We start from the raw sequence: 106,085 nt of genomic DNA, 5'->3' as shown, positions 1-106,085 counted from the left end.
GGAAAGGGGACACAGCCAGACTCAGCCAAGCCCATCATTCACTTCCCTTCCCTACCACTTCCCCTTCGGAACTTGATGATCCAGCAGATTCCCCAAGCTACAGATTTGGCAATCGTCTGCGCCTGCAGCCCACTTCCCTCCCGGGCAAGGCTGGTCAACACGAGACCGGGGCTGTCTTGGAAAGGCTACCACCTGGATCCCACTCGCTGGCCTCCACCTGGATCCCACTCGCTGGCCTCCAGCTGGATCTAGAAGACCACTGTGGGGCCCAGCTCTTGAGACACTATCTCCTTCCCAAAACAAGGTGGGGAGAAAATACTCACTGCCTGCAACTCACTTCTGAAGCCAGGAAAGCTGCAGGATGACTGGGAATATAGATGGAATGTAGGGGTTGGGGAGGCAGAGGAGGAAGTCAGGGAGGTCTTCCTGGAGGAGGTAGCCACTGAAGGAAGGTAGAATGGAGGCAGAGATGGTCTGGAAAAAACAGACTGGGCAGCCAGGAGATCAGGGAAGGGGCAAGGCAAAGACTCAGATGGGAGAGGATGGAGGGCATTGGGTCAGGCAGGGCGTGGGGTGGGAGGGAGGTAGCATTCAGGATGGGTCCCAGGCTCAGGCCTGGGTGACTGGGTGGACCACGGGGTCATCTTTAGAGTTGGGAGGGAAGGGGAGAAAGAGGTCTGAGGGAGACCGCGGAGGTCAGTCTGGGTGTGGTGAGGGGGTGGGGAGGCCAGGTGTGGAAAGAGATGCCGAAGGTTTTGGGTGGAGCTGCAGGAGTGTGCGCACCAAGTGAATTGGACACTCAGCTCAGGAATGCTGATGTCGAACGGGAAAAAACTCTGTCTGAAAAGGACAAAGAGAAGGGGCCAGCAGAGAGGCGCAGGAAAACCATCCAGGTCAGGGGCAGTCAGGGAAGAGGCCCGAGCAGGCAGGAGGAGGCTAGGAGGCCAGGAGACTGATGTTGTTTTTTTGGGGAGGGGGCTGCCAGGAGCCCACCCCCGGGAGCTGAAGGCAGCTGAGACTCAGGTCCTTCCCTGTGACCTCGATGCCGGGGGAATCTGCACCAATGAGGACAAGTTACCGAGAGGATCTTGTCCCAGGTACCAACAGCTACTCCCAAGCAGGCAAAGACACCACGCACGGCTGCTTCCACAAGCTCAAGAGCTGGCAGCTTCTGTCCTCCTAGATGCTCAGACAATTTTTTGTTTGTCTGTTTGGAGCCAGGGTCTTGCTCTGTCACCCTAGCTGGAGTGCAGTGGCTCGATCACGGCTCACTGCAGCCTCAAAGTCCTGTGCTCAAGCGATCCTCCAGCCTCAGCCTCCTGAGTAGCTGGGACCACAGGCACCACCACCACACTGGCTAATTTTTTTAATTAAAACAAAATTTTTTTTGAGATAGAGTCTCACTCTGTTGCCCAGGCTGGAGTGCCGTGGCACGATCATAGCTGACTGCAACCTCTGCTTCTCAGGTTCAAGTGATTCTCATGCCTCAGCCTCCTGAGTAGCTGGGGCTACAGGTATGCATCATTGTGTCTGGCTAATTTTTGTATTTTTAGTAGAGATGGAGTTTCACCATGTTGGCCAAGCTGATTTTGAATTCCTGGCTTCAGGTGATCTGCCCAGCTCAGCCTCCCAAAGTGCTGGGATTACAGGCGTGAGCCACCACGCTCAGACTAATTTTTTTTGAAGATGGGGGTCTCACTACTTTGCCCAGACTGGCCTCCCAAAGGGCTGGGATTACAGATGTCAGCCACCGCCTCACTGTTCTTAATATAACATATGATTGTATTATATTAGTAAGTATTTCACCTATTTCTTTTTACTTATTTAATGTCGCTACTAGAAAACAAAGATACACATGTGGCCCACATCGGATTTCTGTTGGACGGCATTGGTCTGTACACTATTTTTTTTTTAGATGGAGTCTCGCCCTGTCGCCAGGCTGGAGTACATGGTGTGATCTTGGCTCTCTGCAACCTCTGCCTCCCGGATTCAAGCGATTCTCCTTCCTCAGCCTCCCAAGTAACTGGGACTACAGGTGTGCGCCACCACACCTGTAGTCTAATTTTTTTGTATTTTTAGTAGAGACAGGGTTTCACCATGTTGGCCAGGCTTGTCTCGAACTCCTGACCTCAAGTGATCTGTCAGCCTCAGCCTCCCAAACTGCTGGGATTACAGGCGTGAGCCACTGCACCTGACTGGTCTGCACACTATTTCTGGATAATCCATGCACATGCACACCACACAATCAAAGCAGAAATACTGTGATATGGTTTGGCTGTCTCCCCAGCTAAATCGCAACTTGAATCGTATCTCCCAGAATTCCCATGTGTTGTGGGAGGGACCCAGGGGGAGGTAATTGAAGGAAGCACGCCAGGCTGGAGTGCAGTGGCGCCATCTCAGCTCACTGCAGCCTCCCGAGTAGCTGGGATCACAGGTGCACACCACCACGGTATTTTTAGTAGAGACTGGGTTTCACCATGTTGGCCAAGATGGTTTTCATCTCTTGACCTCGTGATCTGCCCGCCTCGGCCTCCTAAAGTGTTGGGATTACAGGCGTGAGCCACCTCGCCTGGCTGTAATTAAGTTTTATGACTTACATATGTTAAGACATTCTCTCCTATGCATCAAATATCACATATATTTTGTTTTATATTATATAGTTCAAAAGAGAATACGGTCTGTGGTCTCCCCCATCTTACTCATTCTGTCAAGCCCCTGGTAATTTCATTAGGTTGAACCCTACAAAATTGCCAAAATTCAGTCTATTTTGGGGTGGGGTGTGTGTAATGATTTATTTATTTGTTGCTTTTGAAAAACTGTGGTGCCATGGCACAGTGGCTCACGTCTATAATCCCAACACTTTGAGAGGTGAGGTGGGAGGATCGTGTGAGCCCAGGAATTCGAGACCAGCCTGGGCAACATAGTGATACCCTGTCTTGATTTAAAAAAAAAAAAGGCCAGGCGTGGTGGCTCACGCCTGTAATCTCAGGGGGAGGCCGAGGCAGGCGGATCACCTGAGGTCAGGAGTTCAAGACTAGCCTGGCCAACATGGTGAAACCCTGTCTTTAAAAAAAAAAAAGTCCTGGCGCGGTGGCTCAAGCCTATAATCCCAGCCCTTTGGCAGGCCGAGGCAGGTGGATCACGAGGTCAAGAGATCGAGACCATCCTGGTCAACATGGTGAAACCCTGTCTCTACTAATACAAGAATTAGCTGGGCATGGTGGCGCGTGCCTGTAATCTCAGCTATTCAGGAGGCTGAGGCAGGAGAATTGCCTGAACCCAGGAGGCGGAGGTTGCAGTAAGCCGAGATTGCGCCATTGCACTCCAGCCTGGGTAACAAGAGCAAAACTCCGTCTCAAAAAAAAAAAAAAAAAAAAAAAAGCTGGGTGTGGCGGCATGTGCCTTAGTCCCAGGTACTCCGGAGACTGAGGCAGGAGGATTGCTTGAGCCTGGGGCGGTGAGGGCAGCGGAGGCTGCAGTCAGCTGAGGTCACGCCACTGTACTCCAGCCTGGGTGACAGAGTGACACTTTGTCTCAAGAAAAGAAAAAAAGTAAAAGAAAAATTGTAGTAAAATGTATATGACATAAAATTTACCATTAGTGCCATTTCATGCATTCACAGTGTTGTGTGTCCATTACCAATATCTTATTCTAGAACATTCTCCCCAAAAGGAAACCCAGTACCCATCAGGCAGTCACTCCCAATTCTCTACCCGCTCAACCCCTGGAGACCACCAATGTGCATTCGAACTCTACAATCTGCTGAAATTTGACCTTTTGGCCTGACATGGTAGCTGATGACTGTAATCTCAGCACGTTTGGAGGCCAAGGTGGGAAGATTGCTTGAGACCAGGAGTTCAAGACCAGCCTGGGCAACATAGTGAAACCCCTGTCTCTCTCTTCTTCTTCTTTTTTTTTTTTTGAGACTGAATCTCGCTCTGTTGCTAGACTGGAGTGCAATGGCACAATCTTGGCTCACTGCAACCTCCACCTCCCAGGTTCAAGTGATTCTCCTGCCTCAGTCTCCTGAGTAGCTGGGATTACAGGCATGCACCACCATGCCCAGTTAATTTTTGTATTTTTAGTGGAGACAGGGTTTCGCCATGTTGGCCAGGATGGTCTTAATCTCTCGACCTTGTGATCTGCCCGCCTCGGCCTCCCAAAATGCTGGGATTACAGGCGTGAGCCACCGCGCCTGGCCAACCCCTGTCTCTTTTGGGAAAAAAAAATAAAAGAAAGAAAAATAAAAGAAATTCAACCTTTTTGACCTAGAAAAATGACAATTTCATATAGATTGACTTAAGAACCTTCTAGGATGGCTGGGTGCGGTGGCTCACACCTGTAATCCCAGCACTTTGGGAGGCTGAGGCAGGTGGATCATTTCAGGTAAGGAGTTCGAGACAAGCCTGGCCAACAAGGTGAAACCCTGTCTCTACTACAAATGCAAAAATTAGCCACCTGTGGTGGCAGGTGACTGTAATCCCAGCTACTCAAGAGACTGAGGCAGGAGAATTGTTTGAACCTGGGAGGCGGAAGTTGCAGTGAGCTGAGATCGCGCCATTGTACTCCAGCTTGGATGACAGAGCAAGACTGTCTCTCTCTCTCTCTCTCTCTCTCTCTCTCTCTCTCTCTCTCTCTCTCTCTCTCTCTCTCTCTCTCTCTCTCTCTCACACACACACACACACACACACACACACACGAAGAAAGAAAGAAAAAGAAAAAATCTTGTAGGATGTTCTCATTCAAAGTATCTCCCAGGAGGAAAATGCTGGTGAGTTGGGATGGTGCTTGGCTTTTCACAGGGTGGCTGAGAGAGAATTCCCCCTCCGCATACACGCTGACGCCCCTCTTGCCTTCCGAGGTCTGCAGAGACCCTGTCCTTGGCCCATAGCAACCCCCAGACTCCCAAGGGATAGCCCTCAGCTCCAGGACACCAGAAAATCTTTGCCTTCCCAAATCTAAGACTAGTTTTTGCTTTTTTGAGACGGAGTCCTGCTCTGTTGCCCAGGCGGGAGTGCGGTGGCACGATCTCGGCTCATTGCAACCTCCGCCTCCCAGGTTCAAATGATTCTCCTGCCTCAGCCTCCTGAGTACCTGGGATTACAGGCACGCGCCACCGTGCCCAGCTAATTTTTTGTATTAGTAGAGACGGGGTTTCACCATGTTGACCAGGATGGTCTGGTTCTCTTGACCTTGTGATCTGCCCGCCTTGGCCTCCCAAAGTGCTGGGATTATAGAAGTAAGCCACTGCACTCAGACTCCAATCTAAGACACTTAAAAAATTTTTTTTCTTTTTAATTTTAAATTATTTTTGAGAGTCAGGGTCTCTCTGTGTTGCCCAGGCGGAGTTGCAGTGAGCTGAGATTGCACCACTGCACTCCAGCCTGGCGCCTGGCGACAGAGCAAGACTCTGTCTCCAAAAAAAAAAAAGTTTGAGCTGAAAAAGGGAAGGTTCCGCCTCGGTTTCTTTCCCCTTAATCTCTTCTGGCCGGACCGGTTCCCACAGGGGGTTGGGGCTGGCAGGATGTGGGAGAGGAGGGGTTCTCTGAGGACAGAGAGAGGGGGAGGGGACTGAGGGGATGTTTTTCTCTCTGAGGGTCCGGGGTGAGGGTCGGCCAACGCAGGGTCACCTACAGAGGGAAACAAAGTGGAGGACGCCCTGGGTCAGACGGTAAGTCCCAGCCTCCTGTGTCAGGAACAGCTTCCTCTAGCAAAGCGATTACATTCTCTAAAACAATAACAAAAGAAATATGTAAATGTATCCCTTGAATCCCTAAAGCACGCACAGAAAAAACCACAAACTAAAAGAACTGCTGAAGAAAGAGGTTCCAAGGCTGGGGCTGGAGCCACTTCCTCTTGCTAAGGCCTGCATGGTGTGTGCGCGTTAAGATTTCATAGTAGGCCGAGCACGGTGGCTCACAGCCGTAATCCCAGCGCTTTGGGAGGTCGAGGCAGCCGGATCAACTGAGGTTGGGAGTTTGAGACCAGCCTGACCAATATGGAGAAACCCCGTCTCTACTGAAAATACAAAATTAGCCAGGCCTGGGGGCGCATGCCTGTAATCCCAGCTACTCAGGAGGCTGGGGCAAGAGAATTTCTTGAACCCAGGAGGCGGAGGTTGTGGTGGGCTGAGATCTCACCACTGCACTCTAGCCTGGGCACCAAGAGCAAAACTCCATCTCAGGAAAAAAAAAAAAAGGCATTTATAGCCTAGCCTTGGTTGCTGTTGTTAACAATCATGCACCTGTATACACTATGTGTCAGACACTGTTCTGGGGTTTTTTTTTTTTTGAGACAGAGTCTCACTCTGTTGTCCAAGCTGGAGTGCAATGACAAGACCTGGGCTCACTGCAAGCTCCGCCTTCCGGGTTCAAGTGATTCTCGTCTCAGCCTCCCAAGTAGCTGGGATTATAGGCATGCACCACCATGCCCGGCTACTTTTTGTATTTTTAGTAGGGATGGTGTTCTGCTCTGCTGTCCAGGCTGGTCTTGAACGCCTGACTTCAAGTGATCCACCTGCCTCCACCTCCCAAAGTACTGGAATTACAGCTATGAGCCACCATGCCCAGCCCAGGCATAGTTCTGTGTGTTTTTTTAATTTATTTTTATTTTTATGTTTTGAGACAGAGTCTGACTCTGTCATGCGGGCTGGAGTGCAATGGCACGATCTCGGCTCACTGCAGCCTCTGCGTCCTGGTTCAAGTGATTCACCTGCCTCAGCCTCCTGAGTAGCTGGGATTATAGGCATCCACCACCAGACCTGGCTAATTTCTGTATTTTTAGTAGAGACAGGTTTTCACCATGTTGTCCAAGCTGGTCTCAAACTCCTGACTTCATGTGATCCTCCCGCCTCAGCCTCCCAAAGTGCTGGGATTACAGGTGTGAGCTATCATGCCGGCTGGTTCTGTGCATTTTAAATTTACCCAATGCGCCGAGCGTAGTGGCTCAGGCCTGTAATCTCAGCACTTTGGGAGGCCGAGGTGGGCGGATCACGAGGTCAAGAGATCGAGACCATCCTGGCCAACATGGTGAAACCCCGTCTCTACTAAAAATACAAAAATTAGCTGGGCATGGTGGCGCACGCCTGTAGTCCCAGCTACTTGGGAGGCTGAGGCAGGAGAATTGCTTGAACCCGGGAGGCGGAGGTTGCAGTGAGCCGAGATCGTGCCACTGCACTCCAGCCAGGCGACTGGTGACAGAGCGAAACTCTGTCTCAAAAAAAAAAAAAAATTCTCCAATGCTCATAGTCACCATCGCTGCACAGATGAGGGGGTTGAGGCCCTGAACTTTGATGAGGGTGTGTGAACCTGGAATGTGAATCTTATCATTCTGGCTCTCGAGTTTTTGTTTTCAGCCACTGTGGTATGCTGGAAGAGGTGAAGAATTGCTATGATGGCCGGCGCGGTGGCTCACACCTGTAATCCCAGCACTTGGGAGGCCCAGGCCGGTGGATCATGATGTCAGGCAATCAAGACCATCCTGGCCAACATGGTGAAACCCCGTCTCTACTACAAATACAAAAATTAGCTGGGTGTGGTGGTGCGCATCTGTAATCCCAGCTATTTGGGAGGCTGAGGCAGAAGAATCACTTGAACATGGGAGGTAGAGATTGCAGTGAGCTGAGATTGTGCCACTGCACTCCAGCCTGGCAGCCTCGGCGACAGACTCAGATTCCATCTCAAAAGAAAAAAAAAAAGAGAGAAAAAGAATTGCTATGATGGCTGGGCGGGTTGGCTCACTTCTGTAATCCCAGGACTTTGGGAGCTTGAGTGTGAGGATTGCTTTAGGCTGGGCAACACAGCAAGACCCCACCTCTACAAAAAAATTTTAAAAATTAGCCATGTGTATTGATGCAGGCCTGTAGTTCCAGCTACTTGGGAGGCTGAGGTGGGAGAATCACTTGAGCCTAGGAGTTTGAGGCTGTAGTGAGTCATGATCTTGTCACTGTACTCCAGCCTGGGTGGCAGAGCGAGACTCCATCTCTAAAAAAAAAGTAAAAAATCGGCCAGGCACAGAGGCTCACACCTGTAATCCCAGCACTTTGGGAGGCCGAGGTGTGTGGATCACATGGTCAGGAGTTCAAGACCAGCCTGGCTAAGATGGTGAAACCCCGTCTCTACTAAAAATACAAAAATTAGCCAGGCGTGGTGGCATGTGCCTATAACCCCAGTTACTCAGGAGGTTGAGGCAGGAGAATTGCTCGAACCCAGGAGGTGGAGGTTGTGGTGAGCTGAGATTGCACCATTGCACTCCAGCCTGGGCGACAGAGTGAGACTCTGTCTCAAAAGAAAAAAAAAGAAAAAAAAGAAGAAAAGTAAAGAATCACTATGGCCAGCAACATCTTCCCATTTTATAGATGAGGCCCAAGGAAGGAGTCAGGACTTGTCTGTGCTTTGCCTGCCGCTGAAGCCCTGGGCCCTGCGCTTGGCTGCTGTGGTGTTTGCGTGGAGAATGTAATCCTGGGCTGTGTTCCTCAGAGCTGACTAGGAGGGAGGGATGTTTATCTGTCCCAAGGCTGCGGAAGGGAGGGGTTGGGCACAAAACTGGAGGCCTGGAGGCGGCTGGGGGCAGTTGGCATGTTGTGGCGAGACAGAATCCAGGCTACGACCTCTAAGGCCTTGACAAGCAAGCCACACGCAGGTCTGGCTTCCAGGAAGCTGGGACTTCCAGACTAGGGTTGGGGACATGGGACCAGCCCTCCACCCATCGAAGCCCTCTCCGGCCTTGCCAGCTGCCCAGTAATTTTGGGTTCTGTGACTCATGGGAAGACAGGACAAACACGCCCTGGGAGTGAGACAAGGCCACTCCTATTTATTTTACTCCTTATAAAGGTTAGCTGGGACCAGTGAGGTGGCAGTGCTCAGAAGCGTCCCATAGGAGCCCTGGCAGACAGGACGGATTTCCAGGACTCTACCAGCTGCCAGACCCGGCGGGGAGAGACCCCAGACCTCCTAGGTGCTGGCCGTGGGCCCGGATTGTGCTCCCAAGTGGCATTTGACCCTCGAGGGGACCCTCTTGGAAGAGACGGTAAGGATGGAGGCAACCAGGGCAAGAAGGAGGAAGAGGGAGGGATTGTATGATGTTGGCTTCTTGGAACCGTGACTTTCAGAACCTGGGAAGCAGAAGTAGAATTTGGGAAGGGAAGTCTTATTACGGCCACATTGGAATGCACATCAGAGTCCTGGACTCTTGGAATTAACTTGGGCAGCCCAGTAGCAAAGTTCTGGTCAAAGGATCCAAATGTTTTTTCACACACAGGTATGCAGGAAACAGCCTCTGTGAAACCCACAGGAATTCCTGTAGCTTCAGGCAAATCTACCAGGCTCACATCACTGAGTGAAAGGGCTCGCTCGCTAGGCATGCTACAGCTTTTCTTTTTCTCTTTCTTTCTTTCTCTCTCTCTCTCTCTTTCAGCAGGGTCTTGCTCTGTTGCCTAGGTTAGAGTGCAGTGGTGCGATCTTGGCTCATTGCAACCTCCACCTCCCAGGTTCAAGCAATTCTCCTGCCTCAGCCTCCTGAGTAGCTGGGATTACAGGTGTGTGCCACCATGCCCAGGTAATTTTTGTATTTTTAGTGGAGAAGGAATTTCACCATGTTGGCCAGGCTGGTCTCCAACTTTTGATTTCAGGTGATTCACCTACCTTGGCCTCCCAAACTGCTGGGATTACAGGTGTGAGCCACCATGCCTGGCCATAATTTTTTGGGGAATTTTTAGTAGAGACAGGAATTCACCATGTTGGACAGGTTATTCTCTAACTTCTGATCTCAGGTGATCCTCCCACCTCGGCCTCTCAAAGTGCTGGGATTACAGGCATGAGCCACTGCCCCTGGGCCCCTCAATGTTCTATCATAAATTCCGTCCACATTCTTGTGTGGGTCTGCTCATTCTCATCGTGTAGAATATCCCGCAGTGTGAACATCCCATGATGTGTTCATCCACTCCGCTGTGGGTGGCTTCTTGAGCGGTTTTCCATCCTGGCTGCTGTGAACATTCTGGCACATGTGTTCTGGTGAGGATATGTGTGCTTTCCCGGGAGGGAGGCGGATGGCCAGGTCGCGAAGGAGGAATCCTCGAAGATGGATGGTCAGGGAGAAAGGATGTTCAGCCTTCTTTGATTCTGCTCCAGGGTTTTCCAGAGCGGACGATCCAGCAAGACTGGATCCACAGACAGGCATGCACCAAGACACAGTCACAACAAAAGAAACCCAACCGGGAGCAGTGGCTCATGCCTGTAATCCCAGCACTTTGGGAGGCCCAGGCAGGCGGATCACGAGGTCAAGAGATTGAGACCAGCCTGGCCAACATGGTGAAACCCTGTCTCTACTAAAAATACAAAAATTATCTGGGTATGGTGGCAGGCACCTGTAGTCCCAGCTCCTCGGGAGGCTGAGGCAGGAGAATCTCTTGAATCCAAGAGACGGAGGTTGCGGTGAGCCGAGATCACGCCACTGAACTCTAGTCTGATGACAGAGTGAGAACAGAGCGAAACTCCATCTCAAAAAAAAAAAAAAAAGAAACAAAATGAAACATAAGTGACCACTTAGTCACTCCGCGCCTCAGTTTACTCTTTTATTCTTTCATTTACCAAATATTGACGTTGCCTGTGCTGTGCACCGGGTTCTGTCCCGGATGCCGGGGACACAGCAGTACCCAAGGCTGGAAGGGGCTGATGTTCTGGGAAATGAGGATGATAATATTGACCTTGTTGGAAACAGATGCTGGAAATAGATCCTCGGTGCTGCAAAGAAAAATCAGCACTGAGATAAAGGATCTTTCAGCAACGCAATTTTTTTTTTTTTTTTTTTTTTGAGACGGAGTTTTGCTCTTGTTACCCAGGCTGGAGTGCAATGGCGCGATCTCGGCTCACCGCAACCTCCACCTCCTGGGTTCAAGCAATTCTCCTGCCTCAGCCTCCTGAGTAGCTGGGATTACAGGCACGCGCCACCACGCCCAGCTAATTTTTTGTATTTTTAGTAGAGATGGGGTTTCACCATGTTGACCAGGATGGTCTCGATCTCTTGACCTCGTGATCCACCCGCCTTGGCCTCCCAAAGTGCTGGGATTACAGGCGTGAGCCACCGCGCCTGGCCCAGCAGCAACGCGATTTTTACTTCCTGGACTGCAGGAAGGGTACCCTCACTAGCCATCTTGCCACGAGAGTACAATGAATAAAGGAAAGCAGAACAGCTTCTCCCTTATGCATTTGCATTTGGGGTCGTCATCACTGCTGTGTCTGATCTCCATTGGCTGGAGCCAGACCTCACAATCTAAACTAAAACCCGATTGGCTAATAACTTAAAACTTTTCTCAACAGGTAAAAGCAATGGAGAGCTGGGACATGCCTGTGAGCACGTCCAGCACAGATATCTTGGCTAAAGAACAAGGACATAGAATGTACTACGTGCCTGTAAGCGTGGCATGTCTAACAGCCACATAGGATAGGGCTTAACAAAGTTATTAGCACACTTATTCTTTAACAAGAAAGGAAACTTGAAAAAGGAACTTCTCTGCTTCCCACAGGCCTCAAGGGTTTGTGATGAGGGCTATATCCTGTTGATGATAGGTGCTCAATAAAAGCCATTGATGATTTTAATTATTATGAAATAATAAGAATGGTAGCTATGCTTTATAATCCAGATGTAAGTACAGATGTTCTTTGACTTACGACGGGTTCATTTCTCCATCAGCTCATCATAAGGCACAGTGGCTCATGCCTATAATTGCAGCACTTTGGGAGGCCGAGGTGGGAGGATTGCTCAAGCCTAAGAGTTCAAGACCAGCCTGGGCAACATAGTGAGACCCATCTCTACAAAAATAAAAAATTAGCTGGGCATGATGGCGTGCGATGGTGTGCAGTCCCAGCTACTCAGGAGGCTGAGGCAGGAGGATCACTTGAGTCTGGGAGGCAGAGGTTGCGGTGAGCCGAGATTGCACCACTGAACTCAGCCTGGGAGACTGAACGAGACCTGGTCTCCAGACAAAAACAAAAACAAAACAAAACAAAAAACAAAAACCCCATCGTAAGTTGAAAATGTCGTAAGTCAAATTGCATTTAATACACCTAGCCTACCGAACACCATAGCCCACCTTTTTTTTTTTTTTGAGATGGAGTCTTGGTCTGTCACCCAGGCTGGAGTGCACTGGCGCGATCTTGGCTCACTGCAACCTCTGCCTCCCGGGTTCAAGCGATTCTCCTGCCTCAGCCTCCCAAGTAGCTGGGACTACAGGTGCGTGCCACGATGCTCAGCTAATTTTTTATATTTTTAGTAGAGATGGGTTTTCACCATGTTAGCCAGGATGGTCTCCATTTCCTCACCTCTTGATCTGCCCTCTTTGGCCTCCCAAAGTGCTGGGATTATGGGCATGAGCCACCGCACCCGGCCATTTTTTTTTTTTTTTTGAGACAGGGTCTCACTCCGTTGTCCAGGCTGGAATGCAGTGGCGTGATTTTGGCTCACTACAGCCTTGACCTCACAGGCATAGCCTACCTCAAATGTGTTCAGAATATTTACATTACCCTATAGTAAGACGAAATCATCTAAGCCAAATCCGATTTTTCTTTTTTTTGGAGATGGAGTCTCACTCTGTTACCCAGGCTGGAGTGCAGTGGTATGATCTCAGCTCACTGCAAACTCTAGGTTCAAGGGATTCTCCTGCCTCCGACTCCTGAGTAGCTGGGATAACAGGCACCTGCCACCATACCTGGCTAATTTTTGAAAACATTTTTAGTAGAGATGGGGCTTCACCATGTTGACCAGCCTACCCTTGAACTCCTGGTCTTAAGTGATCTGTCTGCCTAGGACTCCCAAAGTGTTATGATTACAGGTGGGAGCTGCACCAGCCCTGTTTCTCATTATTGAATAAATAATGGGTTTCACGGCGGGACTGACACACTTTGAAATTTACCTACTGCCGGGCATGGTGGCTCACGCCTGTAATCCCAGCACTTTGGGAGGCCGAAGCAGGTGGATCACCTGATGTCAGGAGTTTGAGAGCAGCCTGGCTAATATGGTGAAACCCTGTGTCTACTAAAAATATAAAAATTAGCCAGGTGTGTTGGGGTGTACCTGTAATCCCAGCTACTTGGGAGGCTGAGGCAGGAGAATCACTTGAACTCGGAAGTCAGATTATAACTATAATTTCTCATTAAATTATAATTTGTTATTGAATGGCCTTTAGTTAATAAGCATGACTTGTGCAGCCAGTGGACTGTTTTTGAGGCTGTGGGGATGAATGTACAGATAGACAGGAAAATAGAACTCGGGCACATCAACTGGAAAAGATGAACAGATGGAACAATGGGTGTTGAAAGCTCTCATTCCTGGTTAAAACATTACTAAGAAAACACCATCTCCCATAGCATTGCTTTGGGCTTACAGTTCGGCAAATTTTGATTCACAGAAAGTTTCCTGGATTGTAATCAACAAGGGCTGGGTAGGGTGGAGTCTTTGCAGGGTGAGAGGATGCGTGTGGACAGCCATAAGAGCGGCTAGCACACGTGTGAAACCCACTGACAACCAGCGCTGCTCTTAGCCAGATGCTTGTAATTCATTGAATTCTTATAGCACCTCCTAAAATAGGTGTGTTATTATTTGCATTTTACGGAGGCACAGATAGGTTATGTGACCTGCTCAAGGCCACACAGCTGGTGGGAATTTGAGATTTTTGTTGTTTGTTTGTTTGTTGTTGTTGTTGTTGTTGTTTTGAGGCGGAGTTTCGCTCTTGTTACCCAGGCTGGAGTGCAATGGCGCAATATCGGCTCACCGCAACCTCTGCCTCCTGGGTTCAGACAATTCTGCCTCAGCTTCCTGAGTAGCTGGGATTACAGGCACGCCACCATGCCCAGCTAATTTTTTTTTGTATTTTTAGTAGAGATAGGGTTTCACCATGTTGACCAGGATGGTCTCGATCTCTTGACCTCGTGATCCACCCACCTCGGCCTCCCAAAGTGCTGGGATTACAGGCGTGAGCCACCGTGCCCGGCTGTTTGGTTGGTTTTTGAGACAGAGTCTTGCTCTAGTCACCCAGGCTGGAGTGCAGGGGCATGATCTCAGCTCACTGCAACCTCCACCTCCGGGGTTCAAGTGATTCTCCTGCCTCAGTCTCCCTAGTAGCTGGGATTATAGACATCTGCTATCATGCCTGGCTGATTTTTGTATTTTTAGTAGAGATCGGGTTTCACCATGTTGCCCAGGCTGGTCTCGAACTGCTGGCCTCAAGTGATCTGCCCATCTTGGCCTCCTAGAGTGCTGGGATTATAGGTGTGAACCACTGCACTCAGGTAGGGGGGGGTTTCAGTTTTAAAATGCTGTACATTTTCTTTCCCTCCCCTCCCCTTCCCTCCCCTCCCCTCCCCTCCCTTCCCTTCTTTAGGACAGAGTCTCGCTCTGTTGCTCAGGCTAGAGTGCAGTGGCGCAATCATGGCTAACTGCAGCCCCGAACTCCTGGGCTCATACAATCCTCCACCCCAGTCTTCGAAAATGTTGAGATTACAGGCATGAACTACTATGCCCAGCTAGCTTTTAAATTTTTTGTGGAGACGGAGGGTCTCACTATGCTGCCTAGGCTGGCCTTGAACTCTTGGCCACACACAATCCTTCCTCCTCAGCCTCCCAATGTACTGAAATTACAGGCGTGAGCCACTGCACCTCGCTAAATTCTGCACACCTTTTGCTCTAGGGATAAAAATAATTTGAAAGTGGAATGCCAGGCTTCAAACACACACACCAGTGGCCTGGCCTGTTCACTGCTACCTGGTGTGGGGGAGGGGAGGGGAGTGTCCCAACTTCCTCTCTGTCCTTCCTGTTGCCCCAATAGCAGCTGGAGCCCTGGGCAGTGCCAGCCAACCCATAATAGTCAGCCTCAGGGCCGGGTCATTCTGACATTGTGGGGGTTGGGGAGGGCGGAGACTCCTGGGTCCTCTGCTACCCACAGCTTCGTCTACCTGAGCGTTGCTGTGCACCATGTGCTGGATAGATCTTGACTCCTCAAGGCCTCCCAAAACCAGAGAGGTAGGTTCACCCCTATGACTCTTGTTTCCCCGATGAGGAAACTGACAAGGCCAGCTGCAAGTGTCACCCACAGTCACGGAGTCCGGGGCTGCTCAGGGCCTGTTGCCCTACTGCCTGCCAGCTCTCCAGAGCCGGAGATTTGGAGATGTAGTACTCTAGGGCACGGGGTTCCGTGGCGGAACTGACACACTTTGAAATTCACCTACTGCTGGGCTTGGTGGCTCATGCCTATAATCCCAGCACTTTGGGATGCTGAGGCCGGTGGATCACCTGAGGTCAGGAGTTTGAGACCAACTTGGCCAACATGGTGAAACCCCGTCTCTACTAAAAATACAAAAATTAGCCAGGTGTGTTGGGGTGCACCTGTAATCCCAGCTACTCGGGAGGCAGAGGCAGGAGAATCACTTTAACCTGGAAGGCGGAGGTTGTGGTGAGCCGAAATTGTGCCACCATACTCCAGCCTGAGAGGCAGAGCAAAACTCTGTCTCAAAAAAAATAAATAAATAAAATAAAATAAAAAAAAAATATATATATATAGCTATGATAGATTATGTCGCTTCTCAGCACCGTCCTATAGCACCTGTCTCATTTGGAATAAATGACGAAGTCTTTGCATTGACCACATGGCCCTACATGCCGTGGCCCTTGGTAACTCTTTTTTTTTCTTTTTTTGGGATGGAGTCTCGCTCCGTTGCCCAGGCTGGAGTGCAGTGGCGCGATCTCAGCTCACAGCAACCTCTGCCTCCCTGGTTCAAGTGATCCTCCTGCCTCAGGCTCCCGGGGAGCTGGGATTACAGGCATCTGCCTCCACACCCACCAATTTTTGTATTTTTAGTAGAGATGGGGTTTCACCACGTTGGCCAGGCTGGTCTCGAACTCCTGACCTCAGGTGATCCACCTGTCTCGGCCTCCCAAAGTGCTGGGATTACAGGCGTGAGCCCCCGCGCCCGGCTCCGATGACCCTGCTGTTGCCTCCCACCCTCTCCTGCTGGCAGATTCCACTCCAGTCATACTGGCCTCCTTGCCATTCTCGGAAATGTCCATCATGTTTCCATCTCAGGGCCTTTGCACTGGCTGTTCCTGGTGCCTGGAACGCTCTTCCCCCAGATCTCCACGCATCTTTCCCACGGGTCCTTCAGATTTTTATGCAAACGTCACCACCTCAGAGCAGCCTTCCCTGCCCATGCCTGGAAAACTCCATCATAGCCAGCTTCCCTGTGTGATATTTTTTCCATAGTATTTATCATCTTCTAAAATACTGTGGATTTTGGATTTTGTTAATTTTTTTTTCCTTTTTAAAAATTAAAAAAATTTTTTTTTTTTTTTAGAGATGGGGTCTCACTATGTTGCCCAGGCTGGAGTGCAGTGGCTATTCACAGGTGCAATCCCATTACTGATCAGCACGGGAATTTTGACCTGTTCTGTTTCCAACCTGAGCTGGTTCACCCCTCCTTAGGCAACCTGGTGGTCCCCTGCTCCCGGGAGGTCACCATATTGATGCTGAACTTAGCACGGACACCCAATCTGCATAGTGCACTATAGCCCAGAACTCCTGGGCTCAAGCGATCCTCCAACCTTAGCCTCCCGAGTAGCTGGGACTACAGGCACGCGCCACCGCACCCGGCTTTTTTTTCTGAGACAGACCACGTATGCCAGTGTCCTGCTCCTGGCAGCTCTCAGTGCTGACGTCTGCCTCCTGTCTCTCGGGCCTGCCTGGTGGTCTACGGCTCAGCGGGTATGCAGGGTGCAGGTGGCCCGTGGGGTCAGTGCACCTTGCCATCCTGGCTGGAATGCAGGGGTACAGTCAAGCTCACTCAATCTCCTAGGCTCAAGTGGTCCTCCCACTTCTTCCCAGTAACTGAGATTACAGGCAGGCATGACCATGCCAGGCTAAGTTTTTAATATTTTTTTGTACACATGGGGTCTCCCTGTGTTGCCCAGGCTGGTCTAGAACTCCTGACCTCAAGCAATCTTCCCACCTTGGCCTCTCAAATTGCTGGGATTACAGGCCTGAGCCACCATGCCCAGCCCCAATATTCCAATGTGGGATTTTGGAAAATTCTAGAATTCCAAGATGCCACCGAGCTGCTTTTTGTTTGTTTGTTTTGAGAGGAGTCTCGCTCTGTCGCCCAGGCTGGAGTGTGGTGGTGTGATCTCAGCTCACTGCCACCTCCGCCTCCCAGGTTTAAGCAACTCTCAGCCTCCCAAGTAGCTGGGATTACAGGCACACGCCACCACACCCAGCTAATTTTTGTATTTTTAGTAGAGATGGGGTTTTGCCATGTTGGCCTGGTCTTGAACTCCTGGCCTCAAGTGATCCACCAGTCTTGGCCTCCCAAAGTGTTAGGATTACAGGCGTGAGCCACTGCACTCGGCCTAGACTTCCAATATCCTTTTTTTTTTTTTTTTTTTTGAGACGGAGTCTCACTCTGTCTCCTAGGCTGGAGTTAGTGGCGCGATCATTGCAACCTCCGCCTCTCCGGGTTCAAGCGATTCTCCTGCTTCAGCCTCCTGAGTAGCTGGGACTACAGGTGCCCACCACCATGATCGGCTAATTTTTGTATTTTTAGTAGAGATGGCGTTTCACCATATTGGCCAGGCTGGTCTCGAATTCCTGACCTCAGGTGATCCGCCCGCCTCAGCCTCCCAAAGTGCTCGGATTACGGGTGTGAGCCACCGCGCCCGGACAGAGAATTCCAACATTCTAAAACACTGGAGTTCTTACGCGGAAACATTCTAGTTTGCAAGGTGCTGGTGGGCCAGGCTGATGGACACCCTAGCTCTCCAGGGACATGGAGTTTCCTCCTTTGAGTTTTCATCATGTTTCTCTCCTGCCCAGACACCAGGAGCCGGGATGGAGAACGCTTCTGTCAGCTACGAATATGGGGATTACGGCGACCTCTCGGACCTCCCAGTGGACTGCCCGGATGGCGCCTGCCTGACCATCGACCCGCTGCGCGTCGCCCCGCTCCTGCTGTATGTCGCTATCTTCCTGGTGGGGGTGCCGGGCAACGCCATGGTGGCCTGGGTGATGGGGAAGGAGGCCCGCCGGAGGGTGGGTGCCACCTGGTTGCTCCACCTGGCCGTGGCGGATTTGCTGTGCTGTTTGTCTCTGCCCATCCTGGCGGTGCCCATTGCCCGTGGGGGCCACTGGCCGTACGGGGCCTTGGGCTGTCAGGCGCTGCCGTCCGTCATCCTGCTGACCATGTATGCCAGCGTCCTGCTCCTGGCAGCTCTCAGTGCCGACCTCTGCCTCCTGGCTCTCGGGCCTGCCTGGTGGTCTATGGCTCAGCGGGCGTGCAGGGTGCAGGTGGCCTGTGGGGCGGCCTGGACTTTGGCCTTGGTGCTCACCGTGCCCTCCGCCGTCCACCGCCGGCTGCACCAGGAGCACTTCCCGGCCCGGCTGTGGTGTGTGGTGGACTACCGCGGTTCCTCGGGCACCGAGAATGCAGTGACCGCCGTCCGCTTTATTTTTGGCTTCCTGGGGCCCCTGATGGCCGTGGTTAGCTGCCACGTTGCCCTCCTGTGCCGGGCAGCTCGATACCGCTGGCCACTGGGCACAGCCGTCATGGGGGGGTTTTTTGTCTGCTGGGCACCCTACCACCTGCTGGGGCTGGTGCTCACCGTGGCGGCCCCGAACTCTGCACTCCTGGCCAGGGCCCTGCGGGCTGAACCCCTGGTCGTGGGCCTTGCCCTCGCTCACAGCTGCCTCAATCCCATGCTTTTCCTGTATTTCGGGAGGGCTCAACTCCGCCAGTCACTGCCAGCTGCCTGTCACTGGGCCCTGAGGGAGTCCCAGGACAGGGATGAAGGTGTGGACAGCAAGAAATCCACAAGCCATGACCTGGTCTCAGAGATGGAGGTGTAGGCTGGAGAGACACCGTGGATGTGTATCTTCCTATTTCATTTCATGACATTGGCTTCAAGCATGGCTGGATCCAGGAGCTCAATGTTGTCTTCATTTTATTCCTTCCTTCATTTAATGGACATCCATCATGCACCTGCTATGTGCAAGGCCTTTTGAGGCACTGGAGATACAGCAGTGACCAAAACAGACACAAATCCTGCCCTCAGGGAGCTGACATTCTACTGGAGGAAGACAGAGTATAAACAAAGGAATATAGGGCCGGGCACAGTGGCTCACACCTGTAATCCCAGCACTTTGGGAGGATGAGGCAGGTGGATCACTTGAGATCAGGAGTTCAAAACCAGCCTGGCCAACATGGCAAAACTCTGTCTCTACTAAAAATACAAAAATTAGCCAGGTGTGGTGATGCACACCTGTAGTCCCAGCTACTCAGGAGGCTGAGGCAGGAGAATCGTTTTGAACTCAGGAGGCGGAGGTTGCAGTGAGCTGAGATCTCGCCCCTGCACTCCAGCCTGGGTGACAGAGTGAGAGTGTCTCAAAAAATTAAAAAATATATAAAAAATATAAAAGATTTTAATAGGCTCCCTCTGGTTGCTGGTGGAGATGAGACTGTGGGGGCGGCAGTGAAGAGCCCCGAGAGGAGGCTACTGCCATGGTCCGAGCAGGAGGTGATAGTCGTTTGGATCTGGGTAACAGAGCCGAGGTGGTGAGAGGTTGACAGGTCATGATCTGTTTTGAAGGGAAGGCCATGTCCAGGCTCCTTAGCTCGGCATTCAAGGCTTCTCTCCACCCCTGGACACACTCTCTAGCTTCTCAGACCCTGTAGCAGACAGAATCATGACCCCGATGACGTCCACATCCTAACCCCCTGAACCTGTGAACAGGTGACTTTCCATGGCAAAAGGGACTTTGCAGATGAGATTAAGCGAGAGATCTTGAGCGAGGGGGTTATCCTGGATCGTCTGGGTGGGCTCCATGGAATCACAAGGGTCCTTTTAAGAGGGAGGCGGGAGGGTCAGGGTCAATAGCAGGAGCTGTGACAACGGAAGCAGATGTCACAGTGACGTGAGGAGGTGCCAAAAAATGCAGACAGCTCCAGAAGCTGAAACAGACAAGGAAACAGATTCTCTCTGAAGCTCCCAGAAGCAACACAGACCTGCTGACACTTTTAGACCTCTGATGTGCAGACCTTTAAGAAAATACATTTGTATTGTTTTAAGTCAGTATGTTTGGGGTAATTTGTTACAGTGGCCATGGGAAGCTAATGCACACCCTTCGGGATATAATGTTTTCATGCCTCTGTGCCTTTCCTGAAGCTGTGCCACTGGCTGGAATGCCCTTCTGATCTATGCTGTTCAGTTTAGCAAGCAAGAACCATCTATGGTGATTCAAATTAGAATCAATTGGCCAGGCGTGGTGGCTCACGTCTGCAATCTCAGCACTTTGGGAGGCTGAGGCAGGAGGATTGCATGAGCCCAAGAGTTTGAGACCAGCCTGGGCAGCATAGCGAGACCCTATCTCTACAAAAAATACAAAGTGGTGGGGCGTGCCTGTAATCGCAGTTACTCAGGAGGGAGTTGCTGGAATCATCCTGCTTCAATCCTCCTTGAAGAGGTGGACTGCTTGAGCCCAGGAGATGGAGTTTGTAGTTAGCCTAGATCACCTGACTGCACGTCAGCTTGGGTGACAGAGTAAGTCTCCATCTCAAAAAAAAAAAAAAAATGAAAATTAGGTGGGCGTGGTGGCGCGTGCCTGTAATCCCAGCTACTCGGGAGGCTGAGGCAGGAGAATCGCTTGAACCTGGGAGGCGGAGGTTACAGTGAGCTGAGATTGCACCACTGAGCTCCAGCCTGGCAATAGAGTGAGACTCTGTCTCAAAAAAAAAAAAAAAAAAAAAAGAATAAATTAATGTTTCTAATTTAGTTCCTCAGGCACACTGGCCATAGTTCAAATGCTCAGTAGCCACATGTGGCTGGTGACTGCCATACTGGACAGCACAGCTATAGAACATTGCCATCAAAACAGAGATGTCTGTTACAAAATGCTGTTCTGGAATTTACTCTTGCGTTCTACCCGCTTAGGTCTTTTAAATTACATAGTAGGCCAGGCACGGTGGTGCACGCCTCTAATCCCAGCACTTTGGGAGGCCCAGTCGGGAGGATCCCTTGAGGCCGGAAGTTTGAGACTGGCCTGGGCAACAGAGCAAGACCCCATTTCTACAAAAATAAAAATAAAAATAAAAATTAGCCTGGTTTGGTGGCACATGCCTGTAGTGCCATCTAGTAGGGAGGCTGGGGTGGGAGGACTGCTTGAGCCTGGGAGGTTGAGGCTGCAGTCAGCCACGACTGCATCACTGCACTCCAGCCTAGGTGACAGAGTGAGACCCTGCTGCTAAATACATACATACAGACATACATATGGTGGCACCTGTGTCTGCAGTCATTACTCCAGAACAGCACTTTACACAGAGTTTCTCCTTTCTGTTTGTTTTTGTTTTTGAGACGGAGTCTCGCTCTGCTGCCCCAGCTGGAGTGCAGTGGTGCAGTCTCGGCTCATTGCAACCTCCGCTTCCTGGGTTCAAGAAACTCTCCCGCCTCAGCCTCCTGAGTAGCTGGGACTACAGGCGCCCACTGCCACACTTGGCTAATTTTTTGTGTTTTAGTAGAGACCGAGTTTCACCATGTTGACCAGGCTGGTCTTGATCTCCTAAGCTCAGGCAATCCGCCCGCCTCGGCCTCCCAAAGTGCTAGAATTACAGGCGTGAGCCACCGCGCCTGGACTCTTTTTTTTTTTTCTGCCGCCATGCTTGGCTAATTTTTGTATTTTTAGTAGAGATGGGGTTTCACCATGTTGGCCAGGCTGGTCTGAAACTCCTGACCTCAGGTGATCCACCCACCTTGACCTCCCAAAGTTCTGGGAATACAGGCGTGAGCCACTGTGCCCGGCCTTATCCTGTGACTTAGAATGTCTGGCCTCCTGGAAGAGCAGTCCAGTAGGCCTCAGCCTTATTTTACCCAGCTCCTATTCAAGATGGAGTCACTCTGGTTCACACGCCTCTGACATTTCCCTCCTCCCTTTTATAAGAGAACCCTTCATCCTAAGGGTTGTGAAGGGAGGAAGACCCATCTTCTGTAACGTCTTCAGGCTGAATAGGGGTGACGATATTCCTGCCTGTTAGGAGCTATTGAATTCAGGCTAGAGAGGAGCTCGGTCAGAAAGCATTGGTATTGCATATTTTCTTACTTGGTATTTTACTCAGAGTTCTCAGGCATGAATTAAGACCAAGGCTATCTGTAAAATAAATTTTGTGGTAGGACAATTTATACAGCTCCTTTGAGGTAGGAGGCAGGACTCAACTCTGGAGGTGGGGTTTGAACATTGACCAAATTGAGGACTAGCTAAAACAGGGAGGAGGCAGACGCAGCCTTTTTTTTTTTTTTTTTTTTTTTTTTTTTTTTTGAGACAGAGTCTTGCTCTGTTGCCCAGGCTGGAGTAGAGTGGGGTGCAATCTCGACTCATTGAAACCTCCGCCTCCTGGGTTCAAGTGATTCTCCTGCCACAGCCTCCTGAATAGCTACAGGCAACTACAGATGCCTGCCACCAAGCCCAGCTAACTTTTGTATTTTTTCTTTGAGACGCAGTCTTGCTCTGTCGCCAGGCTGGAGTGCAGTGGCGCAATATTGGCTCACTGCAACTTCCACCTCGCGGGTTCAAGTGATTCTCTTATCTCAACCTTTGGAGTAGCTGGGAATACAGGTGCCCGCCACCACACCCAGCTGATTTTTTTTGTGTGTGTGTATTTTTAGTAGAGACAGGGTTTCACCGTGTTGGCCAGGATAGTCTTGATCTCTTGACCTCATGATCCACCCACCTCGGCCTCCCAAAGTGCTGGGATTACAGGCGTGAACCACCACGCCCGATCAACTTCTGTATTTTTTAGTAGAGATGGGGTTTTTCCATGATGGCCACGCTGGTCTGGAACTCCTGACCTTGGGTGATCTGCCCGCCTTGGCCCCCCAAAGTGCTGGGATTACAGGCGTGGGCCACCACACCCTGCCCGAAGCAGCTTTCTATGACACACCTACCAGTGTACCCTGTCAGTTTGGCAGTGCCATGGCAACACCCAGGAGTTACTGCCCCTTTCTATGGCAATGATCTCACCACCCAGAAGTTATTACCCCTTCCCTAGATATTTCTGCATGAACTTTCCCTTAATCTACATGTAATTAAAAATAGGTCTAGGCCGGGCGCGATGGCTCACACCTGTAATCCCAGGATTTTGGGAAGCCGAGGCGGGTAGATCACCTGAGGTCAGGAGTTTGAGACCAGCCTGGCCAACATGGTGAAACCCCATCTCTATTGAAAATACAAAAATTAGCTGGGCGTGGTGGCACCCGCCTGTAATCCCAGCTGCTTGGGAGGCTGAAGCGGGAGAATTGCTTGAACCTGGGAGGCAGAAGTTGCAGTGAGCCAAGATTGCATCATTACAGCCTGGGCGACCGAGCAAGACTTTGTTTCAAAAAAAAAAAAAAAAAGGTGGCTGGGCACAGTGGCTCACACCTGTTATCCTAGCACTTTGGGAGGCCAAGGAGGGAGGATCACCTGAGGTTGGGAGTTTGAGACTAGCCTGACCAACATGTAGAAACCCTATCTTTGCTAAAAATACAAAATTAGCTGGGCATGGTGGTGGGTGCCTGTAATCCCAGCTACTCGGGAGGCTGAGGCCAGAGAATCACTGAAAGCTGGAAGGTGGTGGTTGCAGTGAGCCGAGATCGAGCCACTGCACTCCAGCCTGGGTGACAGAGCCAGACTCCGTCTGAAGAAAAAAAAAGGTATAAATGTAACTGTAGAATTACCCTGAGCAGCTACTCTCAGCACACAGCCTATGGGTATCCCTGCATGAGCAGTCACAGAGCTATAACACTACTGCTTCAAGAACAAAGCTGTTTCCACCAGGTGTGGTGGCTCATGCCTGTAGTCCCAGAACTTTGGGAGGCCCAGGTGGATGGATCACATGAAGTCAGGAGTTCCAGACCAGCCTGGCCAACATGGTGAATCCCTATTTCTACTAAAAATATAAAAGTTGTGCATTCACTGTAGTGTCAAAATAAAAAGAAAAAAATAAGAAAAAAAGAAAACAAGAAAAATATAAAAATTGGCTGGTCATGATGGCTCACGTCTGTAATCCCAGTATTTTGAGAGGCCAAGGCAAGTGGATCACCTGAGGTCAGGAGTTTGAGACCAGACTCACCAAAATGGTGAAACCCCCATCTCTACTAGAAATACAAAAATTAGCCAGGTGTAGTGGTGCACACCTGTAATCATAGCCCTGAGGCAGGAGAATCGTTTGAACCTGGGAGGTGGAGGTTGCAGTGAGCTGAGATCAAGCCACTGCACTCCAGCCTGGGTGGCAGAGACAAGACTCTGTCTCAAAAAAAAAAAAAAAAAAGGCCAGGTGTGGTGGCTCACTTCTGTAATCCAAGCACTTTGGAGGCCAAGACAGGCGGATCACCTGAGATTGGGAGTTCAAGACCAGTCTTACCAACATGGTGAAACCCCGTCTTTATTAAAAAAAAAAAAAAATTTAGCCAGACATGGTGGTACTCACCTATAGTTCCAGCTACTCGGGAGGCTGAGGCAGGAGAATAACTGGAACCCACCAGGTGGAGGCTGCAGTGAGTGGAGATTGTGCCACTGCACTCCAGTCTTGGCAACAGAGTGAGACTCCCTTTCAAAAAAAAAAAAGAAAGAAAGAAAGAAAATAAGAAAGCTGTCTTCCTCTACCTTGCCTGTGCCTGCCTTTGAATTATTTCCTGGGCAAAGTCAAGAACCCTCGTGGGCTAAACCCCACTTTGGGCCTTGAAAGTTTGCAAAATCCTCCTGTGAGTCTATTGGGGCCAGGTGCCACTTAGGAGCATTCTTTGATAAGTTTTACCAAACATCTTTTGTGGTTTTTGAAATGTTTTCATTTTGTAGATCATTAGCCTTTTTTTTGAAGAAGAAGAATACATTTCATGGGAGTTTTCAAATGTATTTCTGGGCAATTTCACACAAAATCCCTTTGGTTATTAAAAGCCATCTGTTTTGTTTGTTGTAACTTCCTTTTTTTGTTCTAAATTTGGATTATTTTTGCTGTTTGTCTTTTTTTAAACATAGAGATAATGGTTTCCTTAAGTTTTCAAAGAAGAAGTTATTAATAATTTTTCTAAGAACTAAGCTAAAGCTTGCTATTCAGTCCTATGTTGATAAACTGTGGCTTTCTTCTTGATTTCACACTTGTTGTTCATTTCCTCCAAGTTTTTTTTTAAAATTATAGTTATTGGTTTTAATTTTTTCTTTTTGAGACAGTGTTTCTCTCTTCTTGCCCAGGCTGAAGTGCAATGGCACGATCTTGGCTCACTGCAACCTCCACCTCCCGGGTTCAAGTGAGTCTCCTGCTTCAGCCTCCAGAGTAGCTGGGATTACAGATGCCTGCCATCATTCCCGGCTAATTTTTGTATTTTTAGTAGAGAGGGGGTTTCATCATGTTGGTCTGACTGGTCTCAAACTCCTGACCTCAGGTGATCCACCTGCCTCAGCCTCCCAAAGTGCTGGGATTACAGGCATGAGCCACCGTACCTGGCCTTGTTTGGAAATTTTAAGCAGAATGCTTAGTCTATTCTTCTTTTGATAATAATGTATGAATTAGCCTTTCAGTCTCTAAGTTGTTTTCCAAAGGCTTGATAATAATATCTGACTTTCCACTTGACATCCTCACTTGATGTCCAATACATAACCCAAACAATATGCTTAACACAGAACTTCGGATTTTCTCTCTCAGCCTCTCTCCCACGTCTTCCTGATGGTAGTAGATACTGACTTCATATTACCAAATGTTCAGGCCAAAAACTTGAGAGTCCTGTTTTTTAGACATAAAATTTTTTTCTTTTTTTGAGACAGTCTGGCTCTGTCACCCAGGCTGGAGAGCAGTGGTATCATTATGGCTCACTTCAGCCCCACCGGGGCCAAAATATCTTTTTTATTGTAGTAAAATATAAGTAACATAATATTTACCATCTTAGGCAGGGCGCAGTGGCTCACGCCTGTAATCCCAGCACTTTGGGAGGCCAAGGTGGGTGGATAACGAGGTCAGAAGTTCAAGACCAGCCTGGCTAAAATGGTGAAACCCCATCTCTACTAAAAATACACACACACAAAAAAAATTAACTGGGTGTGGTGGCATGCACCTGTAATCCCAGATACTGGGGAGGCTGAGGCATAGAATTGCTTGAACCTGGGAGGTGGAGGTTGAAGTGAGCTAAGATTGCGCCACTGCACTCCAGCCTGGGTGACAGAGTGAGACTCCGTCTCAAAAAAAAAAAACCGAAACATCTTAACCATTTAACCATTTAAGTGTACAGTTCAGTGGCATTAAGTACAGTACATTCACCTTTTTGTGGAACCAACCCCCCCCAGTCCATCTCTGGAACTTTTACATCTTCCCAAACTGAAACTCTGTACCCATTAAACTCTTAACTCCTCCTTGCTCCTCCACCAGTCCCTGGCAAACACCATTCTACTCCTAGGCTGTTTTCAGACTCAGTTTCTTCTTTTTTTTTTGAGACGGGCTCTTGCTCTGTCACCCACGCTGAAGTGCAGTGGTTTCATCTCGGCTCACTGCAACCTCTGCCTCCTGGGTTCAAGTGATTCTCCTGCCTCAGCCTCCTGGGTAGCTGAGATTACAGAAGCCCACCACCACACCCGGCTGATTTTTGTATTTTTAGTAGAAACAGGGTTTCATCACGTTGCCCAGGCTGGTCTCGAATTCCTGACGTCAGGTGATCCACCCGCCTCTGCCTCCCAAAGTGTTGGGATTACAGGTGAGCCACCGCGCCCGGCTGTTTCTTCTTTCACTTAATAAAAGAGAGGGTGCATTGCTGGCTAATGAGATTGTTTCTCTATTAGGGGACCTTCCTGCATATGTGTGATTGAGTTTGTTGCAGAGAAACGTAACAGAAAACAGGGTTGTAGAAAGAAAAGAGGTAGAGGCTGAGTGTGATGCCTCACATTTGTAATCCCAGTGCTTTGGGATGCCAAAGTGGACGGACCACTTGAGATCAGGAGTTTGAGAACTCCATCTCCGGCATCCCAGAGCTGGGGTGCACGTGGGTAAGCTTGATGAGGAGAGGGCGGGGCCGGGGAGGAGGCGCTTGCAAGTCTCCACTGCAACGCCTCCAATGGCCTCTAGAGGGCGCAATCACTAGCGGCTCCGCCCCAAGGGAGGCAGGGTGGAAGTGTGCTACGCGCAGGCGCAGGGTGGGTCTTGGGCAGCCCTGAGCTTCCGATTGGCGGGGGGGGAGGGGGGCGAGGTTAAACTGAGAGGGCGGTGTGCGCAGACGCAAGACTCGGGCACTTGGGACCGGAAGTGGCTTGTATTAAGTGAGCAGGGCGTTCGTGGCTTGTAGTAAGTGAGCAGGGCATTCGTGGCTTGTAGTAAGTGAGCAGGGCGTTCGTGGCTTGTAGTAAGTGAGCAGGGAGGGGCGGGGGCGCCGGGTGGTGGCGGCGACAGTTGCCGGAGTTGGGCCGTTCTGGGGTAGTTGGAGTAGTTTTGCCCAGGGGCAAAACTAAGGGTCGGCAGACGCGGACGGAGATGGCACCTGAGCATCCCTGGGAGAACCTGGGCGACAGAGGCCAGAGGCGGAGAGAAATGGAGGCACGAAAACAAGCCTCGAGAAACTGAGGGACTGAAAGCCGAGGGTGTTGGGAGAGGAGGGAAGCTGAAAACTAGAGAGCGTGGGCGAGGGGGCCGATGGGTTCCAGCTGGAGGCTCAGAGACCACGAAGCCGAGAGGCGTGGTCGCCCGTGAAGTTGGGGAGTGGCGGGAAAAGTCGGAAGCTGATCGTGGACGCTAGAAACAAAAAATGGGATTTAGGTGGAGAAACGAGACGCCGAATCGTGGGGGAGACCGAGAGATATGGATGGATGGAGACAGTGAAGTAGGGAGAACCCCACAAAAACTGGAGATAATGGAGGATGATGCTGAGAAGTGGAAAAGTGAGGGAGCGGAGCCCGAACCCCTAGATTTGAGTTCCTCATCTGCTACTTGGCCACTCAGCCTTTCTATGGCTCAGTAAAATAGGCACTGATCATAGTGCCTTACAGTTGTGAGGAAAGTGTGTGTGTGTGTACATAGGTGTGATTGGAATAGATCTGTGTGTGAACATGAGTAAGCAGTAAGTGAGCGCTAGCTATTATTAAAGCTTCCGATATTGAGAGACAAAGTATTAGATGGAGAAATGGAGAGAGAAGGTGATGGAGAATTAACACTGGAAAGACCAGGGAGTAAAAAAAAGATTCAAACAGAAAATGCGAAAGAGGGCGCCGTGGCTCACGCCTATCATCACAGCACGTTGGGAGGCTGCGGTGGGAGGCTCGCTTGAGCTTGGGAGGTTGAGGCTGCGCTACGCTGTGATTGCGCTAAACTGCACTCCAGGCTGGGTTACAGAGTGAGGCACTGTCTGAAAAAGAAAATGAAAAAAAATTTTTTGTTTTGAGACGGAATTTTGCTCTTGTTGCCCAGGCTGGAGTGCAGTGGCACGATCTCTGCTCACCGCATCCTCTGCCTCCCGCGAACAAGTGAGTCTCCTGCCTCAGCCTCCCGAGTAGCTGGGATTACAGGCATGTGCCACCATGCCCAGCTAATTTTGTATTTTTTATAGAGACGGGGTGGAACCATGTTGGTCAGGTTGGTGTCAAAACTCCCGACCTCATGATCCACCTACCTTGGCCTCCTTAGGTGCTGGGATTACAGGTGAGCCACAGCGGCCGGCCAGTGCTCTCGTTTTCTAAGAATCACTGGCCCAGAGTCACAGTAACACTCCAAGACCTCAACTTGCTTCCCTCCTAGAACAGGAAATGCAGAGTAGGTGGAAGCTTTGTTAGCACCGTTATGATAGGGAATTGTGGCCTTTTGAGTCTAATTTTGTTTCCAGATTTTGCCCCACTTCCTCTTGCTGTTTTCTGCATGTTAGTCCTCTGTTTTATGGTAAGGAAAAACTAGTTGCTATTGAACTGTTTAGCTTTTCTCTAGCAAGCTTCATGGTTAAAGGTTGTAAGGTTTTGAGACCGATGTTATCTCTGTTTTATATATAATGAAAACTGCCTTGAGTTAGTTCAGGTTAGTTTGCCCAGGGATGTGGGGCAGGTGGCTCACACCAGTAATCCCAGCATTTTGGGAGGCCGAGGTGGGTGAATCATTTAAGGTCAGGAGTTTGAGACCAGCCTCGCCAATATGGTGAAACCCTGTCTCTACTAAATACAAAAAATTAGCTGGGCGTGGTGGTGCGTGCCTGTAATCCCAGCTACTTGGGAGGCTGAGGCAGGAGAATCACTTGAGCCCGGGAAGCAGAGGTTGCAGTGAGCTGAAACACGCCACTGCACTCCAGTCTGGGCAACAGACTGAGACTCTGTATTAAAAAAAAAAATTGCCCAGGGGCCAGACATTTAATACATGATGAAGCTGAGATTCAAACCCAAATCTGCCTGACTGTAATGCCTTCAGCAACAAGGGCTCTGAACCCTTTTATGGTCATAAACCCCTTTAAGAATCTCAGTGACTAACTTCCCTCCAGAAAATTGCACATGTGAGGGTGTGCTCTTTATTAAGATATTTTCAGCTGAGAATAAAAAAACCCAACTTTAGCCTGGGCATGGTGGCTCACACCTATAATCTCAGCACTTTGGGAGGCTGAGGTGGGTGGATCACTTGAGGTCAGGAGTCCAAGACCAGCCTGACCAACATGGTGAAATGCTATCTTTACTAAAGGTAAAAAAAATTAGCCAGGTATGGTGGTGTATGCCTGTAAACCCAGCTAGCCGGGAGGCTGAGGCATGAGAATCACTTGAACCCAGGAGGTGGAGGTTGCAGTGAGCTGAGATCACGCTCCAGCCTGGGTGACAAAGCGAGACTCCATATCAAAACAAAAGCAAAAAACTCCAACTTTAAGCAAAAAGGCATTTTCTTGTGTAGCTGAGAAGTGGGGGTTTTGAAGAGAACTAAGCTTCAAGCACTAAATGATGTTGCCAAACTTCTCTTCCTTTCCCTCTTTCACCTCTCCCTGTGTTTGCACAGTGACCATCCTTGTGCCTGTATCTAGTTATTTCTCTAGGATAGATTTTTAGGAAAAACTGTCATGTTCCAGAGCTACCACAAACAGCTCCAGGCTTATACCAAACGTGCCTGATTACAACAGATAAAATGAGAGCTTTTCTCTCTTAGCAACCAAGTGTAAATTCCACAAAAGGGCCCTAATTGGCCTTTCTTGGGTCATGTGTCCACTTCTCAAACCAATAATTGGTTAGAGGGGAAGTAGCGCACCACGATTGGCCAGGTCTTTTTCACTTGCCTACCCAATAGGAGTTCTTTGCTTTAAAGGCCCTCAGAACCATGTAGAATCGAGGAAGGGCTGTTCTCCAAAGGAAAGTGGACACTGTTCTCAGAAAAAAAGTAAAGGTTGTGCCAGGCAGACAAAAAATAACACAATAACAGTGTTAACAAAAATAACACTTGCAAATTTTTTTTTTTTTCTTTTTGAGACGGAGTTTCGCTCTTGTTACCCAGGCTGGAGTGCAATGGCGCGATCTCGGCTCACCGCAACCTCCGCCTCCTGGGTTCAGGCAATTCTCCTGCCTCAGCCTCCTGAGTAGCTGGGATTACAGGCGTGTGCCACCATGCCCAGCTAATTTTTTGTATTTTTAGTAGAAACGGGGTTTCACCGTGTTGACCAGGATGGTCTCGATCTCTTGACCTTGTGATCCACCTGCCTCGGCCTCCCAAAGTGCTGGGATTACAGGCGTAAGCCACCGCTCCCGGCCCAACACTTGCAAAATTTTGCCTTTTATCTCAGTTTTCTGAATCTCACTGGACCCCGGGTGAAGAACCCTTGCCTTATTCTTTTCCTTATATCACCCTCTCTCCTGTTACTGCCCTTCAAGACAAGATTCTGCTATTGGTTGGCATGTGACCTACATCTCTCCTTTAGGTCTTGGGTCAAACCTCCCAGATCCTTCCCTGATACCCAAGCATGGGTAGGCACCTTCTTTGGTCTCCCACAGCTCCCCAGGGTTCTGTTATCACAGTCCCCATCATTGGATTGTCACAGTCTGGTGGTGTGTGTGTCACATGAGGGAGCATGTGATCATGGCCATCTGTGAATGGTGATCATTACCTCCTTTTCCTAGTTAAGTGGTTGAGAAACAGGCTGTTAGAAATGTGTCTAAAAATGAGCTGGGCACGGTGGCTCAAATCTGTAATCCCAACACTTTGGGAGGCTGAGGTGGGGGAATTGCTTGAGCCCAGAAGTTTGATATCAACCTGGGCAACACAGTGAGACCTCATCTCTACAAACAGTGAACAATTAGCTGGGTGTGGTGGTGTGTGCCTCTAGTCCCAGCTACTCTAGAGGCTGAGGCAGGAGGATTGCTTGAGTCCAGGAGGTCAAGGCTGCAGTGAGCCATGATTGTGCCACTACATTCTGGCCTGGGAAACAGAGTGAGACACTGTCTCAAAAAAAAAGGCAGTGTCCCAAAAAGTGAATGAATGTCTTCTATTCTGTCTCCCAAGAATCCAGGGCCTGAAAACCCAGCATGAACTTGTGTCCATCCAAGAGATCACTGCCGGTGTCATGAGGTGCCCTGTGTGTCACCAGCTCAAGCAGGCCGTGGGCCACTTTATCATCTGTGGTGGTCCTGTGCTGTGACCAGGAGGAAAAGTTAGCTCTTTGAAGAGAAGATGGTTCTCTGTTGCAGGCACTGGCCTCTTAAACTGCTGCAGGAATGGAACGGATGAGAATATTTGTTCTGGGTGATCAGAACTGAGACCTCCGTTGTGATTACTAACATGCCTCCTCCTAGAACAAGGGAGGGCAGGGATTGCCGAGACCACCCCCGGGCTCCCCGTGAGGAAGAGGCCCTGGAGAAATGGGACTGGAGTTGTCCAGAGACACGACGCCTCTTGGAAGATGCCTTCTTCAGTGAGGAGGATTATATCCGTCAGGGTTCTGAGGAATGTCAGAAGTTTTGGACCTTCTTTGAACGCCTGCAGAGATTCCAGAATCTCAAAACCTCCAGGAAGGAAGAGAAAGACTCCAGGCATCCCAAGCACAGCATCCCAGCCCTGGCCGACCTACCTCGCACTTACGACCCACGTTACCGCATCAACCTCTCTGTTTTGGGCCCTGACGCGCGGGGCTCTCGGGAGCTGGGCAGGCACTTGCCCGCAGAGAGAGTGTCTGAGTTCCGCCGAGCCCTGTTGCACTACCTGGACTTTGGCCAGAAGCAGGCCTTTGGGCGTCTGGCCAAGCTGCAGCGTGAGCGGGCGGCCCTCCCCATCGCCCAGTACGGGAACCGCATCCTGCAGACACTGAAGGAACACCAGGTGGTGGTGGTGGCCGGTGACACCGGCTGTGGCAAGTCCACTCAGGTGCCCCAGTACCTGCTGGCTGCTGGCTTCAGTCACGTGGCGTGCACCCAGCCCCGGCGGATTGCCTGCATCTCACTGGCCAAGCGTGTTGGCTTTGAGAGCCTCAGTCAGTATGGTTCACAGGTGAGTGGGACATACCAGCTTTCTGATTTTTCCAGGGTCACCCTAGGGGAAGAGGTTGCTTGGCAGTATCAATAATAATGAAATGCTTACCCTTGGACCCAGTGATGATTCTTGTAGAACTTTATCCACAGATTGGCCTGTCTGTGGTCTGTATGACAAAGGAGCTGGCACTCCCACTGTAGCTCTTTAACAGCAAAACAGTGGGAAATGTCCTAAAGACTCAACAATCTTTTTTTTTTTTCTTTTTGAGATGGAGTCTTGCTCTGTCCCCAGGCTGGAGTGCAGTGGTGTGACCTCGGCTCACCTCCGCCTCCCGGGTTCTAGCAATTCTCCTGCCTCAGCCTCCTGAGTAGCTGAGATTACAGGCACCTGCCACCATGCCCAGCTAATTTTTGTATTTTCAGTAGAGACAAGGTTTCACCATGTTGGTCAGGCTGGTCTCAAACTCCTGACCTCAGGTGATCCACCCACTTTGGCCTCCCCAAGCGCTGGGATTACAGGTGTGAGCCACTGCGCCCGGCTGTAAGGGTAATTCTTGGCAGTTACCGTGATGCAAATGCCATTTTGGAAGGCCAATAATAATCCTTCTGTCTCATGGTGGTCATGAAGATGAAGTGGGTTGAGATACACTTAAGAGGCTGGGCAAGGTGGCTCATGCCTGCAATCCCAGCACTTTGGGAGGCTGAGACAGGTGGATCACAAGGTCAGGAGTTCAAGACCAGTCTGGCCAAAATGTAGAAACCCCATCTCTACTAAAAATAAAAAAATTAGCTGGGTGTGATGGTGCACACCTGTAATCCCGACTGCTTGGGAGGCTGAAGCAGGAGAACTGCTTGAACCCGGTGCGGGGGGAGGGATGGAGGTCGCAGTGAGCCGAGATTGCGCCACTGCACTCCAGCCTGGGTGACAGAGTGAGATTCCATCTCAAATAAATAAATAAATAAATAAATAAATAAAGCACTTGGAGTGGCATGTAATGTCCTGGCACATAGTAGGGACTCAAAGAAAGGTGATTACTATTATAGTTGATACTCTCTATACACAGGGCATGGTGCTAGCCACTTTATGTGCTCACAGCATCTAGGAGGAAAACAAATTAAGGGATGGCGTTGCGTGCCCAAGGTCGATGGCACTAAGTGGCAGAGGTGGGATTCAAACCCAAGCTGTTAGGCTCCAGAGTCTGATAGGTAGGCATGGCATCTGCTTAGATTTTGAATTTGGGCAGGGCTGGGGGCTGGTACCCAGGTTCAGGGTCCTCTCCTGACCACACTATTCTCTCTCCCACCCCAGGTCGGCTACCAGATCCGCTTTGAGAGCACGCGTTCGGCGGCCACCAAGATTGTGTTCCTGACGGTGGGGCTGCTCCTGCGACAAATCCAGCGGGAGCCCAGCCTGCCCCAGTACGAGGTCCTGATCGTGGATGAAGTCCACGAGCGGCACCTCCACAATGACTTCCTCCTGGGCGTCCTCCAGCGCCTGCTGCCCAAGCGGCCTGACCTCAAGGTCATCCTCATGTCAGCCACCATCAACATCTCGCTCTTCTCCAGCTATTTCGGCAATGCCCCTGTGGTACAGGTGCCTGGGAGGCTGTTCCCCATCACGGTGAGCACTTCCCCCTCCTCCCACATGCCCAGACCTCCCACCAGCTCTCCGTCCAAACTTGGACACGCCTCTTCTCTGCTGCTGTGTCTCCCATCTCTTTATTTAAAGATATTCTTTTTTTTTTTAAAGCTGCCAGTTTTGAGGCCGGGTGCGGTGGCTCACACCTGTAATCCCAGGACTTTGGGAGGCCAAGGCGGGCAGATCACAAGGTCAGGAGTTCGAGACCAGCCTGGCCAACATGGTGAAACCCCGTCTCTACTAAAAATAGAAAAATTAGCTGGGTGTGGTGGCGCACACCTGTAGTTCCAGCTATTTGGAAGGCCGAGGCAGGAGAATCACTTGAACCCAGGAGGCAGAGGTTGCAGTGAGCTGAGATTACGCCATTGCACTCCATCTCAAAAAAGAAAAAAAGCCACTATTTTCCGAGTGTTCATAATGAGCTGGTTAGAGTGCTAAGTGCTTGTTAGAGTAAAAGCTGCTACAAGAAGACCCAAAAATGTAAAGGCTCAAATAAGAGGGTTTATTTCTCTTATATAACTGCAGCTGGTCCAGGCTGGTGGGCAGTGCTGTTTCATGTGGTCATTCAGGGATCCAGGCTCCTCCTTTTTTATTACTCTGCCATCTCATTGGGCAGGATTTCTCAGTCAGCAAGATTGAAATTTCAGTCTGGATAATTCCTTGTTGTGGGGGCTGTCCTGTGTATCATAGGATATTTAATAGCATCACTGGTAGTAGTCTTCTCCTCCGATTGTGACTATTAAAAATGTCTCCAGATTGAGAAACATTGTCCTAGTGACTTGGCCCTGTCTAGATAGTCAAGACTTGCAGGAAGAACTTCATTGTCCCTTGTGATTTCTGGTTCCAAATGCCTATCAATTTGCCTCCAAAGCAGCCATTAAAAAACAAAAAAGAAAGAATGGGCTGGGCGCGGTGACTCATGCCTGAAATCCCAGCACTTTTGGGAGGCTGAGGCGGGCGAATCACTTGAGGTCATTAGGTCAAGACCAGCCTGGCCAATATGGTGAAACTCCACCTCTCCTAAAAATACAAAAGTTAGCTAGGCATGGTGGCACTCTCCTGTAGTCCCAGCTACTTAGGAGGCTGAGGCAGGAGAATCGCTTGAACCTCTGAGGTGGCGGTTGCAGTGAGCCAAGATCACACCACTGCACTCCAGCCTGGCGACAGAGCGAGACCCCATCTCAAAAAAAAAAAAAGGCCGGGCGTAGGGACTCATGCCTGTAATCCCAGCACTTTGGGAGGCTGAGGCAGGTGGATCACAAGGTCAGGAGATCAAGACCATCCTGGCGAACAGGTGAAACCCTGTCTCTACTAAAAATACGAAAAAAAAAAAAGCTGGGCATGGTGGTGCATGCCTGTAGTCCCAGCTACTCAGGAGGCTGAGGCAGGAGAATTGCTTGAACCCAGGAGGTTGAGATTGCAGTGAGTTGAGATCACACCACTGCACTCCAGCCTAGATGACAGTGCGAGACTTCATCTCAAAAAACAAAAAAAAAGAATGGGCTATGCAAGGTGGCTCATGCCTGTAATCTCAGCATTTTGGGAGGCTGAGGCAGGAAGATCTCGTGGTCAGGAGTTAGAGACTAGTCTGGCCAACATGGTGAAACCCCGTCTCTCCTAAAAATACAAAAATTAGCTGGGTGTGGTGGTGCGTGTCTGTAGTTCCAGCTACTAGGGAGGCTGAGGCAGGAGAATCGCTTGAACCCGGGAGATGGAGGTTGCAGCGAGCCGAGATTGCACCACTGCACTCCAGCCTGATGACAGAGCGAGACTCCATCTAAAAAAAAAAAAAAAGAGCCAGATGCAGTGGCTCATGCCTGTAATCCCGGCACTTTAGGAGGCTGAGGCAGATGGATTACCTGAGGTCAGGAGTTTGAGACCACACTGACCAACAGGGTGAAACTGCGTCTCTACTAAAAATGCAAAAATTAGCTCGAGTGGTGGTGTGCCTCTGTAATCCCAGCTACTTGGAGGCTAAGGTGGGAGAATTGCTTGAACCTGGGAGGCAGAGGTTGCAGTGAGCTGAGATCGTGCCCCTGTCCTCCAGCCTGGGTGACAGAGCAAGACTCTGTCTTAAAAAAAAAAAAAAGGGAAAGAATGAGGATGCTTCCTGAAAAATGTTTTCTAGGTTTTTTTTTTCCCTGTTTTTTTTGGCTGCAAGTTTATTCAGTGCAAAATAATCCTCTCCAATTTTACTGAGGTGGCTGACTACGTCCAGGACCAGCTCCGCCTCTAAACTGGAATTGGGTTTCTGACCCAGCCCCAGTCTCGGCTTTCTTGTCGGCACGGGGGCACAGCACTCCGTCTGCAGGTATCTCTGTCGGCTTTCCGTCTTGTAAGTCTTGCAGGTTGCTCACCCTCCAGAACTTTAGGCCGAGGCCTGCCAGTCTCTGGACGGCTGTGGCATAGGGTGGCAGGCACAGTCTCCAGGGGCAGATGAAGGTCGTCACGGAGATACTGGATACCCTCACTGGTAAGGCACCAGAAGAACTGTCTTCAGGCCAACTGTACCTTCACGTAGCCTCGGGACTTGAGAGACTGCATGGCCTTCATGACATGAAGGTGGGGCACGTTCTTGTCTGCCAGCTGTGGGTGCTTAGGCACGTGGATGTCCATCTTGGCCACCATGACTCCCTCCTTAAAAAGGAGCTCATAAATGGCAATCCGGTTCTTCCTAGGCATCAACATCCCAGTGGCTATAGGGTCCGGGGCCAGTTTTTGTTGTTTTTTTTTTAGAGAACAGGGTCTCGCTATATTGCCCAGGCAGGTCTTGAACTCCTGGGCTCAAGCTGTTCTCCCGCCTCTGCCTCCCTAAGAGCTGGGATTACAGGTGTGAGCCACAGCGCCCAGCAGTATTTGTTTTTTTTTTTAAGAGACGAGGTCTTGCTATGTTTTCTCTCTGGTCAAGCGCTCCTCTCACCTTGGACTCCCAGAGAGCTAAGATGACAGGTGTGAGCCAGCCATGCCTGGAAATCAGTCAGTCAACCTGGCTCAGGCTTAGGGTCTTCTCATGATCAGCCAACCAACTCGATTTCTAGGGTTCTAATCCTGGTTCTATCACCTGGAATTTTTTTCTTGTTGAGGTTACTCTAAACACAAGAGCATGCATGCATTGTAAGTACACAGCTCAATGAGTTTTCACCAGTTAAATATATCTATGTAGCTAGCACCCAGCTTTAGAAAAGTCAAACATTACCAGCACCCCACAAGCCTTACAGTTGCCTTGTTACTTTGTCTTTTTATGACATCCTTTAAAACTTCCTTAGCTGGATTGTGCTGTCGCCACCTGACTGTTTCTCAGTTAGGGGTGGTTTTGCCTGCCAGGGAACATGTGGCAATATCTGGAGACATTGTTAATAGTCAGAACCAGCGAGAAGACTATTAGCATCTAGTGGGTAGGGGCCAGGGATGCTGCTAAATATCCTACAGTGCACAGGACAGCCCCACAACAAGGAATTATCCAGACTGAAATGTCAGTCTTGCTGACTTTGAGAAATCCTGCCCAGTGAGATGGTAGAGTAATAAGAAAGGAGGAGCCTGGATCCCTGAATGACCGCATGGAGCAGCGTTGCCCACCAGCCTGGACCAGCCGCCCTGCGTCTTCTCTGTCAGGCTCCGGTCTCCCCTATCAGCCCATAGCCTCTCCGGCCCATTGCTCTCAGCTGGAGGGACAGGGTGTGCTTCTACTTGGGGCTGTCTCCTCTCAGGTTGTGTACCAGCCGCAGGAGGTGGAGCCGACCACGTCCAAGTCGGAGAAGCTGGACCCGCGGCCTTTCCTGAGGGTGCTGGAGTCCATTGACCACAAGTACCCGCCTGAGGAGCGGGGTGACCTCCTCGTCTTCCTCAGCGGCATGGCGGAGATCAGCGCCGTGCTGGAGGCCGCCCAGACCTATGCCAGCCACACCCAGCGCTGGGTGGTGCTGCCGCTGCACAGTGCCCTGTCTGTGGCCGACCAGGACAAGGTATCGCAGGAAACCCGAGTGGGAGGGCGGGGGTCTGCATGAATTGGGGCAGCTGCACACAGGACTCACGTCACTCCACAAATGCAGATCTGGGGGGGCTGCACTTGTGCAGAGGCACACCCAGTGGCAGATCCAGGCTGTGAACCCAGGTAGTTTAGCCCAGAGCCCATGCTGTAAACCAGAGGTCAGCAAACTGTGTGTAAAGGGTCAGAGTAGAGTTGGTCAGCCCTATGGGCATGGGCTCTGTCTGTCACAGCTGCTCCGCCCCACTGTTGCAGCATGGAAACAGCCAGAAACTGAGCGGTGAGGCTGTGTCTTGCTCTGTTGTCCAGGCTGGAGTGCAGTGGCATGATCGGAGCTCTCTGCAGCCTTGACTTGGGCTCAGGCGATCCTCTCTCCTTAGTCCTCCAAATAGCAACTATAGGTGTATGTCACTACACTCCATTAATTTTTTTTTTTTTGAGATGAAGTCTCCATCTTCCGCCCAGATTTGAGTGCAGTGGTGTGATCACAGCGCACCGCAATCTCCACCTCCTGGGTTCAAGTGATTCTACTGCCTCAGCTTCCCAAGTAGCTGGGACTACAGGCACCCACCCCCATGTCTGGCTAATCCTTTATATGTTCAGTAGAGACGGGGTTTCGCCATGTTGCACAGGCTGGTCTCGAACTCCTGACCTCAAGTGATCTGCTCACCTCGGCCTCCTAAAGTGCTGGGATTATAGGTGTGAGCCACTGCGCCTGGCTTCTGTTAATTTTTTTTTAAATTTTAGTAGCAAAGAGTTCTCACTGTGTTGCCCAGGCTAGTTTCAAACTCCTGAGCTCAAGTGATCCTCCCACCTCGGCCCCTTAGCCGGGGGAGTGCTGGTTTGTGCTTCCGCAGATCCCTCTGGCTGCCGTGTGAGTCTAGAGGCCAGAGATATGAGGGGAAGCAGAGCAGGATTGGAGTGGGCGAGGAGAGGCCTGGACCAGGGCGGGGGCTGGGCCATGGGAGGAGGGAAGGACTTCAAGAAATGTTCAAGGTGGCCTGGTGTGGTGGCTCATGCCAGTAATCCCAGCTACTTGAGGGGCTGATGCAGGAGGATCACAAGAACTCAGGAGGTTAAGGCTACAGTGAGCTGTGATCACACCACTGCACTCCAACCTAGGCGACAGACTGAGACCCTGTCTCAAAAAAAAAAGTTCAAGATGTTCAGGTAGGGGGCTGGGAATGGTGGCTCACACCTATAATCCCAGCACTTTGGGAGGCCAAAGGAGGGTGGATCACCTGAAGTCAGGAGTTCAAGACCAGCCTGGCCAATATGGTGAAATCCTGTCTCTGTTAAAAATACAAAAATTAGCCAGGCATGGTGGCAGGCACCTGTAATCCCAGCTGCTTAGGAGGCTGAGGCAGGAGAATTGCTTGAACCTGGAAAGTGGAGGTTGCATTGAGCCAAGATCGTGCCACTATACTCCAGCCTAGCAAGACTCTGTTTGAGGTTGGGGAAGGGCCCAGGATGGCCTAGGTGATGGGGTGGATGTTGAGCCGTATCCAAGAGGGGGGTCTCTGGAGGAGGAAAGGGTTCCAGGGAAGCTGCCGACATGGGGATGGGCGGGAAATTGGACACATAGGTCACTCAGGGCTGAGTTAGTCCTGAACACCGCCTCCTCCTTTCCCCCAGGTGTTTGATGTGGCACCCCCTGGAGTCCGAAAATGCATCCTCTCCACCAACATCGCTGAGACCTCAGTCACCATTGACGGGATCCGCTTTGTAGTAGATTCTGGTAAGGACCACCACGAGCCCCTACCCACCACCCCCAAGGACTTAGAGAGGAACGTGGGGTCCAGAGGTGTGCGAGTGTGGCTTGAAGTAGGATGTACAATTCACTTCCCCATATCCAAAATGCTTAGGACCAGAAGCGTCTGGAATTTTGGATTTTTTGGAATTTAGAGTATTTGTATCTATCTTATTATCTGAGCATGTCAAATCCAAAAACCTAAAATCCTCCAGTGAGCATTTCGTTGGAGGGTCACGTTAGCGCTGAAAAGATTTCAGGTTTTAGAGCGTTTCAGGTTTGGATTTCTGGAATTGGGGTGCTGGAAGATGGCATGTGGGGCCAGGCAGCAGTGGCAACATCTTTCTCATACCTCCCAAGCCTTCTTCTGCCCGGGGCCTTTGCATGTACCATCCTCTCTGCTGGGAGCCGTCTTTCTCCAGATGTCCACACAGCTGGGGCCCTCACCTCATTTCAGGGCCCGCATAAATGTCCCCCATCAGAGAGGCCCACCCTGTCCACGCTCTAAGAGACATCCCACTCCTTCTCCATCCACTGTTGCTTCTCATATGAGGAGGACTGACATTCTTTTTTTTTTGTTTTTTTTTTTTGAGACAGAGTCTGGCTCTGTCACCCAGGCTGGAGTGTAGTGGTGCCATCTCAGCTCATTGCAGCCTCCACCTCCCGGGTTCGTGTGATTCTCCTGTCGCAGCCTCCCGAGTAGCTGGGATTACAGATGTGCACCACCACGCCTGGCTAATTTTTGTATTTTTAGTAGAGATGGGGTTTTGTTATGTTGGTCAGCTGGCCTTGAACTCCTGACCTTAAGCGATTCCCCTGCCTCAGCCTCCCAAAGTGCTGAGATGACAGCTGTGAGCCACCGTGCCCAGCCTGGCATTCTGTTTTGTAGGTGCTGCTCTGTTTGCTCACTTTCTGTCTTCCTGACTGGAAGGTTCGCTGGGAAGTCAGCATAGGATAGTGTTTGGAGATGCTGGAGCCTGCCTGGCCAGGCTCAGTGCCGGCTGTGTGGCTGGGCTCATGTGACTCACACTTCCTGCTTCGGTTTGCTCATCTGTAAAATGGCAGTGACAGGCCCTCCCTCAGGTTATGAGGATTAAATCACTTAACACACTTAGGTGTCTTAGACAGCCTGGCACAGAGCCGTCACTCAGTAAGTGTTAGCAGCTACCTGGTCGTATCAACTCTGGGATGCCATTGATAGTAAAACGGTTCATAATTTTCATGTGCTATTAAGACATTTTAGGCCGGCTGCAGTGGCTCACGCCTGTAACCCAGCTCTTTGGGAGGCCAAGGTGGGTGGATCACTTGAGGTCAGGAGTTCGAGACTAGCCTGGGCAACGTGGCTAAACTCCATCTCTATTAAAAATATAAAAATTGGCCAAGCGTGGTGGTGCATTCTTGTAGTCTCAGCTGCTCAGAAGGCCGAAGCGGGAGAATCACCTAAGCCCAGGAAGTTGAGGCTGCAGTGAGCTGTGATTGTGCCACTGTACTCAAGCCTGGGCAACAGAGTAAGACCCTGTTTCAAAAAAAAAAAAAAGAAAGAAATTAAAAAAATAGGTCGCGCATGGTGGCTCATGCCTGTAATCCCAGCACTTTGGGATCACTGAAGTCAGGAGTTAAAGACTAGCCTGACCAACACAGTGAAACCTCATCTCTACTAAAAATACAAAAATGAGCTGGGCGTGGTGGCGAGTTCCTGTAATCTCAATCCCAGCTACTTGGGAGGCTGTGGCTGGAGAATCACCTGAACCTGGGATGTGGAGTGAGCCGAGATCGCCCCATTGCCACTCCAACCTGGGCAATAAGAGTGAAACCCCATCTCAAAAAAAAAAAAAGAGAGAGAAAAGAAAAGAAAATGTGGCTGGGCGTGGTGGCTCACGCCTGTAATCCCAGCACTTTGGGAGGCCAAGGTGGGCGGATCACAAGGTCAAGAGATCGAGACCATCCTGGCCAACATGGTGAAACCCCATCTCTACTAAAATACAAAAATGAGCTGGGCATGGTGGTGCACGCCTGTAGTTCCGGCTACTCAGAAGGCTGAGGCAGGAGAATTGCTTGAACCTGGGAAGCAGAAGTTGCAGTGAGCCAAGATTGTGCCACTGCACTCCAGCCTGGTGCCTGGTGACAGAGCAAGATTCTGTCTCAAAAAAAAAATGTGAAAAAGGTTGGTGTGACACTGGAGGAAATAAGGTGCTCTGTTCAGTCCTGTGAGACTAGGGCCTTTGTTCAGCTCATTGCTGTTCCCTAGTGCCTAGTGCAGCACCTGGTGAATAGTAGGTGCTTAATAAGTGGTTTTTGGATAGATGAACCTCTGAAGAAGCAAAGACTTGGGAAAATAAAAGACAAGACGTGTGAGTGAGAGGCCAGGCGCAGTGGCTGGTAATCTCAGCACTTTGGGAGGCCGGGGCAGGCAGATTGCTTGAGCTCAGGAGTTTGAGATCAGTTTGTGAAACCCCGTCTCTACAAAAAAATTAGCCAGGTGTGGTGGCATGCACCTTTACTCCCAGCTACTCGGGAGGCTAAGCTGGGAGGATAGCTTGAGCCTGGGAGGTTGAGGCTGCAGTAAGATGTGATTGAGTCTGGGAGACAGTGAGACCCTGTCTCAAAAAAAAAATGTGTGAGTAAGGAAATGAAAGAATAAATGGACAGAATGTCACAGTTGGGCCCAGAATAACCCCTGGTTAGCATTAACAGAAGACAAAGGAGTAAGTGAGGGTGTCAGCGAGCGGCTAGAGCGTGGCCGGCCGCATGCAGACTCCCTTCCCTCATTGCTCTCACGCAGGGAAGGTGAAGGAGATGAGCTACGACGCGCAGGCCCATCTGCAGCGGCTGCAGGAGTTCTGGATCAGCCAGGCCAGCGCAGAGCAGCGGAAAGGCCGGGCGGGCCGCACGGGCCCCGGAGTCTGCTTCCGCCTCTATGCCGAATCGGACTATGATGCCTTCGCCCCCTACCCTGTCCCGGAAATTCGGAGGGTGGCCCTGGACTCGTTGGTGCTGCAGGTGAGTCACGGGCATAAAGGGGACTATATCCTGACCGCTGGCACAGGGAGGAACCCAGGAGGCCTGTTTTATTTTATATTGAGTTAGGTTCTCGCTTTGTCACCCAGGCTGGAGTGCAGTGCTGTGATCACAGCTCAGTGCAGCCTCCATCTTACAGGCTCACATGACCCTCCCACCTCCACCTCCCAAGTAGCTGGGACCATAGGCCCACACCACCACACCTGACTGTTTTTTTATTTTTAGTAGAGATCAGGTTTTGCTGTGTTGCCCAGGCTGGTTTCAAACTCCTGAGCTCAAGCAATCTTCCCATCGTGGCCTTCCAAAGTACTGGGATTACAGGCATGAGCTGTGGTGCCTGGGCAGCCAAGAGGCATTTACATAAGACCAATTCTAGAGTTTCAGGACCAGGAAGGATAGGGCTAGCCAAGCCACGGAGGGGAACTCATCCCTTCCAAATCCAAGCCCATGTTGAAGGGAGAATTGTTCCTTAAATCCACGGTGTCAGCTGGGCGAGGTGGCTCGCACCTGTAATCCCAGCACTTTGGGAGGCCAAGGCAGGTGGATCATTTGAGGTCATGTGTTTGAGAACAGCTTGACAAATATGGTGAAACCAGTTTCTACTAAAAATACAAAAAATTAGCCAGGTGTGGTGGCGTGTGCCTGTAATCCCAGCTACTCAGGAGGCTGAGGCAGGAGAATCACTTGAACCCGGGAGGCGGAGGTTACGGTGCACCGAGATCGTGCCACTGCCCTCCAGCCTGGGTGACAGAGCAAGACTCTGTCCCAAGATAAAAAATAAAAATAAAACCTTTACATTAGAAGCTCTAATTTAAAGAGGCAGAGGATAGGGCATGGTTTGTTTTTTTTTAATATATATAGAGATGGGGTGTCACCATGTTGGCCAGGCTGGTCTTGAACTCCTGACCTCAGGTGATCCACCCATCTTGGCCTCCCAAAGTGCTGGGATTACAGGCCTGAGCCACCGCGCCCGGCCAAGGGCATGGGTTTTTTAAGTCCTCTATTGCCTCAGCACTCCAGCCTGGGCAATAGAACAAGACTCTATCTCAAAGCAAAACAAAACAAAACAAATTCCACAGGGTCAAAGGAAGAACCAGTGACTCAATCAGAATGCTTTCAGCTGTAACAGGAAACCCAGCAGGAAAGGGCTTTTAAAACCAGGGTTTCTCAATATGTTTTATGTCACTATTTGTATCTCATTTGTTAATTTAGCATAGGTTAGACTGCCAAGACAGATACACACGGTCTCGAAATGGCCAACAGCAGTATGGTAGTTTACAGGTTGGCAGGCAGTTTTTTTGATTCAGGGAGCCAGGCTCCTTCCCTCTTGTGGCTCCATCACCCCTGCCCCCGGGGGCTTTTCCTGCATCTCCATCCAGCCACCCAAAGGGTCAAGGGTGTGGGAATTGAGTGCAGAAGTGTTTGCAGGACGGGCCTACAAGGGGCACACTCGCCTGCCCTCACCGCTCCTGGGCAGTACTCAGTCCCATGGCCACGCCCAACTGTGAGGGAGGCTGGAGTTGACTCCATGTAGGTGTAGCACAAACCAGTGCCCTTCCGGCAGGAGGCGCACACTATTTTCTATTCTGTTCAATTTCATCTTTTTAAAAAAATGCCGGTGCTGCCAGGCACAGTGGGTGGCTCATGCTTATCATCCCCACACTTTGGGAGGCTGAGGCGGGAGGATTGCTTGAGGCCGGGAGGTCGAGGCCAGCCTGGGCAGCGTGGCGAGGCCCTGACTACAAAAAATTTAAAAATTAGCCAGGTATGGTGGCACACACCTATGGTCCCATGCAGGAGGCTGAGGCAGGAGGATCGCTTGAGCCCAGGAAGTCGAGGCTGCAGTGAGCCTTGATTGTACCATTGCACTCCAGCCTGGGTAATAGAGCAGACCCTGTCTCACAAAAAAAAAAAAAAAAAAAAAATCCATGGGGTACATAATCTTAACCTAATTTTTGGACCAGGAGAAGGATGCACAGAGAGAAAATAATTTGCCCCAGGTCACACAGCTGGCAAGTGTAGAGTCAGGGCTCCATCTGAGGCCACTAGGCGTCAGAGCCAGCTTCTTGAGTGTCACAGGCTCCAGTCACAGTGGGCATCACCTCCTTCTCCTTTATTGTCCGGAGGCAGAAGCAAGGAACTGCCCTTCTCTATGGGTCTAATTTTTAAGGCCATGGGAATATTTTCTTTTCTTTTTTTCCTTTTTTTTTTGAGATGAAGTCTTGCTCAGTCACCCAGGCTGGAGTGCAGTGGTGCAATCTCGGCTCACTGCACTCTCTGCCTCCTGGGTTCAAGCAAATATCCTGTCTCAGCCTCCCGAGTAGCTGGGACTACAAGTACCTGCCACCATACCCAGCTAATTTTTGTATTTTTAATAGAGATGGGGTTTCCCATATTGGCCAGGATGGTCTCGAACTCCTGACCTTGTGATCCACCTTCCTCGGCCTCCCATAGTACTGGAATTACAGGTGTGAGCCACCTCATCCAGACGGCCATGGGAACATTTTCTAGAGGCCTCTGGCCAGTCTCTCATCCTCTCTTGTCAGCAGAACTAGGTCATGTGTGTCCATCCTATGACCGGCAGTTGTCCAAGGATGTGGCGTTGCCTAAGTTGATGAGAGCAGTGTCTCAGCCCCAGCCGCATACTAGAAATACCTGGAGGACTTAAAAAAAACCCATGCCCTGCCCTCTGCCTCTTTAAATTAGAGCTTCTAATGTAAAGGTTTTATTTTATTTTTATCTTGGGACAGAGTCTTGCTGTTGCCCAGGCTGGAGGGCAATGACATGATCTTGGTTCACTGCAACCTCTGCCTCCCAGGCTCAAGTGATTCTCCTGCCTCAGGCTCCCGAATAGCTGGGACCACAGGCATGTGCCCCCAGCCCCCGCTAATTTTTGTATTTTTAGTATAGACAGGGTTTCACCATGTTGGCCAGGCTGGTCTCGAACTCCTGACCTCAGGTGATCTGCCTGCCTCAGCCTTCCAAAGTGCTGGGATTACAGGCGTGATCCACTGCGCCCCAGCCTATAAAGGTTTGTAAATGAGTATTGGGTGAACTCCTAGACAGCATCAAGGCTTGGTCAGCAGGGAGGAAGGAGCAATAGCTGCTTGCCAGGTGGATGTCAGAACTTCTAGTGCCTTTGGATCAAGGCCAAGGACAGGCTGTCTCAGCTTCCTTCTCACTCTCTAGCCTTCACATGAGCCACCTTGCCACCCTCTCCTTCCACTCACCAGAGAAGTACTGTTTGCTTATGTATGCCACACTGGGCCCCGGGGTGGATGTATGCTTTCACTTTATTCTCCCAGCACCTGCTGCCGGCCTGGGCCTCTCCATTAATTGGGGTTCTTTTGGTTGCAAGTGAGAGAAACACAGTTGAAATATTGTAGGTAGAAAGGGGGATTTTTCCATTTTGTGCATTTGTGAGGCAGCATGTCTGACCAAGGAAAAATCCAGGGATTTCTCCATCTGCTGTAGATGGGCCCATTTCCAAGTAATGGACAGAGTCAAAGGCCACAGCAGTTCTGGATTAATGAGATAGACTTCCATCCCGGCCACAGCCAGAGAGGATGCTGGGAGTGCTTTTCCTGGCTCCAGTTTTCGATGTCTTAGGGGTGGATTCTGATTGGTCCAGCTCCGGTCATGTGACCTTCCTCCATGTTCAGTGTCTGGGGGAAGATGTGCTAGGCAGACAGACACAGAGACAGCAGTTCTCGCCTGCCTCTGTACAATGCATCTTGACATTGGATATTTTATTTTTGAGATGGAAACTCACTCTGTCACCCAGGCTGGTGTGCAGTGGTGCGATCTCGGCTCACTGCAGCCTCTGCCCTCTGGGTTCAAGCAGTTCTCCTGACTCATCCTCCCGAATAGTTGAGATTACAGGCATGAGCCACCACACCAGGCTAATTTTTGTATTTTTAGTAGACAGGGTTTCACCATGTTGGCCAGGCTGGTCTTGAACTTCTGATCTCAAGTGATCCACCAGCCTTGGCCTGCCAAAGTGATGGGATTATAGGTGTGAGCCACCGTGCCCTGCTGACACCAGGAAAGTTTTTTTTTTTTTTTGAGACGGAGTTTCATTCTTACTGCCCAGGCTGGAGTGCTATGGCATGATATCAGCTCACTGCAACCTCCACCTCTCAGGTTCAAGGGATTCTCCTGCCTCAGCTTCTCGAGCAGCTGGGATTACAGGCGCATGCCACCATGGCCATCTAATTTTTGTACTTTTAGTAGAGGCAGGGTTCCACCATGTTGACCAGACTGGTCTTGATCTGCTGACATTGTGATTCACCTGCCTCGGCCTCCCAAAGTGCTGGGATTACAGGCGTGAGCCACCTCGCCTGGCCAACCCTGGGGATTTTAAAATGTCGCGAGTTTGTGCTCCCTGAGCCCCCCTGTGCTGCACATTAGCTCATGTGTTCCCCAATCTTGGGGGTTTTGCTTCTTATTCCAGATGAAGAGCATGAGCGTGGGGGACCCCCGAACCTTCCCCTTCATTGAGCCCCCACCACCAGCCAGCCTGGAAACCGCCATCCTCTACCTCCGGGACCAGGGAGCCCTGGACAGCACAGAGGCCCTCACACCCATCGGGTCCCTACTGGCCCAGCTGCCTGTGGACGTCGTGATTGGTGAGTACCCACCCGCTTCGTGATCACGCAGGGCACCCGGAGCGGGTGTGGGCACAGCTCACTCTCTGAGTAACGTGGGAGCAAGTCTGTTTGTTCCCTGGGTCCAGTTACTTTATTCACTAGTGCTCTGATCCAGGCACTGTTCTAGGTGCTGGGCATATAGTAGTGGACAGAATGGACACAAATCTCTGGCCTCAGGGAGCTGACAGTTTGGCGAAGACCAGCAATAAATGAGAACAGAAAAGGAAAAGGCAGTGTAGATCAGATGGTGCTTAGTGTTCTAGAGAGAAGAAACAATGGGGTGGGGAATGGGGAGCGCTGGATGCCGGGTAGGGGAACTGGGGAGTTGCAGTTTATAGTACAGGCCCCAAGGCAGACCCCACGGGGGAGGTAACGTCTGTGCAGAGAAATGGAGATGAGGGGTAGGAGCCATGTAAACACTAGAACATGCTTGCCAGTGGACATAGAGAAATATGGCTGGCACAGTGGCCCATGCTTATAATCCCAGAACTTTGAGAGGCTGAGCACTTTGAGAGGGTGAGGCAGGTGGATTGCTAAAGCCCAGGAGTTTGAAAACAGCCTGGGCAACATGGCAAAAGCCTGGTTTCTACAAAAAAAAAAAAAAAAGAAATAGGAAAATAGAATGTGAGCCCTGTATGTAATTTAAAGCTTTCCAGTAGCTACATTAAAAAAAGCAAAAAGAGGCTGGGCGCTATAATTCCAGCAATTTGGGAGACTGAGGCAGTTGGATCACAAAGTCAGGAGTTCGGGACCAGCCTGAGCAACGTAGTGAAACCCTCTCTTTACAAAAAAACAAAAATTAGCCAGGTGTGGTAGCATGCACCTGTAATCCCAGCCACTTGAGAGGCTGAGGTGTTGAACCTGGGAGGCGGAGGTTGCAGTAAGCCAAGACTGCGCCAAGACCGCGCCAAGACCGCGCCATTGCACTCCAGCCTGGGCAACAGAGCAAGACTCCATGTCAAAAAAAAAAAAAAGCAAAAACAAACAGGTGAGATTAATTCCACTAAAATAGCTGATTTAACCTAATACACCTAAAACATCCTAATTTCAGCATAATGAATGCAAACATTTTTGCAAGATTTTTTTTTTTTTTTTTTTTTTTTTTTTTTTTTTTTTTTTTTGAGACGGAGTTTCGCTCGTTACCCAGGCTGGAGTGCAATGGCGCGATCTCGGCTCACCGCAACCTCCGCCTCCCGGATTCAGGCAATTCTCCTGCCTCAGCCTCCTAAGTAGCTGGGATTACAGGCACGCGCCACCATGCCCAGCTAATTTTTTTGTATTTTTAGTAGAGACGGGGTTTCACCATGTTGACCGGGATGGTCTCGATCTCTTGACCTCGTGATCAAGATTTTATGTTCTTTTTTACCACACAAAGTCTTGGAAATCTTGGTTTGGACCAGCCATGTTCAGGTGTTTAGTAGCCACGTGAGGCCAGAGGCGGCCGTATTGGACAGTGCAGATACAGCACGAGGGCGTTGAGGCAGCAGGAACAGCCAGTGCAGAGCCCTGTGGGGCGTGCGTGCCTGCTGATAGGGGAGCGGCAGGGAAGCTGGTGTGGCTGGAATGGAGTGAGAGGGAGAAGACGGGAGATACTGAAACAGTCCCATCATTCATTCATTATTTCTTTTTGAGATGGAGTCTCACTCTGAGTGCAGTGTTGTGATCTCAGCTCACTGCATCCTCTGCCTCCCGGGTTCAAGCAATTCTCCTGCCTCAGCCTCCTGAGTAGCTGGGACTATAGGCACGTGTCACCATACCCAGCTAATTTTTGTTTTGATACAGAGTTTTCTCTCTGTCTCCCTGGCTGGAGTGCAGTGGCATGATCTCGGCTCACTGCCACCTCTTGGGTTCAAGCGATTCTCCTGCCTCAGCCTCCTGAGTAGCTGGGATTACAGGCGCACACTACCATGCCTGGCTAATTTTTGTATTATTAGTAGGGACAGGGTTTCATCAGGTTGGCCAGGATGGTCTCGAACTCCTGACCAAGTGATCTCTCCACCTCGGCTTCCCAAAGTGTTGGGATTACGGGCATGAGCCACCGTGCCCGACCAATATTTGTATTTTTGGTAGAGACAGGGTTTTGCCATGTTGGCCAGGCTGATCTTGAACTCCTGACCTCAAGTGATCTGCCCACCTCGGCCTCTTAAAGTGCTGGGATTACGGTGCCTGGCCCATTCATTAAATAATTTTTGAGCACCAGCTCTGTACCAGGTCCTATTCTAGATGCCAGAGATACAACAGTGAAGAAAATAAAACTCCTTCCTTCTCGGAGCTCACATGTAATGGGAGATGGACAGGGGCAGATAAATGAAACATGGGAATGTCAGCTGCTGATTCCTGCTCCGTGGGCGTGGAGTGCAGTGGACGCAGCGGGGGCTGGGAGCAGTGTTCCGAGGCTGCCCTGGGAGGCCTCACTGAACAGTGACACCTGGGCAGAGGCCTTCAGGAGGGGCGGGGCCGGCTGTCCCTCTGGCCCTGGGCCGGGTGAGGAGCTTTGAATTAGATGGGAAGTGTGTAAGTGGAACAGGGTTCTATGTGGCTGAAGGTGGCCAGAAAATCAATCAGTCGACTTGGCGGTTCTGTAAGGATCTGGAAAGGCTGGGTCCACAGAGGTCGATGGGGACCATTTCAGTTCCCCGCCCTCCTGATCTCAGGGCTTCAGTGACTGATGTGGTGCTCCTGGTCTTCATGCTGTGTGTCATCAGGAATAGGGGGTAAAGCTAGAGGGATTTGGGGCCAGCAGCCCTCTGACCCTGTTGTTCTTGTGGCTGTCTTGTGGTGCAGCATTAGCGTCTCAGGCACTCACCTGACACAGACACCACCAGTACAGGCTGGGTGTGGCCTGTGGTGTCTGGCTGGCAAGGCTGTTTCAGAGGATGTGACACAAAGTGCCAGGTTGTGCGTGAGTGACAGGAAGGACAGGCTCTCTCGCTTGGATTCCCCAGCACTTGGGTGATGACAGGGCCTCCCTTAGAGTACCTAGGATCCCCCAAATGCAGAAAGAAGTGCTGACAAGTGATTCTTCCATCTCAGTCTCCCAAGTAGCTGGGATTAAAAGCACGTGCCACTACGCCCGGCTAATTTTTGTATTTTTGGTAGAGACAGGGTTTCACCATGTTGGCCAGGCTGGTCTTGAAGTCCTGACCTCACATGATCTGCCTGCCTCAGCCTCCCTAAGTGCCGAGATGACAGACGTGGGCCACCACGCCTGGCCTCATTTTTGTTTTGGAAGGAAACAGGGCTAGAGTAGGGAGAATCTGAGCTGAGAAGCGTGAGCACTTGCCGTGGGCCAATGAAAGGCTCTGTGGATTTTTCATTATTTCATCCTTACCTGCTGAGGGCAGGGCCTCTGATCGCCCCAGTATGCAGATGGGGAAACTGAGGCTGGGCCCAGGAGGCTCCTGAGGGCATGGCGCAGGCCTGGCTTTGATTGGAGGTGATGCTAGGTGCCTCACACACATTATCTCCTTGAGGGCTGGGGGCACATGCCACCCCTTTCCCTGGGGGAAAACGAGGCACAGAGAACTGCTGCTCAGGGTCACACGTGGGGGACTGCAAACCGAAAGGCCCGGATGACCCTGTGCTGGGCATCCTCTCTGCCGGGTAGAGTTCTGAGCGCTTCATAACGTGAGACACAGTCCATCCTCTTAGCAGCCTGAGGAGAGGCCCATGCTGTTGTACCCCAGTTTATAGATGGGGAAGCAGTGGCGCAGAGAGGTGGTGCCACTTGCCCCTGGTGACAGAGCTGGGGCGTCCTGGGACAGGAGAGGGGCCTGCACAGTCCAGCCCGGAGCCCTGCTTTCCGGCCACCTTTGTTTTATGAGGCCAGCAAGCTTTGTTTTTTGTTGTTTTTGAAATGGAGTTTCACTCTTGTCACCCACACTGGAGTGCAGTGACACGATCTTGGCTCACTGCATCCTCCGCCTCCCAGGTTCAAGCGATTCTCCTGCTTCAGCCTCCCAACTAGCTGGGATTACAGGCGCCTGCCACTAAACCAGGCAATTTTTGTATTTTTAGTAGAGTCAGAGTTTCACCATGGCAGCCAGACTGGTCTAGAACTCCTGACTGACCTCAGGGGATCTACTTGAGGCCAGCTTTGTGACAGATACTGTGGAGAGTCAGCCAAGGGAAACAGTGGGGATGAGGCAGACACATGAGACACAGGCCACAGGACAGGCAGGAAGGGAGTTCCCGGAAGTCCAGCGGCAGCTCCAGCGCCCAGAACCAGGGCTGTCCAGAAGCCCGCTATGGAGCGCTCCCAGATGGAAACGGTGGTCGCCAGCTCTTTGGCCACCCTGGGAAGCTGTTCCTGCTTTTCCTATCCGTGGCCTACCTATCCTGCCGTCTGCCCCTCCTCCCCTTTCCCTGCCTGTCCCAGCCCCTGCCGCATCTTTCTCCATTCTCCCTTTACCGTCTGTCTGCCCTTCCTCTTCCACCTCCACCTTGACTTAAACAAAGGCGGCAGGAGAAGATTCATCCTGCAACAGGCACTCAAGTCAGTGCCAGGGCAGAGTGGGAGGGACTTGCTTATAGGTCACACTCTAGCGCGGAGAGAAAGGTCCACTATGGTGGTTCAAGAGGTGAACCAGAGGTCAGGCGCGGTGGCTCACGCCTGTAATCCCAGCACTTTGGGAGGCTGAGGCAGGTGGATCATGAGGTCAAGAGATCGAGACCTGCCTGGTCTCCATGGTGAAACCCCATCTCTATGAAAAATAAAAAAATTAGGCTGGGTGAGGTGGCTCATGCCTGTAATCCCAGCACTTTGGGAAGCCAAGGTGGGTGGATCATGAGGTCAGGAGGTCGGGACCATCTTGGCTGACATGGTGAAACCCCATTTATACTAAATACAAAAAATTAGCCGGGTGTGGTGGCACACGCCTGTAGTCCGTAGGCACTCCTCCTGTGGGAGGCTGAGGCAGGAGAATCGCTTAAACCTGGGAGGCAGAGTTTGCAGTGAGCCAAGATTGTGCCACTGCACTCCAGCCGGGAGACAGAGCAAGATTCGTCTCAAAAAAAAAAACCAAAAATACAAAAATTAGCTGGGCGTGATAGCGCGTGCCTATAGTCCCAGCTACTTGGGAGGCTGAGGCAGGAGAATCACTTGAACCCAGGAGGTGGAGGTTGCCGTGAGCCAAGATCATGCCATTGCACTCCAGCCTGGCGACAGAGTCAGATTCTGTCTCCAAAAAATAAAAAAAAATAAAAAATAAAAAAAAAACTCCCAGAGCAAAGACCAAGGCAGGGTTGTAAATAGAAGAGTGGGGAACTTGTGACAGGAGTAGCCAGCGCTTAGACAGCACCTCCTGTGTGTCCGAGGAGGCAGGCACTGTGGGCATCGCCAACGTACAGATGGGGAAACAGGCCCACAGCCACGTGAGCAGAAAGCAGCCTGTGGGTTTGAATCTGTCCATCTGGGTCACAAGGCCCTTGGTGGGCAAGATGGAGGGAGGTGGGAGCAGGAGGGTGGGCGGAAGGGTGGTCCGGGGCCCCGAGGGGTGAGGGCTGCGCCTGTCCTGGCCCCCAGGAGCCTCAGCCCTGTGTCCACCGCTGCAGGGAAGATGCTGATCCTGGGCTCCATGTTCAGCCTGGCGGAACCCGTGCTCACCATCGCGGCGGCGCTCAGCGTCCAGTCGCCCTTCACCCGCAGTGCCCAGAGCAGCCCGGAGTGCGCAGCAGCGAGGCGGCCGCTGGAGAGCGACCAGGGTGACCCTTTCACCCTCTTCAATGTCTTCAATGCCTGGGTGCAGGTGAGGCTGGCGGTGGGGCCCCTCTGTCACTCTGCCCAGGGTCAAGGCCTTCTGCAGCTGTGGCTCCTCCTCATGTCCCACGCTCAACCCCACCCTGGGAGGACCACTGAACCCCAGACAGGGCCTGCCTGGGGAGGGCCGTGTCTCCACCATCCATGCCGTCGGCTCGGGACAGCACGTGCCCAGGCCCGGGGCTGAGAGGAGCCTGGGGTTTCTGGAGCACGGATGAAGACCCGTGCCATCTGGAGAAAGTCGACTCGTTGGGGGGCCTTTGTATATCCAGTCTATGTGCCCTGAATCCCTGCTCTAACCCTGGCCCCATACTGTAGTGCTGGGCACCCATCCATCCCAAAACTACCCTGACCCTGCCCTCGCGGGGCTCACAGCCCAGCGCAGGGAGACCACTGATGTGACAGTGACAACCCAGAGAGGGCTGGAATCAGAGAAGGCTGGAATGGGGAGTCCAAGGAGCTGGGAGAGCCCAGAAGGTGTCTCACCCAGTTTGTGGGTAGTCTGGGAGGGTTTCCCGTAGGAAGGGGCACTGGGGTGAGACCTGGAAGGAGGGGAGCAGGTGTCCCTGAGGGATGCCCGTATTGGGGCTCTGGGTGTTGGGTCAGGCCCTCCCTCCCTGAGCTGGCCGGGCCCTGACACCCTGGCTTCTGCTCCTCCACTTGTTCAGGTGAAATCTGAACGGAGCAGAAACTCCCGCAAGTGGTGCCGCCGCCGGGGCATAGAGGAGCACCGGCTGTACGAGATGGCCAACCTTCGGCGCCAGTTCAAGGTGAGGCTCGGGGGGCAGGGAAGCCAGCCTTGTCCAGGCAGCGGCGTGCAAGCACACTCCAGAACACTCCCTCCCTTCCTGGACAGAGGTCAGACCAGAGTCCCACCCTGTACCCACCTCCCCCACCACCCGGTGGCCAGGTGTTGGGGCAGCTGGGCAGGGCAAAGGGAGTAGAAATCCAGGAGGGCTTCCTGGAGGGGTGGATGGAGTCAGTGGACATGCAGCATCCTCGGGAAGAGCTCGCCCTCTGGACCGGCTGGCTGCACCGCTGTGGTGCTGGAGGCAGCCTATGGTTATGGTGGGACCCAGCGCATCTGAGGCCAGACAGGCCAGCCGTGGCTCTGGGCAGGTTACTGCTTGTCTCTGGGGCTCAGCTTCCCCTTGAAAAAAAGAGGATAAAAATAGCTCATGCCAACTAGGCATGGTAGCTCACACCTGCAATCCCAGCACTTTGGGAGGCCGAGGTGGGCGGATCATGAGGTCAGGAGATTGAGACCATCCCGACCAACATGGTGAAACCCCATCTCTACTAAAAATACAAAAATTAGCTGGGCGTGGTGGCGCACACCTGTATTCCCAGATACTCGTGAGGCTGAGGCAGGAGAATCGCTTGAATCAGGGAGCTGGAGGTTGCAGTGAGCCAAGATTGCGCCATTGCACTTCAGCCTGATGACAGAGTGAGACTCCGCCTCAAAAAAAGCACCTGCCTCCCAGCTTCGCGTGAGGATTAAATGAGTTAATATGTGCAGGGCGTCCAGAGCAGACCGAGCACGCAGGTGGTTCTCCACAAGGGCTTGAAGATGATGATGATGATAATAATACAGGTGAGCGGGTGGTCAGAGAGATTTTCCTTTAACTCTAAAAGATCTGGGCTTTGGCCAGGCGCGGTGACTCATGCCTGTAATCCCAGCACTTTGGGAGGCCGAGGCAGGCATATCACCCAAGTTCAGGAGTTCAAGACCAGCCTGACCAATATGGAGAAACCCCGTTTCTACTAAAATACAAAATTAGCCGGGCGTGGGGGCACATGCCTGTAATCCCAGCTACTCAGGAGGCTGAGACAGGAGAATCACTTGAACCCAGGAGGTGGAGATTGCAGTGAGCCAAGATCATGCCATTGCACTCCATCCTGGGCAAGAAGAGCGAAACTCTGTCTCAAAAAAAAAAAAAAAGATTTGGGTTTTTCCTGTGGCCATGCAGTTCTGTTGCTCATGTCATGCGTACTCCGTGGCCATTCTCCATCTGAGTGCAGAAACACCTGCTGTCGGGTCCTTTGCCGTGCTCTTACCCGTGGATTGAGGATAGAATCAGAGGCCCTGTGTGACCCATTCCCTCGGGTTACAGATGGGCAAGCTGAGGGCCAGAGTGGGCAGTCTAATGAACTCACTCTCTCTCCCTCCCCCCGCTACCTGCATGCTCCATCAGTCACGGCTCAGCAGGAAACAGAGGGGCCAACCAAATCGGGTCACTGGAGGACTGTTGATTGATAGGGTGGCGGGGGGGAGGGGTCTGAGATTTCATGGGGCACAGTCAGCTGGAGGGTCTGTTGTGTTCGGATGCCCAGTCCCGCCCAGGCCCCTCCCCTCTCCACTTGGGTTTTCTGGGATGAGGCCCAGGACTTGGCATTCCCACCAGGTTCCCAGTGCCCCAGGGCCAGTCTGGGAAGCACTAGTGCAGGGCGCCCACCAGGGCTGTGCAGGAAGGCAGGCCCCGAGGGGCAGGTGGGTCAGTCGCTGGAGCGTGGAGCCAGCTGTGGGAGAAGACACTGGATGCTTCCTCCTGCCCTAGGCCCCGGTGTCCCCTTGGCTGACGCAAGAACAGCTCTCCCTCCTGGAGCAGTGATCTGTGCTCAGCACCGTGCGAGGGGCTGTTCTCATTCAGGCCCCTTTGGTCTTTCGCAGCCCTGGCACTGGGAGGGTCCCCATTTCCATGTGCGTCCAGAGCCCACTGAGCCTGTCCCAAGGCCCTCACCTGTGTCCACCTGCCCGCAGGAGCTGCTGGAGGACCATGGGCTGCTGGCTGGGGCCCAGGCCATACAGGCGGGGGACAGCTACAGCCGGCTGCAGCGGCGCCGCGAGCGCCGGGCCCTGCACCAGCTGAAACGCCAGCACGAGGAGGGTGCGGGGCGCAGGCGCAAGGTGCTGCAGCTGCAGGAGGAGCAGGACGGCGGCTCCAGTGATGAGGACCGGGGTGGCCCAGCGCCCCCAGGAGCCGGCAATGGCGTGGACATCCAGGTGGGTGGGGTTTACCAAGGTGGGCCTTGGGCTCTCCTGGGGCATCTCAGAGGACGTGGCCCCATCCTCTTTTCAGGAGCCGGGTTTCCGTGCATGGCGCCTGTCCCCAGGGACCTGTAGGGCCCAGGCATCTGCAGATCATGCTAGGAGCCTCTCAGATAGTAGGGAAGGTGCCCTAAGATTCTGCCTCCCCATGTTCCCCCCAGGATGTGAAGTTCAAGCTCCGGCATGACCTGGCACAGCTGCAGGCCGCTGCCAGCTCAGCCCAGGACCTGAGCCGTGAGCAGCTAGCCCTGCTGAAGCTGGTGCTGGGCCGGGGCCTGTACCCGCAGCTGGCCGTCCCCGACGCCTTCAACAGCAGCCGAAAGGACTCGGACCAGGTGGGCCCTGTTCTGCCCCATCCTGTATTTTGTCTTTTATCACACACTCCCTGAGTGCCTGTCCCATGCTGGGGATGCAGTGGTGACTGAAACAACCGTGGCTCTGTCCCAACGGGGCCCACAGCCCAGTGGGAGGACAGACCTGTCCCCAGACAACCCAGAGTGGGCAGAGATTAGGGATCCCAGGGCACTGTGGGAGCCCACAGGGGGCGCCTGACCCAGACTTGGAGGAGTCAGGGAGGGCTTCCTGGAGGAGGGGACCTGGCCTGGAGGATGGAGGAGAGGTGTCCCGGGCAGAGGAGAGCACATGGGAGGGCCTGTGCTTCCTCTCCATCCTCTGCAGATTTTCCACACGCAGGCCAAGCAGGGTGCCGTGCTGCACCCCACCTGTGTTTTTGCTGGCAGCCCTGAGGTGCTGCACGCACGGGAGTTGGAGGCCAGCAGCTGCGATGGAAGCCGAGGTACAGTGAGCACAGGCAGACAGAACCTTTATCTGGGATGTGAGGGGCAGGGATACCATGGCCTCCCCAGCTCCTCTGGCTGCGGCTCCCCCTGATCCTTCCCACACCCACCCGTGCTGGTATTGCGGACAGGGGCCTGCAGAGGGGGAGGTTCCAGCACCAGGCCTCCCTGGGTGGCCTTGGGTGACTCACCCCTGCTGGGCCTCACCCTCTCTAAGGTGGTGATGGCCAGCCCCAGCCAGCGTGGCTATGCCCACCGAGCAAGCGATGGTCAGGGGGCCTGTCCTGTGGGCGCTGCCTGTTCCCAGCTGGGTCCTACGTGTTCCCTTCCCTCCCGCTCTTGTTGCCCAGGCTGGAGTGCAGTGGCGTGATCTCAGCTCACTACAACCTCCGCCTCCCAGGTTCAACCAATTCTGCCTCAGCCTCCCTAGTAGCTGGGATTACAGGTTATGAGCCACCACGCCCGATTAATTTGTACTTTTAGTAGAGATGGGGTTTCTCCATGTTGGTCAGGCTGGTCTCGAGCTCCCGACCTCAGGTGATCCGCCTGCTTTGCCCTCCCAAAGAGCTGGGATTACAGGTGTGAGCCGCAGCACCCAGCCATGAGCATATTCTTTCTTTCTACTGATGTGTATGTTGACCGGGTGGGACAGGCAGGCCTCTCATGGGCCTGGGTGGGCCTGAGCGGTCCTCCTCAACCTTTCAGGTGACCAGAAGATGAGCAGCAAACACCAGCTCCTCAGCTTTGTGTCCCTGCTGGAGACCAACAAGCCGTACCTGGTGAACTGCGTCCGCATCCCTGCCCTCCAGGTGGGCCTCTGTCCCGCCCCCAACCCCATGCCCAGATGTGAGAGCTGCGTTGCCCAGGTGGGAGAACCACGTGGATGTGGAGGGGCCGCCTGCCACCAGGGCTGGCTGCAGGCGTTAGCCTTGGGCCATTGGTGTGGCTGCTGGCTTTTTCTCTCATTCATGGACTTGCTCAACAGTTACCTGCAGAGTGCCTGCTTGGGGTCAAGGGCACAGCAGGGAACCAGGCCACAAGCCCAGCCCCTCCTGTCCCGGGCTCCCGTGGCAGGAGACTGTGATAGCAGTAAAACAGTGACGCCCTGAGCCATGTGTGGGAGGGTGGTGCCGAGCAATAGGGTGGGGGTGGGGGTGGGCACACGGTGTGGTGCAAGATAAGGCCACCTGGTGGCCCCAAGCAGCGACCCAAAGAGGAAAGCCATGTGGATGTCAGGGCAAAGTGTCCCCGTCAGTGGGGTGGCCTGCACAGAGGCTCCAAGGCACACACGTGCCTGGCGTACGGTCGGCAGGGGGATTGTGTGGAGATGAGGCGAGTGAGGCAGGAGCCCGGAGCTTCTGAGCAGAGCTGGGACACGGTCACAGCCAGGAGGGCCAGCCACTGTTGGGAGGGAGAGGAGGGTGCGGCCTGGGTGGAGGCCGAGGCTGAACTAAGATCACAGAGGACCTTTCATGGGCCCCACAGCAGCCGCTGCCCTGCCCTCAGTGCTCCTGATCGTCCCCCCATGATTGAGGCCTGGCCTTGGAGTCCTCCCACAGCCCTGTGGGTCTCCCTTTATTGAAGAGACTGAAGCTCAGGGGACACGTCACCTAAGTGACACAGTGAGCAGGTGGCCGAGCCAGAGCTCCAGCATCACGCCGCCCCCTCCGGCCTCCCCACTCACTGTCAGCACAGCCGGGCTTGGGTCCCAGGGAACGTGGAGGGGAGAGAGGAACCCGCACACTCCCAGAGCCTCAGGGTTTTGCTGGCACTGTCATTGCCACCAACACCACGAAAGCCAGCGCGGCTCAGTCACTCCTGTGTGTGTCACACGTCCCTCGAGCCCGCCTGGCGGACCTGGCACTGTTAGTGTTCTGGGGGCCGGGGGTGCAGCTATAGTTACATCGACCAAACTCTGCACGCTCACGGGGCTCAAATACGATGGGGGAGGTAGACAGCAAACCAAAAAAGGGCGATGCTGGGTGCTCATGTGAGCACGAGAAAGTGGGCAGTGCGCAGGCCGAGGGACAGAGGGTCGGCGACCAGCCGGAGCGCAGGAAGCTGAACAGGCGAGCTAGCCGAGCCGCTGCGCTCTCCCTGCACTGCGCTGCTCGTTGAGACTCTGAGTCTAAACTCAGAGTCAAAAATGATTACAGCCCCTCACGCCTGTAATCCCAGCACTTTGGGAGGCCAAGGTGGGTGGATCACTTGAGGTCAGGGGTTTGACACCAGCCTGGCTAACATGGTGAAACCAGTCTCTACTGAAAATAACAAAAATTAGCTGGGTGTGGTGGCGGGCGCCTGTAATCCTAGCTACTCTGGAGACTGAGGCGGGAGCGGGAGTGGGGGTTGCAGTGAGCAGGATGAGAATCTTCGCACTCACGTGAGCAGGCGGAACAGCGCATGGAGCCTCCTGTACCGTTTGCGGCCCCCAGACCATCCACACATGGCCAGTCCTCCCCTGTCGTCTGCCCCGGCCCCGGCCCCAGCCCCGAGAATTTTCCCCAACATCTTATGAGGCACAACACAGGAAACTACAGCCCTGACTTCCGTCCTCACAGGAGCGTGCGCTCGGCCTGGGCTCTCCCTGCATGTCTTGTGTGTATGAGTGGCTGTGGTCCCTCTGCCACCCTGCCTGAGAATGCAGCCGTCCTTTCCAGCTCCCTTCCATCTGCTGCCGCGCCACCCCAGTCCCCTTCCCTGACTCAGCAGCTGCCTTGTACATGCCATATCCCCAGCACCCACAGGGGTGCCTGGTACCGTGGGTGGAGGGTGGGTGGGTGGATGCCTCACATAGGCAGATAGATGGTGGGTGGGCAGGAGCCCCCCGGGCAGGCCTGTGTCCAGCAGCGCGCTGCCCCTCACACCCACTCCCTGTCTCCTGCCCCATCCCAGTCCCTCCTGCTGTTTAGCCGGTCCCTGGACACCAATGGTGACTGCACCCGCCTGGTGGCCGACAGCTGGCTGGAGCTGCAGCTGGCAGACGGCGAAAGTGCCGTCCGGCTCCTGGCGGCTTCCCTGCGGCTCCGTGCCCGCTGGGAAAGTGCCCTGGATCGGCAGCTGGCGCACCAGGCCCAACAGCGGCTGGAGGAGGAGGAGGAGGAGGAGGAGCCCGTCAGCCCCAAGGAGGTGGCCGCCCTGAGCAAGGAACTGCTGCAATTCACGGCATCCAAGGTGCCCGCTGCCAGGACGCCAGTGCCGCCTGTGCCCACAGGGCTTGCGCCTCGGGAGGGCCTGGCTTCCCCTTTACTCCGTGTGGGCACAGTTGGGACTTTTCAGGCCACAGAGGTTCAGTCACTTGCCCAAGGTCACTCCACTGGTCTGGGTGGAGCCCGGATTTGATCCCAGGAGCCTGGCTCAAAAGCCACACTACCCCCTGCTGCCCTGTTTACTAAGTGCCTTCCGTAAGTAAGTGTAGCTGATCCCCCCTTGCTAAGTCAAGGACGGGCAGGGTGTGAGAAGGAGTTTGTGAGTGTATGCCTCAGGGTGTGAACTGAACTGAGCAGGCTTGAAACCAGCCCGACTCTTAGGTGGGGAGCAGGAATTGCTCCTGACTCTCCATGTAGTGGGGGTGAGGAGACGGTGTAATCCAGGCTGACTTCCTGGAGTAGAGGGGCTTGAGGACAAACGGGCAGGAGCCAGGTGAGCCACGGAGAGGGGATCAAGGCTGACGTGCCAGGGGGAGGAGGGGTGAGGAGGCCAGACTCAAGATCTAAATGGGGTCCCACCAGTGACAGGGGCACAAGAGGGGCCTGGGGAAGGCAATTTAGACGGGGGTGGGTCATCAGGTATATTCTAGACAAAGCCCTGGTCATGCATGTCTGCAGCCAAGTTGTGATTGGCTCAAGCACTTGGCTCCCATAACTGCAAAGTCTGAGGGAGGGCTTCAGGCACAGCTGGCTCCAGGTGCTCTGGTGGTGTCTCCCTGAGTCTGTCTATCTCACTCTCCTGTCTCTCCTTCCTTAGCTTCCCTACAGCCTCCGGCGGCTCACAGGGCTCGAAGCCCAGAACCTGTATGTGGGACCCCAGACCATCCCAGTCACCCCCCATCTTCCTGGCCTCTTTGGCAGCTCCACCCTGTCCCCCCACCCCACCAAGGGGGGCTATGCAGTCACTGACTTCCTCACCTACAACTGCCTCACGGTGAGCATGAACCTGCCTCCCTGAAGGTGGGATTTCGGGAAGCCCCCACACCTGACCCCACAGCCACATTTCACCTTAGTCCAGGGATGTGGTTCCCAAGTGGGGCCCACGGCCCTGAGGGCTTCTGGGAAGGGTCCCAGGTGGGCAGTGGGCGGTGGGTGGCACCTGGCTGGGCCCCAGCCCTGACAGACGGTCTGCGGCAGAGTGACACGGACCTGTACAGCGACTGTCTCCGAACCTTCTGGACCTGCCCCCACTGTGGCCTGCACGCACCCCTCACGCCCCTGGAGCGCATCGCCCATGAGAACACCTGCCCCCAGGCCCCACAGGACGGGCCCCCAGGCAAGCACGGGGCTGCGGGGACCGGGCCACCTCTGCCCAGCTGTCTGCCCATCCCGTGATGGTCTCCTGTGTGTGTGGGCACTTGCTAGATGCTCCGGGGACTGACAACCTCCACCCGCTGGCCCCGGCTGGTGCCACACACAGGCCTCGTCCTGAAGATCAGGAGCACAGGGCAGGGAGCCTGGATGCCACTTCTTTCTGTCCGCCTGTCGCCTGTGTTGTCTGTGTCGCTGTCTTTGTCCCTTCATTTCTGTCTCTGTGGCTGTCTCTTGTTACTTCTCTGTCCAGCAGTTGTCTCTGCCTTGGCCATATCCACCCTGTTGTCACCCAGGGATGCCACACACTGGGGTTCAGCGTGGGAGGCAGCCCCAGGGCCACAAGCCCCCACCCCAGGCTGGCTGTGTCTGCCTCTGTCTCCATGTCTCTTCTTGTGTCTTTCTCTCTGCCTCTCTCACGACAGGGACGCACAGTAAAGACAGGCCTGTGTGTTTTTGTTAATCAAGGAAGGCTTGGAGTTCCCCAAAGGCCAGGAGAGAACCTGACCCCCACGGGTCCCTGGTATTTGGATGGGGGTAAACATATGCACTAGAACACCGTCCTCACAGCCTCCTTCTTTTCCCTCCCTTAGGGGCTGAGGAAGCTGTCCCCGAGACCCTCCTGAAGACATCTGTCCTGCAAAGGCCCTACCACTGCGAGGCCTGCGGGAAGGACTTCCTGTTCACCCCCCCAGAGGTGCTGCGGCACCGGAAGCAGCACGTGTGAGCCGCACCAGGAGCCCCACCCGCCTCCCCACCACCTCCCCACCCTCCAGCCCAGGACTAGGGCCCAGAGCCCCGCCCCCTTCCCTGCAGCCCTCCAGCCCAGGACTAGGGCCAGGACTCTTGCCTGAGTCCCCCAGCCTGGGCTTCGCCCTGTGGTCCTGTCCCAGGGCAGAGTGGGTGGAGCATGGACTGAATAAAACCTTACATGCTGACCCACACTGAAGCCTGTAGCTGCCCATCCAGAAAGCAGCAGCTGCCCTGTTAGTCCTCCCCAGGGCCTAGCTTTCCTTCTTCCTGCTGTGGGTGCTGCCTGAGGGCTCCTGGGCGGGAGGAGCATTAGAGCCAGCAGGGACCTCCCACATCTCCTGATTCCAGGTGCAGGTTCTTTTAGCGCCTCCACGGCCGCTCTCTCCTGAGTCCTTCCTCAGTCTCTGCTTGGACCTTGAATTTGCCCATCTACCTGGGTCACTTTAAGAGTTATGGCCGGGCGCGGTGGCTCACGCCTGTAATCCCAGCACTTTGGGAAGCCGAGGCGGGTGGATCACGAGGTCAAGAGATCGAGACCATCCTGGTCAACATGGTGAAACCCCATCTCTGCTAAAAATAAAAAAAATTAGCTGGGCATGGTGGCGCGTGCCTGTAATCCCAGCTACTCAGGAGACTGAGGCAGGAGAATTGCCTGAACCTGGGAGGCGGAGATTGCGGTGAGCCGAGATCGCGCCATTGCACTCCAGCCTGGGTAACAAGAGTGAAACTCCGTCTCAAAAAAAAAAAAAAAAAAAAAAAAAAAGAGTTGTGCAGCGGGGCTGGGGGACCCAATCCCAATAAAAAAGAACAATAAAGGCTGGGCGCGGTGGCTCACACCTGTAATCCCAGCACTTTGGGAGGCCGAGGAGGGCGGATCACGAGGCTAGGAGATCAAGACCCTCTGGCTAACATGGTGAAACCCTGTCTCTACTAAAAATGCAAAAAATTAGCCGGGCATTGTGGCGGGCACCTGTAGTCCCAGCTACTCGGGAGGCTGAGGGAGGAGAATCGCTTGAACCTGGGAGGTGGAGGTTGCAGTGAGCCGAGATCGTGCCATTGCACTCTAGCCTGGGCGATAGAGCAAGCAAGACTCTTGTCTCAAAAAACAAAAACAGTAAAATTGCTCAGGAGAAAAGGCATGGGGTTGGAATGGAAGCAGGACAACACCGTAGGTCCTGCAGATACGAAAAGGAGAAGGGAATGGGATGAACTACGTGCCGCGGATAAATTCCACTCATTTGAAATGGAAACAATTATTGAAAGACACCAACTACCCAAAGCTCATTCAGTAAGAAACAGATAACCGGAACAACTCTATTAAGGAGATGTAATTTCCTTACAGTGACCTCAGACGGGCTCATTAGTGACGTCTACCAAACATGGAAATCATGCTCACCCACACCCTCTTGTCCACAATATAGGGGAGGATGCCTCCTGACTGACGTCATGAGGCCGGCTTATCCTGTTGCCAAAACCAGGCTATGACAATGCAAGATAAGAAAACTCTAGGCCAGGCCAGGCCAGGCGTGGTGGCTCACGCCTGTAATCCCAGCATTTTGGGAGGCCAAGGCGGGCGGATCACGAGGTCAAGAGATCGAGACCATCCTGGTCAACATGGTGAAACCCCATCTACTAAAAATACAAAAAATTAGTTGGGCATAGTGGTGCGTGCCTGTAGTCCCAGCTACTCAGGAGGCCGAGGCGGGAGAATTGCCTGAACCCAGGAGGCGGAGGTTGTGGTGAGCCGAGCTCGCGCCATTGCACTCCAGCCTGGGTAACGAGCGAAACTCCATCTCAAAAATAAATAAAATGTCCTCTTGAAGGCTAACATGCACAGATTATAAATAAATAGCTTAAAGGACCTGTAGTCCCAGCTACTCGGGAGGCTGATGCGGGAGAATTGCTTGAACCTGGGAGGCAGAGGTTCCAGTGAGCCTAGGTCATGCCACTACACTCCAGCCTAGTGCCTGGCAACGGAGCGAGACTCTGTCTCAAAAAAAAAAAAAAAAAAAAAAAAGTTGACTGCCGAAGTGGGTCTATTTCTAGGCTCTACCCAGTCATCTATTTGTTGAAGCTTATCCTTGTGAGTAGCCACATTATCTTGGCTGCTACAGCATGAGAGGAAGTCTTGAAATCAGGTAATGTACCCCTCCTTTGTTTTTCTTTGTCAAAATAATTTTTGGGCTGGGCGCAGTGGCTCACACCTGTAATCTCAGAACTTTGGGAAAAAGAGAAAAAAGAGATTCTCACTCTGTCATCTGGGCTGGAGTGCAATGGCACAATCTCAGCTCACTGCAACCTCTAGTTCCTGGGTTCCTGGGTTCAGGCAATTCTCATGTCTCAGCCTCCAAAGTAACTGGAATTACAGGCATACACCACCATGCCCAGCTTTTTTTTTTTTTTTTTTTTTTTTGAGATGGAGTCTTGCTCTGTCCTCCAAGCTGGAGTGCAGTGGCTCAATCGGCTCACTGCAGCCTCCACCTCCAGAGTTCTAGCAATTCTCCTCCCTTAGCCTCCTGAGTAGCTGGGATTACAGGTGCCTGCCACCACACCCAGCTAATTTTTTTGTATTTTTAGTAGAGGTGGGGTTTTGCCATGTTGGCCAGGCTGGTCTCAAACTTCTGACCTGAGGTGATCCGCCTGCCTCGGCCTCCCAAAGTTCTGGGATTACAGGCATAAGCCACTGCACCCAGACTTTTTTGTGTTTTTTGTAGAGACGGGGTTTCACCATGTTGGCCAGGCTGGTCTCGAACTCTTGGCCTCAAGCGATCTGCCCGCCTCAGCCTCCCAAAGTGTTGGGATTACAGGCGTGAGCCCCTGTGCGCGGCCAGTTCTTCTCTAATTTAGCCGTATGTTGTAATTGTCAGAATACAGATCTTGCACAAACATAGTGCAAGTGCCCAGGCCACAGTTTCCCCTCCCCAGGGTGACCATTGCTGAATCACAGAGAGCCCTAGGGGCGGGGACTGGGCAAGGAGAATGTTGCCATCCTCATTTTACATGTCTACTTTCTCATCTGCAAAATGAGGGTAATGATGGTTCCCACCTCACAAAGTTGTGAGAGTTGACGCATTAGTCCACGTGCTTAGAGCAGGGATTGGCACATAATAGGTTCTCAGCAAACATCAGCCACAGTGATCACAAAGGCAACAGGAAAATAACCAACAGAGACAAACAGGGCTACTTCAAGTCAGAAATACAGGCTTTTATCTCTCACCTGCTACACCCAGTCCGTCCCTAGGCCCTGTCCTTTCACGCGCTCTCTGCTGGGGTGTGTGTGTGTTGTGCCTCAGCCTCCCACGTAGCTGGGAATACAGGTGTGCGCCACCACGTCTGGCTCATTTTTTATACTTTTTCTTTTTGAGACGGAGTTTCGCTCTTGTCACCCCAGGCTGGAGTGCAATGATGTGACCTCAGCTCACTGCAACCTTTGCTTCCCAGGTTCAAGCGATTCTCCTGCCTCAGCCTCTCGAGTAGCTGGGTTTACAGGCACCCACCACCACGCCCAGCTAATTTTTGTATTTTTAGTAGAGGCAGGGTTGCATCATGTTGCATAGGCTGATCTCGAGCTCTCTACCTTGTGATCTGCCCACCTTGGCCTCTCAAAGTGCTGGGATTACAGGTGTGAGCCATGGCACCCAGCCAATTTTTTTGTATTTTTAGTAGAGATGGGGTTTTGCTATGTTGGCCAGGCTGGTCTTGAATTCCTGGGCTCAAGCGATCCTCCCGCCTCTGCCTCCCAAAGTGCTGGGATTACAGGCATGAGCCACTGTGCCCGGCCATGTTTTGGCGTTTACCCCCTGCTAGTTGCTGTGGCAGCCACACACTGACCATCCCTGGAAGGTGACACATGATCATTTTGGTGGCACCCTCATCTCCAAATGCCTGGCTCTGTTTCCCAATATCCTTTTATTATTTTTATTTTATTTATTTATTTATTTTTTATTTTTTTTTTGAGACGGAGTTTTGCTCTTGTTACCCAGGCTGGAGTGCAATGGCACGATCTCGGCTCACCACAACCTCCGCCTCCTGGGTTCAGGCAATTCTCCTGCCTCAGCCTCCTGAGTAGCTGGGATTACAGGCAGGCGCCACCATGCCCAGCTAATTTTTGTATTTTTTAGTAGAGACGGCGTTTCACCTTGTTGACCAGGATGGTCTCAATCTCTTGACCTCGTGATCCACCCGCCTCGGCCTCCCAAAGTGCTGGGATTATAGGCCACTACAATCCCAGGGCCGCGCCCGGCCCCTATTTTTATTTTTTTTTTAAAGATGGGGTCTCACCATCATGGCCAGGCTGGTCTTGATCTCCTGACCTCAGGTGATCCACCCACCTCAGCCTCCCAAAGTGCTAGGATTACAGGCATGAGCCACTGCGCCCAGCCCCCAATATCCTTTCTTTTTCTTTTTTTTCTTTTGAGATGGAGCCTTGCTCTATCACCCAGGCTGGAGTGCAGTGGTACCATCTCGGCTCACTGCAACCTCTGCCTCCCAGGTTCAAATGATTATCCTGCCTCAGCCTCCCGAGTAGCTGGGATTACAGGCGCCCACCACCGCGCCTGGCTAATTTTTGTATTTTTAGTAGAGACAGGTTTTCACCATATTGGCCAGGCTGGTCTTGAATTCCTGACCTCAAGTGATCCACCCACTTTGGCCTCCCAAAGTGCTGGGATTACAGGCGTGAGCCACCTTGCTGGGCCCCAGTATCCTTGTGTACCCTCCTGCAGTTCCTGGCTGAGCCCCTCCCTCCCTCCTGTCCTCCCTCCTCCCCTCTCTTTCCCCTCCACTCTGCCTTCCTGTGTCAGTTTGCTAGGGCTGCCGCACCAAAACCGCACAGACTGGGTGACTTGAAATAACAGATCTCTCACAATTCTTGGGGGGCAGAAATTGGAAGTCAAGGTGTCGGCTGGGCTGAGCTCCCTCAGGAACCTGCCAGGAGTCTTCCCTGCCTCTTTCCAGCTCTGCCACGCTGCCGGCTGTCCCCCTTTGTAGATGGGCATGTGCCATTCTGGACCAGAGCCCACCCTATGACCTCATCTAAAAAGAGCCTATTTCCAAATAAGGTCACAGGCACAGGCACTGGGAAGAGGATTTTAGCATGCCCTCTGCGGGGACACAGTTCAGCCTGTCCCACCCCCTCTAATGGAATGGAGGGATACAGCGCTAGCCCGACGCTGTCCCTTCTCTGCTCAAAGTTCTTCCAGGACGATGGAGTATCTTCAGCAATGAAAAGGAATGACAGGCTGGGCACGGTGGCTCACGCCTGTAATCCCAGCACTTTGGGAGGCTGAGGTTTGAGCCCAGGAGATCGAGATCAGCCTAGGCAACATAGTGAGACCCTGTCTCTACAAAAGATACAAAAAATAGCTGGGCATGGTGGTGTTTGCCTGTGTCCTAGGTATTCGAGAGGCTGAGGTGGGAGGATCGCTTGAGCCTGGGAGATTGAGGTTGCAGTGAGCCGAGACTGCAGCACCACACTTAGCGTGGGTGACAGAGTGAGACCCTGTCTCTAAATAAATAAATTAGTAAATAAATAAAAAAAGAAACAAAACACCCAGGCACAGTGGCTCACACCTGTAATCCCAGCTCTTTGGGAGGCCGAGGCAGGTGGATCACCTGAGGTCAGGAGTTCAAGACCAGCCTGGCCAACATACTGAAACCCCCTCTCTACTAAAATACAAAAAAATTAGCCGGGCGTGGTGGGATTACAGGTGGACTCCTGTAATCCCAGCTACTCTGGAGGCTGAGGCAGGAGGCGGAGGTTGCAGTGAGCTGAGATTTCACCATTGCACTCTAGCCTGGGCAACAAGAGCAAAACTCCTTCTCATACACACACAAAAAGAAAACAAAAAGCATGCACAAAAAATGGAATGACTGACACTACACACTACAGCAGTCCTGCAGCTGGAAGACAGGCCGCCGAAAGAAGCCGGTCACAAAGGGTGATGTAGTGTGATTCCACTTCCGCGAAGTGTCCAGAATAGGCAAACCCATGGAGACAGAAAGGGGATTGGTGGTTGCCAAGGACTGGGGGCCGGCGATCACTGCCAGGGGGTTCAGAGTTTCTTTGGGGGATGTTGAAAATATTCTAGAATTGATTATGGTGATAGGTGCACAACCCTATAAATACACTAGAAGCCAAATACACTGTACGCTTTAAATAGGTGAATTTTATATGAATTAGATCTCAGTGAAGCTGTTAGCAAAAAGAAATCCACGGCTCTTCAGCGCCCCCTGGAGGGAGGCAGGATCACTGCCTTCCCCGCAAAGGTCACCTGGCCTGCGTTCCTCCGCGGCTCCCTCCATCCCTTGAGGACCTGTGCAGCTCCGCCCTCCCCATCTCCTGAGCTTCTCCCCTCCACCCCTCTGACGCCTCATCACCCTTCAGGTCTTAGCTCCCACCTTCCTCCTCCCAGAAGCTGACCCTGACGCCCAGCACGTCCCCTCTGATGGGGCCTTTGTTCTGCAAAGGGAGGGAAGGGCTGGTGTTAGGGGTGGGTTCCTGGAATTCTTTCTCAAAATTTATTATCTTTAGTGATAGGGTGTCATTCTGTCGCCCAGGCTGGAGTGCAGTGGCACAATTGGCTCACTGCAGCCTCGACCTCCTGGGTTCAAGTGATCCTCCTGTCTCAGTCTCCCGAGTAGCTGGGACCACAGGTACCAGCCACCACATCTGGCCAGTTGTTTAAATTTTTTGTAGAGACAGGTTCTATGTTGCCCAGGCTAGTCTCGAACTCCTGGCCTCAAGAGATTCTCCCGCTGGGCGTGGTGTCTCATGCCTGTAATCCCAGCACTTTGGGAGGCTGAGCCGGGTAGATCGCCTGAGGTCAGGAGTTTGAGACCAGCCTGACCAATACAGTGAAACCCCATTTCTACTAAAATTACAAAACTTAATTGGGCATGGTGGCGCGTGTCTGTAATCCCAGCTACTCAGGAGGCTGAGGCAGGAAAATCTCTTGAACCCGGGAGGCAGAGGTTGCAGTAAGCCGAGATTGTGCCACTGCGCTCCAGCCTGGGCAACAGGGCTAGCCTCCATCTTGGAAAAAAAAAATATATATATATAGACTCTTCCACCCAGGCCTCCCAAAATGTTGGGATTACTGGCATGAGCCACCACTGAGCCAAATCATAGCACTCTGATGGCTGCTTTGACTCTGCTGTGCACACGGTAACTGCGCCCACCTTGCCTTTGATTATTAACTTTAGTCACTTGGTCCCTGCTACCTTGAGATCCAATTATCCCCATTAGAGTCAGGCTTTCCGATTCTTGCTCCATCACACAGGCTGGAGCAGCTCACTGCAACCTCCACCTCCCACGTTCAAGCAATTCTCCTGCCTCAGCCTCCTGAGTAGCCAGGAATTACAGACACCTGCCACGACGCCTGGCTAATTTTTTGTCTTTTTAGTAGGGATGGGGTTTCATCTTTTCGGCCAGGCTGTTCTCGAACTCCTGACCTCAGGTGATCCGCCTGCCTCAGCCTCCTAAAGTGCAGGCATTACAGGCATGAGCCACCGTGCCCGACCTAATTTTTGTGTTTTTAAAAGAGCCAGGGTTTCACCACATTGGCCAGGCTGGTCTTGAACTCCTGACCTCACGTGGTCCACCCAGCTCAGCCTCCCAAAGTCCCACTGTAAGTTCTGACCTAGGAGGAAAGCGACTACGACACAGCAATGCGTGGACACAGATACCATTGATGGAAACCAGCTTGTCACACAATCCCAGCCCGACGCAAGAGGGGATACAGTGAGCAACGGCCTCCCCCTCAGCGGACCTCAGAGCCGACGCAAGCGCGGCCTCGACGTCACAGACGCGAACCTCCACAGACACACACCACCTCTACTAAGGCATGTGTGACGGACACCGCCACTCAGCGACACTCACATACCAAATTCAGCAACAGGACACGCGGGCGCTGGCTCCAGCCACACCGCCCTCCCTCCACCACCGCCCGCGACCACCACGTTCCAAGTCCGCAGGCCCAGAGGACACACAGGGGTCGGACACACACCAACCACAGCCCCCGTGCCCCGCCCGCCTGTTCCCTGGGTCCTCACCCCCACGACCCAGGTTGTCCCCAGACCAGGGGCCCTTTCTGCTCAGCTCTGCCCACCTACCTTACAGGCAGGTCCAGCGGCGGGTTCCTCTTCCCAGGAAGTGGGGGAGGTATTTTAGTCACAATTAACCTCCCACCCAATTTCCCTTCTCTCCAGGCACATCCAATTGGTTTAATTGGAGAGGATTACGTTAAGGAGAGGCATTTTCAGGTTCTGGGGAAAGGGGGAGGAGCGGAAGAGGGGAGCTGTTCCCTCCCCTTCTCAGTGTCCCAGCTGCTGGGACTCCTCCCCTCACCAGGCTGGGAACACAGGAAGCAACTCTCTCCCCTCTCAGTCGACCTCAAAGCCTTGGCCTGCCCCTGCCCGCCCCCCACCCACCCCTGCCATCTTCCTTCCCCAACCTGCCTTCAGGGGAAGATGATAGTTTGAAGCGGTCTACCCATCACTCATCCCACTTGAGTCCCGGGGAGTTTTGGGAGCGATCAACTCTCCTCATAGTCAGAAAAACAGTATCAGGTGGGTGCGGTGGCTCACCCCTGTAATCCCAGCATCTTGGGAGGCTGAGGGAGGCAGATGGCTTGAACCCAGGAGTTCAAGACCAGCCTGAGAAACATGGTGAAAAGCCATCTCTACCAACAAATATAAATAATTAGCTGGGCATGGCGGTGTGTGCCTGTAGTCTCGGCTGCTAGGGAGGCTGAGGAAGGACGATTGCTGGAGTGCTGGAGTTGGAGGCTGTAGTGAGCCGTGATTGCAGAGTGAGACCCTATCTCAAAAACAAACAAAAGCAATTTAAAACATTTAAAAATCAGGCCAGGTGCGTGGCTCACCCCTGTAATCTCAGCACTTTGGGAGGCCTAGGTGGGCGGATCACTTGAGGTCAGGAGTTCAAGACCAGCCTGGCCAACATGGTGAAACCCTGTCTCTACTAAAAAAAGTACAAAAATTAGCCAGGTGTAAGTAATAATGCGCACCTGTAGTCCCAGCTACTTGGGAGGCTGAGGTACGGGAATTGTTTGAACCTGGGAGGCGGAGGTTGTGGTGAGCTGAAATTGGGCCCCTGGGCTCCAGCCTGGGCAACAGTGTAAGACTCTGTCTCAAAAAAAAAAAAAAAAAAAATTAATTAATTAAAAATCAGAATCTCGGATAATTCTATTTTAAGAAAAAGAGGGCTGGGCGCAGTGGCTCACGCCTGTAATCCCAGCACTTTGGGAGGCTGAGGCAGGCAGATCACCTGAGGTCAGGAGTTCAAGACCAGCCTGGCCAAGATGGTGAAACCCCGGTCTTTACTGAAAATACAAAAAAAATTAGCTGGGCTCTGTGGTGGGCCCCTGTAATCCCAGATACTCAGGAAACTGAGGCAGGAGAATTGCTTGAACCCGAGAGGCGCAGGTTGCAGTGAGCCAAGATCATGCCACCGCACTCCATCCTGGGCGACAGAGCGAGACTCCGTCTCAAAAAAAAGAGGCTGGAAGTGCAATGGTTAGTGCCTGGGCCCTGGAGCCAGGCTGTCTGGATTCAAATGGAGTCCAGCCCTACAATCTCCAGCTGTGTGACCTTTGACGAGCCACTTCGCCTCTCTGGTCCTGCTTCCTCATCTGGTAAATGGGGACTGTGATGGCACCCACCTCCCGGGGCTGCATAGGGTTTAACAGATTCTCAGGTACACCGTCGTAGAACAGAGCCGGGACCCAGCCCTCACTGGAGGGCCCCATAAGGTCATAAAAGCGGCAGCCCATGCTCTCATCCTGCGCCTGTTCTTCTTTTTGTGACACTCATCCCCCTTTTTTTTTTTGAGACAAGAGTCTTGCTCTTGCCGCCCAGGCTGGAGTGCAGTGGTGCGATCTCAGCTCACTGCAAACTCCACCTCTCAGTTTCAAGCGATTCTCCTGACTCAGCCTCCCAAGAAGCTGGGATTACAGGTGCACGTCACCACACCTGGCTAATTTTTGTATTTTTAGTAGAGGTGGGGTCTCACCATGTTGCCCAGACTGATAAACTCCTGACCTCAAGTGATCTGCCCGCCTCGGCCTCCCAAAGTGCTGGGATTACAGGCGTGAGCCACTGCGCCCAGCCTGTCCTGAGATTTTGTTCATTCACTCATCCACTCAGCAGATATTTTCTTTTTCGAGATGGAGTCTCACTCTGTTGCCCAGACTGGAGTGCAGTGGCTTCATCTCAGCTCACTGCAGCCTCCACCACCTCCTGGGTTCAAGCAATTCTCCTGCCTCAGCCTCCTGAGTAGCTGGGATTACAGGTGTGTGCCACCATGCCCACGTAATTTTTTGGTATTTTAGTAGAGACAGGATTTCACTATTTTGGCCAGGCTGGTCTCGAACTCCTGACCTCAAGTGATCTGCCCACCTCAGCCTCCCAAAGTGCTGGGATTACAGGCATGAGCCATCGCGCTTGCGCCCGGCCAGTTAGTATTCTTATTTGTGATTCATCAGCTTCAAACTGGTAAGAATTTGAAATATTGGAATAGACACAAAAACTCCAGTTGGTGGCTTTGTGTTTTTAAGACTTTATCATTAACAAAAAAGAAGAAGAAATTAGAGAGGGGAGGCGGGGGGGACAGAAGGGTGAAGGAATCTCTCCAAAATGTCGGATCTGGGCAACCCTCCTTCCCTGGCTGCCCAGCCACCCCCGTCCCTTCTCTGTCCTGGCGGTGAGGCCCCAGCTGCCATCTTCTGGGGACCAAGGCCCAGGAGTCCAGCGTGGGTCCCAGGCAGAGGTGAAAGCAGAAGTGGGGCTCGGGGCCTGGAGGCCTTGTTGGTGTCCTTGAGAGCCCCTCTGGTGGGCAGTCAGGCCCCCATGTCCCAGCAGGGCCCCAGGGAGGTAGGCGTTAAGTGGAGGGGCCTTTGGAGGTGGGGTCCTGAAGCCGGAGGACCAGGTGGGAACCAGAGTCAGTGTGAGGCTGGTGGCCACAGTGGACGCTAGGTCTGTGGACAGGGGAGGAGAGGCCAAGTCAGGAGTGGGCAGGGGGCCTGTCCCCACCCCAGCCCGCTGTGCAGCCCTCATCCGCACCAACCTGAGGGGGACACAGAGTGGCTGGCGGGGAATGATGCAGGAATGTGGGAGGGCCACAGAGAGAAGAGACGCAGTGATGAGAAAGAGGGAGACAGAGAATCAGAGCAGAGGGGAGGCTGGGAGAGAGACTCACAGAGACAGAGAACAAGGAGAGAGACGGGCAGAGTGGGACAGAGAGAGACCTGGAGGGGGTCAGAGAGGACGACGTGGGGAGAGAGAGAAGCAGTCATACAGCAACAGACCAAATGGAGAGACGGAGAGAGAGAGAGGAGGGTGGGCGCAATGGCTCACACCTGTAACCACAGCACCTTGGGAGGCAGAGGCAGGGTGGTCGCTTGAGCCCAGGAGTTCAAGACCAGCCTGGAGAACAAAGCAAGACCCCTGTCTCTACAAAAATAAAATAAACATTAGCCATGTATGATGGCGCACGCTAGTGGTCTTAGCTACTTGGGAGGCTGAGGCCAGAGGACTGCTTAACCAGGGAGGTGGAGGCTACGGTGAGCCATGATTGCACACTGCACTCCAGCCTGGGTGACAGGGAGAGATCCCCTCTCTAAAAACAGAAAGACAAGGGAGAAGACAGCAGTGGAGAGACAGAGAGAAGCGGAGAAAAGAGCCCAGGAGGTAGCCAGGCCATGGGTGAGAAGCCCCCTCCATGACTACTGAGCCCAGAGGTCCCTGACACTCTCCCCAGACCATCCGCACACACGCTTGAGCATGCCAGAGCTGACTCACCCACTGCCCTACCTGGCCTGGACACGCCTGCCCGTCTCTTCTTCCCAGGCTCGGCCTCCAGCACCCGCCTCCACACCCACGCCCTGGGCAGGCCTCCGCTCTCATCCCCGGGGCCTTTCTGCTGACCCTGAATTCATTACGCACCTGCCTGGCCGCCTGCCTCAACCCAGCCCACGGAGAACTTCCTCCTTGTGTGCAGCGGGCCAGGGCTGTCTCACGGCCATGAGATTTCCAAGCTCTCCTGGCCTTGGCACATGCTATTCCCTCTACAGACGTGCCTCTCCTGCCTCACTCCTCCCATTCTCCTGGTCTCACCTCTGAAGTCCTCTCCTCCAGGCAGCCCTCCCTGAATCCTCTAGTCTGGGTCAGATGCCCCCTCTTCCAAGAAGCCCTCTCTGAACACCTCCCCCAATCCCAGGTCCAACGCCCGCCCCTGTGAGCTCCTCCGCTTCCTGGGCTTCCCCATCCCAGTGCTGCCCATTCTGGGTCATCACCATCCGGGGATGGGTCTGTCCCCTTCACTGGACTTTGTGCCCCAGGAGGGCAGGGCTGGGGCTGTCATGGTCACTGTTGTGTCCCCAACATCACCCAGCACAGGGCTGGGCACAGAGGGGCTCAGGGGATGGATGGACAGATGGATGCTAAACTAAGGAGTCAGGACTTTGTCCAGACGGCACTAGGGAGCCACAAATGGTTTAATCCAGAGAGAGTCGAACTCTGATCTGTGCTTTGGAAACTCCAGGCTGCCTCCCCACCCTGGGCCTTTGCACATGCTGTTCTGTCTGCTTTTGTGAGCAGGGTTAGACCTGTGCAAGTGACCTCTTCTCTCTGAACCTCAGTTTTCTCATCTGTGAAATGAAAATTAGGCAATAGTCTTTTCCTTTCAGAGTTGTGGTAAAGACTAAATGAGAAGATGCTCTAAAGTGCTGCCATCATCCCAGGCCACAGGAGACTCATGGCCTGGGAGAGTCAAATGGTGCCCCCTCCTAACACTATCCCCTACTCTGCCGAGTGGACTCCTATTCATCCTTCAGGGCCCCATCCAGAAGTCACTTCCTCTGGGAAGTCTTCCCTGACACCCCATTCCCTCCTATGGGAAAACTATGTTTTATTGTTTGAGCGGTTGCACTGGATTGTCACTGGGGTTGCCAACTTCCCCACAAGAATCTTCTCAAGATCCAGACCCTACCTGAGGCATGTCAGGAGGGAATGAAGGCTCAATTTATGTTTAGAGATGTATCATAGATGGATGGGTGTAGGGATGGACAGGTATAGGGATGGATGGGTGTAGGGATGGTGGATGGTGGGTGGTGGCTGGGTGGATATATGAATAATGGGATGTGTGAGTGGACGGATGGGTGCGTTGATGGGTAGACGGGAGGATGTCTGGGTAGGGAGGTGGGTGAACGCACAGATAAATGGGGAGGTGTGTGGGTGGTTGGTCAGCGTGGAGGCAGATGGATGAGTGGGTTGGTGAGAGGATAGATGGATGGGGTGAGTGGGTGAACGGGTGGCCGGACGGGTAGTGAGTGGGTAGGGGAGAGGACTAGGTTTGGTTGGATGGATTGCGGGTGGACGAGTAATGGATGGATAATGACATGGACAGATGAGTGAGTGGGTAGATGGATGAACAGATGGAGGAGAGAAATGGGGTTGGAGGGATGGAGGGATGGATGAAACATCTTCCCATCAAGCCTCAGAAAACCCGCAGTGCGGGGACCCAGGCTGACCCTGCTCTGGGTGTGCCCACTCTTGGAGTCCTGAAGTCTTATGGAGGTTTGAGAATTGCACAGTCCCTAGCCCTCGGACACTCACACCTCTATAGATAATGCCATTCTCCTTCCAAGTTCAAACTCATCCCCACTGATCCTGGAAGACAAAAAAAGGAGGGTCAGTGGGTCCTTCAGAGACACCCCAGATGTCTCTATGTCTCCCCCACCTCTTCCTTCACCAGGCGATCCCTCTACCAGGATTGACTAAGTCATCTTTTAAGAAGGTGCTGGCCCTTTAAGAAAAAATGGAGCCTTCCGAGGTGGTGGGCTTGAAGTCTGGAAGAAGTGAGGTTCTGAGGAAAAGGTGGGAGAACAGGAAATCTGCCTAGGAAATCCCCGCTAGGCAAGTGACACACTGTATTCCGCCTGAACTGAATTTCAGGTGGGGGCGTCTTTGTCTCAGAGGTGGGGCCAGGGGCAGAGGGGCGGGGCCTAGCTAAGGGGGCGGGGCTTACCCGGAGGCCGGACGGCCACGTGTGGCTGCGTCTCGGTGTAGCCCCCGATGGGCTGGCCCTCTGGGCTGAAGGCTGCACCCTGCCCTGCGAAGGGGGTTGAGAGGTGCAGGCTAAGCCCCAGGAAGCCCGGGGCCCGGCTTGGACGCCCTCCTAAGAACCCCAGGCTCTCCGTGCCCGCCTTCCCCCTGTACCTGTGCGGTTGGATTGATCAATCATCGGTTGCACGATGCGTCTCCGGGCGTTAATGAACCTGAGAGGCAGTCAAGGAAACGGACAGGGGTGAAAAGAGGGAGTGGGAGAAGGGCCGAGACGAACACAGCAGGCCGGGGGGAAAGGACCGCGGTGGGGGAGGCAGGGCGGGGCGAGCAGGAGCAGAGGCTCCGCGGGGCTCGGGGCCTCCGTCAGTACCGTGGACAGCGCCCCGGCTCCCGCCCCCGGCCGGCCCGCGGACCCTCCTGGGCCACTCACCAGTTGTTGACTTGCAGGATGGTGAGCCCCGTGTCCTGCGCCAGCTGTTTCTTCTGCTCCTCCGACGGGTACGGGTGCTGCGACCACCAGCAAGAGTCACTCTGCCTGCCTGGCCGGCCGCGGTCTGAACCCCAAAGTCTGACCCACCGGGGTCCCGGGGATGGGGCGCCCAGGCCCAGGCAGACGTCGGGAGAGCAGGCCCGTCTTAGCGTCTCTGCGCTCCCCAGGATGGAGGCCAAGCGAGACCCAGACTTGGGGCAATTACATGCCTGCGAGCCCCCGCCTCTTCCAGCAATTAGAGGTTAATTGGCCAGCTCTGATTAGAGAGACCGTGTTGGGGGACGGGACTCCTGTGGCGTAGGGGAGGGGGCTTCACTGGTGTTGGGGAGGAGGCGTCACTGGCATGGGGGAGGGAAGCAAAGCCCAGACCTTCCCTTTCTAAATCTGTCAGAGTCTTTGTGTGGGCCTCTCCCCATCCATTTCTTTCTCTCTCTTTTTTTTTTTTCATTTTTCTCTTTTTTTTTTTGAAACAGGGTCTTGCTCTGTCACTCAGGCTGGAATTCGGTGGTCTCTTCATGGCTCACTGCAGCCTCAGCCTCCCCAGGTCAATCAATCCTCCGGCCTCAGCCTCCTGAGTAGCTGGGATCACAGGTGTGTGCCACCATGCCTGGCTAATTTTTTTTTTTTTTTTTTAAGAGATAGGGTCTTACTATGTTACCCAGGCTGGTCTTGAACCCCTGGGCTCAAGCGATCCTCCTGCCTTGGCCTCCCAAAGTGCTGGGATTACAGATGTGAGCCACTGTGTCTGGCCATCCATTTCTCTCTTTGTGGCTCTCACATTTTCTGTCTCACTCTCTCTATGTGTGTCTCTGTATCTCGCTCTCTCTCTCTGGGATTCAGTCCCTCCCTGCCTCCAAATCTCTGTCTGTCTCTGTCCCTGTGTGACTTAGTCTCTCCCTGTCTCTATCTTGCTCTGACTTGGTCCTCCCCAAATCTCTGTGTCCTTCTGTTCCTGGCTCTGTTTTTCTCCTCTGTCCTTGAAGCAGTGTGGTGCAGTAGTTAAGGCCAGACTGCCTGCCTTTGAATCCACTTCTGGCTGTTTGACCTTATGCAAGTCTCCTAACCTCTCTGTTCCTCCATCTCCTCCTCATCTGCTAAATGGAGATAACAGTAGCCCCTCCCTCCAAGGGTACGTTGGGTGGATGACTGATGGGTGGGTTAACGGACGGATGGATGGTTGGTGGGACAGACTTAGTGAGTGAAGTGTCCTAAGCCGCACCTGCACACAGGTGGCACTCACTGCTGCCGGCTCCTGTTACAATTCTCCACGTCTGTGAGAGTCTCTCGAAAAATTTCCCGCTGCCTCAGTGTCCCATTTCTGGGTGTCTCTGGGGTCCCGGTCTCTGTGGCCCATCCTCCTCCATCTCCCCATGCCCACCCTGCACCCGGGCAGCAGGGCTCTCACCGAGAGGTGCTGGAACAACCAGGCTCGCATGATGTTGGTGGCCGCCTTGGGGAAGATCCCCCTCTTCTTGTTCCGCCGTCGCTCCTGGTCCAAGTCCTCATCTTCCTCACCAGAACTGGGAGAGGCTACGCTGGTGTCCAGCCCGTCTCCTGAGGGAGGGCAGTGAAGAGTCGGGGAACAGAGGGCCCCAGAACTCTCCTCCAAGACACCACTCCACACCCCAGGCATCTCTGCCCCCCTGGAAGTCCTGCCTGCGATCTACCTTCAATCCTCTGGTTGACTTCCCTGTTTCCCTCCACTCCCTAAGATTCTCACCTTGGTCACTGGAGTTGTCCCCACTCTGGGAGGCCAGGCCCCCGCTGGATGGACCCGGGGTCCCCAAATGTACAGACCCGCTGTCCTCGTGGTCTCGAATCCATATATTATTCTATAAAACAAGAGTCAGAAGTTAGTGCCAAGGCTTGGGGCATGGGCTCTGGAGCTAGGACTGCTGGATGGGAAGCCAGTCACTGCCTCCTTCCCGGCTGGGTGATCTCAGGCAAGTCACGTCCCCTCTCTGAGCCTCCATTTCCTTCCTTGGAAAATGAAGGACAGGACGGGGCACGGTGGCTCATGCCTGTAATCCCAGCACTTTGGGAGGCTGAGGATCACCTGAGGATCACCTGAGGTCAGGAGTTCAAGACCAGCCTGACCAACATGGTGAAACCCTGTCTCCACTAAAAATACAAAAAAATTAGCCGAGTGTGCTGGTAGGTGCCTGTAAACCCAGCTACTCGGGAGGCTGAAGCAGGAGAATTACTTGAAGCTGGGAAGCGGAGGTTGCAGTGAGCCGAGATGGCACCAAGGCACTCCAGCCTAGCCTGGGCAGCAAAGTGAAACTCCGTCTCAAAAAAAAAAGGAAAAGAAACACAAAATGGACAATAATATTCCCAACGGATTGTGGGCAGTATTCAATGATGAGTTCATTACATAGAAACTCAAACAAGATGAGTTTGGTCAGCGTGGAGGCAGATGGATGAGTGTCTTACACCGTCTATGGCATCTTATCTAAAATCTTTGGGGCCAGGCCGGGAGTGGTGGCTCACGCCTATAATCCCAGCACTTTGGGAAGCTGAGGTGGGCAGATCACGAGGTCAGGAGATCGAGACCATCCTGGCCAACATGGTGAAACCCCGTCTCTACTAAAAATACAAAAATTAGCTGGGGGTGGTGGCAGGCACCTGTCGTCCCAGCTAGTTGGGAGGCTGAGGCAGGAGAATTGCTTGAACCCGGGAGGCAGAGGTTGCCATGAGCCGAGATTAGGCCACTGCGCTCCAGCCTGGCGGCAGAGCAAGACCCTATCTGTCTCAAAAAAAAAAAAAAAAAAAAAAATCTTTGGGGCCAGAAGTGTCCCAGGATTTGGAAAATTCTGCATTTTATTTTTATTTTGAGACAGTGTCTCACTCTGTTACCGAGGCTGGAGTGTAGTTACGTGATCTAGGCTAACTGCAGCCCCTGCCTCCTTGGTTCAAGTGATTCTCGTGCCTCAGTCTCCCGAGCAGCCAAGTAGCTGGGGTTACAAGCACGCACTACCACACTTGGCTAATTTTTGTATTTTTAGTAGAGATGTTTCACCATGTTGGTCAGGCTGGTCTTGAACTCCTGGGCTCAAGCAATCTACCTGCCTCTGCCTCCCGAAGTGCTGGGGTAACAGGCATGAGCCACCGCACCCGGCCCATTTCACATTTTTAGGCAGTAAATCCACGCATACACCATGCAGTTTGCAACCATCGCAGGTGCAGGCAGGGTCTGGGGCACAACCTCGTCATCAAACTCATTAACATTTCTACAGCAACACGGATGATTATTTAACTAAGTGGCATATATAAAGACTGTGACTAGCCCCTCATTAGTTCAGGTCAGCTTTTGCTGCCAAATAAGTTTGCACTAAATTTATGGGATAAAATCCAAAACTTTCAGTTTCAGAGATTTGGAGGTCTCAGATTTAGCTAAGGGGGTCTGGGGCTGTATTATCTTTTTCTTTTTTTTCTTTTGAGACGAAGTCTTGCCCTGTCACCCAGGCTGGAGTGCAATGGAACGATCTCGGCTCATGGCAACCTCCGCCTTCTGGGTTCAAGAGCGATTCTCCTGCCTCAGACTCCTGAGTAGCTGCGATTACAAGTGCGTGCCACCACACCCGGCTAATTTTTTGTATCTTTAGTAGAGATGGGGCTTCACCATGTTGGCCAGGCTGGTCTCCAACTCCTGACCTTGTGATCTGCCCACCTTGGCTGCCCAAAGTGCTGGGATTATAGGTGTGAGCCACCATGCCTGGCCTTATCTTTTTCTTTTAAGAGACAGAGTCTCAGCCGGGCGCGGTGGCTCACGCCTGTAATCCCAGCACTTTGGGAGGCTGAGGCTGGTGGATCACGAGGTCAAGAGATCGAGACCATCCTGATCAACATGGTGAAACCCTGTCTCTACTAAAGATACAAAAAATTAGCCGGGTGTGGTGGCGTGTGCCTGTAATCCCAGCTACTCAAGAGGCTGAGGCAGGAGAATTGCCTGAACCCAGGAGGCGGAGGTTGCGGTGAGCCGAGATCGCGCCATTGCACTCCAGCCTGGGTAACAAGAGCGAAACTCCTGTCTCAAAAAAAAAAAAAAAAGAGACAGAGTCTTGCTGTGTTACCTAGACAGAAGCGCAGTGTTGAAATCTTAGCTCTCTGCAGCTTCCAACTCCTGGGCTCAAGCAATCCTCCCACCTCGGCCTCCCAAGTAGCCGGGACTACAGGTGTGCCTGGCTAATTTTTCTTATTTTTTGTGGAGATGGCATTTAACGATGTTGGTCCACACTGCTCTTGAACTCCAGGGTTCAAACGATCCTCCTGCCTCGACTTCCCAAAGTGCTGGGATTACAAGTGTGAAGCCACGGTGCCCAGCCTCGTATTTTCTTTATCCAAATTCCAACACACTTTGAGGAACTCGACGATGTGTCGGGTTTACCCTGTACCCCTGCTCTGTGCCCCAGGAGGTCAGCTCATCCACATGGACGGCAGCAAGGCTTCTTCATTTTTCAGTTTAAGGTTGGGTTCAATCTTCCAGGTGGTTTTAATCTAAACTGAAAAACTGTGTTCTTCTACCAAAAATCTCAGCCACTGTCAATCAATCTGCTCCTCTCTCTGGTTCTGGTGACCACTCCCTCTCCCATCCTCCTCCTTTTTTTGGAGACAGAGTCTCACTCTGTCACCCAGGCTGGAGTGCAGTGGTGTGATCTTGGCTCACTGCAACCTCCACCTCCCGGGTTCAAGCGATTCTCCTGCATCAGTCTCCTGAGAGCTGGGATTACAGATGCAAGCCATCACGCCCAGCTAATTTTGTATGTTTTTGTAGAGACGGGGTCTCACTATGTTCCCCAGGCTGGTCTCAAACTCGTGGGCTCAAACGGTCCGTCCACCTACCTCCCAAAGTGCTGGGATTACAGGCATGAGCCACTGCTCCTGGCCATCACCAGGGGCTACCTTTTTCTCTTTGTGACTGTAGTTTGAGGGTTTGGTTGTCTCATCTGTCACACCGCTATGATTCCTGTGCAAGTGAGTACAAGCCTCTGGGACCTGGCCGGGCGCGGTGGCTCACGCCCACCACTTTGGGAGGCCGAGGCAGGCAGATCACTTGAGGTCAGGAGTTCAACACCAGCCTGGCCAACATGGTGAAACCCTGTCTCTACTAAAAATACAAAAATTAGCCAGTGTAGTAGCAGGTGCCTGTAGTCCTAGATAGGAGACTGAGGCAGAAGAATTGCTTGAACACGGGATGCAGAGGTTGCAGTGAGCTGAGATCACACCATTGCACTCCAGTCCAGGTGACAAAGTGAGGCTCCATCTCAAAAAAAAAAAAGACCAAGGCTCCAGGACTAGGGGTGTGTCTGGCCGTGGGGTGGTCATCACCTGCATGTATCTGAGGCTGTGTGCAGTGGGTGTGTGTGCATGTGCTGTGAAGATGTCACTGCCGGGTGTGCCGGCAGCAGGACTGCATGGGTGTGGCTCTTGTGTGACTTTTTATGTGGCCTCAGTGAGCTGGGATGCACACAGCTGTCCTGTGTGTGTTTGCGCTCTGGTGTCCTAAGTGGATAAAACTAGTGAGGCTCCGCCTGACACAGTGGCACCTTGTTGAGTTGCTGGGTTTGATTCTGTGCGGCTGCATCTGAGCCTGTGAGTCTATTTCCAAGTCGGCATGGATGAGCAGTGTGTGTGCGATTTCGGCTGCAGCCTGACTGTTAGGTGGCCAGGGTCACATGTGTGCAAGAGGGCACCGTGGCCAGTCTGGGCCCAAGCGTGCCTGTATCTGAGTTCGCCAGGCAGTGCCTGGGGCTGTCTGGCTCTGTCTCCATCTGTGTGGCTGTTGTGTGGCTGGAGCAGGTGTGCGTATGCAGTGGACACACATGCGCTCGAGAGCGGGGTGTGGAATGCGGCCGTGTGTTCCCTGCTGCTGCTCTATGGCTGGGATGTGTGTGTGAGTTCGCAGTAAATGCTGCGTCTGGCTCTGAGCGGAAATGGCTGTTGCTGAGCTGGTGTGGCCATGTGTGGACCTGTGTGGATGTAGCGGAGTCTGTGGGTGGCGCCTGCAGTCGCTGGGGGGTGTGTGTGTGTGTCCCCGTCTGTGTGGCTGTGGTGTAGTGGCTGCGTGGCTGTGTGTGTATGTGTGTCCTGTGATCAGGCCGACCGTGGCCCCATCTGAAGCTGTGCGGTGCATGTGCGCCCTCCTGTGGTGTCCGGGTGTGGCGGTGGCTGCAGGGTGCTGCCTGGTACCCACCCAGGGCCCACCTGGTCTGGGAAGCTGGGGCAGGAGGTGGGGTAGTCCTCGAAGTCCTCCCTGCAGCCGCTGTCCCGATCCTCGATGACCAGGTCGATGGGCATCTTTCCCTTGAGGCAGGTGATGTAGCGGTGACAGAAGTTGTCGCACAGGTCGTGGACCTGGGGGGGCACCGGGGTACTGGGGGGGCCACCCGGGGGCGCAGGGCTGGGGTGCACAGGGCTGAGGGCGGCATTCTGCTTCAACTCCGGTGGGGAGAGAGCTGGAAGGTGGGGGGTGGAGGTGACGAGAGGGGGTGGGATGGCGGGAGTCAAGCAAGGGGGTGGGTGTGGGGCGGGTGAGATGCACTCACCTTCTCCAGCTCCAGCAGGTGGAACCGCAGCACTTGGATGGCCTGGATCATCTGAAAACAGGGATGGGAAGTGAGGGGAGACAGAGGGAATCGGGGGAGGGAGCAGGGAGGAAGGAGGAGGAGGAAGAGAGGAGAGACAGAGAAACAGAGAGTGAGATAAAATGACCCAGACGGCAGCAGGCGCAGAGAGGAGAGAGAACAGAGACGCAGCCTGAGCGAAGGAAAGAGCGGGCGCTAGAGTGAGAGGGAGAGACAAGTGAGAGGCGGAAAAGGGCAGGAACGGAGGTGAGCCCCGCGGTCCCTCGGCACTACCACCTCGGCCTGCGGCCCCCAGCTCCAGGCCCACCTCCCCACCCCCTGCAAGCCACGTTTCCCAGAGCCCTTTGCCAAAGCGTTTGGCCAACAGGAAGCCCTGGCAAGAGCTTGGGGAGCAAAGGACGGGATAAGTCAGGCTGTTTCCTCTCCTTTCTTCTTTGTCTTCTTCTTTTTATTACTATTTTTTTTAGATATGGAGTCTCAGTCTTGTCACCCAGGCTGGAGTGCAGCGGCACAATCTCAGCTCACTGCAACCTCCGCCTCCCAAGTTCAAGCGATTCTCCTGCCTCAGCCTCCCAAGTAGCTGTGATTACAGGTGTGTGCCACCACGCCCGGCTAATTTTTGTATTTTTAGTAGAGACGGGGTTTCACTATGTTGGCCAGGCTGGTCTCCAACTCCTGACCTCATGATCCGCCCACCTTGGCCTCCCAAAGTGCTGGGATTATAGGCATGAGCCACTGCCCCCTGCCTCTTCTCTCTCTTCCCTCCCTCCTTCCTTCCTTCCTTCCTTCCTTCCTTCCCTCCCTCCTTCTTTCTTTCTTTCTTTCTTTTTCTCTTTCTCTAGATATCTATGAGAGACAGGGTCTTGCTCTGTTGCCCAGGCTGGAGTGCAGTGGAGCTAATGAAGGCTCACTGCAGCCTCGACCTCTTGGGGCTGAAGCGATCCTTCCGCCTCAGCCTCCCAAGTGGCTGGGACCACAGGTGTGTGCCACCACAACCCGCTAATTAAATGTTTTTGCAGAGACAGGGTCTCACTACTTTGCCCAGGCTGCTCTTGATCCCTGGCATACTCAAGCTATCTCCTGGCTGTGGCCTCCCAAAGTGCTGCGGTTACCGGCACAAGCGGCCGCACCAGCCTCCCCTCCTTGGGCAGCGGTCCCCTTGCTTACTGTGGCCTGGGTGCTGTTTTCCTGACGGATGGAACATCAGACACTTTTTGAGCCCTATTCTGTGCCAGGCACTTTCCCATGCACTTGACTTGCTTTCACTCATTAAATCCGCACAGTTGGCCGGGCACAGCGGCTCACGCCTGTAATCCCAGCACTTTGGGAGGCCGAGGCGGGCGGATCATGAGGTCAAGAGATTGAGACCATCCTGGCCAACATAGTGAAACCCCATCTCTACTAAAAATACAAAAATTAGTCTGGCATGGTGGTGGGCGCCTGTAATCTCAGCTACTCAGGAGGCTGAGGCAGGAGAATTGCTTGAACCCGGGAGGCGGAGGTTGCATTGAGCTGAAATTGCACCACTGCACTCCAGCCCGGGTGACAGTGTGAGACTCCATCTCAAAAAAAAAAAAAAAAAAGAATCCCCACAGCCGCCCTCCAAGACTACCAGCCACACTTGACAGATGGGACACTGAGCACTGAGTCGTGGAGCGCCACTTGCCCTGGTCACAGAGCTGGGGAGTGGCAGAGCTGGAATTCGAACTCGTGCTGAGGGTCCCGTTCTCAGACTCTCGGGGACCACATGGCACGTGGGCAACAATCAATCACGGCTGTTTGGGGACATGGACCAGGCGGGCTCCTCTCTGCACCCCCTCAACCGACCCCAGGAACGGGGAGTCAGGACAGGAGACTGATGGGAAGGGGCGTGGGGGAGGGCCTGGGTCTCACCAGATTGTCCAGTTCTGGGTTGGAGGAGAAGAGGGGCCTCTCCGAGCGAACCTGGGAGGGAGGAGAAAGGCAGGCAGGGGCAAGTCGCGCCTCCACCCGCCCCTCCTCGCTGGCTCTCCGGGTGGGTGCATGGTGGGCGGGGATGCCCACCTGCTTGGCGAAGGCAGCGATGTCCTCGTTGAAGGAATCGGAGGAGCAGACGTCGCCGCTGGGGGACGTCCCCAGCCCAGCGCTGGCCCCATCTCGGGGAGAGCATGTAGCCAGTTCACATTTCTCAAAGACCAGGGCCAAGAGGGGGAAGAGCGGGTGTCTGGGGAGGCAGGAAAGGAGAGAGGTCGGGGGTCGGGGGAGAGGCTGGGGGGTGGATGGAGGGGCTGGGAGGGGAACAGGAGACCCTGAGGGGAGAGGGGACAGAGACTTGTACACAGAGAGAGACACAAACAGACCCCAGGAAGTGAAGAAACAGAAAGACAGACATGAGGACAGACAGGACAGGAGCCTGAGTCTGGCCCCCGCTCACCCGTAGATGTCATCCTTCTCCCTCTTCAGGCTGTCGCTGTCCAGGCCGAGGGGCAGGGGCTGAGGAGGCCGGGGTGGGCCATAGGGCCCTGGGGCTGCAGGCACTGCCTCCGGGAAGCCAGCCAGGGCTTCGGGGCCATCTGCGATGCCTGGGTAGTGTGGCAGCTCATCGTACTGGGGGAAGGTGAGAAACGGGGAGCCCCAGGGAGGGGTTAGCACCCTGAGACTCAGCTGAGGAGCTTCTCCATCCTGGGACCCAGGAGATGCCCCTCTGTGTCCCAGAAACCTGCCTCTGGTCCCCAAGTGTCTGAGCCCCACCCCTTTAAGCCCTCCAGGTTCCCTGGAGTGGGAGTCAGGACCCTGTCCAGGCAGAATGCTGACATTCGGGCAGGAGGACCCAGAGGGAAAGACAGCAGGGTCTGGCTGGGAGGGAACAGAGACGGAGAGAGTGTTGTGAGACGACAGAGAGGAGACAGAGACAGACACACAGACAGAGGGAGAGGGAGATCGTCAGCACCAACACCTTCCATGGGGACCACTCGCATTGCTGTACACGAAGTACACACAGGAAGCCTCCCTGTCCGTGGTTTCATCTCGCAGCTGTCAGATAGGCGCATCAGAGTATGTCTCAACACATCACACCCCACTCACCACGTGAATCCACCACACACAGACACAGCCATGCACACCAACCCACGTGCACACTCGTGTGTCAGTCATACCCCAATACCCCCCCCACGTGCACACACACACACACAGCCAATAGCAGGCACAGGAATGAATGTGTGATTGAGACATTAGCACACATTCAATGAATGAATGAATGAGGCATTCAGCACCGGGCCTGGCTGGTGCTGTGAGCACTTGTGGCTGGAGAGGGTCACTCTGCACGGCCACACAGACACACTCGCGCACCCAAGAGAAACACCATTATGGGGCGGGTCGCTCATGTCCTGTTGTGACAGAACCTTGCGCTTGGGAAGCCAGAGGCACCTTTCACCCATCAGGTCAAACCCTTTCGTCAGGGATGAAGACATGGAGGCTCAGCGAGGGGGCAGGACTCGCACCACAGGAGGAGGCTGGATCGTTCCTGCCTCCGACCCTCGCCTGGTCAGGCACCTGGCTTGGTGCGCCCACTCTCTCCCTCTCCCTCTCCTAACTTCTCCTGCGCCCTGAAGTTGAATCCAACCGCTCCCTGCTGCTCACGGCACACTCATCAAACACGGTCCCCACAGCCCACCCTGAACCCCCAAAGCAGGCACGCACCTCCTCCCTGTCTCCGGTCTCCATTCACATCCCTGGGGAGAGAGGCTCCCTGGGGCCAGCAGCCTGGTGAGCCCACCTCTTTCACCCCGTCCCACTCCTAGCCCTGGAGGAGCAGGGGAGGCTTGGAACAAAAGTAGACAGAAGAGAAGGACGGAAGAGGGAAGGAAGGGGGGGCGGTTGAGATGGAGAAGGAAGCCTAGGGACAGAGAGGAGAGAGACGGGGCAGAGAGAGGGGGGAAACCCAGGGCAGAGAGAGGGGGACAGAGAGGCAGAGAGAGGGGGAAACCCGGGGCAGAGAGAGAGGGACAGAGAGGCAGAGAGAGGGGGGAAACCCAGGGCAGAGAGAGGGGGACAGAGAAGCAGAGAGGGAGGGAAACCCGGGGCAGAGAGAGGGGGACAGAGAGGCAGAGAGAGGGGAACAGAGAGGCAGAGAGAGGGGGGAAACCCGGGGCAGAGAGAGGGGGACAGAGAGGCAGAGAGGGGGGACAGAGAGGCAGAGAGAGGGGGGAAACCCGGGGCAGAGAGAGGGGGACAGAGAGGCAGAGAGAGAGAGGAGACCCGGGGCAGAGAGAGGGGGACAGAGAGGCAGAGAGGGGGGGACAGAGAGGCAGAGAGAGGGGGGAAACCCGGGGCAGAGAGAGGGGGACAGAGAGGCAGAGAGAGAGAGGAGACCCGGGGCAGAGAGAGGGGGACAGAGAGGCAGAGAGCGGGGAGACCCGGGGCAGACAGAGGGGTACAGACAGGTAGATAGAGGGGGGAGACCCAGTCAGAGGGAGGAGGACAGAGAGGTAGAAAGAGGGGGGAGACCTGAGACCCAGGGCAGGGAGAGTGGGACAGAGGGGGAGAAAGATGGGGGAGACTGGGGCAGGGAGGGGGAAGCTAAATGGTGGGGGAGGAGGTGGGGCTGAGGGGCAGGGAGAGGGGGCACTTGGGGGCAGAGAGGGTCACAGAGGGATTGGGAGAGAGGAGACCCAGGGGCAGAAGGAGGGGCAGAGCCAGAGAGATGGTGGACAGATGCAGGCCAGGCCGGAGAGGGGGCATGCAGGGACAGGGGGCGCGGGGTCCCCGCCCTGAGACCTACCCTCCGGGCCATGGGCTGAGGCCGGCGGCAGCTCCCGGGTCCCTCCAGAGCCTGGCCGCGGGGGAGGGCGCAGCCCCAGGCCGCAGCCCCCGACGGCCCGCGGAGCGGACGCCAGCGGGTGGGCAGGAGGCCGGGCGCGTGCCCCCCCCACCCCCGCCGCCGTCAGCGGCAGGCGCCGGGCCGGGTGGGGGCTCCGTGCATGGACCCCGGCCCCGGCCCCCGGCGGGGGTCACGGCCAGGGGCGCATCGCCGCCCGGACGGGGGGGCAGCAGGCGCGGGCGGGGCGCCCGAGACCCCCTCCCCGCCCCGCCCCGCCCTTCCCCGGCTCCGGGGGGATTCGAGCCGGCCCGAGACGGACGGACCCGGGACCGTGGGGGGGGGCGGGGGACGGCCCGGGACGGCGGGGGGTCCGGCGGTGGCTCAGGGGTGCTGGCGGCCGCGCTCCCCGCTCCGGGTCTCTCCCTCTCTGTGGTCACATCCGGAAGTTCCACGGCGGAGATGCTTAACCCACTGTCCGCCGGCGCGGCCGGGCGGGGCGGGGCGGGGCGGGGAGGGGCGGGGGCTGCGGGTCTCCTCCCTCCCCCTCCCCCCTGCTCCCCGTCCCCTCCCCTGCTTCCCTCCCTCTCCTTCCCCTCCCCCCTCCTTCTTCCTCCTCCTCCCCTCCCCTCCCCTCCCCTCCCCTCCTCACCCCCTCCCCCACTCCCCACTCCCCATCCGCGCCCCGCCCCGCCTGGGCCCGCGGCCTCTCCCCGCGGCTTTTGTATTGGAGTCGCCCGGAGAGGCGTCCTCCCGACCCCCGCCCCTCCCGCCTCGCTCGCTTCAGGCCGCGCTCCCCCCCACCGCTCCCGGCTCTCCCTCTCCCCTGCCGGCCTCAGCCCGGCCTTCGTCTCCCTCACCCCTCCTCTCTCTCCCCACTCTCCCTGTGTGTCTCTCTCTTTCTCTCCACCCTGTCTCTTTTCTCTCTCATTTCCTTCCTCTCTGTTGTTTTCTGTTTCTCTCTCCTCCCCGCCCCGTTTCTGTCTCTCCTCCCCCCTCTCCCCCCACGTCTCTCTCCCCTTACTTCTCTCTCCCCCCGTTTCTCTCCCCCCACGTCTCTCTCCCCTTACTTCTCTCTCCCCCCCGTTTCTCTCCCCCCACGTCTCTCTCCCCTTACTTCTCTCTCCCCCCGTTTCTCTCCCCTTCACCTCTCTCTGTGCCTCTGTGTGCGTGTGTCTCTCTCTCTCTCTCTCTCTCTCTGTGTCTCTCTGTCTCTCTCCCCCTCACCTGTCTCTCTCTCTGTCTCTCTCCCCCTCACCTCTCTGTGTCTCTCTCCCCCTCACCTCTCTGTCTGTCTCTCTCCCCCTCACCTCTCTGTCTGTGTCTCTCTCCCCCTCACCTCTCTGTGTCTCTCTCCCCCTCACCTCTCTGTGTCTCTCTCCCCCTCACCTCTCTGTCTGTGTCTCTCTCCCCCTCACCTCTCTGTCTGTGTCTCTCTCCCCCTCACCTCTCTGTCTGTGTCTCTCTCCCCCTCACCTCTCTGTCTCTGTCTCTCTCCCCCTCACCTCTCTGTCTCTGTCTCTCTCCCCCTCACCTCTCTGTCTGTGTCTCTCTCCCCCTCACCTCTCTGTCTGTGTCTCTCTCCCCCTCACCTCTCTGTCTGTGTCTCTCTCCCCCTCACCTCTCTGTCTGTGTCTCTCTCCCCCTCACCTCTCTGTCTGTGTCTCTCTCCCCCTCACCTCTCTGTCTGTCTCTCTCCCCCTCACCTCTCTGTCTGTGTCTCTCTCCCCCTCACCTCTCTGTCTGTGTCTCTCTCCCCCTCACCTCTCTGTCTCTCTCTCCCCCTCACCTCTCTGTCTGTGTCTCTCTCCCCCTCACCTCTCTGTCTGTGTCTCTCTCCCCCTCACCTCTCTGTCTGTGTCTCTCTCCCCCTCACCTCTCTGTCTGTGTCTCTCTCCCCCTCACCTCTCTGTCTGTGTCTCTCTCCCCCTCACCTCTCTGTCTGTGTCTCTCTCCCCCTCACCTCTCTGTGTCTCTCTCCCCCTCACCTCTCTGTGTCTCTCTCCCCCTCACCTCTCTGTCTCTGTCTCTCTCCCCCTCACCTCTCTGTGTCTCTCTCCTCCTCACCTCTCTGTCTGTGTCTCTCTCCCCCTCACCTCTCTGTCTGTGTCTCTCTCCCCCTCACCTCTCTGTCTGTGTCTCTCTCCCCCTCACCTCTCTGTCTGTGTCTCTCTCCCCCTCACCTCTCTGTCTGTGTCTCTCTCCCCCTCACCTCTCTGTCTGTGTCTCTCTCCCCCTCACCTCTCTGTCTGTGTCTCTCTCCCCCTCACCTCTCTGTCTGTGTCTCTCTCCCCCTCACCTCTCTGTCTGTGTCTCTCCCCCTTTCCCCAGCCCTCTCCTATGGGGCAGAATCGGAGGAGGACTGGTGCTGGAAGGAAGCCGGTCCTCCGATTTTAGTTTCTCTTCCTGCCCTCTCCCCTTTCCCTCCCTCCTCTGGGAGAGAGGGGGACCCCTGTGCCTGCTCCTGTGTGTGTGTGCGTGTGTCGGCTGTGTGTGGTGTGTGCTTGCCTGTGTGTGGGCCTTATGTGTGGTGTGTGTTTTGTGTGTGCATGGTGTATTTTGTGTGTTTTTGTGTGTGTGGTCTGTGTTGTGTGTGGTGTGTGATGTGCATGTATGCATAGTGTGTGGCGTGTGTGTGGTGTCTGTATCCATGTGTGGTGTGTGTAGTGTGCATGTGTGCTGTGTGTGGTGTATTTTGTGTGTGCATGTGTGGTGGTGTCTGTGTGTGTATGGTGCATCTGTGGTGTGTGTGGTATATGTTTTGTGTGTGGTGTGTGTTTTGTGTATGTGGTGTGTGTGTGTACCTGTGTGGTGTGTATGTGGTGTGTTTAGTGTGTTTTGTGTGTGGTATGTGTGTGGTGTGTCTTTGGTGTGTATATGTGTGTGTCTGGTGTGTGGTGTGTTTTGTGTGTGATGTGTATGTGTGTGTGGTGTATGTGTGTATGTTTTGTGTTTTGTGTGTGGTATGTGTGTGGTGTGTGTGATGTGTATGTTTGGTGTGTGGTGTGTATATGTGTTTTGTGTGTGATGTGTGTGTATGGTTTGTGTGTGGTGTATGTTTTGTGTGTGGTATGTTTTGTGTGTGTGGTGTATATGTTTTGTGTGTGGTATGTTTTGTGTGTGTGGTGTGTATGTTTTGTGTGTGGTGTGTTTTGTGTGTGTGGTGTGTGTGTATGTTTTGTGTGGTGTGTTTTGTGTGTGTGGTGTGTGGTATGTTTTTTGTGTGGTGTGTTTTGTGTGTGTGGTGTGTGTGTATGTTTTGTGTGTGTGGTGTATGTTTTGTGTGTGGTGTGTATGTTTTGTGTGTGGTGTTTTGTGTGTGTAGTTTGTATGTTTTCTGTGTGGTGTGTTTTGTGTGTGTGGTGTGTATGTTTTGTGTATGGTGTGTTTTGTGTGTGTGGTGTGTGTGTATGTTTTGTGTGTGGTGTGTTCTGTGTGTGGTGTGTGTGTATGTTTTGTGTGTGGTGTGTTTTGTGTGTGTGGTGTGTCTATGTTTTGTGTGTGGTGTGTTTTCTGTGTTGTGTGTGTATGTTTTGTGTGTGGTGTGTTTTCTGTGTGTGTGGTGTGTGTATGTTTTGTGTGGTGTGTTTTCTGTGTGTGTTGTGTGTGTATGTTTTGTGTGTGGTGTGTTTTGTGTGTGTGTTGTATATGTTTTGTGTGTGGTGTGTTTTTGTGTGTGTGTTGTGTGTGTATGTTTTGTGTGTGGTGTGTTTTGTGTGTGTGGTGTGTGTGTATGTTTTGTGTGTGGTGTGTTTTCTGTGTGTGTTTGTGTATGTTTTGTGTGTGGTGTGTTTTGTGTGTGTGGTGTATGTATGTTTTGTGTATGGTGTGTTTTCTGTGTGTGTTGTGTGTGTATGTTTTGTGTGTGGTGTGTTTTGTGTGTGGTGTGTGTGTATGTTTTGTGTGTGGTGTGTGTGGTGTGTGTGCAGGAGTGACTGTGCGTGTCGTATCCGTCTCTGCATGTGGCGGGTGCTGGAGGCCCCTCTTCCATCTTGGGCCCCCGTCTTGAGCCTGCAGCCCCCTCAGCTGCTCTCAGGGAGTCCCTGGAACCTGCGTTCTGTGGGGTAAACCCTGTGCCCCACACAAGGTGTGGAGAGCAGGTGCGCGGCTTTCATCTCATTCATAAGGCGAGCTTTCAACCTGGCGTTGAAATCGCGGGTGCAGAGGCTGGAAAGCGGGGAGCAGATGGTGCCTGGCGTGTCCAGGAAATATCCAAGAGGCTAAGGACGGAGGGGGAGGGCCGGGGAGACCCCGCATGCATTCATTCTCACGGCGTCGTCTACACGGGGGGTCTTCAGTCCCTGGTGTCTTCAGCCTCCCGTGGGAGTGTGCAGGGGGGTGTCAGGAGACCTGTGAACACGGGGGAAGTTCCGAGGGGAATTGTGGACTGGGCGCTTCTGTGTTTTTCCCCAGGGAGGTGCCCATAGTTTTTATCACATTCTCACAGAGGGATACCTGACGCCTACAAAATACTGACCTCACCCCAGAGGAACAGCGCCAAAGAAGACTGGGGCAGAGACCCAGAGAGAGGGGGACAGAGACCCAGAGGGGGGGGACAGAGACCCAGAGAGAGGGGGGGAACAGAGACCCAGAGAGAGAGAGGGGGACAGAGACCCAGAGAGAGAGGGACAGAGACCCAGAGAGAGGGGGGGACAGAGACCCAGAGAGAGGGGGGGACAGAGACCCAGAGAGAGAGAGGGGGACAGAGACCCAGAGAGGGGGGGACAGAGACCCAGAGAGAGAGGGGGACAGAGACCCAGAGAGAGAGGGGGGACAGAGACCCAGAGAGAGGGGGGACAGACCCAGAGAGAGGGGGGGACAGACCCAGAGAGAGGGGGACAGAGACCCAGAGAGAGGGGGGACAGAGACCCAGAGAGGGGGGGACAGAGACCCAGAGAGAGGGGGGACAGAGACCCAGAGAGAGAGAGAGGGGGACAGAGACCCAGAGAGAGAGAGAGGGGGACAGAGACCCAGAGAGAGAGAGAGGGGGACAGAGACCCAGAGAGAGAGAGAGGGGGACAGAGACCCAGAGAGAGAGAGAGGGGGACAGAGACCCAGAGAGAGAGAGAGGGGGACAGAGACCCAGAGAGAGAGAGAGGGGGACAGAGACCCAGAGAGAGAGAGAGGGGGACAGAGACCCAGAGAGAGAGAGAGGGGGACAGAGACCCAGAGAGAGAGAGAGGGGGACAGAGACCCAGAGAGAGAGAGAGGGGGACAGAGACCCAGAGAGAGAGAGAGGGGGACAGAGACCCAGAGAGAGAGAGAGGGGGACAGAGACCCAGAGAGAGAGAGGGGGACAGAGACCCAGAGAGAGAGAGAGGGGGACAGAGACCCAGAGAGAGAGAGAGGGGGACAGAGACCCAGAGAGAGAGAGAGGGGGACAGAGACCCAGAGAGAGAGAGAGGGGGACAGAGACCCAGAGAGAGAGAGAGGGGGACAGAGACCCAGAGAGAGAGAGAGGGGGACAGAGACCCAGAGAGAGAGAGAGGGGGACAGAGACCCAGAGAGAGAGAGGGGGGGACAGAGACCCAGAGAGAGAGAGGGGGGGACAGAGACCCAGAGAGAGAGAGAGGGGGACAGAGACCCAGAGAGAGAGAGAGGGGGACAGAGACCCAGAGAGAGAGAGGGGGGGACAGAGACCCAGAGAGAGAGAGGGGGGGACAGAGACCCAGAGAGAGAGAGGGGGGGACAGAGACCCAGAGAGAGAGAGGGGGGGACAGAGACCCAGAGAGAGAGGGGGACAGAGACCCAGTGAGAGAGGGACAGAGACCCAGAGAGAGAGGGGGACACAGACCCAGAGAGAGAGAGAGGGGGACAGAGACCCAGAGAGAGAGAGAGGGGGACAGAGACCCAGAGAGAGAGAGAGGGGGACAGAGACCCAGAGAGAGAGAGAGGGGGACAGAGACCCAGAGAGAGAGAGAGGGGGACAGAGACCCAGAGAGAGAGAGAGGGGGACAGAGACCCAGAGAGAGAGAGGGGGGGACAGAGACCCAGAGAGAGAGAGGGGGGGACAGAGACCCAGAGAGAGAGAGAGGGGGACAGAGACCCAGAGAGAGAGAGAGGGGGACAGAGACCCAGAGAGAGAGAGGGGGGGACAGAGACCCAGAGAGAGAGAGGGGGGGACAGAGACCCAGAGAGAGAGAGGGGGGGACAGAGACCCAGAGAGAGAGAGGGGGGGACAGAGACCCAGAGAGAGAGAGGGGGGGACAGAGACCCAGAGAGAGAGAGGGGGGGACAGAGACCCAGAGAGAGAGCGGGGGGGACAGAGACCCAGAGAGAGAGAGGGGGACAGAGACCCAGAGAGAGAGAGAGGGGGACAGAGACCCGGGGGGGGGGGACAGAGACCCAGAGAGAGAGGGGGGGGGACAGAGACCCAGAGAGAGAGAGGGGGGGACAGAGACCCAGAGAGAGAGGGGGGGGACAGAGACCCAGAGAGAGGGGGGGACAGAGACCCAGAGAGAGGGGGGGACAGAGACCCGGGGCGGGACAGAGACCCAGAGAGAGAGGGGGACAGAGACCCAGAGAGAGAGGGGGGACAGAGACCCAGAGAGAGAGGGGGACAGAGACCCAGAGAGAGAGGGGGGACAGAGACCCAGAGAGAGGGGGGACAGAGACCCGGGGGGGGGACAGAGACCCAGAGAGAGGGGGACAGAGACCCAGAGAGGGGGGACAGAGACCCAGAGAGGGGGGACAGAGACCCAGAGAGAGGGGGACAGAGACCCAGAGAGGGGGGACAGAGACCCAGAGAGGGGGGACAGAGACCCAGAGAGAGGGGGACAGAGATCCAGAGAGGGGGGACAGAGACCCAGAGAGAGGGGGACAGAGACCCAGAGAGAGGGGGGACAGAGACCCAGAGAGAGGGGGACAGAGACCCAGAGAGAGGGGGGACAGAGACCCAGAGAGAGAGGGGGACAGAGACCCAGAGAGAGTGGGGGACAGAGACCCAGAGAGAGAGGGGGACAGAGGCCCAGAGAGAGAGGGGGACAGAGACCCAGAGAGAGAGAGGGGGACAGAGACCCAGAGAGAGCGGGGGACAGAGACCCAGAGACCCTGGGAGAGGCCGAGGCAGGTCTCTCAGCACAGTCAGGACTCCCGTCAACAGCGCCATCTCTGCTGCCACCTGCTCCTCCCTCCTGCCTTGTGGAAATTGAACAGAACCACAAAGGCCCGGGAGAGGGGTGAGCCCGGGTGGGCGGCGGAGCTACCGCGTGAGGGGTTGGGGTCAGGGCAGCGGCACTTCCCGGTGGGAGTGGGGCGCGGCAGGCTGTGGCGGGAGGAGAGGAAGAGACCTCGCCTGGCGCCCACAGGCCCCCCCTCCAGGCACCTGCTCCCGCCCACTCGCTTTCTCAGTCTCCCTCTCTCCCATCTCTCTCCTGGTCTCTCTTCCCTTCTCTCTCTTCCTTTCTCTCTCTGGCTCTGTCCTCTGAGCTCCCTGGACACACCGAGGAACCCCTCACTGGCCATCTCCGGGGGTCCCCTGGGAATCTGCAGTCTGGTCCCACCGTTGGCTCTCCCCTCTCTGAGCCTGGATCCCCCCTTTGCAGGACGGGCAATGCGCTGGGGGCGGGGGTGAATGGAGAAACAGTTAAGCTAGACGGTGCCAGGACTCTAAGGGTCTTGGCTGAGTCTGGGGGTCCCACGCTGGTGGGCTCGGCCCCTTGGCTACCCTGTGGCGGGGCTGGCCCTTTAAGGCAGTTGGAGGGGAGGGGTCTGGAGGCCCTTCCTTTCATCAAGGCCAGCACACCCGCCCCCCAGATAGGGGTTTTGGAGCAGAAAATTAATTTAAATCACTTTTTAATTAAAGACACAAAGCTGTTTGTACTGCCGCACCCCCACCTCGCCCTCAGCCAAGACTTGGGGTGAGGGATGCAGGGGTCCGAGTCCCTGGCCCGATTTGCTTTTGGTGTAGGGGGTGCATGCTGAGGTCGCCTTGGCCCAGGCTGATCCTGAAACCTGGAGGGGCAGGTGCGGCCTCGTCGGACCGGACGGCCCAGTGGTGGGGGGCGTGGGCAGAGCGGAAGGGAGGGAGGGGAACGGGGTGGGGGCGGGGCTGACCTGGGGAGGAGGTAACTCCAAAGAGGGGGTGTGATTCAGAGAAAGGCAAACGGGGAGAGACAGAGAGACAAAGCTGGAGGCGGGGAGAGACACAGAGAGAGAGAGAGGTGCAGACAGGGCGAGACAGACAGGATGGGGGGGCGTGGGGGACAGGATCTCAGTAGAGACCCCGGAGTCGTCCCTGCCACCGCCAAACGAGAGCAGGGGGTTGGACTCTGAAGCATAAATCTTTTTAATTAAAGAAAGGAACGAGATGTTGGGAAGGGAGACATAAGTGTCTGGGAGAGAAATTGATGGGGGAAGGTGCAGGCGGGGGTGGAGGGAGGAGGCGGGGGAGGCACCCCGGCTTTCTCAGGCCCCAGCCTTTTCCCTGTGTCCCTCTGTCTGTCCTGTCTCTCTCTCTCTCTCTCTCTCTCTCTCTCACATACACACACACACACACACACACTCTCTCTCTCTCTCCTCTTCCTGGCTGTCTCCTTTAAATAGTCCTAGGACCCTTATGTTCCCAGGGGAGGGAGCAGGTGGCTGCCAGGCCTGGTGCTGGAAGTCGGGGGTGCCCTGCACCTGCTGGTGCGCTGGCGGGGGGGGGGGGGGGGGTGGGGGGCCGGTGTCTCAGCGTCGCGGCTGCCTCCGCTGGCGGCTCTTGGGTGGTGCTTGGGCCTTTCTCTGTAGGTGTCTGGAAGCGTCTTCCTTGCCCGGCTGAGGGGCTCCCTGGGTGGCATCGGAGGGACCCCAGCTCCCTGCCTGCCGGGTCCCGCCCTCTAGCCCTGTCCTGCACCTTTTACAGACAGGAAGAGTGGAGCCCTCTATGAGTAGACCTGGGGGACTGTCTCTCAGCGCCCCGACCTGAGCAGCGACCACCGGGGTCTGCCCACCAGGCAGCCACGCCCCCCGTTTAGCAGCGGCCCCCAGGATCCCCTCTGAAGGGCTGCGGGAGGGCCCCCTAGCTCCCTGCCTCGGTTCCCTCTCTATCGACAGCTCTGTGTCCGCCTCCCTCCTTGTGGGGCCCAGGTTTGGCTCCTCCTCACTCAAGGCTCTCTCGCAGAATCTGTGTCTCTGCGGGGTGGGGAGGAAGGGACCCTACAGCACAGGGCGTCTGTCTGCGTCTCCGCCCGGCTGTGTCCGTCTGTCTCCTGGCTCTCTGTGTTGTTTTTCTGTATCTTGCTTTGTCTGGGTGTCTCTCTTCACTCTCTTTCTCTCCATCGGGGCCTCTGTCTCTCAGTCTCTCTCTCTCTCCAGGGGCCTCTGTCTCATCTCCCTCCTTTCCTCTCCCTCTCTCCACGTCCCTGTGCCTGCGCAGTCCCCCCACCGTGCCCCCGCTTCTGTCTCCCTGGCTCTCCCCCCGACTCCACCCGGGGCCCTTCATATATACACCGCCCCCTCCCCATCCTCCCCCTGCCTGGCTCAGCTCCCGGAGAAAGAAACATTGATCTTGGTGGGGACCCCCTCCCCCGCGTCCGCCCCTCCGCCCGCCGGCCGCACTATCCATCACCCGAGCCGACTCCGATGGCTCATTTGTCACCGGCCCTGACAAATGCCTGCCGCCCCTTCCCCTCCCGCCCCACCAAGCAACTGTACCATTAGCCACGGCTCAGCGGCGCGGGAGGACCCGGCCTGACCCGGGCAGGGGTGGGGTACGGGCTGCGGCTCCCACCGAGACCCCCTCTCCCTTTTCCTTCCATCTCTGTCTCCTCGCCCTCTCCCGCTGTCTTGCTGGGATCTGCTTTCCTGGCCCGTCTCCGCCCATCCCGCTTTTCCCTCCCTCTCTCCTGCTGCTGTCTCTCAAACTGAGTCTCTTTCCATCTCTGCTCTGTCTCTGTCGCTTTCTCCTTCACTGCCTCTCTCTGCTGCTGTCTCTCTATAACCCCGTCTCTCTCTGTCGCTGTCTCTCTCTGTCTCTCCATCTCTCTCTGTCTCTCCATCTCTCTCTCCCTCTCCCTGTCTCTCCATCTCTCTCTGTCTCTCCATCTCTCTCTGTCTCTCCATCTCTCTGTCTCTCCATCTCTCTGTCTCTCCATCTGTGTCTCTCCATCTCTCCCTGTCTCTCCATCTCTCCTTGTCTCTCCATCTCTCTCTCCATCTCTCTCTGTCTCTCCATCTCTCTCTGTCTCTCCATCTCTGTCTCTCCATCTCTGTCTCTCCCTCTCCCTGTCTCTCCATCTCTCTCTGTCTCTCCATCTCTCCATCTCTCTCTGTCTCTCCATCTCCCTGTCTCTCCATCTCTCTCTGTCTCTCCATCTCTCTGTCTCTCCATCTCTCTGTCTCTCCATCTCTGTCTCTCCATCTCTCTGTCTCTCCATCTCCCTGTCTCTCCATCTCTCTGTCTCTCCATCTCCCTGTCTCTCCATCTCTCTCTGTCTCTCCATCTCTGTCTCTCCATCTCTCTCTGTCTCTCCATCTCCCTGTCTCTCCATCTCTGTCTCTCCATCTCTCTCCATCTCTCCCTGTCTCTCCATCTCTCTCTGTCTCTCCATCTCTCTCTGTCTCTCCATCTCTGTCTCTCCATCTCTGTCTCTCCATCTCTCTCTGTCTCTCCATCTCCCTGTCTCTCCATCTCTGTCTCTCCATCTCTCTCCATCTCTCCCTGTCTCTCCATCTCTCTCTGTCTCTCCATCTCTCTCTGTCTCTCCATCTCTGTCTCTCCATCTCTGTCTCTCCATCTCTCTCTGTCTCTCCATCTCCCTGTCTCTCCATCTCTGTCTCTCCATCTCTCTCCATCTCTCTCCCTGTCTCTCCATCTCTCCCTGTCTCTCCATCTCTCCCTGTCTCTCCATCTCTCTCTGTCTCTCCATCTCTGTCTCTTCATCTCCCTGTCTCTCCATCTCTCTGTCTCTCCATCTCCCTGTCTCTCCATCTCTCTCTGTCTCTCCATCTCTGTCTCTCCATCTCTCTGTCTCTCCATCTCTCTCCATCTCTCCATCTCCCTGTCTCTCCATCTCTCTCTGTCTCTCCATCTCTCTCTGTCTCTCCATCTCTCCATCTCCCTGTCTCTCCATCTCTCTCTGTCTCTCCATCTCCCTGTCTCTCCATCTCTCTCTGTCTCTCCATCTCTGTCTCTCCATCTCTCCATCTCTCTCCATCTCTCCATCTCCTTGTCTCTCCATCTCTGTCTCTCCATCTCTCTCCATCTCTCCATCTCTCCCTGTCTCTCCATCTCTCTCCATCTCTCCATCTCCCTGTCTCTCCATCTCTCCCTGTCTCTCCATCTCTGTCTCTCCATCTCTCTCCATCTCTCCCTGTCTCTCCATCTCTCTCCGTCTCTCCATCTCTCTGTCTCTCCATCTCTGTCTCTCCATCTCTCCATCTCTCTCCATCTCTCCATCTCCCTGTCTCTCCATCTCTGTCTCTCCATCTCTCTCTGTCTCTCCATCTCTCCATCTCTCCATCTCTCTCCATCTCTCCATCTCCCTGTCTCTCCATCTCTCTGTCTCTCCATCTCTCTGTCTCTCCATCTCTCTCCGTCTCTCCATCTCTCTGTCTCTCCATCTCTGTCTCTCCATCTCTCCCTGTCTCTCCATCTCGCTCCATCTCTCCCTGTCTCTCCATCTCTTTCTGTCTCTCCATCTCTGTCTTTCCATCTCTCTCTGTCTCTCCATCTCTCTCTGTCTCTCCATCTCTCCATCTCTCTCCATCTCTCCATCTCCCTGTCTCTCCATCTCTCTCTGTCTCTCCATCTCCCTGTCTCTCCATCTCTCTCTGTCTCTCCATCTCTCTCTGTCTCTCCATCTCTCTGTCTCTCCATCTCTCTCCGTCTCTCCATCTCTCCCTGTCTCTCCATCTCTCTCCACCTCTCCATCTCTCCCTGTCTCTCCATCCCTGTCTCTCCATCTCTGTCTCTCCATCTCTCTGTCTCCCCCTCTCTCCCTGTCTCTCCATCTCTGTCTGTCCATCTCTCCATCTCTCTCTGTCTCTCCATCTCTCTGTCTCTCCATCTCTCTCCGTCTCTCCATCTCTCTCTGTCTCTCCATCTCTCTGTCTCTCCATCTCTCTCCATCTCTCCATCTCCATTGCAGGGAGAGGGCAAGGAACGGGAGCCAATGTGGAGAGGAGAGCACGGAGGTACCTCAGGAGGCGCTGGAGCCTGGAGCCCACCCCTGTCTCCCCTGCCCCCAGCCTTGTGTACCTGGAAGTCCTCCCTAGCGTCTGACTTCAGTCCTCAGCAGGACAGGAGAACCTGGAGGAGGTGCCAGGTACCAGCTCATCCGATTCCCGGGAAGAGGCCGAGGAGGGAGCTGGGGGCATCAGTCCAGGAGAGAGGATGACCTGGGCACAGTCAGTGCTGTGCTGGCATCCAAGCTTTGCCTCACTGGAAGAGGGAGGTAGTGAGCCCCCCGTTCTGGGAGGTAATCATGGCAGAGGCTGTCTCTGACCCACTCATACCCCCTAGGGCCCAACAGCAGCTGGCACGCTGGGACCTGCGACCCTTCCCTGATGGGTTTTCAGGCCAGGGTGGGAAGCGCTGGAAGTCAGCCCCCCTAAAGGAAGCCTGGGCCGCCAGCAGACAGGAGCTAGTGGATACATAAGGTCTTCAGGTGGGGTACCTCGAGAGTCCCCTGAGAGGCCCCCAGCAGGACTGAGACCTCATTGTCCACAGGGTGACCTGCTCATTCAACACTGCCTTTATATTTTTACTTATTTGAGATGGAGTCTGGGGGGCTGACACTCCCTGGTGGTCTAGTGGGTAGGATTTGGCACGCTCACCATCGCGGCCTGGGTTCTATTCCCGGTCAGAAAAGTCTTCCTTTTAAAAAAGGAAAAAACTTAAGGGGGGTTTGGAGGAAAATTAAAAAAAAAAAAAAAAAAAAAGGAGAGGGAGTCTTGCTCTGTTACCTGGGCTGGAGTGCAGTGGCGCGATCTCCACTGACTGCAGACTCCCCCTCCTGGGTTCAAGTGATCTTCCTGCCCCAGCCCCCCGAGTAGCTGGGACTACAGGCATACGCCACCATGCCCAGCTAATTTTTGTGTTTTTAGTAGAAACATTGGCCAGGGTTTCGCCACATTGGCCAGGTTGGTCTTGAACTCCCGACCTCAGGTGATCCACCTGCCTCTGTCTCTCCATCTCTCTCTGTCTCTCCTTCTCTCTCTGTCTGAACAATTCACTGCAGCCTCAACCTCCTGGGCTCAAGTGATCCTCCCACCCCAGCCTCTGGAGCAGCTAGGACTATAGGTGTGCACCATGATGCCTGGATAATGCTGATTTTTAGTAGAGATGGGGTCTCACTGTGTTGCCCAGGTGGGGCTTGACCTTCTGGACTCAAACAGTCCGCCCTAGTTGGCCTCCCAAAGTACTAGGATTACAAGCATGAGCCCCCACACCTGGCCTGTTATTCTAATATAGATTCATTTAAGCCTCACAACAACCCTGTGACGTAAGAACGGTTACCATCATTATCGCCCATTTTCCAGATGAGGAAATGGAGGCACAGAGAAGGTCTGCAGCTAGGCTCTGCTGCCGCCAAGGACAATGTCAATCACTCCCAAGCTGACCCCATGGAACTTTTTGCTTCCAGGTGAGAATCATGACCTTCCAGGTGAGGTGAGGGGACAGGTGCGAAAGGCCTCATGTTTTCCAAGCCCCAAGCTCTCAGTGTGTCCCTCCTTGAACCAGAGACCTTACTCATCTTCCTGTGCCCAGACTCTACACCCCTCCCCGCTTTTTCTTTTAAGATGGAGTTTCACTCTGTCGCCCAGGCTGGAGTGTAATGGCACGATCTCAGCTCACTGCAACCTCCGTCTCCTGGGTTCAAGCGATTCTCCTGCCTCAGCCTCCCGAGTAGCTGGGATTACAGACGCCCATCACCATGCTGGGCTAATTATTGTATTTTTAGTAGAGACGGGGTTTTACCATATTGTTCAGGCTCGTCTTGAACTCCTGACCTCAGGTGATCCACCTGCCTCAGCCTCTCAAAGTGCTGGGATTACAGGCGTGAGCCGCCGCACACGCCTGCAATCCTTCTTTGAAGCTGAGACCTTATTCATCTTCCTACGTCCAGACTCTACACCCCCACTTCTTTGCGCTTGTTAAAATGAAGGTGTCCCTTGTCCCATTCTGCACTCTGGACCTCATCCTGTCCCATCTTTGCCCTTTTACCTGTGAAATGTTGGCACGTTGCTTCACCTCTCCCAGCCTCAGCCTCCTCTTCTGTGGAATGGGATGATGCACAGAACCTGTGGTGGGTTTAAGGAGATCGTGCATGGGGGTGGGGCGTCCCCATCACTGCCAGCTGCTGTTAGCTCAAGCCTCACTTGCTCTCCTGTGCCCCCGTAGTCAGCGTCCTGCTGCTCCTCCCGCAACCTCCCCTCCTTGCATCCGGACTCTCGCTGACTCAGTTTCCCCACCTCCCACTCCAGATCACCAAATCAGCGCACCTTCTGCCCCAACACCTTCCACAAACCTGTTCTCACTCATCAAAGCCTAAAGCCAAAGGTCATTTTTTTTTTTTTTTTTGAGACAGGGTCTTGCTCTGTCACTCAGGCTGGAGTGCAGTGGTGCAATCATAGCTCACAGCAGTCTCGACCTCCTGGGTTCAAGCAGTCCTCCTGCCTCAGCCTCCCAAGTATCTGGGACTATAGGTACATGCCACCAGGCTTGGCTTTTTTGTTTCTGGGTTTTTTTTTTTTTTTTTTTTGAGATGTAGTCTTGCTCAGCCACCCAGGCTGGAGTGCAATGGCTTGTTCTCAACTCACTGCAACTTCTGCCTCTCAGGTTCAAGAGATTCTCCTGCCTCAGCCTCCCGAGTAGCTGGGATTACATGTGCGCGGCACCATGTCTGGCTAATTTTTTATATTTTTAGTAGAGAAGGGGGTTTCACCATGTTGGCCAGGCTGGTCTTGAACTCTTGACCTGAGGTTATCCATCCACCTCGGCCTCCCAAAGTGCTGACATTACAGGCGTGAGCCACCGCGCCCAGCCAACTTTTAAAGTTTTTGTAGACACAAGGACTCACTATGTTGCCCAGGCTGGTCTTGAACTCCAAGGCTCAAGCGATCCTCCCGCTCTGACTTCCCAAAATGCTGGGATTAGAGGCACGAGCCACCACGCCGCGCGCCTAATGACTGTCTTGACGTCGGACTTTGGGTTGGGTGCGGCCAGTGGGAGGCGGTGGCAGGAGACTGGAAGGTGGGAGTGGAGTGAGGTTGAACCTCCCCCGCGCCCCACTCCCCAGCGCGGGCCAGCGTTGCCTGTACTCTTTACAGACCCAGGTACACGTCTCTGCACCCTCGGGTGCTTCTGCTCACCCCTTCTAGCCCAGGTATGGCAACTGCTCCCCCTGCTGGTAGACATGTAGTACTGCACCTTTCCTCGTTTTCCCCAACCCTGTCCACTCCTCAGTAGCCTTTTCACCCACCTCCCCCTGGCTGCTCCGTTTGAAAGAACACGCCACCTCTCTCCTGCCAGGACGCTTTCCCTGAACTCCCTCACCCAGCCCCATCCATTCTCTCTCAACCACTCCCTCCCCACCATCAGCCTCTCACCCCCCTACTCCTCTCTCACCTCCTTTTCTGCCCTTGTCCCTGCTGCAGCCTCGTCCCTGGTCTCCCAGCCACCAGTAGCCGGGAGGAACGTTTGATAAAATACATCAGGTGATATCAATCGTCTGCCTCCCTCTCCTACTTAAATCCCTTCCAAAGCTCCCCTTTGCTCTTAGGATAAATTCCAAGCTCCCTAGCGTGGCTGATAAAAGTCTCTTAGGATTTAAGTTCACTCCCGACGCACCCCATACCCTGTTCATGATAATCATTTGCAGGGCTCTGAAAAAGCCATTACCTCACAAGTCTGCACACCTTTACACAGGCTGTGTCCTTTGGCACCACACACACACACACACACACACACACCCTCTTCCTGTAGGATCTGAGAAAATTAGTTGCTTTATTTAGGAAACCCCATCAATCCCAGCTCTTTGGCTCAGGCAAATGAGCATCTTTCTCTTTTGTGTTCCCAGGATGCTTCATAAAGAGGAACTGAACAGTCTGGCTGATGCACGGGGGCGTGGCTAGTGGAAGCCCGTGATTGAAGCAGGAAGGCGTGGCTGAAGCGCGACTGATGAGTGGGGGTGTGACTAGTGAAAGAGCTGGGCTAATGGATGGGGGCGTAGCTAGTGGAAACCCGTAATTAACACATGGGGGCGTGGCAAGTGGAGGAGCTTGGCTGATAAGTGGGGGCGTGGCTACTGGAAGCCCAAGATTGATGGATGGGGGTGTGGCTAGTGGAGGAGCTAAGACGACGGTGGGGGCGTGGCTAGTGGAAGCCCATGACTGATGATAGGGGTGTGGCTAGTGGAGGAGCTAGGCTGACGGATGGGGTCGTGGCTAGAGGAAGCTCATGACTGATGGTGGCGTGGCGAGTGGAAGAGCTTGGCGGCTGGACTGGAGCGCAGCTGCTGGGTGTGGGTGCGTCCTGCAGACGACCCGCGGGCCGCAAAATCCCAGACTACCTGGTTTAACAGATGTGGGTAAAGTCGCCCACATCTCGGTCAGAGACCTTATTAGCCCCCTCCTCCTGAATCCCAGCTTCCCACGGGACTTTTTCAGGCAGAATTTCAAAGTTTTATGGCAACTTTTACAGAAATCACAGAAAAGAGACAGCGACTGATGCTGATGAGCTGGGGGGAGAAGGAGAGTGGGTAACGGGTCTGGGAGGTTGGGGCTGAGCACGACAGGACGATAGAATGCTGAAAACCTGTGGGAAGCAGAAAGTTATGGGGGTAGCTGGGTCGTCCTAGGGGCCCAAGGAGTGGGTGGCACTGCCCAAATCTGTCCTTTGGGCAGGAAACATCAACAGTAAGAAAATGCAGATGGCCTACCAAAGATGGATGGCCTCCAAAGTTAAAAATGCCCACCCAGATCCCTTGGCCCAGTCCCATCCCCCCACCCACCCCCATCCCCCATCAGGCAGAGATGTGGCAGCATTTGCTGGCTTGTAGCATTGGTCCTCTGGGACCCTCGGTCTCCTCTTCGAGGGTCCTGCCCGGATTTGCTGGCACTGAGGGCAAAATGAACCTTCCAGATTGTCAGGGGAGATCAGCTGACTCCCTTTGATTCCCGGCCTCCTCCCCAAAGCCGGTTCTCATGGCTGAGGGAGTCTGCTGCCCTCTCAAAAGTTAAGTCTGTCACCCCCTTTTCCCAAGACATGCACCCTCCCGCGTCCCCCCTCCCCCAAACACACTATGTACACACACAGGCCCCTCCCTCCAAGGCGTGGCTGGGCTCTCAGAGGTAGTGGAGGGCGAATGGGGGCGCTGGAATGTCTGAAGTTGCAGGTTCAAAATGTGCCTCCTCCAGCTAAGCCCTGGGACTGAAACCCCAAACTTCTCCCCTCCCGTCTCCGACCCTGGAGAATAAGTGTCCTCTTGAGAACCCGAGGAGAGGGATTGGAAGGTGTGCGGCATACACACACCGGCTCCTCCCTACCGGGGCTGAGCGGAGCTCCCTGAGGGCTGTGGGGAAGGGCTGGGATCTGAGACGGCCTGTGAGAGCCTCCTTCGAGGGTTCCCCAGGGAGGATAGGTTCTGAGGCTCTGGGGCATGGGGTGAAGTGGGACGGGGGGGTCACTAGGGGAAGGGAGACTTTGGGGGCAGAGCCAAAGTCTGAGTGACCAAGGAGAGAGACGTTAAAATCCCCAGGATAGGCCGGGTGTGGTGGCTCACGCCTGTAATCCTAGCACTTTGGGAGGCTGAGGTGGTGGATCACCTGAGGTCGGGAGTTCGAGACC

The 106,085-nt window shown here is 53.9% G+C and overlaps 3 protein-coding genes and 1 pseudogene across 16 annotated transcripts; 2 read left to right on the top strand and 2 right to left on the bottom strand.

Annotated features, from left to right (window-relative positions):
- The first annotated feature begins 1,359 nt into the window (after positions 1–1,359).
- On the top strand, positions 1,360–20,099 carry C5AR2 (complement C5a receptor 2). Of its 2 annotated transcripts, XM_012446708.2 has the most exons (3): positions 1,360–4,771; positions 8,357–9,027; positions 17,852–20,099. In XM_012446708.2, exon 3 carries the CDS (start codon positions 17,867–17,869, stop codon positions 18,878–18,880), a length of 1,014 nt encoding a protein of 337 aa, XP_012302131.2. In that variant the 5' UTR covers positions 1,360–4,771; positions 8,357–9,027; positions 17,852–17,866; the 3' UTR covers positions 18,881–20,099. The 2 variants fall into 2 exon arrangements, with proteins under 2 accessions (XP_012302131.2, XP_012302130.2); XM_012446707.2 differs by lacking the exons at positions 1,360–4,771; positions 8,357–9,027 and adding an exon at positions 14,391–15,012.
- Positions 17,904–62,808, top strand: DHX34 (DExH-box helicase 34). Of its 8 annotated transcripts, none has more exons than XM_012446700.2 (17): positions 17,904–17,988; positions 31,482–32,462; positions 33,753–34,064; positions 37,790–38,044; positions 39,703–39,805; positions 42,600–42,817; positions 47,289–47,463; positions 53,038–53,231; positions 53,911–54,012; positions 56,004–56,246; positions 56,453–56,626; positions 56,970–57,087; positions 57,794–57,897; positions 59,984–60,262; positions 61,055–61,231; positions 61,435–61,573; positions 62,202–62,808. In XM_012446700.2, exons 2-17 carry the CDS (start codon positions 31,758–31,760, stop codon positions 62,333–62,335), a joined length of 3,432 nt encoding a protein of 1,143 aa, XP_012302123.2. In that variant the 5' UTR covers positions 17,904–17,988; positions 31,482–31,757; the 3' UTR covers positions 62,336–62,808. The 8 variants fall into 8 exon arrangements, with proteins under 8 accessions (XP_012302123.2, XP_064237190.1, XP_012302121.2 ...); XM_064381120.1 differs by lacking the exon at positions 17,904–17,988 and adding an exon at positions 26,485–26,739; XM_012446698.2 differs by lacking the exon at positions 17,904–17,988 and adding an exon at positions 27,267–27,323.
- On the bottom strand, positions 36,275–36,770 carry LOC105713125 (small ribosomal subunit protein eS10-like; annotated as a pseudogene).
- A 10,109-nt stretch (positions 62,809–72,917) lies between the features above and the next one.
- Positions 72,918–98,048, bottom strand: MEIS3 (Meis homeobox 3). 6 transcript variants are annotated; one of them, XM_064381118.1, is made up of 13 exons: positions 97,949–98,048; positions 85,931–86,103; positions 85,561–85,720; positions 85,411–85,461; positions 83,479–83,529; positions 83,138–83,287; positions 78,654–78,765; positions 78,339–78,487; positions 76,874–76,950; positions 76,597–76,655; positions 76,406–76,489; positions 75,994–76,047; positions 72,918–73,355 (listed from the first exon to the last, which is right to left on the bottom strand). In XM_064381118.1, the coding sequence occupies exons 1-12, from the start codon at positions 97,949–97,951 to the stop codon at positions 75,998–76,000; spliced, it is 1,119 nt and encodes a 372-aa protein (XP_064237188.1). In that variant the 5' UTR covers positions 97,952–98,048; the 3' UTR covers positions 72,918–73,355; positions 75,994–75,997. The 6 variants fall into 6 exon arrangements, with proteins under 6 accessions (XP_064237188.1, XP_064237186.1, XP_064237187.1 ...); XM_064381116.1 differs by lacking the exon at positions 97,949–98,048 and adding an exon at positions 88,277–88,738; XM_064381117.1 differs by lacking the exon at positions 97,949–98,048 and adding an exon at positions 88,277–88,738 and having other exon boundaries at positions 83,138–83,236.
- Positions 98,049–106,085: the final 8,037 nt, after the last annotated feature.

The sequence above is a fragment of the Aotus nancymaae genome, unplaced genomic scaffold, assembly GCF_030222135.1.
Source record: "Aotus nancymaae isolate 86718 unplaced genomic scaffold, 86718_ANA_hifiasm-v0.15.2.pri h1tg000028l, whole genome shotgun sequence".
NCBI classification, from domain to species: domain Eukaryota; kingdom Metazoa; phylum Chordata; class Mammalia; order Primates; family Aotidae; genus Aotus; species Aotus nancymaae.
Note: the sequence above shows the minus strand (reverse complement) of the source record. Positions and strands in the feature narration are given on the sequence as shown.

Excerpts from the sequence above, each read along its gene's own strand:
- C5AR2 (XM_012446707.2), top strand. The coding sequence starts at position 14,965 with ATGTGCTGGATAGATCTTGACTCCTCAAGGCCTCCCAAAACCAGAGAG. Across the intron at positions 15,013-17,851 it reads GGCCTCCCAAAACCAGAGAG|ACACCAGGAGCCGGGATGGA; the intron begins GTAGGTTCACCC and ends TCTCCTGCCCAG.
- DHX34 (XM_012446700.2), top strand. The coding sequence starts at position 31,758 with ATGCCTCCTCCTAGAACAAGGGAGGGCAGGGATTGCCGAGACCACCCC. Across the intron at positions 56,247-56,452 it reads GCAATGGCGTGGACATCCAG|GATGTGAAGTTCAAGCTCCG; the intron begins GTGGGTGGGGTT and ends TGTTCCCCCCAG. Across the intron at positions 57,088-57,793 it reads CAGCTGCGATGGAAGCCGAG|GTGACCAGAAGATGAGCAGC; the intron begins GTACAGTGAGCA and ends TCAACCTTTCAG.
- MEIS3 (XM_012446694.2), bottom strand. The coding sequence starts at position 87,219 with ATGGAGACCGGAGACAGGGAGGAG. Across the intron at positions 86,104-87,195 it reads AGACCGGAGACAGGGAGGAG|TACGATGAGCTGCCACACTA; the intron begins GTGCGTGCCTGC and ends ACCTTCCCCCAG. Across the intron at positions 78,766-83,137 it reads GCCCCAGCTTCCCAGACCAG|AATAATATATGGATTCGAGA; the intron begins GTGGGCCCTGGG and ends CTTGTTTTATAG.